The sequence below is a fragment of the Salvia splendens genome, chromosome 1 (genome assembly GCF_004379255.2).
Source record: "Salvia splendens isolate huo1 chromosome 1, SspV2, whole genome shotgun sequence".
Taxonomy (NCBI): Eukaryota; Viridiplantae; Streptophyta; class Magnoliopsida; order Lamiales; family Lamiaceae; genus Salvia; species Salvia splendens.
The window spans coordinates 29,286,981-29,431,159 of NC_056032.1; the positions used below are offsets into that span (position 1 = coordinate 29,286,981).

At 38.3% G+C, this 144,179-nt stretch overlaps 7 protein-coding genes, 1 long non-coding RNA gene, 1 other non-coding gene and 1 pseudogene across 13 annotated transcripts; 2 read left to right on the top strand and 8 right to left on the bottom strand.

The window, feature by feature from the left end:
* Positions 1-2,410: 2,410 nt before the first annotated feature.
* LOC121746742 lies at positions 2,411-27,294 on the bottom strand. Of its 5 annotated transcripts, none has more exons than XR_006039071.1 (5): positions 26,947-27,293; positions 26,686-26,862; positions 26,135-26,174; positions 25,955-26,036; positions 2,411-2,667 (listed from the first exon to the last, which is right to left on the bottom strand). XR_006039071.1 is itself a non-coding variant. In XM_042140685.1 (5 exons), the coding sequence occupies exons 1-5, from the start codon at positions 27,211-27,213 to the stop codon at positions 2,657-2,659; spliced, it is 591 nt and encodes a 196-aa protein (XP_041996619.1). In that variant the 5' UTR covers positions 27,214-27,292; the 3' UTR covers positions 2,420-2,656. The 5 variants fall into 5 exon arrangements, 3 of the variants coding, with proteins under 3 accessions (XP_041996619.1, XP_041996612.1, XP_041996605.1); XM_042140685.1 differs by having other exon boundaries at positions 2,420-2,667; positions 26,135-26,188; positions 26,947-27,292; XM_042140678.1 differs by lacking the exon at positions 2,411-2,667 and adding an exon at positions 14,428-14,468 and having other exon boundaries at positions 26,135-26,188.
* Positions 27,295-32,981: 5,687 nt separating this feature from the next.
* LOC121765772 lies at positions 32,982-35,360 on the top strand. The gene is made up of 2 exons (XM_042162039.1): positions 32,982-34,344; positions 34,429-35,360. Exons 1-2 carry the CDS (start codon positions 32,982-32,984, stop codon positions 35,358-35,360), a joined length of 2,295 nt encoding a protein of 764 aa, XP_042017973.1.
* Positions 33,396-33,502, bottom strand: LOC121757964. The gene has a single exon (XR_006041283.1). It is a non-coding gene; the product is annotated as a small nucleolar RNA R71 (small nucleolar RNA).
* A 21,670-nt stretch (positions 35,361-57,030) lies between the features above and the next one.
* On the bottom strand, positions 57,031-58,552 carry LOC121804496 (non-specific lipid-transfer protein 1-like). The gene is made up of 2 exons (XM_042204062.1): positions 57,272-58,552; positions 57,031-57,131 (listed from the first exon to the last, which is right to left on the bottom strand). The coding sequence occupies exons 1-2, from the start codon at positions 57,601-57,603 to the stop codon at positions 57,122-57,124; spliced, it is 342 nt and encodes a 113-aa protein (XP_042059996.1). The 5' UTR covers positions 57,604-58,552; the 3' UTR covers positions 57,031-57,121.
* Positions 58,553-68,638: 10,086 nt separating this feature from the next.
* Positions 68,639-71,109, top strand: LOC121803905. Its single transcript, XM_042203481.1, has 5 exons — positions 68,639-68,694; positions 69,204-69,328; positions 69,430-69,723; positions 69,824-70,513; positions 70,584-71,109. Exons 4-5 carry the CDS (start codon positions 70,250-70,252, stop codon positions 71,001-71,003), a joined length of 684 nt encoding a protein of 227 aa, XP_042059415.1. The 5' UTR covers positions 68,639-68,694; positions 69,204-69,328; positions 69,430-69,723; positions 69,824-70,249; the 3' UTR covers positions 71,004-71,109.
* A 4,544-nt stretch (positions 71,110-75,653) lies between these two features.
* Positions 75,654-76,390, bottom strand: LOC121746767 (non-specific lipid-transfer protein 1-like). Its single transcript, XM_042140700.1, has 2 exons — positions 75,977-76,390; positions 75,654-75,838 (listed from the first exon to the last, which is right to left on the bottom strand). Exons 1-2 carry the CDS (start codon positions 76,318-76,320, stop codon positions 75,829-75,831), a joined length of 354 nt encoding a protein of 117 aa, XP_041996634.1. The 5' UTR covers positions 76,321-76,390; the 3' UTR covers positions 75,654-75,828.
* An 11,312-nt stretch (positions 76,391-87,702) lies between these two features.
* Positions 87,703-88,517, bottom strand: LOC121799525. The gene is made up of 2 exons (XR_006050327.1): positions 88,099-88,517; positions 87,703-88,007 (listed from the first exon to the last, which is right to left on the bottom strand). It is a non-coding gene; the product is annotated as an uncharacterized LOC121799525 (long non-coding RNA).
* An 8,554-nt stretch (positions 88,518-97,071) lies between these two features.
* LOC121766021 lies at positions 97,072-102,971 on the bottom strand (annotated as a pseudogene).
* On the bottom strand, positions 98,479-101,386 carry LOC121797829 (serine/threonine-protein phosphatase 7 long form homolog). Its single transcript, XM_042196576.1, has 4 exons — positions 101,290-101,386; positions 98,779-99,609; positions 98,619-98,706; positions 98,479-98,558 (listed from the first exon to the last, which is right to left on the bottom strand). Exons 2-4 carry the CDS (start codon positions 99,174-99,176, stop codon positions 98,493-98,495), a joined length of 552 nt encoding a protein of 183 aa, XP_042052510.1. The 5' UTR covers positions 99,177-99,609; positions 101,290-101,386; the 3' UTR covers positions 98,479-98,492.
* A 16,525-nt stretch (positions 102,972-119,496) lies between the features above and the next one.
* LOC121803898 (non-specific lipid-transfer protein 1-like) lies at positions 119,497-120,100 on the bottom strand. The gene is made up of 2 exons (XM_042203475.1): positions 119,732-120,100; positions 119,497-119,653 (listed from the first exon to the last, which is right to left on the bottom strand). The coding sequence occupies exons 1-2, from the start codon at positions 120,058-120,060 to the stop codon at positions 119,644-119,646; spliced, it is 339 nt and encodes a 112-aa protein (XP_042059409.1). The 5' UTR covers positions 120,061-120,100; the 3' UTR covers positions 119,497-119,643.
* Between the last annotated feature and the right edge of the window lie 24,079 nt (positions 120,101-144,179).

Sequence of the window (144,179 nt, forward strand, 5' to 3'; positions counted from 1 at the left end):
GATGACATAACTGTTATAAAATGTTTTCGGCATGAGCCCATTGAGTACAACAAGTACTCAGCCCTGCATATCCTTTTTCTTTATGTGCAGGTTGAGGGGTGATGTTGCGGCGGATGTTGAGTGAGCTTTAGGAATTCCCGGATGCGTCGTGTCTTCAAACATGGGCGTCATCCTATGACTCTCCTCTGATACTTGTTTTTCCGCTGCCGTGTTTGAAATAAATTTCTAGAAGTCTTCCGCACTATTTAATACTGCTTTATGACATTAAGTATTTTGAGGCTAAAATCCGTTGCTTAACTTTTCAATAAACTAAAATATTTCTTTTTGAAGTTAATTGGGTTTTTCATATTTTCATCCCCCTTTTCTTCCCAGCTCCTTCGTCCATTCCCTAGTCACGATTTCCCCGTCTTTACTATCCTTAGTGAGGGCGGTCGTGACACATCCAAACACAATTTTTCATGCTTCCCACACACAAACATGCTTCAAAAGGTTCTCACAATCATGTTCTCATATAATCACACATCATTCACCAATGATTCATTCAAACTTCACACATATTCATTCAAAATCGCATATTCACAATTCTCTCATCCAAAACACAAATTCCCACCGATTAATTATGCAATCTATGATTCCTACACTCACTATATGAATGAGAGAATCAAGAAAATGGTTTCAATGGAGAAGATGAGGAAAAGATTTTAGTTATACCTTCTTGAATAAAAAATCAAACGGTAGAAGCAAAGATTCATGCGATTCGTCGGGAACTCTTGAAAATTCCAACTCCAATGGATGCAAGAACAAGTATGGAAGAAATTTTGGAGAGGATGAAGAGAGTGAGAGGAGAGTGGCATGTGAAGAGAGGGAGATGATGAAGGTGGACGAAAATTTGAGGGAGAATGGGGGCTAGGGTTTAGTTTAGGTGATTATATAGTCCTAGGTTTAATCCCAAAAATTAATTAATTATGGAGGAATAAAATAGAGGCCAATAAATAAAATCCCACAATTAAAAAGAAGGAAATTTTGAAAATTGGATTGAAAAATTTTTTATAAGGAATTTATTTGGTATTTACTTGGAGAGAAATAGATTCACAATTTAAGAAATAAAACAATTACTATTCCATAAACAAGGGAACAAAATAAATTAAATCTCCAAGTAGAAAAAAAAAGAGGGGGCCGAAAATTCCATAGGGAATGCACAAGGAAATTATTTAAATCCTCAATTAAATAAGAATAGGATTTAAATTTGGAAATTTCTTTATAGGAAAAGACTCCCATAAAATAGGTAACAAATAAATAAATTTCCACAAGGCAAAACAAAAGTATGTAGGCGTGTGGGATGGAGATACAATAGAAGAAAAATATTCACATCCCAAATTAATTAGACATAGGTATTAATTTGAATAAAAAGGGTTCCACAAAATAGGAAACAATTATAGTTTCCTCTACAATAAGGAAGGGGCAAAAAATTGGCTCTAATTGCCACAAGGAAATAATTCAAATCTTCATTTAATTATGGTGAGGAAACAAAATGTGGCATGATTTTAATTGGATTTAAAATAAAAGAAGGGAATCAACAAGGCACCAATTTATTCAAAGAAAATAATCCATCCTCCTAATTAAAATAGGGGATTTTCGACACTCACAAAAATATTAGGCTAGAGTTCGAATTTCATGTAGCATAATTTAGGGATAATTTGATTTGGATTTAATTTGGATAAAAATCCTAAAACAATTAATTAAATCCAAGAAGAAATATTAATTCCAATAATTGAAGGGGGCCAAAAGTTCTCAATTATTTTGGCTAGAACAAAAATGCATGATTCACTTAATTAATCCCCCACATTGGATAATATAAATATACAACACTTCATTCCACATTACTCATGAAAATTTGTTCCACATAGTTAACTCAATCACGTAGCAACAATTAAATTTCATAAATGAAATTTCCAATCGACATATAAAAAAAAGTCACAAAAATTTTGGGATGTTACAATTTGTGTGCAATCGCAATGGGAATAACATCATCGACAGCTTCGTCGATGTCTAATCTAGACTGCTTCGCTGTTGTCCAACATACAACATCAGAACATGATTATAATGGAATGTATCAATATTGTGTCGCATTTATATTAAATAATGTATAATACTTGATACATAATGTACACAAGCAATCAAATAATGCACAAAGGAATATTACATTCACCCGTTGGGCTCATGTGCACAAGCAGTCAAATAATGCATAATACTTGATAAATAATGTATAATACTTGATACATAATGTACACAATCAATCAAATAATGCACAAAGGAATATTACATGAAACTCATTCACCCATGTACACAAGCAGTCAAATAATGCATAATACTTGATAAATAATGTATAATACTTGATACATAATGTACACAATCAATCAAATAATGCACAAAGGAATATTACACGAAACCCATTCACCCATGTACACAAGCAGTCAAATATTGCACAAAGGAATAATACTTGATTAAACCGACTGATCTAGCTTAACCAAAAATCATAATGCACGCCACTGCTTACAATAATGTACAACTACTCCAGGAATTCTAAATGCAAATGCAATAGATTGCTCAGCTGCACCCGGGATTGGTTGAGTTCTTGAAGGTGTGCCTCTTTTCGTCATACTAGATCTGTGAGACGAACGAAAAATCAACAAAAATGTAAAATTTCCTCTACATAATCGCCCAATACACAATTGTATACCAGTAAATAATTACACATTCAATAATAGACAGAACCCTAACCAAAAAGAAAACGCTTTTATAATTAAAGAGAATCGCGACCAAAGCGAGTTTGAAAACAGTAACTTTTTTGGGAAAAAAATTAGTGAATCGACGAGTAGGTGGTGTTGTAGGCTGTCAATATCGGCGATTAACGGTGGGTATTCAGACGAAAATTAATCTTTTTCAACCCTACCTTTTCGTCGCCTTCAACTAGATGGTCGCGCACTACGGGAGTGAGGTTTGGACAGTGAAACGGATGAAAATCGACGCTCCCTGTATATTTTCAGTTGCTTCCAGTGGCGGCTAGGGTTTGGAAAGTGGGGGGAATTTGGGAAGACGATTTGCTGTGATGGATTGAGGGTGAGACGTTTGGAGTGAGAGAGAGAGTGAGTAGATGGAAGGTCGTAGCAAAATCCCACTTAATTTCCGCTCCTTCCATTTTTAGCAGTTTTTGATTCACTGCCGTTTTACTATTTTACCCATATAATGCACAGATTAGGCCTAATAATGCAACACGAGAGCATTTATCAAGTTTTCATCCGGTCTGTCCATCTATCTAATCTAATGGTTCACATGAAGTAGGAACTTAACTCTAAGAGAGCAAAAGGACCTTAACACTCCCATATATATATATATATATATATATATATATATATATGGGAGTGTTATTCTCCTATTCATCCCTTAGATCCTTTATTCTCTTAATATGGGCCGTTAGATCTCATTCATCAACAGTCCAGATGATCTGCATTATTACACTATAATGGTCCATTATTAGTCGGTGTGCATTATTCAACTGAAAATCTGCATTATTACACTATAATGGTGCATTATTAGTCGGTGTGCATTATTCAACTAAAAATCTGCATTATTAAATGACACGTGGCACCAATCTAACCGTCGGATGACAAAATTGTGGGGCTGAGATTAAAAAGAACAAAGAACAAAAGATACAAAAAGGAAATAAATACATCCATATATATATATATAAATATATACATATATATTCAAAATTACTATTTCTAAAATCTAGATGTCACACCTTAGATTTTGAATTCAAAAATTAATATCAACACATTTATATTCTATTTATACCATACTAATCCAACACAGATTTTCGTTCATCGAGACCTCTAATTTCATTTAAGTATAGACTTATAACGCATTTCTTTAACTATTTTTTAATTTATGAAATTTCAGGTCGTTACACATGATCTATCAGCCAATTGAATTAGGACCCTGGTGCTTGCCAACTTCACCCCCTTCAAATGGTTATAGGTCAATAATGGCATAACATTTATGGATGCTCCTAGATCACACATTGCATGCTCAATTTTGACATTATCAATAGTTGTGGGCAAAGTAAACATACCAGAGCCGACTCTCTTTGGTGGAGCTTCTCCAGGACAATAGCCGATGTTATCCTCTCCACCAAAATTTTTCCATCCTCCTTGGCTTTCCCTGCTATAAACTCCTTAATAAATCTCCCGAGTGGTCTACCATTACGGGTTGGAGGAATGGTATGGTGGCATCCAGCTTCCCAAATATGGACAGATAATCCATGGGGTCTTCCTTCTTTCTCTGTCTCACGAAGTGATAAGGGAATGGCTTCTCTCCCTTCAGTACTTCACTCGGAGTTTTGGTGATTTCCTCATAACTTCCTTTCTCTGCCCGGTGGGAGGTTCAATGACTGATTCGGCTCTGTCCTGACCGTTCATCCCACGCAGTTGGTCTCCATTCTTTCAAACCTCACTCGAATTCTTTCCAAGTGGAGCTTGCTCTGTCGCCTGAGGATTTAGTCCTCCCCGTCCCCTTCTCACGATGTCGCCCCCGAATCGGTCTGGCTCTCTTCCTTGAGTCGCAAACTCACTTGAACCGCTTTTAGTACTTGGTTCTCCTACCAACCTCTTCACTTCAGGCTCTCTATATGATGTACCGGACCGAAGCGTGATTTTGCTCACGTTGTCCTTCTCCGGTATATGGACTGTAGATGGAAGCCTCCCTTAGTTCCCCTTCATCTCACTCATAGAATTTACCAGCTGGGATAGTTGTTTGTTTATCATATCCGTATTAGCCTTGTGTTCCTTTTGAGCACTCTGCATCCCTTGCACCACTTCGCTATTGGACTGTAACTCGTTCCTCATGCTTTGTTGAGGTGAGTAGTTCCCCTATCATGTCCTCCATTGACCTTCTTGGCCTGTTAGGGTTCTGGAATTGGTTGGGACCTTGCTGGTGGTGAGGGTTATACTGGCTGTTAGGATTCTGCTAGAAATTTTGGGAGCTAGAGTGGTAGGAAGTGTTTGCTTGGTTTTGGTTAGGTGGGTAGTGGTTGTACTGGTTATATTGGTTCTGTTGGTCTTGGTGGGAATGGTGCTGGTTTTGGAAGTTTTGATTATGCAAGTTTTGGGTATTTTGATTCGGGTGATTGTTCTGGTAGTTTCTGTAGTGGGCGGTACATAGGTGGAGCTCGAGTTTGGATTTTGTGGGCTTTGATTTTTGGGATTGGTTGTGTTGTGGCTTATTTCTTACTGGCTAGTTGGGTTGTAATCTGGGTTCGCAGTGCCACGATATGGGTTTTGATTTTGAGAGAGATTGTACTGGGTTTGGTTTTGGCTCTGGTTCTGGTTTTGGTTTCCCTCTCCCCATCTAAAATTTGGGTGGTCCCTCCATAGCGTATCTCTCTGCCTCCTCGGGTTCCAACTCCCGTTAGGATTCCAATACCCAGCCGCATTAACTTGTGCTATGTTATCCAGATCCTACAGTTGGTCATAGGTAGAATTCTGTCTTCTTGGTTCAGCAACTTGCTTGCTCTGAGCTGGGGAAGATGGTGCATTTTTCTCTATCGCTGTCAAAAGCGCCTTCTCCAGCTTGTCCATTCTCATCTCCAATTTGTCATCCTTTTCTGCTCCTGAGGCACTTGCTACTCCCCTTCTCACATAGGAGTCTCGGGGGTTATCATAAGCCCTCTTCACACTCAAGAGTTTCCCCATGACCTTCTTTGCTTCACTGACCCTTCGTAGAAGGTGTTGTATATCTCTGCCTCTGACATCTGGTGATTGGGACATGAGTCCAGGAGACTCATGTATCTCGCCCAGTAGTCACTCAGAGATTCATCATAATCTTGTCTGGCCCATGATATTTCTTTCTTCAGCGTACTCGTCTTTGTCAAGAGAAAGAACTGATCCAGGAAGGATAGCTTGAAATTAGACCACGTCCTTACGGAGTTGGGCGGCAGTCGCATGAACCAGGTATTCGCCTCTCCCTTCAAAAGGAAGGGTAAGGCCTTCAATCTGTAGTCGCCTTCGCTCGACCCCGTCGCCTTCGCTCGACCCCGCCGGCCGTTTCTGTGCCTTGTAGATTTTACAGAATTCATGAAGGAACTCATAAGGTCCTTCATAGCTTTTTCCATGGAACGTGGGCAACACTGCTATGACATGCGGCTTAACATCACATACTGACTGCACTGGGGTGATAACTATATCTTGCGGAGGTTCTCCATCGGAGTGTGCATTCAACGATCCAATCTCCGGATCACTTTCTATAAGGTCAGCCATCCTTGATAGATCTTCTTCTTGCTTAACTGGTGATACTGGAGCTACTTCCTCTATGGTATCCTTATCCTCATCACTGCTCATGCCTAAGTCAGACAGTGTTGTCGATAGGCCAGAACGAGTGGTGAAAAGTATTGATCTGCGGGAGAGTATTTTCGGCCTCTACTGCTCAAAGTTCGAGTTTCTTCTCACAAACTGAAAAGCAGAAGAAAAGAAAATTTATGAACAATATATACGCCAAAATATCACACACAATCGCATGTAAAAACGCCATTCATCCCCGGCAACGGCGCCATTTGAAAGAGTAGATTTTATGTGCAAGGTCGTGTAATCAATTGATCAGGGAAGGATCCCAAAACCTAGTCGCTGGCACGAGGACCTAAAAACCTATTATCAACACTATACCTCAACCCACTTCTACTGGCTAGTATAGTGGAGCAAGGGTTGAATCCCACAGAGATGGATGAGTGCGAAATGTGATTGAGGTGATAATCTGGAAGGAGTTAGTTAGCTACCACGCTTTGGGTTGAGATCTACCTAGACGCAAAACTTAAGAGGGACCTATACTAGTAAGAAGGTTTCATATCGAGAATAAGTCGAATACATAAAAAGCAGGTTTATCAAGCAGGTTTGAAAAGTGAAAGTTTACTAAAAATGGACAAACAATGACTGCTATGAATATTTGACTGAACTAGCTGACGAACTGCCAGATCTGCAGAAAAGCTGGCGAAAAGCGAAGGACAAAAGGTAAAGTAGCTGAAAAGTGTAAAGTGGTCCACAAATCAGATCTGAGTGTTATCTTCTCCAACAAGTAGGAAACAATTGCAGATAAACAAAAACTCCATAAATAACATCTTGAATCAACACTTTCCATAAATTTAGATCTAAAATTAAAAGCTAAAACGAGAAGATTAAAACTGGAAATCCTAGATTACACAAACTGACTAACATGCAAGGTGTGCCTTCCTAAGTGTGTATCTCCTCTCTCCCTTCATGTGACCTTCTATTTATAGGGTGACTTGTCCTATTTCTTAGGGTTGCCCTCTGATGTGCAAATGTCGCTTTTGCCCTTTTAAATAGTTAGTCTTTTCTAGCAATCCTCTCTTCTCCATCTTGAGCCTTGTGGAATGCATCATGCCCAGTATTGCACCCTTCTGGCGTCCTTTTCACTTGAATCTTTCGGTTTCTCTCTTACTGATTGGTACCCGTTTTCCTACACACTTAAACAACTTTCTAGCAGATAATGCACACTAAACTCATCATACTGACCAGTAACCAAGACCTAGAACGCGACTTACAGCCCGTCGATTAAGTTTCACAAAGCCTTCCACGTGGAACCGATTTTGTACATAGTAGAGAAGGGGCTGCAAATATCCAAATTGACGCAATACTCTATGTGCACAATGCGTCTCGACCATATGCCAAAAATATCAGAAATGTTGCCGATGAACAACATGCTTGCCTCTCAACATACATAGGGATGGGGCAAAGGTCGTTTCACATTCGCTTCTCACATAAACTGTAGAGGAGTAAATATTTTGAATATATAGTTGGAGAGAAAGAAATTATTTATTTATGTAGCATTCTTGGTTTTCATGCATGCGGAAGAATTGATCCCTATAATACTTTGTGCAATGCTGTGGGGACCTTATCATTGAAATAGGTGCACTCCACCTAACAAAAACAATAGAAATAGATACGAAAATATAAATTAGAATGAATAAAATTTAAAATAATAAAATTTTAGAAATACATACAAAACTTACATGGATGCACATGGCTTGTAGTTTGGTTCAGCGATGCTATTTAACATCTAAGGTCGAATAATAAGGAATTTTCTCAAGCTCGCATCTGTTATAATGTCAGAGGGCATCCCACGTCTGTCATCTGACCACATGCAGTTTCACATAAATTATGATATAATATTGCAAAAGTTTCACTACCCCAACTCAACTTACCACACTTATCCGGATCTCAAACAAATTACATATAGAAGATTTGTATCTTATTGTCTGGCCTGTTTGAAGTAAGCAAACCACCTATAACAAGCAAGAAATATACACGAGCTCATCGTAGGTACACAAATGAATCCTCATCATCACCTAGTTCCAATCTGAGATTTTCCGATAGTGTCATAGCCTTCTAGTACGATGCGTTCAATTCATCTTCAGTAGGTTGTACACCAAAAATATCTAAGCAATATCTAGCCCATTGTCCCGAAGATTGTGATGGTTTCTAACCCGTCATAACATCCCCATTCAATTTTAGCCCCCAAAGCTTCTGAACATCTTCTAAAGTTACGGTGGCCTCACCAACAGGTAAGTGAAATGTATGGGTCTCTGGACGACACCGCTCAATCAAGACAGTAATTTGATGGTGATCAATAAATTTTGCTTTCCCGCTTCTTAGCATACCCCCAAAACCCATAAGATCAATGTATTCCAACACTTTCTTATTCATTGGAACATCCCAAATCAATCCTTCATAACATCTACATTTGATGGCCTTGGTTTTCTCTCCGGCCCACATATTACGAGAAATGTGATCATTTTGCAATTACAAGAATGAAGGATCTTGTGGACCACATATAAGATGTTTTTTTTGTAGAACTTGAACTTGATATATTCTACCAAAAATACATCAAATTTTCTTTATAGATATAAATAAAATGGTGCTTAGTGCCGACAATTGTGGGGTGGAATTGCATAATGTAGAGGATAGAAAGAGATGAAGGGCACTCGCGAAACTCAACTATCAAGTGTCAAAAATCACTTGCCCGGCGACCCTCACTCAATTAGGGTTGGCACAGTGCTTCAATGAGCTTTGTGAGGTGCCCCTACTGACGATACTCTTCAATGGATCTTCTCCTATTAAGTGTTCACAGTAGAATTCCTCTCCACTTTGGAGGTGATCATATTTCTTCATGGCTTCAGTACATGGTACCGTTTCTTTGGAACTATACCATAATACATCATATGTTCCCTTGGAACCTTAAATGTACCGTTTACCACCACCTTGAGACTCTATTATTCCCTTTCCAACACTCCCCCTCAAGTTAAGTAACAGGATTACCGATGCTTAACTTGCCAAGCACATCTTGGAAATTCTTCGTGCCCATAGCCTTGGTTAAGATATCTGCTAGCTAATCTCCAGACCGAACGAATGGAAATACCACAATTCAAGCCTCAACGTTTTCCTTGATGAAATGCCGATCAACCTCCATGTGTTTTGTTCTGTCATGTTGGACTGGATTTTCTGAAATACTAATTGCTGCTTTGATGTCACAAAAAAGTTGGTAAGTGTTTGAAGACAATAAGCCCAACTCTTTCATCAACCTTCTCAACCATAATATTTCTGTCAATCCACTTCTTATTCCTCTGAATTTGGCTCCTGCACTTGACAATGCCATGACCTTTTATTTCTTGCTTTTCCACGATACCAGATTCCCACCGATAAACGTAAAGTATCCAGTGGTAAATCTTCTGTCGATTGGATTTCCTGCCCAATCTGCATTTGTGTAACCATGAATTTCCAGATGGTCATTCTTCTTGAACAAAATTCCATGATCAAAGATACCCTTCAGATACCTCACAATCCTCACTGCAGGTTCCATGTGATCGATCTGAAGTTGATGCATAGACTAGCTTACCACACTTACTGCATAAGCTATATCGAGTCTGGTATGAGACATATAGATTAATTTCCCAACCAGCCGTTGATATCTTCCACGATCTGCCAATGTTGATCCCTCAATTATTTGTAAGCTGTGATTCAGAGCTATGGGGGTTTCAGCCAGCTTGTAGTCCACCATTCCCGCTTCTGCCAAAAGATCCATTATGTACTTCTTTTGATTTATGAAGATGCCATGCGGTGACCTCATCACTTCAACTCTCAAGATATACTTTAAATGCACCAAGTCCTTCATTTCAAACTTGGAGGCTAAATTCTTCTTCAGCTTTTCTATTTCCTCTAAGTCGTTTCCAGTAATAATCATGTCATCCACATAATTTATCAAGCAGTTGATCTTTTCTCCTTTTTTCTTTGTGAACAATGTATGATCAGCATTACTTTTGCAGTAATCATATTTCTTCATTGCTTCAGTGAATCTTCCAAACCAGGCCTTCGGAGATTGCTTTAACCCATGTAGAGTTTTCTTCAGTTTGCATACTTCTCCATTCCCAAATTCATCTGAGAATCCCAGGGAAACTTTCTTATACACTTCCTTCGTTAGTTCACCTTGGAGAAAGGCATTGGTCAGGTCAAGCTGATGCAGGGGCCAGTCCTTGTTTGTTGCGATCGATAATAATACTCAAACAGTATTAATCTTGGCTACTGGCGAGAATGTCTCAAAGTAGTGTCTACCCCATATGTCTGTGTGTACCTTTAGTAACCAGGCGAGCTTTGTATAGTTCAATTTTTCCACCAGGTCTCCTTTTATTGTAAACACCCATCTACACCCCATTAGTCTTTCCCCTTCGGGAAGTTGGCACTTCTCCCATGTATTATTTCGTGTCGGTGCCATCATCTCCAACTTCATCACCTCTCTCCAATATTTGTTTTTCCAGGCTTGTTCTACTATTCGAGGAACCTCCTCTTCTTCATATAACGCATCTTCAAATGCATAGACCATTTTTGTGAGGTCTGCCTTGGCAAAATTTTCAACTGAGTATCTTGCTCGAGTACTATTTTCTCAGGGGAGTATCGTTTGGGTGCAAAATCTTCATATAGCATTTATTTCCGTATCATCACTGTTAGTAGAACATGAACTCTCTTGAGGGTTAGTAATGTTTACCTCAGGTGTTGGAGGGGCGATTGGCACGTTGCTTAACTCCACAGGTAGAACTGTTGTGTGTGAAACCTGTTCGGCAACAGGAACAGCTGGCTCGGGTGGATCTTCAGTAAGGGTATTATTGTGTGGCATAGGAAACCAACTAAGTGGGTCACTAGTCTCTACATAATCCTCCCCTTGACTAGTAAGTTGGGTATGGTAAAAGAACTCCGATTCCAAAAAACCACAGGTCATGGTCATGAAGACTTGTTTATTTTTGGGGTCATAACACTTGTATCCCTTTTGATTTATCCCATAACCTATGAAGACACACTTGACTGTACATGGGAAAGTTTGGAACGCCCATGTTTGGGAATGTGTACAAAAACGGAACTTCGGAAGTGAAAGGGCAAAGAAACAAAGGTTAAAGTGGATAGTTCGAAAATTAGGGCCTTGAGTTTCAAAATATTTGTAGGTAGCCTATTCAAAAGGTAAACTGATGTGGCGATAGCTTTAGGCCAAAAATATTCGAGTACTTTAGAATCAAGCAGAATAGATCGAGTAATTTCTATTATAATCCTATTTTTCCTTTCGACGACACCATTTTGTTCTGTGGTATAAGCACAAAATGTTTGATGGATAAGGCCTTTTTCAACAAAAAACTGATTCATTTGAGTATTGACAAATTCCCCCCATTGCCAGATCTCAAAATTCTAATTTTTGTTTGAAACTGTATTTGGATCATGCTATAAAATTCTATAAATTTGCTGAAAACATCAGACTTATTTTTAAGAAAATATACCCACGTCATTCTCGTGCAATCATCAACAAACAGGACAAAATATCTAATCCCACTTCCCCCAATGACGGGAGGAAGACCCCACACATCAAAGTGAATTAAGGAAAACGCAGAATCAACTCTAGTATTGCTGATTTTAAATGAATGTATGTGGCTTTTCGCCAAAACACATGTTTCACAATTTAGCGAATGAAGTTTAGCAAAATGGGGAAATAAAATTTGCAAATAACCAAATGACGGATGCCCTAACCGCCTATACCACAGCCAAGCTTCCTGTTCCGTAGTTCCGTGAGCCAGCATCACCCTGCCAGTTTGAGCTATCTCATCCACATAGTATAGCCCGTGACGCTCAGTGCCATGCCCAATTATCGTCCTCGTCCGAATATCTTGGAGAAAATAGAACTTGGGATGCATTAGAAGAGTACAATTTATTTCTCGTGTAACTTGACTGATAGACATTAATTTCTGAGTCAAAGACGGGACATATAAACAATTTGATACTGTCAAGGTAGGGGATATTTGAACAGTGCTAGCCCCTTCTACACTTGAAATTTCCCCACTAGTTGTTTCCATGTGTGTCCATCTAGATTTATGAATCATTTGAAAATCAGACATATGATATGACATAGTGTCGGTAGCTCCACAATCAAAAATCAATTTCCTATCATTTTCTCTACTTATTTCTCACACTTGACATGAAATAGCAATATCAGGATCATTTTCTAACATAGAGAAACGATTTTGGCAAACAAAAGTATCATGCTTATTTGTTTGGGGCTTATTTTGCAAGGAAATAAGAGAGTATGGGGCATATTTCCTGAATCATTGCACTTTTGGGGATCGGATTGCAAATTAAGAAAAAAAGAAAGGTTTGGGTTTAAAAACCCAAAACCCAAAATTTGCTCTAGCTTTTTCTCCTTGCTCCGCTTTGATCTCCGTCAGCGGTGCTTGAGCAGCCCACCATCCGGGGGTGTTCTTCGACTACCCATTAAGTCCTCTCGCGTAGGCAACCTCTTGGTTGCCTGCCGGAGAGTTTTTGCAAGGTACCGTTTTCCACCACTTTGAGACGTTATGAGATGATTATGGAGGCAACCTCTATTAATCCCTTTCCAACACTCTCAACTTTGGAGGTGATTACGGACCTAAGGTTCCAGATGAGGGAAGACGTTATGAGATGATTATGGAGTATTTCAAGGCAATGCATGGGTTCACGGCAGATGACCAAAAATAGCCAACTTCGTTTGATAGAAATGTATTCTGGAAGGAAACCACTGGGCTGACTGAGAGCATTCAAGCCAACCGGGCTAAGGGCTCAATGATCAGGAACCATGTTTTGAGAATGATCCAAAAGGCATGTGTAGGTCAAACCATTTGTCTGATTACAACAAGGAAACTTGCAAAGGGACGAGCTCTTCCTCTTATGGAGCCTTATTCAGAAGAGGTCGATTAATCTTTCCCACTATATAATTAAACACCTTGAACGGGCATCCAAGAAAGATAAATGAACACTATGTTGTGGATGTGGTGTAGGGTCCGTTGCACTCTATCTGGGAGCGGCCACTGATGACCTTGTCAAGGATATTGGGTATTCCTTAATGGATCTCAATTTTAAAAAAAAGAACGAGATTTATTGCAGTGGACGGACGCTGGTAGGCCTGTAATCGTCAGAGGGATGAAGATTACTACCTTCTTCCGGATGCGCCAAACATGAATGCTAACAATCTAAAGTTTACTGTAAATTGGGCCATGGACTCAGACTCCCATAGAGATGCCAATGAAGCTGGGCCACCTGCTCTCCCATGGCAGTTATATGACCTGAGTTCGTGGTTTGGGGAGAACAACCTTCATGTGGAACTCCTTGAGCACATGATACGGGTCGAACATGCGGGTATTGAAGACGAAGATGAATATGATACTGATGATAAGGTCCCTGCCATGATGCCGACGAGGCCGACATGAACAACACGAGAAGAAGAGGCCGACAGGAGCGAGATGATGAGGACCTCATCATAACCATCATCATCTTTGTTTCCATTGCCCCATGCTCGACCGCTATTGATGCACTATTTTTTAGCACTACAACTGCTTGCAAGTATACAAGGCAGAAATAGTATAGCTAAAGGTCAGTACCCGGATATCGAAAACAGGGAATATAATTGCGACTGGCTATCATATACTAAGTGTCATATAATATCTACAGAAACAAGAGTTTTGGTTTAAGTAAGCAAAAATAAATAAAAAAAATAAAATTAAGCAAGTAAATTAGGCAAAGAGTAGAATTCCATGAATAGTGGTTTCACAAGTATGGTTACACAAAACACAATTATGATACCTTAGCACAGTTCATACTTCAGTAGGACGAGTCACCTAAGTTTTGCCCATGCGGCACAAGCATAGATTATATACACTAGGGGTGTCAATCCTAGATTTGTAACTCTCTAAAACTCCTAAGACCATTGAAAAGTCCTCACTCTCAATTAACAGTGTTGTTTTAAGGGAAGCTAATTGTAGTGTCAACTAAGCCGTTCTAACTCGCCAATCTCCTCTCACGATTATGTAGCAAGTCAATAGATCATCACAGAATGTGTCACTGAAACGTGAAGCAATTATCCAGAACTTAGAATAGAAACGAAGTAAGAACAAAACGGATATCAAAAACTGGAATTATATAAACCAATAAAAGTTACTAACACATCCAAAGAATTCTTATAGTTTAGCTACTCATAGACAAATAGCAAAAACTACAAATTAAATTACAAAACATAAAGAAAAAAGCAAACATAACCCAAGGATGAATTGTTGTGCAATCTGTAGTCTTCTCTTGCCTTGCTCCAATCTACAAGAACGGTGATCGAATGATGGATGGAGGAATTAGGGTTGGAGAATGGAGGGAGGAACCATGAAGGCTCCCCTTTTGGGGGGCTATGAATTGGTGAATATTATGAAATAGGTTATGGGGTATATATAGGCTTAAAAAGGATTTAAACTTGGTAAAAAGTTTCCTCCTAGTAAGAGCAAATATGGAATTTTCGTGCCCCACAGGTTAAGAAAAATATTTGAGCCTCCTAGGTTATAGGCTCAAATATGGACCTATAACACACCCACAACATAGTTTCCCTTTATTTTTCTTGGATGCCCGTTCAAGGTGTTTGATCATATAGTGGACAAGCTCGTCCCTTTGCAAGCTGTCTTGTTGTGATCAGGCAAATGGGTGACCTACACAGGCTTTTTGGATCATTCTCAAACTAGGGTTCTGGATGCTCGAGCCCTTAGCCCGGTTGGCTTGAAAGCTCTTAATCAGCCCAGTGATTGCCCTCCCGAATACATTTCTATCAAACGCATCAGGCTCTTTTTGATCATCTGCCATGAACCTGTGCATTGCCTTAAAATCCTCCATAGTCATCTCATAAGAGTTGTTCCTCATGCGGAATAAGATAGCTCTAATGCTCTGGTCTGTTATCACCTCCAAAGAGGAAAGTGGAGAGGAACTCTAGTGTGGGCACTTGATAGGAGGAGATAGTATTTCGATTGAAGAGTATAGTCAGTAGGCCCATCTCACAAAGCTCATTGAAGCACCGTGCCAACCTTAATGTGAGTAAGGGTAGCCGGGCACGGGAATTTAGACACTCGATAGTCGAGTTTCGCTAGTGCCCTCCATCTCTTTCTCTCCTCGGCGGTATGCAATTCCACCCCACAGTTGTTGGCACTAAGCACCATTTTAGTTAGATCTATAAACAAAATTTGATGTATTTTTTGTAGAATATGTCCAGTTCAAGTTCTAGAAAGAAACATCTCTTGTTTGGTCGACAAGATCCTTCATTCTTGTATTTGCAAAATGATCACATTTATCGTAATGTATGGGTCAGAGTGAAAACCAAGGTTGTCAGCTGTAGACGTTATGAAGGATTGATTTGGGATGTTCCAATGAATAAGAAAGTGTTGGAATAATTGATCTTATGGGTTTTGGGGGTATTCTAAGAAGCGGGAAAGCAAAATTTCTTAATCACCATCAAATTACTATATTGATTGAGCGGTGGCGTCCAGAGACCCATACATTTCACTTACCTGTTGGTGAGGCCACCGTAACTTTAGAAGATGTCCAGAAGCTTTGGGGGCAAAAATTAAGTGGAGATGTTATGACGGGTTAAAAACCATCACAATCTTCGGGACAATGGGCTAGATATTGGTTTGATATTTTTGGTGTACAACCTACTGAAGATGAATTGAACGCATCGTACTAGAAGGCTGTGACACTATTGGAAAATCTAAGATTGGAACTAGGTGATGATGAGGATTCATTTGTGTACCTACGATGAGCTCGTGTATATTTCTTGCTTGTTATAGATGGTTTGCTTGCTTCAAACAGGCCAGACAATAAGATATCATTCTTCTATATGCAATTTTTTGGAGATCCGGATAAATGTGGTAAGTTGAGTTGGGGTAGTGAAACTTTTGCAATATTATATCATAATTTATGTGAAACTGCATGTGGTTAGAGGACATACGTGAGAAACCCTTTGATATTGTTACAGATGTAGGCCAGGAAAAGAATCCCCATTAATCGACCTGAGATGTCGGATAGCATCGCTGAACCAACTACAAGCCATGTGCATCCATGTATGTGTTGTTTGTATTCATTCAAATTTGTATTTTCGTATCTCTTTCTATTGTTTTTTGTTAGGTGGAGTGGACCTACTTCAGTGATAAGGTCCCCTTGCACAGAGTATTATAGGGATCAATTCTCCCGCATGCATGAAAACCAAGTATATTATACAAATAAATTATTTCGTTCTTTCCAACTATGTGTTGAGAGTCAAGCATGTTGGTCATCAGCAACATTTATGATATTTTGGCATATGGTAGAGCCACATTGTGCACATAGAGTATTGCGTCAATTTGGATATTCGCAGCCCCTTCTCAACAACGTACAAAATCGGTTCCACGTGAAAGGCTTTATGAAATTTAATCGACGGGGTAAAGCTGGGAGAAATTGGGTAAAACACCAAAATGAATACATTAAGGGTTAGAACTTGTAACCAAAATATCAATAACCAATGCATACTACCAAATTTAAGGTACTCCCCCAAACTTGACTCAGATTATATATAGCACAAATGTATTCACAAAAGGGTACTATTCACTATCTTAATCGAAACACTGACAGGCAACGTAACATACACAAGAGTAGGAATCACCCCCAAAGTGTTCTTAATCATCACAAACAAACCATATTCCACCATTTAGGCACAAAACTATACTTTGAAACATATGTGATGCACATTTCCATCGTACAACTTGTTCTAAGCCATTAAAGATCACAATAAATCAACCATAATCACCCTCCAAAACATTCACAAACTACAAATCATCTCCCAAAAATCTAATTCACCACAATTCATGACAATGTAAGCCAAAACCACACATTATCACCCTCCTTTAGTGAAAATTTAAATCTTTAAATCCTGAATTATCATTAACATGGGAATTCAAAACCATTCAAATGTCATCAACATCAAAGACCATATTTACACTCGTTCAAAGCTTTGTTTCAGTGGTCCAACCTTACTCGAATAATGTCATTGGGGCCAGTCTTAGCTCGTGTAGACAAATAAAGCATGTTTATCCGCTTCTCCACCAAGTAGCTTAATTAACATTTTGCCCAACAACAATTTCTTTATATGCACCATGTGCCAACTTGGCCACCTCCCTCTTTTGCTCCCCCACACTTAGTTCATCCCCAAACTAAAACAACCATTTGGGATAACAAAGTCCACGGGGAAGATAAAATCATTGACCCTCACCAATACATTCTCGAGGATTCCAGTGGGGAACTTGACGGATTTATCCGCCATTTGAAGGGTGATAGTAGTCGGCTTCAAGACACCAAATTTCAACTTTCGGAATAAGCTTAAGGGTTGATGCTTGCCCCAAGTCACACAATCTTTTAGTTTTCCTATCATTTCCGATCACACAAGAAATGGTGAAGCTCCCTGGATCTTTCAATTTTGCTGGCATCTTTTGTTGGATGATTGCACTACAGCTATCGATCAAGCTAACCGTTTGATAATCAACCAACATCTTCTTAGACACAATCTCCTTTAAAAACTTGAGATACCCGGGCATTTTTGGAAGAGCCTCAATGAGAGGTATGTTGAGGTGCACCCTCATGAAAATGTCAAGAATCTTTGTGAATTTTTAATCCTCGGGTTGAACTTCAGTTGGCCTATAGGTGATTGCATCTCTATCTTCTCTTCTTTCGCCTATTCTTCGGGTAACTCCTTAGCTTCTTTCTCGGGCATAGCGAGATTTGCATAGCTTGTCTAACTTCCCAAATAGATTGCCTTGCACTCCTTCGGGTTTGGAATGGTGGTACTTGGAAATACCCTGGTTGATGTATTTGTCCCTGATTAACTCACCTCTACTAGAAGATTTTGGGATGTTGGGCACATTGGCCGTCCTACTTGGCATAGTCAATCCGGGAAGTGGAGGTGGTTGAATGGTATTGTTCGGGTTCTCATATGAGAAATAGGGATGTGCATTGAAAGGTGGGCGGTTGGCTTGATAATTACCACCCCATTGTTAGGGCGATAATTGTAGAATTTCTTTGATTTCCTCCTTGGTTTTCTGATTGATGCACATAATTAACGATAGGTACCTCTCTGTTGGGTACCTCTCCCAAGCTAAGGTTATCCACCTAGTGGTTTAGCATCATCATTTGTTGAGTAAGAAGATTAAATGCATTTGAATCCATGGTCGAGACTACCTTCATAAAACCATCTCGACCCGAGCTCCATCCCTTGCTCGTATATATGCAAGCCTCCCAAGCATCTTCTTGCATTGATCAACCCCCTTTTCCAAGAATGACCCTCGAGAGCCAAAGTTTTGTTGACTTGTCATGAAGTCCGAGCATCCACTGTAGAAGATGCTCACTTGATGGCCCAGAGATAAACCATGGTTGGGATAATTTTTTCAACAAACCATTGAATCTTTCCCGTGCTTTGAACATCGACTCTTGGCTCTTCATACTAAAGTGGGAGATCTCTGCCTAGAGCTTAGAAGGAACAACCTCTCTAGGAACTTTTGTTCCATTGTAGTTAAGTCATTTTCTTATTCAACAAAATATAGTGGGCATTGATTTCAGGGGCCCTTTTCCTCCATCTAATTGGCGTGGACTATGTATCGAGGTGGGTGGAAGTCATTTTTACCCAAACCAATGATTCAAAGGTGGTGATCAAATTTGTCCAAAAAGCATATTCATGTGATCCGGCGCACCACGAGCTATTTTAAATGATGGGGGCTCCCATTTTCGAAATAGGTGGCTAGAGGCAGCCTTAGCAAGACATGGAGTGAAGCATCGGGTGACAACTCCTTATCACCCATAAGCTAATGGTCAAACTGGGTTGACCAATAAGGAGAAGGGATGAGAAAGAGACTCAATTCCACTAGACACCCAAACTTATATTCGAAATAGGTGGCTAGAGGCAGCCTTAGCAAGGCATGGAGTGAAGCATCGGGTGACAACTCCTTATCACCCATAAGCTAATGGTCAAACTGAGTTGACCAATAAGGAGAAGGGAGGAGAAAGAGACTCAATTCCACTAGACACCCAAACTTATATTCCAAGCCAAGGCAAGGATAAGTTTGAAAGAGTGTGAAATTGGGGCGGACCTCTACTAATATGACGGGTGATGAGCCGGCCGTCAACTGACCAAGAAGTTGGCTAGTAAAGGATTATGATTTGGAATTATGTTCAAGATTAAGATAAAGCTAACGTCCTCTCCTATTAATACTATAACCACTAAGAAGATTCAAGGAGACTGCGAGCAAGTTTTGTAAACATATTACATAGTTGATGAAAAATCACACAAATTTTTTTTTCTTTTTTTTTAGAAAACATATGGTTTTAATCCTCACAAGGTACTTTTTGGCAAAAGACAAAACAACGAGAAATTCACTTTAGACAAATCACGATTAGGAAACACAAGTTACTTAGCTAAATCAATAAGTTTTCGCAAACATTTTTAACCACATTTCATCATATGCAACTCATCCAACAAACATGCTTAGTTCATCTTGCAATATCACTCAATTTCCATTCAATTTCATCCAAGGGAGTTCACAAACAACAAAAAGCATACAAAAAGAAAAACACCAAAAATAAGAGAGTTCACCCACACAGAATGCCATCATATCAGTTTAGAGTGTACATACCATGATCACTCAAATCACCACGAATTACATAACGGGGAGTCACAAAATAGGGAGAAAGGAAGAGAAAGAGACCCAATTTCACTAGACACCCCCAAAACTTATTCAAAGCCAATGCAAGGATAAGTTTGAAAGAGTGTGGAATTGGGGAGGACCTCTACTGATCTGGCGGGTGATGAGGCGGCCGCTAGCTGGCCATGAAGTCCTTTTGTTGCTGCAAAAAAGTGGCCCATCTTTCATCGTACTAGGTGTAGAAATTCCTAAATGGGGCATAGATGCTCGACCATTGATCACTGCTCTGTTAGCGCCACTGAGCCCACTGAGCTCCATTGTCTTCTCTCACCTTTTGTTCATTCAGCTCCACGATGTCTAGTCTGTTGTTGATCACGGTGTTATCCTCCTCAAGTCTATCCTCGGGGTTTCTCCGTCCTAAGGTGCTTGGCCCGGCCCCATCTTCTCTTTGTTCATTCAGCTCCACGATGTCTAGTCTGTTGTTGATCACGGTGTTATCCTCCTCAAGTCTATCCTCGGGGTTTCTCCGTCCTAAGGTGCTTGGCCCGGCCCCATCTTCTCTTTGTTGGGTCGGTGCGTATTCATTCTCATCTTCTTCTCCTTCGTCATCACTTGAGATCGAGCTCACATTCACATTCCCCGGGGTTTTATGTTGTCATTCGGCGGTGTACAGGATTGTTCATTAACTAGTTCTCCCTTTAATCCGACTCGTTGACATAGGTGTTGTCGGGGTCGGGGGAAAATGATCATCTGCCTTTCGCTTCAAGTAGACCTGGCCGCGCCTATCTGAGACGATCACATAAGTTCTCTTCAGGAAAGTTATGTCCAACAATAGGGTTGAAGACGTGCCATGATCACCGATGTCGAATTCCAAACCTCCCAGTGGTAGATTACCTCCCCCGTGAACCAAAATATTTTCTTAAACTGTGCCATCGGCATGTTAAACATTCTTCATATGTAAGGTGATGGACACGATCCCTTTTCTGGGTTTGTTCACCTTTAGTGTAGACAGGAACTCTAGGGTGAGCCGCTGATATAAGGGATTCCTCTGTGCCAAGAACAAGCCTGAGAGTTGTCTTTCTTCGCACAACTCATTGAAGCATTGCTCGATCCCAAGCTGACGGAGTGTAAAAAGGGTATGGGTCTAGACACTTGGTAGGGAAACTTTGCTAGAACAATCCACTTCTTCTTCTCTGTGGATTCCTCTGTACCAAGAACAAGCCTGAGAGTTGTCTTTCTTCGCACAACTCATTGAAGCGTTGCTCGATCCCAAGCTGACGGAGTGTGAAAAGGGTATGGGTCTAGACACTTGGTAGGGAAACTTTGCGAGAACAATCCACTTCTTCTTCTCTGTTGTAGTAAGGGTAACTCCGTTGAGATAGGGAACCATGATGCACAAGTAGTACCTAATAATTGGGTGTTTTTCGACCATAAAATGCCTGGCTCCAGAGAAAACGCCCGGGTTGGAGCCCGAGCCAGGTGTTTTTGCATTCAATTGCCAAGGTTAGAACGAAGCTAATACTTACTACTGCAGCAGAGAAGAAGAAGTGGATTGTTCTCGCAAAGTTTCCCTACCAAGTGGCTACACACCCATGCCCTTTCACACTCCGTCAGCTTGGGATCGAGCAATGCTTCAATGAGTTGTGTGAAGAAGGACAACTCTCTGGCTTGTTCTTGGCACAGAGGAATCCCCCATATTAGCGGCTCACCCTAGAGTTCCTTTGTACACTGAAGGTGAACAAACCCAGAAAAGAGATCGTGTCCATCACCTTCTAGATGACGAATGCAAGATATGACGCGCCGATGGCACAGTTTAAGGAAATATTTCGGTTCATGGGGGAGGTGACCAAAATGCCGTTTGACTTCAGTCATCGTACATACAAATTTCGGAAGGACATACCAACGAAAAAAGGTTTTGTGCCAACAAAGCAAAAGGTTCTTTTATTAGGAACTTTGTCTTGCGTATCCTTCAGAAGGCATGTTTATTACCCCTTTGCCCGTGTAGAGCACGTAAGTATAACCAGGGATGAGTTCTTTCTATTATGGCAGATTTGTACAAACAGCCACCCTAGAACTTAGGCCAATTAATGATCAAACATCTAGAGCGGTCCACGAAGAAGATGAAAGGCACATTGTGTGTTGGTGCAGTGGTATCTACCATAGCACTCCACCTGGGAGTGCCAGTCAGAGGTTTGGAAGCCGACATTGGCGACCATGGCATGTCTTCAACCCTGTTGTTGGACATTACCTTCCTGAAGAGAACTTATGTGATCGTCTCAGATAGGCGCGGCTAGGTCTACTTGAAGCGAAAGGTGGATAATCATTTTCCCCAGACCCCGACAACACTAATGTCAACGAGCTAGATCGAATGGAGAACTAGTTAATGAAGAGTCCAGTTCACCGCCGAATCACAACAAAAAACCCTGGGGAATATGAATGTGAGCTCGAGCTCAAGTGATGACGAAGGAAAAGAAGAGGATGATGAGGATGAAGAGGAGAATGAAGACGCACCGACCCATCAAAGAAAAGATGAGGCCGGGCTAAGCACCTTACGATGGAGAAACCGCGAGGATAGACTTGAGGAGAATATCACCGCGATCAACAGCGTGGAACATCATCGTAAGGTGCGAGAGGACAATGGGCTCAGGGCACCACAGAGCAGTGATCAATGGCCGAGCATCAATGCCCAGTTAGGGAATTTCTGTACCCAGTATGATGAAAAATGTGTCACTTTTGTGTAGCAACAACATGACTTCATGGCCAGCTAGCGGCCGCCTCATCACCCGCCAGATCAGTAGAGGTCCGCCCCAATTCCACACTCTTTCAAACTTATCATTGCCTTGACTTTGAATAAGTTTTGGGGGTGTCTAGTGAAATTGTGTCTCTTTCTCTTCCTTTCTCCCGATTATGTAATTCTTGGTGATTTGAGTGATCATGGCATGTACTCTAAACTAATATGACGACATTCTGTGTGGGTGTTAGTAGTATAGTTATCTTTTTATTTTTGGTGTTTTTCTTTTTGTATGTTTTTTGTTGTTTGTGAACTCCATTGGATGAAATTGAATGGGAATTGGGTGATATTGCAAGATGAACTAAGCATGTTTGTTGGATGAGTTGCCTATGATGAAATGTGGTTAAAAATGTTTGCGAAAACTTTGCTCGTTACTTTGTCTTTTGCCAAAAAGTACCTTGTGAGGATTAAGACCATATCTTTTCTAAAAAAAAGAAAAAAATCTGTGTGATTTTTCATCAACTACGTAATATGTTTCTAGAACTTGCTCGCAGTCTCCTTGAATCTTCTTAGTTGTTATAGTAGTAATAGAAGATGACATTAGCCTTATCTTAATCTTGAATATAATTGCAAATCATAATCCTTTACTAGCCAACTTTTTGGTCAGTTGGTGGCCGCCTCATCACCCGCCAGATTAGTAGAGGTCCACCTCAATTCCATACTCTTTCAAACTTATCCTTTATCTTGGCTTAGAATATAAGTTTGGGTGTTTAGTGGAATTAAGACTCGTTCTCCTCCCTTCTCTATTGGCCAACTCAGTTTGACCATTAGTCTGTGGGTGATAAGAAGTTGTCACCCAATGCTTCACTCCATGCCTTGCTAAGACTGCCTCTAGCCACCTATTTCGAAAATGGGAGCCCCCATCATTTATAATATAGTCTGTGGTGCGCTGAATCGCATGAATATGTTGTTTTTTAACAAATTTGATCACCACCTTTGAATCATAGTACGTCAACAATATGTATTGGAACGCAATTAGATGGAGGAAAAAGGGCCCAAGAAATCAATGTCCACTATATTTTGTTAAATAAGAAAATGACTCAACTACAATGGAACAATTCAAAAAGAATTACGACTCAACTACGGAGGGACGAATAAAGTAATTTTTAGATTTTCTTTAAATAAGAAAAGACAAGGGATAAGTTATCAGTGTAAATGGTTGTATTTATGTGCTTATATGCTGAATGAATTATTATAATTGCACTTGCATCTTTTTAGGGGTGTTCGGTTTGCAAGATTGTATCCCGGATTATATATGTAGTATGTTTAGTTTATGAGATTCAATCCCACAATTCAATCCTAAATGGATAATCATGGGATAATTAGTCATAACTAACCCCCATGACTAAAATAATCTCACAACTCAATCCTAGATTGTATCTTAGTATTATTTTATCTAAGAAAGCGAACACCACCTTAAGAGATTAGAAAATACTCCCTCCGTCCCACTTTCCTTTTTCATCTATCCTAACCAAGATGACCCATTTCTTATTTAGGAAATATTGAAAATACTCAATTATCTTTTTACTTTCTTACTTTATTCATCTCTCCTACTTTTAAAGACCCAATAACTTTTTCTCTCTCTTACTTTTTGCATCTCTCCTACTTTAAACATCAAATGTCTCTTATTTTATTTATCTTTCCTATTTTTAAACACTTTAAAATTTGCATGCATAAAATCTCGTGTCATTCCAAGAAGGGATCATCTTCCTTGGGACGGATGGAGTATAAAATTATATATCGTCTCTGTCTCTGTAAAAAGATTTTATGTGTGAAGTTATCTTGCAACTTGAGAAGATACTTGGATGTTAGAATCCATAAGACATATTTACTACTGTCTTTGTTCCATAGTACTGGAGTCATTTTGTCATTTTGGTACGTTCCATAGTAGTGGAGTCATTTCTCTTTTAGTAAAAGTCAACACATTTCTTCTCACTTACATTACTCTCTCTTACTTTATTCTCTCTTCATCTCTCACCCCTTTTCATTTCCTATTTTTTTTTATTTAACTCACTTAACACAATTTTTCTTAAATTATGTGCCGAAAAGAAGCGTTTCTATTACCACAGAATGGAGGGAGTAAGATGGTGACCTTATAGAAGTTAAAAGAAGTTAAAGTTATGCATAGATTCAATTGGACTTGAAAGTTAAAGAGAATGTTAGAGCATCTCCTATGGCGCCCCTCCGGTAGGACGTCCGGTCGGACACCGGGAAGGGCGACGGGACGTCCGCCGTTGGGAGGTCGGAGGTCGGATACGGACGTCCCGTGAGGACGTCGGGTGTCCTCGGACGTCCCGGGGACGGGCGGGTGGACGGGCGCCACTGTGGCGAAGGTCGGACGTCCCGGTCGGACGTCCGATATTTGATTTTTTTTTTATTTTTTTATTTTTAAATTCTATATATACGGCTCGTTGAACTTCATTTCATTTGCACCACTTGTGTTAACAAGTTTCTCTCTTCTTTTACTACAAATTTCATTTCTACTTAATGGAGAACGATAGGAACTCCCCGGCCACGAACGAGTCGCAGACTCCGGCGTTTCCCATAGATCTGGAGGGAAACGTTAGCGGAAGTGCGTCAACGGTTCCGGGAATGTCGGGGATGGGTGGGATGGGTGGAATGGGTGGAATGGGTGGGATGATGTCCCCTTATATGTACAATTGGATGGGTGGTATGGGGGGTATGACCCCAAATATGATGATGTCGGGTATGGGGATGGGGGGCGACGAGGACAGTGCGGAGTGAGCCGGGGATGTTGGACTATGTATTTTTTTTTTCATGATTATGTATTTTTCTTTTTTTCCTAAATTTGTTTTTTTTTTTTATGTTTTATGACTTTGTATGTTTGCCCTTTTCAAGTATTTCCCGTAATTTTTCCGTATTTTGCTTTTCTCAATATGTAGAGTTGTTTTCTCATTGTAAATCCAGGGTTCGGCATCTCACCTATACGTAGTTTCACATCGTATCGAATTTGGAAACGATTCCTCATGCTCATCTCTTTTATATTTGTAAATACGCGTGTCCAGTTCATAACAAAAAAGAACACCATGGGTGTGGGGGATTACCTGGTGTGAGGGATGGAAATTCAGGTGGCAGGATGAAACTCCAATTGCTATTTCTCTTACTGCTTGCTTTATTTGTACTTGACTGGGGATGGTGTGTAAATAAAAAGATGTGAGATACTTCTACTTCCACCATGTCTATTCTTTCTCATTCTACCAGAGGCAGGGAGTTGTGGGGAATACCTCACTGCACCGGGAGCTTACTCTCAGTCTCAGGTTATAACTGCGAGAGTGTTGCTATTCCATGGTTCAGTGGTGAAGTGTGGGAGTATTAAAATGGGGTGTATCATGTTACATGGTTATATCGTCAACAAAAGTATACGCCCGATAATACAAAGATTCAACTAGAATTCACTACAAAAACAGGCATCAAATTTATCCCAGAACAAGTACTACAAAACACAATCAATCATGAGAGTAAGATAAAGAAAAGTACGAAAAGGGGATAAATTTATTAGACTTAAAACAAAAATATTAGGCAGAATGTGAATAAACAAAGGTGGAAAATGAATTGAGCAAATCCATAGTAGTCCCGAAATATTCTACTATATCAATGATATTTTCTTTTTAAATAAATATTTTCTCTTTCAAGTACATGATACATATCATAAAATCTTCCCACTATCCTGAAAACTCTTGAAAAATAACCTGAAAAATATCATTGTATTTCATTTACAATACCAAAAAAAAAAAGAGAAAAGGCTAAACAGATTCAATAAATCAGATTAAATTACCTTGAAAAGTTGGTGCAAGAAATCAGCATAATTCCAAATCACCCAAACAAAATTCCACAAAAATCTTGTACGGATATAAGATCGCAGCAGCAAAATGAGGAAACAGCTCACCACCGCGAAAAGCAGAAACCAAAACCAAAACCAAACTCCAAATTTTCTTCTCCCAAACCAACAATTCTACAAACCAAAGAAGAAAAATCAATAACTGACACACATCGCAAGACGAAATTGAAACTAAAAATGAGGCGAAATCAGTGTTACCTCTCGATCTAGCCAGATCTTGGAACGGGATCGCTTGCGGCGAAAACAGTTGAACATCCGAAGGAATTTGAGATCTGGAAATTTTCGTTTAAGCGAAAATGCAGATTGGGGTTTAGATTCGAACTCGAATGTATAGCGGCGGAGCTTGAACCTGAGTTTGCAAATAGGCAAGATTTTGGAATAATTGAAATCGAAAATGAAATTGAATCGCTTTGCTCTGGCTCTGAAGCGGAGCGTCCATGGCCGCAGTTGATCTGCTTGTTTCATCGGCTATGCCAAAATGCGATGACGAAATTACATTTATTGCCTTGTCTCAACAAATTAGCCGTTTTAATTTCGAGTGGGAGAAATTTGTTATCAATAGCTAAATGGGCTGATAAATATTTTAAAATGTAAAACAAAATATATACGGCCCATTTAATCCTATGGCCATCAAAACAAGGCTTATCTAGATTTCTTACCATTTTTTGACGTCTATAAAAATAAAATAATACAACAATACGTTATTAGTATTATTTTAAAATTTTATGGTTTTGATTTCTTTTTCTTGGTGATTTATGTACATAAATATATATTTATTAAAAAATCTATAGAAATAAAGAAAACATGACCATAATTTAATTTTTTTATCTTCTTTTTCTTAGAGTAGATAAATATTTTTTATTCAGCATCTTAATATGCTAATTAAAAATAAATTATATGTGTATAAATTTGGACATATATTGTAGGAGATAAAAAAAATTGTAATTTTCATATTTTAAGATTATGCAATTTTTCATAAAAGAGGGGTACTAGGTATATACATTACTCCCTTCATCTCAACTAAGTTGAATCATATTTCTTTTTGGATTGTCCCAACAAAGTTGAGTCATTTCCTTTTTTGACAAAAAATAAAATATCTAATTACTTTTACTTTACACCATCACCTACGTCACTCTCCTTATCTCTCCTACTTTTTTACTCTCCCCTATTTTATTTTATTATCATTTAACTCATTTTAACATAATTTATTAATTTCTATGTCTAAAAGAAGTGATCCAACATAGTTGCAATGGAGAGAGCATGAGATTTTGGGTATACTTGATTCTGAATACCCGAATGGTAACGTATTAGTCAATAGTCAATTAATTAATCTCTTAAACTTTGACTTAGATTATATTTTTCTAATTGTGTTATCTGCTTATAAACATATGAACTTTCAATATTTTCTGATATTTTTCTTAAATTTTTATTTTTGAATGTAAATACATGAATTTTAATTTTTTTTAATTTTTCATCTGACAAAGAATTCCGATCAAATTAAAGCTGATGTATAGTACACTTTCCATATTACTACGTATGTGGCTAAAGGATTCAAATCAATATGACATGTTATTAGTTTGCAAATAAACGAACATTCAACATTTTCTTATTTTTGCCGAAACTTTACTTTTTCTAATTTAAATACATAAACTATGAAACTTTTTTTTTATTTTTTTCCTATCAAAAAATTTTAATCATAGTAAAATTATTTTGTGAATTTCCCTAGTTTTATCCTTTTTCTAAATTTTTATTTTTAATTGTTTTACACAATAAATAATTTAAATTATATTGAACTATGTATAATATCAATGATTTATTTTTGCGATTTAACATGACTATATACAAATTCACATAAATTTTATTTTGATTATATAATTTTCTTTATTTATTGATACATTTTTTAAAATTTTAATAAATTACTATTTTAAAAAGTTCGCTCTTCACATAGTATATTTTAATAAATATAAATTAATATACATGTCTAAATTTTAAAAGTATTGGACATTAAATGATTTAGAGAAAATATATTGTTAGTGGAAAAATAAAAAAATTCTAAAAGTTCACATATTTTGCTTTAGGTTGTTGTGCTCAACAAGCATAGGATTCACGAGGAATCAACATCATTTTCGTCAAAATATGTTGTAAAATTGCAAACAGCTCCTTGTTAGGTTGAATTCCATGTCCTTAGTTTTGGTGGATTATTTTTTGTGATTGTGTAAATTGTGTCATTTATTTGATTATTATTTTTTTTTTATAAATTTTGAACCTTATTTGGATTTTTGGGTACCCGACTGGTCGGTTTTGGATTCCTGCACCACACGAGGTAATCAGGAACCTGGAATAAGTTTTTGGTTGTCTATCGAGTATTGAGTACGGAGATGAGACAAATCATGGGATCATGTACTCGATTTTTCGAGTCATGCATCCGGGGGTACCCGATCAGGACCGCTACCCACTATCTTAAATCTTTCCTCCATCGAGTTCACCAGAGAAATTTAATATTCATTTTTTTAACAATTACACCAAATAATAGTTATTATTTAGCATGTGATCAATATTTTTATCATGGGGTTTGATAGAAGTTCATAATGGTTAAGGCTAGTTATATACTCCATCCGTCCGCAAAGAATATGCACTTTGGGTTCAGCACGGGTTTTAATGTAAAATTGGTAAAGTAAGAGAGAGGTAGAGAGAAAAAGTAATTAAAGTATTGTTAGTGGAGAATGGGTCCCACCTCAATAGAGAGAAAAAAAATTTCAAATTAGAAAGTACATATTCTTGGAGGACGAACTAAAAAAGAAAAAAACGCATATTCTTGTGAGATGGAGGGAGTACTAACTTTGAAAGAATAGTCCTTAATACAATCACGACCAAGGGTAAGATAGAAATAATTTAATCTCAATAGCTATTCTAAGAGCATCCACAATGGGGCGGAGGATAGCCCTCCCGATGCATCCTCCGCCCTATCGTCCGCCACTGTAGGTGGATGCAAAATGCATCGGGCGCGGACGAAGAGGCGGACGACGCATCGTCCGGCCTATATTCCCTTATCCTTTATCGCCAATGTCCACAACTTATGAAAGAGTCATGTATTTACAGTTTGACAAGAAAAGAAAGAAAGTAAAGGCTACTCCCTTCGTACCAGCGTAAGTAAAACATATTCCTTTTTGGTACGTCCTAATCTAAGTGATATGTTTCCTTTTTAGCAATAATTAACTCACACATCTAACCTAATTTATTCTCATATCTCTCCTACTTTATTCCCTCTCTTACTTTATTTGTTTTTCTCTTTTTTACTTTTTTCTCTCTCTTACTTTAATAATTTAGTTAACTTTCACTACAAGTATTTCTGTGCCCAAATAAAAACCTCTCACTTAGACCGGGACGAAGGGAGTACAACTTTACTGACTCTAAGGCTCACATGATTTAGAATTGATCGCCTAGCATACACACATTTCCTCTTTCATATTCATATATAGATTAAATCATGTAGGTGGTACGATCATTCAGTCCTACTTAGGGCTAACTATTTACATGTGCATGAAAACTAAATTCTTCTAACAAACAAGAAAAAGAAAAATAACCTACTGTTGTGAAACTGAGATACAGAAAGACACTAGCTGGACGTAATACAACCAATGATAAATAAAGAAATACACGGAAATAAATTAAAACAAAAATACAAATCTGAAACTATAAGCCGTAGATATACTTTGTAGGCCGAGTAGAGGAGTCCTCTTTCCACGAGATGAGATACGCCCGACGAACTGGATGAAGGCAATGGCAAAGCTTTGACAGAGAAACTATGTAGAGAGAGGGAGAGATCTATATGCAAGTGAGAATGCATTGGTGTGTTTGAAATGCATGGAGTGGCTGCCTGTTTATAGGCACAATCCAATGCATGTGGAGGTTGCTAGTCAACACATACTGTCATTATGGTTGGGCTATAACCGTCGAGGGTTACTAGAGGTTGAACATGGATGGGCATATCGGGACACGTTGCTCGTCTAGGTTCGTTCAAACGTGGATATCGTTACTCGGCAGCCATGTTTGCTTCATCACATCACGTTGGCAACATGGCTCGTTGACTTGGACCGGTGAGTTGGTCTAAAAGATTAGTTTGGATTCGGACCACGTCCAAAGATCACCCAAAAACCAATTGTCAAGATCCAAGTCCAAGACACAAGGCTTAAGGCACGTGGTGCATGGGCACCTTGAACAAATTGACACTTCCTTCACATATTGAGGTCTTCTTTTAATATCTTTCCCCTTCCTCAACTTCTCTTCCCATCATGCTTCTACTTATACTTCCCGGAATATCCTTCAATCCCTGCCACAATAGCATCTTTTCATTCATATTAGTCTTGTAATGCACATAAAAGGTAATAAAAAACATGACGCGAAGCATATGTTCTATGTTTTACCCCATAGACTACACACTTTTATGTGAATTATAACTCATCAAATCATGTTTGTATTGAAGTTTAGGAGGGTTGGAAGCTGGAAGTTCGCCGGGTGAAATTTGTTAAGCATGCGAAGGTCAGATTTATCGCCCGGTCGGGCGATTCGGAGCTTCAAAACGCCCGGTCGGGCGAAACACGTAAAGCACGAGGAGAGTCCAGAAAGTTCGCCCGATCGGGCGATTCTTTATGACGCGAAACGCCCGGTCGGGCGTTTCCCGTGAGCCATCCAGAAGCCTTTCGCCCAGTCGGGCGATTATCCCTTCTAATTTCGCCCGGTCGGGCGTTCGGGAAGTTCAACTGCATTTTGGCAGTTAGCTCGTCGGTTTTAAGGAGTTAAAAAGAAGAAATCAGGGGGAGTTTAGTGGCGGACGAAATTAGGAAGAAAATATTGAAGAGAAGCTTGACTTTGGAAGGAGAAAATTGAAGAGATCATTGCCGATTGTTGCTTGGAGGAGATTATTCCAACATTTCATCATCAACTCCTTCATGGTTTCTATGGTTTTAGATCTATCATTCATGCTTCCTAGTTTTGTAATGATTGGCTAAGAATTCAAGTGTTGCTCCAAACATGTAGATGGATGAATTAATTGTTTGATTTATACTATGTTCTCCTTTTCTTATGATCGCCTTCACCTTAATTTCCTTGTTTGAATCTAATACTTTTGGTGCATCACTAGTAGTAGTTCCATTAATCCTAATCAAATGTCTCTTTAACTTTGAATAGGATAGATCCGTGTGGTGATGAATTATCAATTAGAGTTGATTAGACGATAATTTGTTAATGGATTGCTTGAGCTTATAGTAGTTGATCTATGATTCTCGCGCATCCGTAGGTTTCTTAGATTAATGAAGATTGGTTTATTGAATATGTGTTCAACTTTTCTTAAGCTATTGTATGTCGAGCATGTTTAGTGCGAACATCGTGAATTGATATTGAAGTCCCGTAATTCATAAGATAGAGTTGGACATTAGAATAAATCATCGTTTTATCCGTGATTGTTTGGAGTAACACGTTCTTCTCTTAATTCGTCTTGCTTGTTTAATCTTTTGTAATTGTTTTAGCTGAATCTTGAAATCAAAATCCTCAAATCAAATCACCTTTTAGTATGTGTTTTCTATATTTTAGAATTAAATAATCTTTCCTTCCCTGTGGATCGACACTCAAAGTACTACATTCGACGCTGTATTCTAGCAGTATCGTCGTAATATTAGAGTTAATTAATTGAACTTGAGTGCAAAACCATATTGCTTTAATCGACCTAAAATTACACATCAAGTTTTGGCGTCGTTGCCGGGGAAGGCAATAGATTGTTTAACTTCTTTTCGTTTGTTTGTTTGTTTGTTTGTGTTTTGTTTTATTTGATCTTTCTTTGTTTTGTGTAGGTACTCTTTTCGTGTTTTCTTTGGAGGTGATAGCCATCTACCACGTCTGGACTTGAAGACGAAGGAGTATATATATTTTCTAGGTGACATCTTTTAACTCTTAGTTTAGGTAGTTTAGTTTTTCACTTAAGCACACACTTTTTATAGTACTTACCCCGAAGTTGTCGATAGGTCTCGCTTTCGGTATTAGGAAATATATTGTGCTTGTGCTTGGTGTGTTTTCTGTTGTGTAGGTAATAATAATAAAATAAAATGTGAATGCACACGCGATCACATGGTACACCACCGTTTGGACTACTTTGTTATCAAAGAAGAAGTAGAGTTAGAGGTTCAGAGTTTGAGATCTTTCCAGACTATTCGAGTCCATTCAGAAATAACCGAGAAGAAATGGATCAGGATTCAGACGGTGAATCAATGGCTGAGAATAATGAGATTCCACCACCAGTGGTGAGGTTTGGCGATACTCTTTGGTCGGGAATTGAGCACCCGGGAGAATTCGCGTACGCCAATGATAATGTCAACATTCCACCCCACTACATAAGCTTAGTGAATGGGGGGAATCTGTTTCATGGTAGGGATGATGAAGATCCGGTGAGTCATCTCAATGCCTTCTACGAACTGACAATCTCTCTTAGACCTCCTAATGTGGAGCACCATCGGATTAAGAGGGCATTGTTTCCATTCTCCTTGAGGGAGAAGGCAAGAGAGTGGTATGATTCACTATCGGGCTACAATATAGCAACATTCCAAGAGTTGAAGACATTGTTTCTCTTGGAATACAACTCTCCAATGAAGATTGAGAAGTTGAGAGAGGAGATCACTTCATTCCGACAGAAGTATGACGAGTCCTTCGTGGAAGCATGGAAGAGATTCACGGAGTTGATAAGGAAATGCCCAAGTCACGGACTAGCTTTGGGGCATGACCTTTTGAAATTCTACAAGGGACTCAACAGTGAAGGCACGGGACTGGTGACTGCAGGTTCGAATGGAAACCTAGATGATTTAACTCATGATGAGGTGAGAGCCTTGTTTCAAAGGTTGGCCAATAATCACAATCCAAGGCGAGGAGCTGATAGAACAGGAGATACGTTTGGTGCTACAAAGGATGCGGAAAGAGTGACCGCAATTGAGGCTCAACTGGCTGACATTAGCACTCAAATGTCGTCGATGACAAAGGCAGTTAAATCTCTTCAATTGACTCCTCAACCCCAAGCTGTGACTGTGATGAGATGTGGGTTGTGCCAAGGCGGGCATCATACTGATCAGTGCCCAAGTCTTCAAGGACCTCCCGTGGAGGATGTGAACTACATTGGTACCAATCGCCAAGGGTTCAATCAAGGCAACCAATACAACAATCAGCAAAATTGGAGGCCTCAGCAAACGAGTTGGAATCAAGCTGGTCGTAGCAATAACTCGGGTAATCAATGGAGGAACAACACTCAACCCCCGGGTTATGAGAAGAAGCCATCCGTCGAGGATCAATTGGGACAGATTCTCTCTTTTATGTCTAAGAGTCAAAAGGAGAACGAAAATTTCAAGGACAAGACAGTGGAAAAGTTTGGGCAGATCGATGCTACAATGAGGAATCTTGAGACTCAAATTGGACAGCTTGCTACAGCATCACACACAAGGATTCCTAATACCATCCCAAGTAATATAGTGCCCAATCCGAGAGGTAATGAACAGTGCAAAGTAGTGACTTTGAGAAGTGGTAGAGAGTTGGTTTCAACACCATTAATGGACGGTCAAGGTACTTCCGGCATCTCACACGCAGGGGCGGACGAGGCATGTAAGGGAAGTCCCGCGTTGGTGCAGGGGGCCCAACATGGTCAAGAACAGGCTGCATCCGGCAGCAAGGAACATGGTGAAGAATCCGATGCAAGTGGAAAGTGTTCAGCAGAAGAGAAGGGAAAGAAGATAGTGGAAACGGAATCAAAGAGACAGATGTTGACAAGTCCAGCATTAGATCCGAAAAGCAAGTTCAACTTCCCCGATCATATTCCTCCTCCACCATATCCACCCAGGAGGAAGAAGAGAGCTCCAAAAGAGAAAAGCTTTGAGTGGATGATGAACGTGATCTGGAAAGTGAATGTGGATGTCTCGTTAGCGGACCTCTTTACGAACTTTCCCAAGTTCTCCAAGTTCTTCAAAGACATGATGGCAAATAAGGAGAAACTTCAAGACGAGGGGATAGTGGCTTTGAGCATGAATTGCTCACAACTGATTTCGGGAATGATGCCAATGAAGACGAGGGATCCCGGTAGTTGTGTGATTCCTTGTGAGATCGGGAATACAATCTTCACAAAATGCCTACTAGATCAAGGATCGGGGATCTCACTTATGGCTTTGAAAACTGCTAGAGCCATTGGATTAGAGGAGAGGATGGAACCCATCGACATTGCTCTACAATTGGCTGATCATTCCATCGTGAAGCCCACTGGAATAGTAGAGGATGTCTTGGTCAAGGTTGATAAATTTGTCATCCCCGTTGATTTCATAGTCTTGGACATGCCTGAGGACAAAGAGGTACCAATTCTGTTTGGTAGACCATTTCTTGCCACGGGAGATGTGTTGCTTGGAGCAAAGGACAACTCGGTCACGTTCAGAATCAATGGTGAACAAGTGACCATTAATGTAGAGAAGACGATGAAGCACCCTAGTGATGCAAAAGCGTGCTTCAGAGTTGATGTCCTCGACAAGTGCATATTTGACAAGATGTGTTGCTCGACAAGAATGGAAGGAAGCGTATATGACAAAGGAGGTTGAACCCAATTATGCAAGAAGTGGTGGAAAAGGAAGTGAAGAAACTGTTGAAGTTTGGGATGATCTATCCTATTTCCGATAGTGAGTGGGTCAGCCCGGTGCAATGTGTACCGAAGAAATGAGGAATAACCGTGACTGTCAATGAGGAGAATGAAGTGTTAGCAACTCGATTGGTAAACGCATGGAGAGTTTGCATGGACTATAGAAGATTGAACAAGGCGACAAGAAAAGATCACTTCCCGTTGCCATTTTTAGATCAGTTGCTTGATAGGATTGCGGGTTATTCTCACTATTGCTTCTTAGATGGATATTCGGGGTATAATCAGATTGCAATTGCCCCAGAAGATCAAGAAAAGATGACATTCACATGTCCTATTGGTACGTATGCCTTCCGCCGGATGCCTTTTGGTTTGTGCAATGCTCCGGCTACATTTCAACGTTGCATGATGGCGATCTTTTCTGACATGAATGAAGACATCATGGATATCTTTATGGATGATTTTTCCGTCTTTGGATCCTCATTTGACATATTCTTAGAAAACTTGAGACGGGTCCTACAAAGATGTGAAGAGTCGAATCTCGTGTTAAATTGGGAAAAGTGTCAATTCATGGTCAAAGAAGACATAGTGTTGGGACACAAGGTGTCGGAGTTGGGGTTAGAGATGGATAAGGCTAAGATTGATGTGATCTCAAAGTTACCTCCCCCAACGAATGTGAAGGGCATCCGTAGTTTCCTTGGACATGCGGGATTCTACCGACGTTTTATAAAAGACTTTTCAAAGATTGCAAAGCCACTTTGCAACTTGCTTGAAAAGGATGTCAAGTTCGTCTTTGATGAGAAATGCCTTGAGGCATTTGAATTGCTGAAGAAAAAGCTAGTCGAAGCTCCTATTATTATCACACCCGATTGGTCAAAGCCGTTTGAGTTGATGTGTGATGCTTTGGACTATGCTGTGGGGGCCGTTTTAGGCCAAAGGAGAGATAAGGTCCTACATGCCGTCTACTATGCTAGTAAAGTACTCAATGAAGCTCAATTGAATTACACCACGACGGAGAAGGAAATGCTAGCAGTAGTGTATGTCTTTGAGAAGTTTCGTGCATACTTACTTGGCACGAAGGTGGTAGTGTTCACGAACCATTCAGCTATCAAGTATTTGATGAATAAGAAAGATGCAAAGCCTCGGTTGGTGAGATGGATCCTCTTATTACAAGAGTTTGATGTAGAAATTAAAGACAAAAAGGGGACCGAGAATTTGGTAGCTGATCATTTGTCTAGGCTAGAGGGCTTGGAAGAGACGGAAGATGAGAGAAAGAAAAAGGATCAACGAAAAATTTCCGGACGAGCAAGTGTTGCAAGTGGAAGCTCGGGAAACATATGTGCCGTGGTTTGCTAATCTGGCGAACTACCTTGTCACGGGCATTATACCAGAAGGGTTGTCATCTAACCAAAAGAAGAAGTTTTTGAGTGACACCCGCACATATGTTTGGGAAGATCCATTTCTCTTCCGTATTTGTAGTGATGGAGTGATTCGAAGGTGTGTTGGAGAGCATGAGCACCTTCAGATTTTGTCTGCATGCCATGATTCTGTGTATGGCGGCCACTTTGGAGCACGTCGAACTGCGTTTAAAGTGCTTCAATCCGGATTCTTTTGGCCATCGATCTTCAAGGATGCAAAAGTCTATGTAGAGAGATGTGACAGTTGCCAAAGAACCGGCAATATCTCGTGGAGAAATGAAATGCCAATGAACAACATTCACGAGGTAGAACTCTTTGATGTTTGGGGAATAGACTTTATGGGACCATTTCCCAAGTCTAATGGGCAACAGTACATTCTCGTAGCTGTCGTTTATGTCTCTAAGTGGGTAGAGGCAATGGCCTCGTCAACCAATGATGCCAAAGTGGTGTTGAAATTCATCAAGAATCACATCTTTAACCGCTTTGGGACACCACGAGCTATTATTAGTGATGGAGGAACTCATTTTGGCAACAAGTTGTTTGAAAACCTCCTAGGAAAATATGGTGTCCAACACAAGGTTGCTACCCCTTATCATCCCCAAACAAGTGGTCAAGTTGAAGTCTCTAATCGTGAGATAAAACGGGTGCTTGAGAAAGTGGTAAGGCCGTCTCGAAAGGATTGGGCTCAAAAGTTAGATGATGCTTTGTGGGCGTATCGAACGGCTTATAAGACCCCGATTGGAACTTCGCTACATAAGTTGGTGTTTGGAAAAGCTTGTCATTTGCCGGTAGAACTGGAGCATAAAGCGTATTGGGTCTTGCAAAAGCTCAACTTGGATTATGATACTGCAGCCGAGAAGAGGATGTTTGATATGAACGAAATGGATGAGTTTAGGCTTCATGCTTATGAGAGCGTTGATCTCTACAAGGAGCGTGCTAAGAAGATACATGATGCAGCCATTAAGCCTCGTCGTTTCGATGAAGGACAACTGGTCCTTTTATACAACTCTCGGCTCAAACTGTTTCCGGGCAAGCTTAAGTCAAGATGATGGGGTCCTTATGTGGTTCACAAGATGTACCCTTATGGTGCTGTGGATATTCGAGATCAGAAAAGTGGTACGTTGTGGAAGGTGAACGGCCAACGCTTGAAGGCTTATGTTGGAGTTGGAGTTGAAGAGGGCATGGAGGCAAGAGAAGTGGCTACACTAGTGGACCCAAGAGTGTAGATCAAGGATGAAGAAGGTCGAGCCAACGACTATAAACAAAGGCGCTGATTGGGAGGCAACCCAAGTTTTTTTTATTTTCTTTTTTTAGTTTTGATTTCTTATGTTGGAGGTTTTGTTGGCTCAATTCTTTCCTCTAACATTTATTTTGAATTGAGTGTTTCTTTTTGTAGGTTTTGTTCTTTTTGTAGGAGCAATGTAGAGATTGGATTGGAGCTTAGGAGGAAGCACACCTGCAAAGGATTTTTACACCCACCCTCCCACCCGAATGCACTATGGATGCCATGCCAAGTTTGGGGGAGTCTTCTTTCCCTTTACTTTTTATGTCTTCTTTGCTTTCATTGAGGACAATGATGAATTCAAGTTTGGGGGGGTTGTGAATGAATTGTGATGCATGATGCATGTTTTTGGGTGTATTATATGATAAAGATGTTTTGAATCTATGTTTTTGACGGGTGCATGTTAGATCTTCGGCTTTCTGGTTGAGAAATCTTGCTTGATTTTACTTGAACTTTGAAGCTTAGGATGAATGGAATGTGTGCATGACTTTATTTGAAAGAGCATGTTGTGATTACAACCAATTTCTTGAGTTGAGGAGAGTATGAAAATTACATGTCTTGTGGAAATTATCTTGGGTTGATTTGCTTTATCGAGTGAAGTGCTTGCGTTCATTTGTGTTAATGATTTGGGACGATAAGGCACTAGGATGAACTCCATGGCCAAATGATCACATGCCTAGTCCATCTAATGATCCCCCAGAAGCCACTTTGAGCTTTATTCCTTATTGTTTGTGTAAATACTTAGCCTATCACTTAGCTACTTAAATAATCCTCATTTTAGCCGCATTGATAGACCTTGCTACTATTTGGGTGCTAAATACAATTTTGAGCTTTGTGTTTTGAGTTGGAGTGTTGGGTGGTGAATTGTAAGAGAGTAGACATTTCTAGACTTGATGTTATGTGAAAAGAATGAAGTTCTTAGAAAAGAAAGAAAAAGAAAAAGACGACCTCAAATTTGCAAAAGTCGAGGTCTTTACAAATACTAAAAAAAAGAAAGAAAAAAAAAGAAAGAAGTTTGATGAAATAAAGATAGAGCTTCTATATTTGTTTGATGTAATCTTGTCTAGAATAGATCTCAAGTTTGGGGGAGTGCGAGAGTAGGGTTGTAATTTTTTGTTGTTTGATCTTTGGAAAGAAGTTGTAGGAGGGAAGAATTTGGCACTCAAATGTGTAGCCTTTGAGCTCACTATCCATATCTATCCTACCTCATCCCTAGCCCCATTACAACCTTAAAATAAGACCTTGGACCTTTTCGTTGATACTTGTGGATGCTTTGTAAACAGCTTGGTAGAGTTAAAGAAATTTGATTTGAAATCCGTGAGTCTATGTGATTAGTAATGCTTGAGGAGTCAATGATGACGGTTTGAGTTGTTTGATCTTATGCTTGGACTTACTTTGAAATGCACCTTGACTTGAAGCTCTAGGGGGATGAGTGATTGTTCTTGAGAGTGGGAAATCATGATTGGAAATGTTGGGGGTTTAGATTGTGTCACTCACGTCCCTACATGATTCTTTGTGATGAAAATCTTTGCGGGTTAGATTTTGTTGAGTTTTTGTGTTTAAAATGTACCTTGCTCGAGGGCGAGCAAGAGCTCAAGTTTGGGGGTATTTGATGCGAAGCATATGTTCTATGTTTTCCCCCTTAGACTACACACTTTTATGTGAATTATAACTCATCAAATCATGTTTGTATTGAAGTTTAGGAGGGTTGGAAGCTGGAAGTTCGCCGGGTGAAATTTGTTAAGCATGCGAAGGTCAGATTTATCGCCCGGTCGGGCGATTCGGAGCTTCAAAACGCCCGGTCGGGCGAAACGCATAAAGCATGAGGAGAGTCCAGAAAGTTTGCCCGGTCGGGCGATTCTTTACGACGCGAAACGCCCGATCAGGCGTTTCCCACGAGCCATCCAGAAGCCTTTCGCCCGGTCGGGCGATTATCCCTTCTAATTTCGCCCGGTCAGGCGTTCGGGAAGTTCAACTGCATTTTGGCAGTTAGCTCGTCGGTTTTAAGGAGTTAAAAAGAAGAAATCAGGGGGAGTTTAGTGGCGGACAAAATTAGGAAGAAAATATTGAAGAGAAGCTTGACTTTGGAAGGAGAAAATTGAAGAGATCATTGCCGATTATTGCTTGGAGGAGATTATTCAAACATTTCATCATCAACTCCTTCATGGTTTCTATGGTTTTAGATCTATCATTCATGCTTCCTAGTTTTGTAATGATTGGCTAAGAATTCAAGTGTTGCTCCAAACATGTAGATGGATGAATTAATTGTTTGATTTATACTATGTTCTCCTTTTCTTATGATCGTCTTCACCATAATTTCCTTGTTTGAATCTATTACTTTTGGTGCATCACTAGTAGTAGTTCCATTAATCCTAATCAAATGTCTCTTTAACTTTGAATAGGATAGATCCGTGTGGTGATGAATTATCAATTAGAGTTGTTTAGACGATAATTTGGTAATGGATTGCTTGAGCTTATAGTAGTTGTAGTTGATCTTTGATTCTCGCGCATCCGTAGGTTTCTTAGATTAATGAAGATTGGTTTATTGAATATGTGTTCAACTTTTCTTAAGCTATTGTATGTCGAGCATGTTTAGTGCGAACATCGTGAATTGATATTGAAGTCCCGTAATTCATAAGATAGAGTTGGACATTAGAATAAATCATCGTTTTATTCGTGATTGTTTGGAGTAACACGTTCTTCTCTTAATTCGTCTTGCTTGTTTAACCTTTTGTAATTGTTTTAGCTGAATCTTGAAATCAAAATCCTCAAATCAAATCACCTTTTAGTATGTGTTTTCTATGTTTTAGAATTAAATAATCTTTCCTTCCCTGTGGATCGACACTCAAAGTACTACATTCGACGTTGTATTCTTGCAGTATCGTCGTAGTTAATTAATTGAACTTGAGTGCAAAACCATATTGCTTTAATCGACCTAAAATTACACATCAAAACACGTGACATAAATCGACTTATCACATACGCACTTATATATTACTCCTTCCATCCCAAATAGTTTGTCTCACTTTGACTGAGCACGAGTTTTAAGAAATGTAATGAAAAGTGAGTTGAAAATGTTAGTGGAATGTGGGTCCTACTTTTATATATTAGTTTTATAATAAAATGTGAGTAGGAAAATTTCCGCACACTTAGGAAGAACCTTGGAAAATTTCCTTTGTAGATCGGATTTCATTTTCTATAAACTCTAGATTTTAGTTTCTTTCTTATTAAGTCATAAATTGAGTTAATTTTCTATGAAGTTATATTAGCTTATTTTCTATGAAGCTGTAATCTTATTTTATTTTCTATGAAGTAGTTTCGAATTATATATTATAAAAGAATCTACCAATATAGTTTGCTAGAGTACACAAAAACGAAACTATAAACTTGTAATTCATATCCTTAATTCTTATTTAGGAGCACGTTTGTTCAAGATATTTCTAGGTCCTTTGATCCAGTGGAATAATTTTATGTGCCTTTCTCAAGTGCACTTATACATATTCCTCTATCAGAATCCAATAGTTTGATCCTTCTGAATTTCTACTAATTGAAAGTAGAATACTTATAGCAATATAAAGTTTTAATCATGTCGAATATGATTTCTAAAACTTTAATTGTATAATCCCAATTTAACTTGGTATTATCCTTGCTATATAAATTGTGATAAGATTATATGTATGAACATAATTGCTTCACCACAAAGACTAATTGGAAATTAGTCCTTATGACAAAATAAAACTGAATGATTACATCCTTTTGTTTTATAGTCATAAATTCCAAGAGTTTATTATTTAATTATTGTTGTGACTTTTGACTTGAAATACTCTCTTTGGAAAACCAAAGTATTTCTAATTTTAATAGTTAAATGGAAAACTTTTAATGTTATTAGAGTTTTGAAAGTTGTGTAAATCACCACTCCTTTCATTATAGGGTGTGAGCACTTTAACTCTATCAAACATTATCTTAATTCCATTTATGAATATTCTATGAGACAAAATTTAGCTCCCACTTTTAAGTAGAAAATTGTAAGTCTCAATATTTTTTAAGCTATTAAAACAGATTAAACATTGCTTGGAGTTAAATTCATCCTAGTTTAATAAAATGAGCTATGAAGCTCTTATTAAACACTTAGAATTTAAGTATTCTTAAGAAAAAGCTCCCACTATTTTAATTATCACTTTCACAACATAATAAATAAAATACCAACTATTTAAATAGTTAACTCTTGGCTTGGAACATTAAAATAAATTTAATGTGCAAACTATATTTACTATACAAGAATTTCTAGTATTTAAGATAAATACCTTTCTTGTGACTAGTTGAATTAATTTACTTGTATTGTAATCAATTATTGTGATTATTTTTCTTGTATCCTTATTTGAACAAACTGTGGAGTATGATAGCTGCATCGAACGGCCTCCGCCATCAACTTGATTTCAACGCCGTCAGTGGCAGCCCCGGGAACAGCGCCCAGCTGTTCCCAGCCTGACCTCAGCGACGCCCGACAATGCAGCCGCTGTGAAGCCCCCACAATTGAGGAATTTGTTGTATAACCGTCTGCCTGTAATTCGTTTGTCAGCATCCGAGAAGGCAGAACTGACCCGCAAGGGTTTGTGTTGGTATTGTTCTGAGAAGTATACCCCCACACACGTGTGCAACAAGACCTTTTTGGCTTACATGGGCGTGGAGGAGGATTCAGAAGAGGAAGAGGACGTGCAGCCTGACTTAGCAGACGAGGCAGCCGCTATCACCGCAGATATTTCGCATATTTATGCTATGGACGGCAAGCACCGCTCGGATGCGGTGGAGTTACAAGGGTCGATAGGTGCCTCACCAGTTTTGATATTTGTAGACACGGGGAGCACACATGACTTTCTACACCCATGTGTCGCAGAGAAACTGGCACTACCCATCAAGGCCATTCGTCCGTTTCAGGTGTATGTAGAGAACGGTGAGGCCATTATTTGCTCTCATGCCAGCGTTAACACCAGGTTGGTAATTCAAAATCATCTCATTATGGTGGACTTACATACTTTGCCTATACGTGGTCCCGATATCATTCTAGGCATGGCTTGGCTGAAGTCCTTACGGCGTGTTACGAGTGATTATGAGGAGGGTACAATAGAGTTCATCCGTGAAGGCAAGCCAATCTGCCTCAGGATCTGCCCGCAGTTACCTTGAGAGGTCTCGGTCAAAAGGTTTGCGGCTTTGATGTCTCTGCAGGGAGGAGCCGGTTTGTTTGAGGTTGTTGCAGTTTCACCACGGTCAAGCGCTGGGAATGAGGCTGACCCCCTACGGTTTTCGGCGGATTTACCGGACCCTATCCGGGAGGTGTTGGAGTCGCATGTTTCGGTTTTGTTTTTACTCACAGGGATGCCACCACCGAGGTTTTGTGATCACAGGATTCATCTGCTTCCTAATACAAAACCAGTAAATGTACGCCCATATAGATATCCGTGCTTTCAGAAGAATGAGATTAAGAGTCAGGTCAGGGAAATGCTGGAGACTGTTATCATTCACCCGAGTCGGAGTTCATTCTCTTCCCCGGTGTTGTTGATACGAATGAAGAATGGGTCTTTCTGCTTCTGCATCGATTATCATGCTTTGAACACAGCCACAGTGCCGGACCACTACCCAATACCCACATCTGACGAGCATTTCGACGAACTGGGCGCGGCTCGTTTCTTTTCAAAATTGGATTTACGTTCGGGTTATCATCAGATCAGGATTCACGGGGGGGATGTGTATAAAATGGCTTTTCGCACCCATGATGGCCATTTTGAATTTTTGGTGATGCCATTCGGATTGACCAACGCGCCATCCACTTTTCAGGCAGCCATGAATGTTATTTTTCGACCGGTGCTACGGAAGTTTGTGATCATATTTTTCGATGACATTTTGATTCACAGACCGTGTTTAGAGTCACATGTTCAACATCTCACGGAGGTCCTTTCGATCTTGAGACAACCTCAATTTTTTGTGAAACTATCAAAGTGTTCTTTCTACAGCTCTACCGTGGATTACCTGAGTCATTTGATTTCGGACGGGCAGTTGTAGGCGGATCCTAGCAAAATTAAGGCAATGGTATCTTGGCCGGTGCCTACTACTGTGAAACAATTACGGGGATTTTTGGGACTCAAAGGATATTACCGACGCTTCATTGAACACTACGCTATGATTGTAGGGCCTTTGACTGATTTGTTGAAAAAGGATGCTTTCTCTTGGTTTGAGATAGCGGCAGAAAGCTTTGCTAAGTTGAAACTAGCGATGACATCAGCCCTAGTATTACGCCTCCCTAATTTTGATCGCCCCTTTTATCTAGAGACGGACGCATCCGATTTTGGGGTAGGCGCGATGTTAATGTAGGATAACCATCCTCTGGCATTTTTTAGTAAGAAATTGGGTCCTCTCCGTAGAGTGACATCGACATATCATAAGAAACTCTATGCGATAGCCGAGGCAGTTCAAAAGTGGTGCCAATATCTGTTGGGGAGGAAGTTCGTGATTCGAAGCGATCAAAAGAGCCTTAAGTAGTTGTTGCAGGAGGTTATACAAACGCCGGATCAAATACAAAACAGGCACCTCGAATAATGTGGCTGATACATTATCACATCGGGATATGGAAGGCGAGGGAGAGCCACTGTTGGGTGAAGGGTCGGTAGGAGATGGTTCCGCTGAAGTGGCTACTGCGGAGGGAGAGCTGTATACTGCAGATGGCCACCCTTTGTCAGACATCTTGGACTCGTTTAGGATCGAGGCGGAGTCTGCGCCGGAGATATTAGAGCTGCGCGATGCGATCGCGGCAGGCAATGCCGATCGTCGCCTGTCATTTCGGGATGGTCTGATTTATTTTCAGCACCGTATTTTTGTTGGTTTATCATCTACAATGCGGACATGATTATTGTTTAAGCATCACAGCACGCCATCGGCTGGGCACCCGGGTGTGGAGCGTATTTTTCGCCGCCTAGCAGCTGCTTTTTATTGGAAGGGTATGCGGAAGGATGTGAAAGCTTTTGTCGAAGCTTGTTTTGAATGTCAGACGACTAAGTATTCTACTCAGAAACCTGCAGGGTTGCTGCAACCTTTGTCTATTCCGTCTCAAGTCTGGGAGGATGTTTCTATGGATTTATTAGTCGGCCTTCCTCAGTCCAGAGGTTTCACAATGATAATGGTGGTGCTGGAGCGTTTATCTAAGTATGCTCATTTGGCGCCTTTGCCGACAAGTTTCAATGCTCTGCGAGTTGCAAATTTGTTTATTGATACGGTGGTTAAACATCACGGTTTTCAGAAGACGTTGGTTTCCGATCGCGATTCGGTGTTTCTTAATGATGTTTGGGAGGATATGTTGCGTTTGAGTGGGACCAAGTTGCACTTCACGACTGCCTATCACCTGTAGTCCGATAGTCAAACGAAGGTCAGGAATAGAGGTTTAGAGAAGTATTTGAGAGCCTTTACGGCTGATTGTCCCAACAAATGGGCAAATTTTCTACCTTGGGCGGAATTGGCGTTGAATTGTTTTCACCACGAGGGTTTGGGAATGTCACCTTTTACGGCTCTGTATGGTCACAAGCCACCAGTGCTAATCGCCGCCCCTCCTTCGGTTGGGACAGCACTGGATGTGGCATTGAGTATTCGTTAGTGTGGTGAGTTGTTGGAGAAGCTACGCAAAAACTAGGAGAAGGAACAGCGAATGCGCGTTTTGGCGAATCAACATCGTCGAGATGTGGAGTTTGAGGTCTGGGAGCGGGTTCTACTTAAGCTTCAGCTGTATATGCAGTTTTCAGTGGCTAAGCCGCTCTCTTCAAACCTATCGCGTCGTTACTATGGTCCTTTCGAATTCATCGAACGTATCTGCCGGTGGCGTATCGCTTAAAATTGCCGGATGGGAGTAGAGTACATAATGTCTTTCATGTGAGCTTGTTGCGTACTTTTGTGGATGATACTGCATTTCTAGGCAAGGAGCTACCTGCAGCGTTTGCCAGAGGGAGACCTGTCACTAGGCCGGAGAGTTTGTTGGAAGGACGGACCGTTTGGCGCGATGGGGAGACGGATGAAGGTCTTCTTAAGTGGATGGATGATGATGGTAAACATCCAAGGTAGGAGTCGATGAAAGTCATGGAGAGGCATTTTCCATACCTCCTTGAGGACAAGAAGCCTGTTATGGGGGGGAGTTGATACGGGATATACACCAGCGGTGGAGAGTGAGGATTCTCCCGAAGAAGAGTTGGAGCAGTAGGGACAATCCTTCGACACCGTGCAAAGGGAAGAACACGAGCCTCCGGCTAAGGAGAGACAATCCCGACCCCAACGAGCTCGGAAGAGGCCGAATTACCTTCAAGACTTTATTTAATATTTTTATTATGGTTCCTTTATAATTTAGTTAATGTTTGAGACTTTATTTACTTAAATACTCTTTTTGGGTCGAGCATAACTATAAGCTCCTTTTCGGGTTTTCTTTGTTGATTCTTTCTCGAATCGTAGGTCGAATCAACCCTAGGGTCTTAGTGTATAAAGGCCTTGTTATTTCTCTTTGCTTTTTATGAAATAACAACTTTACCTATTATTTATCTTCTTTACTTTCCGCACAAGTTTGCAGTTTTTCGTTACTACTTTGTTGAGGGATCGAACCCCTTAACAGATACTAATATAGTGCAATAACCTTCGCGCACACCACCTTCTCTATCGTAATAAGGCTTAAATCTAGGTACCTAAATTTAAGATGTAGACGGATGAGACTGAACTTTGGATTTTAGTGAAAATTAATACTCCATCCATCCGTCATTCGAAAACACAGTTTACCATTTTAATCCGTCTGCCATTAAGAGTCTCGATTCACTTTTACAATAAGTGGTAGGTACACTTCACTTTCCACTACACTACATAAAATATGTGCCAAAAAGTAAACGTTTCATATTTAATGGGACGGGGGGAGTATATAAAAAGGGATCTGACATTCCACTACGAAGAAGGAATCTAGAAAAGATCAAGGCTACAAGGATTCAACCTTTGGGTTTTATTTTCTTTAGTTCTTATGTTATTTATGACTTCCCTACAAACTATGTTTTTAGATTATTCTATCATGTGTAACTAAATTCATAGAATTCTAGGGATGTGGTAGTAACGACTTTGGTTATACAATTTCGTTTTCTATTTAATATCCGTTTTGTTCTTACTTCGTTTCTTCCTAAGTAATTGGATAATGCTTCACATTTGAGTGACACATTCTGTGATGATTTAATATAACTTGCTACATAATCGTGAGAGGAGGTTGCGAGTTAGATCCACTTAGTAGACACTATAATTAGTTTCCCTTAAAACGACACAGTTAATTGAGAGTGAGGACTTTTCAAGGGTCTTAGGAGCTTTTAGGAGTTACGGATCTAAGATTGACAACCCTTGCGTTAGTAATCTACGTTTGTATCACATGAGCATAAACTTGGCGACTCGTCCTACTAAAGTAAGAACTGTACTAGGGTATTGTAGTAGGAATTTGTATAACCATAACTGTGAACGCACATCTGTGGAATTCCCTTATCTCTCATATTTTATCTCTGTAATTTACTTGTAATTAGTTGTTTACTTGCTCTTGTTTTTATTTTCAAAAATTCCAAAATCTTTCAGTTTTCCAAATAGTGAAAGAAGCATAGTAGATGATAGGCAATTTGTGTCTGTTTTCGCTGTGTTCGATATCTGGTACTGACCTTTAGCTGTACTATATATACTCTATATACTTGCAGGTTTATTTAGTGCTAATAAAAAGTGCATTAAAGGCAAAGGTTGTTGTCTTATGTTATAAATTGGCACACTTCAACTTATTTGTGGTAACAACGTTGGTTCAATGAAACTCATCAACTTGAAATCCATTTAATGGTAAAATGAAAACCATTTTACAACACTGGCAATGTATTTAATCGAAATTTATTATTAATTATAAAATAATGTAAAACCATCCAATAGATCAATTATATCAGAAGAGTTAAATATATCTAGACACTTTGAAGTGATGACATATTCGCAACTTTTTTTTAATCTTCAATAATATATTTATGACTGTATCTAAATCTTAACCCATATTTTAGTGGGAATAATGTAGTTCCGAATTTAGTTTTGTTATTAGTAGTACTTCTCTCTTCGTCTCCTAATAATGGTCCACTTTAGTTCCAGCATGAGTTTTAAGAAATGTAAAGAAAAGTGGGTTGAAAAAGTTAGCGGTGTGATATAAATGGACCAATTGTGTTTTGGGCATGGGATTTATTCGGTTTGGGCTTATTATTAAAGTTGACCCAAAGAGAATGACCCATTACTTACCAAGGGTGTTCTGATGGATGCCGCGTGGCATTTCACATTGATCCTTATTGATGGCCATTGGATCTAAGGTGTGTTTGTTGAGTGAGGATAAATTAAACCCTATCTCTCTCTTCGGGCCCATTCGGCTGACTACTCTCTCTCTCTCTCTCTTCGGATAACACTCCGCCTTCTCTCTAAAACTTTCTCTCTCTTTCCTCTGAGATGCCTTCGATCTTCTTCTCGAGTTGTTCTGATCTCTGTGTTAGTGAGGTCTGAGTGTTAACCTCTCAACTCCTGTGTTGACTTGGAGGTTTCCTTTGGTGATTTGGACGGTTGTTCAAATCTGTTCCTTCGGTTGAAGATCATCGATTGAATTCTTAGATCCGTTAGATTCGTGTGTTCTTGAGACTATTAGTAGTGTTTGTGAGGGGTTGGTGGTACTCATGTTGAAGATTGCTAGTGGTTCTAGTAATCGGGGCATCCTTAGGGTTTTGTAGTCCGATTTGTTCACTGTGCTCCCTTGAGACTAATTGGTGAAGATTGAGGAGGTCTTTGGCCCAGTGAAGTCGTATGTGCGACCTGAGCCATATCCTATCTTCTAATTCGTCTTCTATATTTTTTCTTTGTTCAGATCCTAAAGGATCTGATGTCTGATATTACTGATACTTCTATTTGAGTGTGCAGGTAGAATGGAGACCGTAGCAGCTTGGAGCTAAGTCCGGTCAAGGACCATAGCTTGAGATAGGGTTTCTGTAACTTGTATTCAAACTAATTAGTGTAGTATAGACAGTCTTTTGGTTGTACTTTGGTCTGAGTTATTGGGAGATTGACCATCTACATCACGCGGTGTAATCAAATAGGTCCTGATAATTAGTGAATCTTGAATGGTCCGATCCCTACAGTGGTATCAGGGCCACAAGGGTATTATTCGGGCACACCGGTCACTAAAACTAAGTAGTTGGGCTCATCAGAGTAAGGCTCAACCTCCGGTACAGGCCCTGAGTTAAAATGGGTATCCCTTAATTAAGGGTATCCGCTCTGGTAAATTGGCTAAAACCCTAAAACTCTTACTGCTTTCTAGTTTTAGGTTGGACAGTTGTTGCTGGTAGTAGTTGTTGGCCGCGGCTTAGGCTATGTGCTCTTGCTTTCTTGTATAGGTCTTTCTAGGATTTACTGCTTTCAAGGTGCTCTTCCTGTTTTCTTTAAGTTCTTCTGTTGTGTTTTGCTCTTGTGTCCTAAGTGTTGGCAAGAATGTGTTCTAGTGTATACACTGCTTGCTGAGAGAAAATTACCTATCCACCAAGTGCTATTCCAAACTGCCTAGAGTGACCCCATGCGCCCTCATTCAGTGAGTGCTTGCGAACTGGAAAATCCTCTAGCAAGGGTACACGTGACAGATAGGGAGGATCTTAAGTTGTTGAGTTGTGTATTTTCTGTTTGAACACATTTTGGGCTAACCACCTATGTGTGCATGCTTGTGTGTGATCTTAAGTAATGATGATTCTGAAGGGGATGCTCTGGCCAATTTAGAATCATGATTCTGTTTGAACACACTGTTTGAACACATTTTGGGCTAACCACCAGAGCATCAACCATAATACTCACCTGAGTGACTCTATCATAAGAAAGGTTGGAAGCATTGATTATGCTTCTGAATTGTGGACCACTCTTGAAACCTTATACATTGAGACATCTATGTCAATGAGGATGTATCTTCTTGAAAAACTCTTCAAATTTAAACTTGATCTTACTAAGGACATAGATGACAATGTGGATAGGTTTCAGAAGCTTGTTCAAGACTTTAAACGTGCTGGTGATAAAACTATTGATGAATACACCAGCATTGCTTTAATAAATGTTATCCCTGACTCATACAGTGTTGTTAAGGTTGCCATCAAGTATGGGAGGGATACTGCAGCCCTTGAATTGATCATTAGTTCCCTGAAATACAAAGAACATGAAATTAAGGAGAATAATGAGGTTAAGTCTTCCCAGAATAAGGCCCTGAATATTAGAGGTAGATCTAAATTCAAGGAGGATAACAATAGGAAGCAAAATAATGATGGGAAAAAGTCAAGCAGAGGCAAGTCTAGGTCTAAGAGTATGAATCCCAAAGGCAATAGAAAATGTTTTAAGTGTGGGGAAATTGATCATTATAAGAAAGAATGTACTAGGCATAAGAAGGTTAAGTCTTATTATGAAAATGGGGATGCTCTGGCCAATTTAGCTAAGAATGATGATTCTGAAGGGGTTTGTTTCATGAATCATGACATCTTGTCTGTAAACTCTGCCTCTGATTGCACTTTTACCCAAAATGACTGGCTGATTGATTCAGGATGCACTTTTCACATTTCTCCTTTCAGGAATTTGTTCTCTGATTTCAAACTTGTCTCTGACTCTTATGTTTCTAAGGAAAATGATAAAAAGTGTCAAATTTTGGGTGTTGCGACTGTGTGTTTGAAATTTGAAAATGGTTTTATTCTGAAGTTGGATAATGTTAAGTATGTTCTTGATCTGTGTTACAACTTGCTCTCATGTACTTCTCTTGAAAAAGAAGGGTATGAGGGAAAATGGGGGCAGGGTGTTATGAAAATCTGTAAGGGGTCTCTGTGTGCTTTAAAAGCTTTCAAAAAATTCAACTTGTATGTATGTTCTGCACAGTCCTTATGTGATGATAGTAGTTGTGCAAATCTGGTAAATGATTCTAAAACTTTATTGTGGCATAATAGGCTTGGACACATGAGTGATAAGGGTTTGAAAATTTTGAAGAAGAATCAGCTTCTCTCCCCTATTGATTTTCAAAGTGATCTTCCTTTCTATGATACTTGTGTTTTAGGTAAGCAGCATAGGGTCTCTTTCCCCACTCCTATTACTGAAGTATTAGTAAAGGAGTGTTAGAATACCTACACATGGATGTGTGGGGTCCAGCCTCTGTGACTACCTACTCTGCGTCAAGTCTATTTTTTGTCGGTGATATATGACTTCTCTAGAAAGGTCTGGTGTTTTCTTTTAAAGCAAAAATCTGATGTTTTTGACACTTTTAAAAATTGGAAGTGCTAGATTGAAAACCAAACTAGTAAATCCATCAAAGCAATCAGAACTGACAATGGTTTGGAGTTCTGTAATGCTCAGATGGATAGTCTATGTGCTTCTTATTGTATTAAGAGAAAAAAAAATGTGCCTTATACCCCTCAGCAAAATGGAGTTGCTGAGAGGATGAATAGGACCCTACTTGAAAAAGTTAGGTGTTTTTTTTCTAAAAGTGGTCTTTCTAAAAAGTTTTGGGGGGAAGCTCATCTTACTGCTATTTGGTGAATAGGTCACCTTCAGTCCCTTTGAATAGAAAATGTCCAGAGTCTGTGTTTTCTGGTAAAAGAATTGATTTATCCCATCTTAGAGTGTTTGGATGCTCTGCCTTTACCCATCAGAAGATAGATAAACTTGATCCTAGGTCTAGGAAATGTGTTTTTCTTGATTACCCTGATGGTGTTAAAGGGTATAGGGTATGGCTGAGGGATTAACCAGGGTTTAGGGTTGTAATAAGCAGGGATGTTGTCTTTAATGAGACTGAATTCCCCTATCTTACGCCCATTGGGCAGTCTGCTCCTATCAGTGAGTCCCCTACCCACATTCAAAGTGAGGTGGAGCAGGTATGGATCAATGATCCTACCCCTGAACCTGATGGTGACCAAGCTGAGGACCCAGTAGATGTTGATGCACCCCCTGATCAAACTGATGTCCAATATAATCATATTATTGATGAGCCAGAGTTGCATAACTACTTGTTGTCTGGGGATAGGGTCAGAAGAACCATCACTGCCCCTGATAGATATACTGGAATTGTTAATTTGCTTGCTCTTGCCTTCAATGTGTTTGAATCTGATGGAGATGAACCAGACTATAAGGAGGCTGTGAAATCCAAGACCAGGAATTTGTGGCTCAAGGCCATGAAAGATGAAATGCATTCCTTGTTGATAAACCATACCTGGATTCTTGTTCCTTTACTCATCGATGCCTCTGTAGTTGATTGCAGATGGCTTTATAAGCTGAAAAATGAGATAGATGGTATTAGATACAAGGCCAGACTAGTAGCCAAATGGCTTACTCAGCAAGAGGGGGTAGATTATACTGAAATTTTTTCTCCTGTTATGAAATTTACTACTGCCAGACTTATGCTTGCTTTATGTTCTCACTTTAATTGGGAAATGAAACAGATGGATGTCAAAACTGCTTTTCTTCATGTTGATCTTCACAAACCTATTTACATAAAACAGCCTGAAGGTTTTGTTGATCCCAAGTTTCACAATCATGTTTGCTTGTTGAAAAAGGATTTATATGATTTGAAGCAGTCCCCTAGACAGTAGAACATCAAGTTTAATACATGTATGAAAAAGTTAGGCTTTGTTAGGACTACCTTTGATGCATGCTTGTATGTTAAAAATCTTGGTAGTGTTCCTGTGTTCTTATTGCTTATTATGTTAAAAATCTTGGTAGTGTTCCTGTGCAAACTGCTTTGTGTGAGAACTTTGGCATGAAGGACTTGGGTGATGCTCAGAAAATATTAGGGATCAATATTTTTAGGGATAGAAAGAAATCTATCTTGGTGCTTCACCAAGTGCCTTATGTGCATAAGATTCTTCAAAAGTTTAATATGGCTGCTGCTAAAACTGCTTCTGTTCCTTTAGTTGCGCATTTTTTACTGTGTAAAGATCTTTGTCCTAAGTCTGATGATGATATTGCTGCCATGAAAAAGATTCCTTATGCTAATGCTATTGGTTCTGTAATGTACTTGATGGTTAGTACTAGGCATGATATTGCTTATGTTGTTTCTGTGCTTAGTAGATACTCCCTCCGTTTCACTATAGTTGAGGCGGAATTTTTGGGCATGGAGTCTAAGAAAGGGATGTTGGGTGTGTTAAATAAATAGTTAAAAAAGTAAGAGAGAGGAAAAAATAGAGAGAATAAAGTATAAAGTGAATAAAGTAGAGAGAATAAAGTAAGAGAGAGAAAAAAGTTACCATATATGGAAATGACTCAACTATGAAGAAACTTCCCGAAATGGAAAAATGACTCAACTATAGTGAAACGGAGGGATTATATGTCTAATCCAGGCTCTGTGCATTGGGAATCTTTGAAATGGTTGATGAGATACTTGAAACATACTTCTAAGTATGGTCTGTGTTACTCTAAGTGGGATGATGGTGTTGAGTTATGTAGTTATATGATTCTAACTATGCTAATGATAGGGACAAGAGAAAGTCCATTACTTCCTATGCTTTTACTGTGTGCATATCTTGTATTAGTTGAAAGTCACAACTCCAACACATTGTGGCTCTATCAACAACTGAGTCTGAATACATTGCTATAACAGAAGCCATGAAGGAAGCCATTTGTCTAAAGGGAGTGCTTACTGAACTAAAATTCCTTAAGTCTTTGCCTGTTGTTTTCTCTGACAGTCAATCTGCTATTCAGTTGTGCAAAAACTCTGTTTTTCTTTATAGAACCAAGCATAAAGATGTTAGGTTTCATTTTATTAGAGATGTCGTTGAAAAGGGTGAAATTTCTTTGCATAAAATTCACACTGATCAAAACCCAGCAGATATGGGCACTAAGTGTCTATCTGTTGAGAAATTGCTTTCTTGCATCAAAACTTTACACTTTGATTGTGGTTAGCATTGCATGTCCCGTGGATAAATGACCTAGACTTGTGAGTCTGCCCTCAGGTGATTCTCTGTTGTCTATGTGTCAAAAGACCTCTTAGGCTAATGGACTTTGGTCCTTTGGTGCCTTTGAGGCACCCTGGTATTTCCCTGACTTTGGTGTCTAGGAACTACCTTATAGGTTGTGATGAAGATACACGTGGACCAAGGCTCTCCTCTGTTTACCCAAGTTGGTCCAAGGTGGAGTATGTGATATAAATGGACCAATTGTGTTTTGGGCCTGAGATTTATTCGGTTTGGGCTTATTATTAAAGTTGACCCAAAGAGAAAGACCCATTACTTACCAAGGGTGTCCCGATGGCTGCCGCATGGCATTTCACATGGATTCTGGATGATGGTCGTTGGATCTAGGGTGTGTTTTGATAAGGCTCATTTCATGAACTAACACGCGTTTATAAGTTTAGGTGCGTAGAGAATCTGCCAGGCCCAGGAAGCGGATTGAAAATTTACCAGGCAGAGGGAATCAAAGGAAATTGAAGTGAAGAACGCAAACTCGCAACCTGACCTGGGGGATTGCAGGAGCGATGGTGGGAGCAACTGTGAAGCAAAAGCATCTTTTAAAGGATTTTATAGGAAGGGCAAAAATGACAAATCAACAAGGAAGAGTGCCCAATAAATTCTAGCCTCAACTATAAATAGAGACCACAATCATGAAGAGAGGCAGTTCCATCTTAGCTTCTTCTTAGTCTTGCTCTTAGCTCACTCTTCTTCACTCATTTCACACACAATTCTCTGCGCACTTAGCATAATGGGTTGATAATCTGGGGGGTTTTGGGTGTTTCAATGCACTTCAGTAGTGCAACACCGTCCTTACGTAGGGTGAAGAAACAATCTCTTTACGTTTCCGTTGTTTTTTAGCCGTGACTTCATTATTTTGGAAGCTCGGCGCTGGATATTGTGTTTAATCCTCTGTTTCTGATATTATGCAAGTTTCTGTTTATATTTATCTGGTGCTGATGCTTAATGTTGGTTTTTACTAATTTGGATGCTTTTCGCAATTGGTTGTTGATTTGGAGTTGAGATCGGTAGAATCGGAGTTGAATTGTTGTTGATTTTGTTGGATCTGAATTAAGGAGTTATGGATCTGAACGTAGTAGAGTTGGTATTGGTTTGATCTGAGTTGAATTGTTGTTCGGAGTTGTGGATCTGAGACGTGGTGTTCTGATTCTGCATGGTTATGGATGTTGATTGTTGTTTTCTTATTCTGCTCGACCTAGTTGTTTAGATCTAGTAGTTTTATGCTTAATCGTAATATTTGAAGTCGGATCTGAGATTGCTCTGTTTTTATATGTTTGATGCTCTGTTTCGTTTGTGTTTACTTAGTTCACTAAAGAAGATGAAGTCGAAAGTTAGTTAGAGTCTCATCTGTTGTTGGCCGTTTTGTTACTTTTTACAGCTTTTCTGTCATCATAGCTAAATTGGGAAAATGGTCCCCACTGCTATTAACGTGTTGTTTAGCTGTTTTCGGGAAATCGTCAACCTGGCCCAGTAGTTTAGTTATTTGAATTTCTCTAGTTAAATTTCATTTCCTTGAGTCATGCATGCGTACGTACTTTTCATGTTTCCTAGGCCCAGTAGATTGATTAGTTGTCTTTCATTTCCTCTGAGTCTAGTAGTTAAAACAAACTTAACCTATGAGTTGCGTGGCAGCAACCAAACCCTTCCAAATCCTTTGAACACTTGCTAACACCTCCATCTATGTGGGATCAATCCTTACTACCCTACACTAGCCAATAGTATGATGGGTTAAGGTTTTGAAGTGATAGAGAGTGTTCCAATGACATAGTCAGATAGTTTTGAGATTTGCTAGACCTAGCGGTTGGGTGAATCCTCTGGACCTGTTTGATTGACACACACCTGCAGCACACACGTACACAATCAGTCACACTTCATGTTTGTTGAGTGAGGATAGACTAAACCCCATCTCTCTCTTCCGCCTCATTCGGTTGACTACTCTCTCTCTCTCTCTCTTCAGATAACGCTCATCCTTCTCTCTAGAACTTTCTCTCTCTTTCCTCTGAGATGTCTTCGATCTTCTTCTCCAGTTGTTCTGATCTCTGTGTTAGTGAGGTCTGAGTGTTAACCTCTCAAATCCTGTTTTGATTTTGAGGTTTCCTTTGGTGATTTGGATGATTGTTCAAATCTGTTCCTTCGGTTGAAGATATCGGTTAAATTCTTAGATCCGTGAGATTCTTGTGTTCTTGAGACTGTTAGTAGTGTTTGTGAGGGGTTGGTGATACTGATGTTGAAGATTGCTAGTGTGTTGTAGTAATCGGGGCATCCTTAGGGTTTTGGAGTCCGATTTGTCCATGGTGCTCCCTTGAGACTAATTGGTGAAGATTGAGGAGGTCTTTGGCATAGTGAAGTCGTGTGTGCGACCTGAGCCATATCCTATCTTCTAATTCGTCTTCTATATTTTTTCTTTGTTCAGATCCTAAAGGATCTGATGTCTGATATTACTGATACTTCTATTTGAGTGTGCAGGTAGAATGGAGACCGTAGCAGCTTGGAGCTAAGTCCGGTCAAGGACCATAGCTTGAGCTAGGGTTTCTGTAACTTGTATTCAAACTAGTTAGTGTAGTATAGACAGTCTTTTGGTCGTACTTTGGTCTGTGTTCTTGGGAGATTGACCATATCCGTCAAGCGGTGTAATCAAAGAGGTCCCGGTAATTAGTGAATCTCGAATGGTCTGATCCCTACAAGTGGAATATGAATCCCACTTTTATATAGTTTTATAATAAAATATGAATGGAATGAGTTAATGGAATGTGAGGCTCATTTACCATTTATGATAAAAAAAAAGTCAAAGTAAACAATTAATGGGGGACGGATGGAGTATCTTTCTACAATTGCGAAAAACCAAGTTCGCTTTATTACTAAATAAATATTACTTTCACAAATGATTACAATACTAATACAACTCCAGATGGAGGTCGTAAAGATGGTACAATCATAATTTATAAATTACAATCATCTTATTCATATCGCATATATATAAACTTTCTGTTGTAAACTTCCATCATTGGATCCTGTAGCCACATATAGACACAAATCACAAAATTGCATAAAAAAATAGAACTGAATCGATACATATATAAAAGGGAGTTTTGAGAATATTTACAAAATTGTCATTTTAAATTAAATATTATAACGAAGGCAGTTAAATTACTTGGAGCAGTCCATGGATGAGAAGTAGCGGTAGGGAAGGGCGACGCCACATTTTGAAATGAGGCTATTAATCAAGTCTGCCTTGGCCCCGACGGTTGGCGCAAGAGACTTCATGCAGCCGCACACGGCCTGCCTATCAGGTGTTGTGGCCGCGGCCTTGTTCAAGTTTTTCACGCCATCACAGCAAGAGGCCGCCACTGGTCCGCTTCCTCGGAGGTATGCCAGGCAAGGGGATACGCTCCTCATTACCTGCCCGCATGAGATGGTGCTTTCCGCAGTCACAGCCGCCACCACCACCAAACACACTACCTTAACTTCTCCAAAACCACCCATTTTTTTGCCTTAAATATATGGTGTACTTGTTTTTTATTTTTTTGGATTGGAATTTGTTGCAAGTGAATAATAGTGCTCTTGCATTGTGACTATATATAGACTGCTGCATGAACATACGTGTTTATAACAATAGTTTCAAAATTTTGAAATATTTTGAATTTGGGCAACCTTTTGTCGGTAGAGATTAATCCAAGTTAGGTTGTTTACTATAAAAGTATAATATGGATAAAAAATGACTATAGGGATATTGACTAAGGAAATGAAACGAGCCAATAATGTTGGCTTCAGGGACTGATCTATACTACGGTGAGAAGGGGCAAATGCCCCACCTCATTTTTCTATAACCATGTAAATATATATATTATAAAACCTAAATATATACATATTCACCTAATTTGCCCCTCTAATTTAGAAAAAAATCATTTTTACTTGCCCCTCTCCTGACATACTCGTAGGCTTACCATCCTCTAAAATAATATACTATGTTATTTTAATGTATATATATTATTTTTATATTTATTTATTTGTATGTTAATATTTTTGCCCCTCCTAGTATAATTTCCTGGCTCCGTCCCTGGTTGGCTTCCTAGCTCTGTATTACACTACAATGACTAGAAATTTGGCCGATTTCAGCAAAGAGTAGATCGAGCAACACCACTAGTTTGTTGTTACCCTAAAGGCTTCACTAGAACCATTACACAAATTCCATAATTAGCTTATCTTTTTAATTATATAATTTTATTTTATTTCTAATTACACAATTTTAATTTTTATTAAAAAAATGTGTGTTGGCTTATTTATAAATTGAAAATGTAAATGATGAAGAAAAAATAATAAATGTCGACAGTGCTAAGTGTTTAATGTTTAAATATTTTTGCATATACAAGCATGTAGAATATGAAGATAAAGTAAGTGAGAAGAATTGGTAAAGTAAGAGAGAGCTAAAGAAAAAGTAGTGAAAATATATAATATGAATATTAACATGAAATTAAAAAATATAAAAAAATTGAAAATAAGTAATTGAATTATTGATATTAGTAAATATTTAGACCCATCATTAGTATTAATGTTATACGTTTGTGCAATATGTTTTCAAAAACAAAAATAGACAATTTTGATGGATGAATAAAATAAGACCATTTTTTAAGAACGGACAAATTTAATAATTAGATAATATAAATTTATTATATTTATTTTTATAAAATATTTCTGATCTTAATGAGGACCTTCATTATAAAACCAAACACTCTATTATTATTTGTTTCAACAGAAACAATTGAAATCAAAATAGCATTTTTTTCTACATGTGTCAAGACTCAATTATAGTTTAAAGTATTAATCTTTCCAAGTATAAAATTCTGTGTTGACCACATTTTTCTCTCTCTATATATACTATATATTAAAAATTATCAAATTTGTCATAGGAACATATACGATGTTGTTAATTAGAATTCTTGTAAATTATATTTAATTAGACACTATATATTTTGAAAATATAGTAGTATAAATCAAGATCTACATAAAATTCCAAATTTTGAGATATTTATATGAAAGAGAGTAGTTAATACTATTAATTAACTATTCAACAATTTACTCTTGCATTGCTATTTTAGCTGACTCTATTAATTAACATATAGAACAGAAATCTTAAACGTTTATTTTCTCATTTGATAGATATCAAATAGTCTTCGTATTAGTTTAGTGACCGAACCACTCAAAAAATCAGTAGACATGTATACTCAAATAAGTTATTGTGTCAAATGCTAGTTAAGAAAATAAAAAAGAAAAAAAGAAAAACAGCCATGAAATAAATTGATGATGTAGTCTGCAACTACTATTTTAATATCCATGTTATAAATCTATAGTTTAAATATCGGTGATGTCAAATGCTAGTTAAAAAAAGAAAAACAGCCATGAAATAAATTGATGATGTAGTCTGCAACTACTATTTTAATATCCATGTTATAAATCTATAGTTTAAATATCGGTGATGTAGTAGTAGAGATGTGATAATATGATAACACATAAATCATATAATAACCCTATAACCAAATCTGGACTATACATATTTTCTAATCGCGTGGTACAGATTCAAACTTAACTTTCCTTCATAAAAAACGCGCAAAGGGTATCATCTGAAACTATCATTTTATCTACCCAAAGTATCATTGTATCAAGCAAAAATATCATTTTATCATCTGAAACTATCATTTTATCATCTGACTATCATTTTATCAGGCAAAAGTATAATTTTATCAACTGAAACTATCATTTTATGCACCCAAAGTATCATTTTATTAGGTAAAAGAACCATTTTTTCATTTAAACAGATCATCCAAACTATATCATTTTATCATCCGAAACTACCATTTTATCTTCTGAAACTATCATTTTGCACACTGAAACTAACATTTTATAATGTTAAAGTATAACTTCTTCAATTAAACAGATCATTCAAACTATTTCATTTTATGAACAATATATATATTTTTTAAATCGCCGATTTGAGTGTTGAGTGTGAGAGAAATATAAAATGATAGTTTCAGATGATAATATAATACTTTTGCTTGATAAAATGATAGTCAGATGATAAAACGATAGTTTCGCTTAATAAAATATGTTTTGAGCGTTGAGTGTTTAATTCACGTCCTTTCACCTTGCCCGCCAATTTTAATTATGAAATGACAATTTTGCCCTTATTATATCCAAAAATGATACTCTTATTTGATAAAATGATAGTTTAGCTTAGATCAAATCTAGACCATACATTTTTAAATTGTATGGTCACGCAGATTTAGTTATAGGACACAAATTGATGTTGTTATTACAATGTACCCTGTAGTAGTATATGAATTACGTACATATTGATTTAGAATAGTTTTCATAGTTCACAATATATGCCACTTTTTAGTTTAGTTCCAGCTGAACGTGACGCTTTTATATTTCCATTTATCAAAATATTATTAGTTAAACATATTAAATCAGATTGTCGCATTGGTGTGTTTAGTGAATTTTTTTCTCCGCTCTATACCCTATTAACAAATACTACTCCTATTTAATTATCAAATGTTGTATGAACATCATTTATTACTTTATGAGTAATCAACTACGTAGATAATTAACTATATACTCCTCTCTCTCTGTCTATGAAAAATAATTTTATTTTATCATTTTAGATGTCTAAAAAATAGTTTTATATATAAAAATAGAAAAATTTTGTCTCTTAATTTATCTAATTTTCTCCTTATCATTCTTATACTTTATCTATTTTTTCTTTCTATCTATTTTATTGTATCCATTTTTTCTCCTTTTCTCCTTTACTCTATCAATTTCTCATTAAAATTTATATTATCCACGAATGAGACTATTTTTTATGGACTAATAAGAGGGATTAAAGAAACGGAGAAAGAAAAGGGGTAGAACTCAAGGAACTTGCCGAAAAGGCCAAATCGATTGATACCATGAAATAGAAGCCAAGTATTCAATTACATGGTCTCACTAATAGAATGATCATCTCATCAACTAAATCAGAGTTCGATGATGAGACTTTGAAATTCTCACTTAACAAAAGTACAGCGGAATAAGTCCTTACTAACGACTTCGTGTATGAAGACACGAATCGTCAAAAGATCAACTTGGCTAATTAATAACATCGACTCCGATCAATACTCCTTCCTCTTGACGTTCAACCTGCACATTTAGAAATATGTGCAGGGATGAGTATAGGAGTACTCAGTGGACACGTGCCGAAAAGCAAAACATACATTATATAGTTGTCATCCATCTACAGTATCACTCGGGGGTTTTTCTTAAAAGGGTCCGGGCTTACTAAATTCTTTTGTGATCTTAAAAGTCCGTCTGTAGACTAAGTTCTTCAACTTCATACCATATCTGTAAGTTGTGTACCGAGAAGGTGGCCACCTTCACGGACACCATAGCCGGCCAACCATCTTGGATGGATCACGGCCCTTGTGCACAAAAGTCCAAATAGGATTTGCAATCCTATTGGGAACCGAATTCGTTAACATGTTTTGGCATCGCCAAAACCCTCAAGCATATAGTCCAACAGATAGGCCTCAACAATAAACATTTTATAGCATGACAACAACTTGAAAATAATCACTGCTCCATTTTGAGAAAAGATGATTTTTCATAATATTCACAAGTATTTGTTTTATATCCACACTATAGTGTTGGATATTAAAAGAAAGCTCACCCGATATGCTTATCTCCAAAACAACTATCGTCTGGCCTCACTTGCCCTTGAATAAATTTATCGTTTGAAAATAAATAGCGTAGCACGCTAATTAGTACTTGAACTATTTCTCTTGAGAAAAGAATTCATGCATCCTATTGGATAGCACATATATCTTAGTCTCGGCTTATATGATTTTTCTTAATCCTACCTCGGGCTTCACTGCTCTGCAGAGTTTAATTATTCTCTTTACTAATTCCAGAAAATTCTATTTTCTCTAACACAATTATTTGTGCTCTTATTTAATAGAATATGGATTCTTGGAAAATCCCTTCTAAATTCTTTTTCTTCGCATTTTCCTTAAGGCCGCCCATGGCGTCGCGGGGCGACGCCGGTCGGCCCATTCGCTTCTCAACTTCAATATTTTCCGTCCTCGGACTCTAAATAAATTATTCGGAAATTAATTCACCAACGTTCGAGCTCCAAGCTCCTCTCCAAAATTAATTCTAGTCCAAAATAATTTACTCGGCCTAACTAATATAATTTAGTAGACCCAAATTTAGTCCACTAATTAAATTCCAATCCAAGCACAAATAATTCTCAAGCTCAACCATAAAATCTCAACTCATTTCCTTTATCCATAAAATCGGCCCACTACCTAATTAAAATAATACTTGGGCCCAACTCTTAATTAAAAACAATCACTCCTTTAATTAATTACTAGAGCCCAACATAATAACCTCTAGGCCCAAACTAATTAATTTATGAGAAGGCCCAATTTAAACTCCCTCATATACGTGACCTCCCTTTTCCCCAAATCACTTTCCCAACTTGAAATCTCTAACTTAGAAGATGAGGAGCTGCGCCTCTTTTCAACGGCGAAATCGCGCCTACCTCGACGGAGATTTCGGAGTCCCGTCAGCGGGTACTTCCTCCTCCATCGTGTTCCCTCCCTCCGTCGAGTTCGGAGGATTCCTCGGCTGCTCGACGAGCAGGGCTGCCGCCTGCTGCGTCGCTCGGCGCCGGCTCCAGTGGACCAGACATCGCCGCCCCCGTGTTCCGGGTCGCCTCGTCGACTTCCTCTCACCTAAAGCTAAGTCCTTTCCCCTATCCCTCTTCTACTCAATTTATTTGAGTTATGCAGCAACTTGGTGATTTAAGAACATTGACTATAGTTGTGATCGAACTTGATCTTGTGATCACTTGATTATTGTATCTTGCTCTTTGGGGTTTATGGTACAAGCTTCCTATTGTGAAACTTTGGTAGTAGCCGTGGCACTTAACTCTATGTACTCGTGCTATCTATTTGTTCTAAAGATCAAGCCTTTTGTTCTAAGTTCTTGTTCATGTGGCTGTTCTATATGATGCGATGGAGGGGTGTTGAGGGGATTACCTCACTTGGTGAATCCTTGGTTTCTTGGCTGCCACACCCTTGCTTCTTGCCACCGCCTCTCCTCACTGAAATTCTTATGTTTGTGAGATTTTGGGGCGTCAAAGTGGTGGAGGAAAAAGGAGTGGGGAGGCAGCTTATATAGGCATCAACCTTGGCCTCTTGTGTCTGAAAACTTGGGCTCAAAGCCTCCTATTTTGGGGCTGCCAGCTTATCTCTACTATGTGTTAATCCAAATGTTGTTGCCTTTTTGGTGAAATTATGGGGAAATAGATCTCCTCTCTTGGCTGGTTCCTTGAGCCTCGATAAAATGGAACTCTACTCTTCTATTTTTGGCTTGTGGTTGAGCCTTCCTACTCGTGGCAGTTTGGTTTTGATTCTCAATGATGAAAGTTGAAATGAGACAGAATGTGGTTGATCTTGCAGCTCTAAACTGCAGCCCTTTGGCTGCTCTATTTCGCCTATTACCTTACTTCTCTTATTTGGGCTTGCTTCCCATTTCCCTTATATTTATGTGTCCTCTTTCTAACCTTATTTCCATGTCATGTGCAGGGGCTTCTTGGTGTCCAAGGTTGTTAAATTTTTGGAGTCTTGTAGCTGTGACAAATCAAGGGAAAAGAGGAAAAGAAGGGTGGAGGATTTATCTACTCACTTCTTTTGTAATTTACTACAAGTAGAGGTCTTTTCCGCCTTTTGTTGTGAGCCATTGTAAAGCTCCATTCTTTCTTGTTTGTAAAAGATAAAGGGTCTTGGAGTGTAGTGTGTGTTATCCCTTTTTGTATCTCCATTATTCTTGTATTTTTAATGAGTGTAACCACATTTCTCTAATATAAGTATCTCCTCTACTTTTATCCTTGAACTAATAATATTTTTCCTTGCACTCTATTTTCTTTCCAACGAAAATACTTATTACCCCAAAGTCGAAAATAAAAATGGATTCTACGATTACATGGCTTCTGGTGGGAATTTAATTAAGCTAATATATCCGGTTTATCTCGAATGAAAGGAACGAAATTCCGGGCGTCACAGTTTTAGACTAACACGTCATGTTGGGTTTGTTTTGGGTGTTAGTTAGAGTGTCCACAATGGCCCTTGAAGGCCACCAAATGTGGCCCGGCCACCATTCGTGGCTCTCTTGTGGCCTTCACAATGGTAAAGGCCACGAAATGTATAAAAACAATAGGGCCACGAAATGTGGCCCTCTCCAAAAAATAAAATTAATTTGTTTGCTTTTGTAATAATATTTTTTTAATTTATGTCTAATAAATTTTCTTAGTCTTTAAATTTATGATATTTATAAATTTAATTAAAATTAAATAATTTGGATTGTAAACAAAAAAAAATTCACAACCTAAAAAAAATGTAACAATAATTTCGTTGTATTATATTAAAATAGGAAAATTATACAACGAAAGAGATCTAGTTTAAAAACACTGGGGGAAACCCAAATCACTCTACGACGCTACTTCTACGGTTCCAGACCTCTTCAATCATATCAGCCTGCAGTGATGAATGCGATATTTGGCTCCGCATGTCGGTGTACCACTGGATCAAGTATTCATTACTACGTGGTACACCCATCTGCAGGGGCTCCATGGCAGTACCCGAGCTCGAACTAGCACCATCTTCCGGTGTCCACCGCTCTGCAGCAAATCCTTCGTCATCTATTATCATATTGTGCAATATGATACATGCAGTCATGATGTCTGCGACATCATTTTCGTGCCACTGTCGAGCCGGACACCGTATAATTGCCCATCGCGCTTGGAGTACACCAAAAGCTCGCTCCACATCCTTCCTAGCACCCTCTTGTTTTTTCGCGAAGTAGGTTTGCTTCGGTCCAACGGGTTGTCGGATCGTCTTCACAAACACGGGCCAGCGAGGGTATATCCCATCGGCCAAATAGTACCCCCTGTTGTACTGAGTGTCGTTGGCCATGAATCTAACTTGCGGACCCTCACCCCGGCTCTCGTCATTGAACAGGTGGGACGATCGTAAAATGTTGATGTCGTTGTTCGATCCAGCGACCCCAAAATACGCGTGCCAGATTCGCAAGCGGTAATCAGCAATTGCTTCAAGAATCATCGTCGGATGTCGGCCTTTGAAACCAGAAGTGAATTGCCCCTTCCAAGCCACCGGGCAGTTCCTCCACTCCCAGTGCATGCAATCGATGCTCCCCAACATCCCTGGAAAATGATGTACAGTCCCGTGCATATCCATCAGACGTTGGCAATCATCAGCCGATGGCTTCCGTAGATACTCCCCTTTGAAGATATCCTTAATGCCCCTGCAAAACTGCCTCAACGTCTGTAGGGCAGTCGTTTCGCCCATCTGTAGGTATTCGTCGAACATGTCAGCGGGCACGGCATATGCAAGCTGTCTAACTGCCATGGTACACTTCTGGTATGTCGACAAGCTGGGTCGGCCGGAGGCATCATATCGCAAGTTGAAGCACCTGAACCGCTGCGCCAAACACGTCGCTATATGGACGAAGAGACGTTGCGACATTCTGAATCGCCGACGGAAAATTTCTGCCGGATAACGGCCGTTCTCGTTGAAGTAGTCCTCCATCAACCGACGGTCAGCCCCGGTATGGTCACGGTCGAAAAATCGCCGATGATAGAATGGCCGAGGGACTGCCGCCGCCTCAGCCGCGGCCTCCGCCGCATCTTCCGCCTCGTCGGCTTCACGTTGCACCGCTGCAACAAGGTTTTGGAACTCCAGATCTACCGCTTGTTGGAATTGTTCATCGTCGGAATCCATAGTTCCAAGGTTGAAGAAATTGGAAGGAAAGATTGGAGCAAAATGGAAGTAAAATGGAGTTGGAAAAATGGAAATGGGAGTGTATATTTATAAAGTAATTTTCGAAACTTAAAAAAAAAATAAAAAATCCCGCGGCCTAGCCGCGGCTCCCACGGCTCAGCCGCGTGAAAGCCGCGGCCGCGGCTCACCCTCGGCTCCCGGCCCTGCGCCCCGGCTCTCGGCTCTCTGCAATGGGGGGCCGCGCACCGAGCCGCGGGCCGCGGCTCCCCCATTGTGGACACTCTTAGGAATTCGGCCGAACTAGCTGCCCATTTAATGTGGTAATTAATTGAACCAATATCTCGTTCTAAATTTCACATTTAGACGTATCCATATATGGCCATTATTTAAAAAGTCACATGCATATGATTTTTTAAAACCAATAAATTATACTCCTACTATTTATGCTTCAGTTTGAATTGATGTACATATTTTAAATTTATACAATAAATTGGACGCATGATACATATATATATTTAGCATAAGATAATTGAAAAAAACTCGTTGAGTGTGTAGTTCAACAATTGATTTGCAAAAGTTCACTGGTTGAGTGTGTAGTTCCACAAATTGTTTTGCAATTAACAGATTTCATGAAGCATATTATAAAATTATGAAGGATACTAATATAGTGCATTAACCTCCTAACACACCACCTTCTATCGTAATAACGCTTAAATCTAGGTACCTAAATTTAAGATGTAGATGGATGAGACTAGGGGTGGGTAGGTACGGTATACCTTACCGAAACAATCATATCGTATACCTTACCGAAAATTCGATATGAGAAAAAATCATACTTTTACCTTACCAAAATTTTCGGTATACCGTACTTCGGTATACCTTATTTTCGGTATGACAAATTTCAATATCGATGTCATACCTTATTTTCAGTATGTCATATCTAAATTCGGTATCCCGTACTTTTGCGGTATACCAGAGTTTTACGGTATATCGGACTACAATACGACATACCAAAATATCATTATTTTGTAAATAATTCTAAATACAAACACAAATGAAAATAAAATTTCTAAAATACTTAGAAACATGAAATTTAATCAAATTCAAACATATTCAATAAAAAAACTGCAACAATTAAACTCCACGCTATCACATAACGTTCAACGATATTTGTTTGGAACTAATTTAACTAAAATCTTATATTTGTTTGAAACTAATTGATTCAACGATAACAAGTTTTCCTAATTGAGTTTATTTGATTTTATATTTACATGATTACCCGACAACTATAATGAGGCAAGATTTGATTTCTACATGTAAATATTTATTTGTTTGGTAAAAGTATGAATTTACTTGATATAATTTGGCATATATTGATATCGGTATATACCGAAAATTATGGTATATACCATATTTTCGGTATACCCCGGTATACCTCGGTATATGAAAATTCATACCGTTACCGTACCGAAATAAATCGGTAAGGTATGATACCTTACCGAAAATTGCGGTATACCGAAAATCCGATATTTTCGGTATTTTTTCGATACGGTAAGGGCGGTATTTCGGTATTTCAGTATTTTTACCCAGCCCTAGATGAGACTGACTTTTGGATTTTAGTTAAAATCAATACTCCATCCATCAGTCATTCGAAGACTCGGTTTATCATTTTAGTATGTCCGTCATCAAGAGTATATGTACACTTTTATAATAAATGGTAGGTACATTTCACTTTCCACTACTTCATTTTATTATAAAACTAATGAAGTACGCTATTTGTCCCATTAAAATGTAACGTTTTTCTTTTTGGGATGTCCCATTAAAAATAAATGTTTCCTAAATTGGAAACAACATCCTCTCTACTTTTTCTTATTTCTTACTTTATTCTCTCTTCATTAACTCGTAACACAACACTATATAAAATCTCGTGTCGAAAAGCAAATGTTTCATATTTAATGGGACAGGGGGAGTATATAAAAAGAGATCTCACATTCCACTATCTTTTTTCATCTACTATTTCTTAAAACTCGTACCAAACTCAAATAGTACTCCTAATGACAGACATAGCTATATTAATCCATATTGAACTGTATAATCATATAATCATCCACGCTAGTATAATAATACGTGTTGAATCTGTATATAATGATCCATATTGAATCTATGCATTGATACATGTTGATGAGTTCAATCATATAATCATCCACGCTAGTATAATAATACGTGTTGAATCTGTATATAATGATCCATATTGAATCTATGCATTGATACATGTTGATGTATATACTAATTCATGCTCAGCTGTACAACTATTCACGCTAAAAATTGTATAATGATTTGTAATGAACCAGTATAATGATCCAATTGAATCTATGTAATAATATCATATTATCAAGTTAAGGGCGTGTTCTGTTTGTCATATAGAGGTCATTTAAATTATTTATATGTGCATATCATGTGTTCTGTTTTGCATATACCATTAATGCACAACCCTACAAATGGGCTTTGGCCCGTTGCTTTTTGGCAATATTATGCCGTTATTGTATCGGGGTGGAGCACTACGATACGTATTAGGGTTTTGACTCCCAACCAATAATATAATTTGAAGTGTCTAAAATACCCCTTAATTTTTCCCAAAATGCGTAGAAAATTGGGGGAATTGTAAAATTCATTCCCAAACCACCACACACACTTCGAAGAAATCTGTGCAACTCTGCCGACACTCCCACCGCAACGAACTGAGGTGAGTCTGTTCTTTGTTTTGTTTGCATTGAAATTTGTTTGTTGTTTTTGAAATTTTCACAGTGCGTGAATCCTCCTACCGATTCATTTCAATCGAATTGATTAATTTTTTCGGAGTCTAAAAAACCCACGGAATCTGCCTTTCTAATCTGGGTCGTTCTGTGTTTAGTTGAGTAGATCAGTCCTAGGGTTTTCCACTGCAATGGTGAATTGATTAATTTTTTCCCATCCACTTGATTAATTTGAATTTGTAATCTTGAATCCAATCGATTCCCAAATATAGTATGAGAAATATACTATAATCTGTTTATTATGTTGTGTGAATTAACTTAATGTTGCATCGTGCAATTTGTGATTTAGAGAATTCACAGATTTGTAATTTTTATTTGAATAATGAAAAATTAGTTGAATTGAAACTAAGCTTCATTTATTTGAATAATGAAAGATTAGTTGGAATTGAAACTTAGTTGTAATTTTTATTCACGGATTTGTGATTTAGAGAATTCGCAGATGACGAAACATAAGAAGCAAAAAGCTTATGTCAGACAAATGGTTGAGGACATAATGTGGACTCACACGGTGGCGCGAATTTGTATCCTGTACATGATTATTAGCAAAGTTTTGAAGAAAAGGAGGTGAGCTGAAATTGCGTTGGCTTACGACATTCTGAATCGAGTACCCAACCAGATTCAACGTTTAAACAGACAGGTTGGGGTAACTGACACAGATTGTCTAGTTAATTGTAGGATGGGCCGGAATACGTTTGGAAGGTTATGCTCATTATTTACAGAGTTGGGAATGTTACGCGTCCGGAGGTTCGTAGGGATAGAAGAGCAAGTCGCCATTTTTCTAGGTGTCATAGCACATCACAAGAAAAATCGTATGGTTCGATCATTGGCGATCAGGGAACACAGTTTCATTCTACGTTCATGAGGTCCTTGCATCAGTATTAAAGTTGCATTCCTTGTTCTTGGTCAAACCCGAGCCTATTTGCGAAGATTGTGTAGATTGGCAATGAAAATGTTTTCAGGTATGTTTTTTATTTTAGTAGCGAAGACTATTCTTTTTGGAATAAACTATATATTCAGCATTTCACTACGTGAGTGTGTGGCTACTTCTTGTGCATACAGGGGTGTCTTGGTGCTCTTGATGGCACCTACATTGACGTTTTAGTACCAAACGCGGAAAAACCACGGTTTAGGAATAGGAAGGGTCAGATAACAACCAACACTTTGGCCGCTTGCGACAGGCACATGCGTTTCACATACATATTACCCGTTTGCGACAGGAATCTCCTAAAATCATGCAGGAATCTCCTTTAAACAAGGCTGCAATGGCAGATATGCCCCTCACGAGTCTGATTTGTCTAGTCATTCACGGGCATACAATTGCTTGGGATGGTGATGAAAGAACTCATATTTAAGTTGTGCTTCAATTCAAGCTTGGACCCAGCAACTTTGGCTTCTTTCATTCCTTCACTTCAAATGGGAACAAAAATCCCTCAACAAGGCTTTTTCTTTTACAAATCAAGCTGAACAACTGAGGTGGATTCACTGATGTTGTCCTTGATAATCAAAACTAAAGAAATGAACAAGTGGATCGGTTCCGTGATCCCCATACCCATCCTCGAAGAAGTGGCGGAGGTGCTCACTAAAGAAGTGGGGGTACCATTCACTTGGCCACAGTTGTACGAGAGATTTCAGTTCCTTGAAGAGAGACACATACTTTTCGACAAGGTAGTCAAAACCAACGGTGTGTATTGGAATGCTAACACCAACGTGGTCATGGCACCGGAGCAAGTATGGAAACCCATTTTGAAGGTAGGTGGTTACAATGTTTGTTTTCTGTCAGCTTGTTAATTGTAACTTCGTGGCTCCGTTATTCTTGTAGGAAAATATATTGGCTGCAGCTTATTACTATTTTTGGGACCCCGAATTTCCAAGATTGAGGTTGCTGTTCGGACCACAAGATATTAAGCAGGAGAGTGCGCCACTGATATTCAATATTTCTGACACTACCATGCCCGTAGAGGATCTCAATAGGATGTATAAGCCATCAGATGGAGTTGGAATGGCGCCGACTGCGGAGCTTAGCGTGTCCGTCTCTTCTCCTCCCATGCCCAAAGTGCCAAAGATGAAACGCAATTTGTTTGGAGACGGGTTCACGAATGTGGGTAGTCAGTCCAACAACGAGGATATGGTAACGCGTATGGGGAAAAAATACCCCCCAAAGCCGAATAAATTGCCTCCAAGCAATTTAGGTTCGCCACATGGAAGTTCATGTGGCTCATCGAACACCCACAAGTATTGATGGCTATAATCGACCATGTTCGTTCCAACTTGTTTTGTTGTAGTTTTCTAATTCACGTTTTATGTTGTGTTTGTCTTCGTTCTACTCTATTAAGCTAGGTTGTGTATGTGATCTATCTTGTTTAGGTTTCGTTCCAACAATATGATAGATAATATATAAAAGTCTTGACATATGCACAGTAGGTAGGGCATTGTCTCCAAATGATGTTCAAGAACATGATCCTACAAAAGATGATAGATAATAATAGAATCTACAGACAATTGTAACGGGCCAACATTAAAGAGGGGCTTCAAAAAAAGTTTCAGACAGAAAATAGGCTTTATAAATTATATCAGGCAAGCCTTCGACCTACGCCACCCCTTCACCCGTTGTAGATTTCCCCATCTATCCCGAACCATATTTCGCAAGCACACGAAACACGAACGTGATACGGTCATCATCCGACAACCCAAGAAAGAAATCCAACCTTTCCACCTTCTCCAGAATAATCTCCCATGCATCAAACTTTTGCTCCCTTGTCAGTCCAGGCAAGCGGCCTAGTTCCACAAATACTTCCTTCCGTGCTTTGCTCAGATCGAACTCATAACCAGTGCGGAGGGATAAAATCTCCAACCTCGCATTGGTGGCGTCATTCATTTTCCCCAGCAGTTCAATGAGGTCGTCTATAGAAAGGTCAGCCTTTCTCTTTTTCCCACCCGCAGGCCGAGCATCTTACTCATGGTTAGTGTTGCCTGAGCTTTCAACCGGAGCATCAGGAGGAGTGTTGGTCTGACTCAGTGGATCAGCAGTGGGCACATGAGTAGAGCCAACAGAGTGGCCAATCCCACCTCCATCGCTTGAGCCTAAGCCGGTGTCCTGACTGTAAAGCCCATTCACCGCATCCATCAAACCAGTAGCTAATCCCCCAGCAGCCCTATCCTTACCGAAGATGACCTGCCAATGGTCCTAGAATGACCAGCTCTTATCCCTCATGTAGCGAGCATGAGGGTCTTGTTGTACATAGGAATTCGTAACATAACACACACCATCAAAATTGCAAATGTGAAGCAAACATATTGAGTATTATTTTTAAAACTAACTTGAACACATGGTGATATTCATAAGAGTGAGATATTGTACCTTGACAATTTGCGACCACTGATCGTCGTCGCAATCTATCTTGTAGTCGTCGTGGAGGTTGAACCCCACACCGCTACGACTCAAGTTTCCACGCAAAGAATTGTAACATCTTTTCCAAGATGTGAGCTTTCCGTTAATATGAGGAGTTGCTTTGATGTCAGTAATGCTTCTTTAGGGCTTCCTCGAGTCTGCCAAGGTAGCCTGTCTGAAATCCATTATCGACTTTCCATCCGGTGACGGCAAGGTCCTTCAGCGCAACCACAAGAATCTCCTCCTCACGGTATGACCAGGTTCAGCGGGTTCGGTCACCATTGCCTCTCCTTGACCGTCTGAGGCGGGAATTCACTGAACCACAACAAAATCAGCCATTCGAAACTGTAAAGCACCGCAAGATCTAAGAACGAAATGTGAAATCCTTGTGCAACATATTCTTTAGTTAACATAGCTGGCACCAAACTAACAATACTTGACAAAATAAGCTTTCAAATAAATTGCCATACGAAATGATGTAGAACCCTACAAAAATTAATTAATTTTTTATTAAAATCTGGGATAGCTATATGTACCTTGCGAACTCGGCACATCAGTGGAAGTGAAGCTTGAACGCATGTAGTCAGACATGTTTTCCTGGACACAATGAAAATAGCTCGGTAAAAAAAATTTCTTATACCCATTGCAGAACATCGCGTAAGCTACAATGCATAACATAAATTATGGAGAAAGAATGAACACATTACTGTATCGTGGTAGAACAGAAAGGATCGAACAACTTCTATGGAATGAGAGGTGAGAGTGGAGCGTCGCTGAAATGGAAGAGAGGCGAGGGCGGGAAATATATGTACTCCAATTTAGGGTTGGGTACAGGGTTATAATTTATGTACATCATTGAGGGTAATAAGGGCAAAACATATATTGTGGTATTTGATTTACAGCAAACCAAACAAATGATATATATCACTTGTGCTTATATAGTGCAAACCAAACAGCTCTATCGAATAGCCCAACATCCAATTTGTGACTTTTTTATCTGGCTCACCCCTTATCTACATCTGAAACTATTGGACAAACAGAACAAGCCAAGCCCTAACTGTATAATGTTACATACCGAGTTGTATACTGATCCATACATAATTGTATACTGATACAAATTTTTGTATTTTGTCTTTACAATTACTGATTTTCGTTACATATTTTTCATATTTTTTTCACATTTTTGTATAAAACATTTCTCTAAACATATACAATTAGCATTCCATTAGTATCCTTATTAAATTACCTATAATTTGATACATGGTTTATTAAAAAATACCCCACCTGTCCTACTATATGGAGTCACTTTCCTTTTTGGGGTCTTCCACAATAAGTGAGCTATTGCTCATTTTAGCAAAAAGTAGATATTTCATTCCTCTTACTTTATCTACTTTATTTTCTTTTTGCTCAATCTACTTTTAATCTCTTATATTTTACTCTCTTCTCACTTAACTCTTTAAATATTATTTTTTAAACCTCGTGCCTGAAAGAAATGTCTCACTTATAGTAGGATGGAGGAAAGCGAGAGTGAAAGCAAATCAAATCCTAACCACTACGGAAAGTTAATCAAATACGGAAAGATTATCGGTCCTTCTGGAATAAAGTAAAAGTCTAGGTCTCTATCAAGTAGTTATTTTAGTTTATTTTCTATGAAATCGTGATCTTTTTTAATTATCTATGAAGCCGTTCCAAATTATATATTGCGTAGTCATATTTCAAATTTACAAGAAAAACTATGAATAATGTTTTATGCATACAGACATAATAAGTATTGCCATGTCCGTATTTAATTACTTACACATAAATAATTGGTGAGTTGTGCTTACACACAAATAATTGATGAATTGCTCGAAATGTATATTTATCGTATTTATTGGGCTGTCGAAAATTAAATATATAGCTATTCTTTACAACATATCTTTTGGTCATCACGACGATAAGGCAAAGGTCGTTGTCATATGTTATAATTTGGCGCACTTCAACTTATTTTGTGGTAACAATGTTGGTTAAATGAAACTCATTAACTTAAAATCCATTTAATCGTAAAATGAAAACCATTTTACAACACCAGTATCAGCGGCGGATCCAGGTGGGGTCGAGTGGGGTCGGCCGACCCCACCACCCTGCCGCCGGAAAGCACCTTTCTTCGACCTCCGACCCTACGGCGTTCGCGTCTTCGCCCCAACTTCACGCAGTGTGAGATGAGACCGAGCAAAGAGAAAGAAAGGAAGTGAGGCGGGACGAAGTCCGGAATCTAGCGGCGGCATCATGGCGGAGGCGGCAGATGTCAAGAATAGGCTTTCAGTTTTTTTCACCGAAGAGAGAGAAAAGAAAATGGGTTTGGCGATGTGGGTGAGGAGTGAGAAGTGAGTTGTCATTATTGTTTTTTCTTCCCAATACTTACCTAAGACTTAAATTGCATCAACAAAGATGCAATTTAATTTACTAATTTTTAAAGATTAGAGATCTTGAATTATGTACTCTAATTGTAAAATGGCCTTTGAAATTTTCTTTCTTAATTTGTAATAATTTTAATTAATATTACATATAATTTTTTCTATATCACTAAATAAACTTATCTAAAATAAACACCTACTTATGTTAAGTAAATATTTCTTATTTTCTTCTAATTTTAGTTTTATAATTTAAAATTTCAACCTTTCAAATTATTTTTAAATTTTAAAAATTTAGAATGTTACAGAAAAAGTATACTCATTTCATCCCACTATAAGCGACTCGTATTTTTTTTGACGTCCCAACTAACGTAAGTCATTTTTTCTTTGGTAAAATATAACATAATTATTCGTTTACTTTATCTTTTTGCTTCTTTCTTTATCTCATCTTCTATTTTATTTTTTCATTCACTTAATTTTCTAAACATCATTTTCTTAAATTCGGTACTCAAAAGATGCGACAAATGGAGTATGTTGTTTTAAGAATATCCATACTCACATAAATTATTGATATTAAAATATATTGTTATAAAAATAATTATATAAATATTATTTAAATATTTATAATGTCGTTCGACCCCACAATATTTAATTTCTGGATCCGCCATTGCCAGTATTTAATCAAAATTTATTATTAATTATAAAACAATGTAAAACAATTATTTCAGAAGAGTTAAACATATCTAGACAATTTGAAGTGATGACATATTCGCAACTTTTGTAATCTTCAATAATATACGTATGACTGTATCTAAATCTTAACCCATATTTTAGTGGGAATAATGTAGTTCCGAATTCAGTTTTGTTATAAGTAGTACTTCTCCCTCCGTATCCTAATAATGGTCCACTTTAGTTTTGGCACGAGTTTTAAAAAATGTAATAAAAAGTGGATTGAAAAAATTAGTGGAATATGAATCTCACTTTTATATATTAGTTTTATAATAGAATATGAATGAAATGAGATAGTGGAATGTAAGGCTCATTTACCATTTATGATAAAAAAAAGTCGAAGTAGACAATTAACGGGGGATGGATGGAGTATCTTTCATTAATTGCAAAAAACCAAGTTCGCTTTATTACTAAATAAATATTATTTCACAAATTATTTCAATACTAATAGGACTCCAAATGGAGGTCGTAAAGATGGTACACTCACAATTTATAAATTACAATCATCTTATTCATATCGCATATATATGTAAACTTTCCGTCACAAACTTCCATCACTGGATCCTGCAGCCACATATAAACACAAATCACGAAATTGCATTAAAAATAGAACTGAATCAACGCATATATAAAATGGGAGTTTTGAAAATATTTACAAATGCCGTTTTAAATTAAATATTATAACAAAGACATTTAAATTACTTGGAGCAGTCCATGGACGGGGAGTAGCGGTAGGGAAGGGCGACGCCACATTTTGAAATGAGGCTATTAATCAAGTCTGGCTTGGCCCCGACGGTTGGCGCAAGAGACTTGATGCAGCCGCACACGGCCTGCCTATCAGGCGTTGTGGCCGCGGCCTTGTTTAAGTTTTTCACGCCATCACAGCAAGAGGCCGCCACTGGTCCGCTTCCTTGGAGGTATGCCAGGCAGGGGGACACGCTGCTCATTACCTGCCCGCATGAGATGGCGCCTTCGGCAGTCACAACCGCCGCCACCACCACAATCACCACCAAACAGACTACCTTAATTTCTCCAAAACCACCCATTTTTTGCCTTAAATATATGTTGTACTTGTTTTTTTTTTTTGGATAGGAATTTGTTGCAAGTGAATAATAGTGCTCTTGCATTGTGACTATATATAGACTGCTGCATGGGCTGCTTGCGTATTTGTTTATAACAATTTTGTTATTATTGTAAATTTGAGAAACTACTTGTCGGCAGAAATTAATCCAAGCAAGGGCGCTTACTGTAAATGATATATGGATAGAAAATAATTTAAACTAATTAATCAATCATTTATTTTAGTATATTGGTTATTTTTGAACTTGATTGAACATTTTAATTATCTTTCAAATATTCAAATTTATGATTCATCAATTTATTTCTCTCATGTCATATTCAAATTGTCATAAAATATACTTCTAGTGGATCTGAGAAAAATATATTCCCTCCGTCCCTTAAATTTTGTTACACATTGAGCAAGCACGAGTTTTAAGAAATGTAATGGTAAATGAGTTAGAAAAAATTAGTGGAGAGTGGGTCCTACATTTATATATTAGTTTTATAATAAAATGCAAGTTGAATGAGTTAGTTGAATATGAGGTCCACTATAAAAAAAATGATAAAAAGTGAAATGTGACAAATTTTGTGGGACGGAGAAAATGGAAAAATGTGACAAAATTTAAGGTACGGAAAAAGTATTTGTCAAAAGTATAAATGTACTACTGGATCGGAGAAATATAACTAGAAGTATACACATTATAATAGTGTCATGAATAACTTAATAATGCTTATTATCAAAAAACAAAAAAAACTTAATAATTCTTCGTCGGTAGAAAGTAAGTCTTTAATACCAAATTGATACATCCATTAAACGATGAAGCAAGTATCAAATTAATTGTTGCAGTTTTGAATCTAACACGCCACGTAGAAATGGTTTTGTATGGCAAATTAGGAAATCGACATAGACTATCACATGGGACTAATTGGCCCAATTATTGATCTTATTTATATCTACCAATTACATTGCGTGTCGTCATGGCAAACTATTCATATTAATTTCACTTATATCTGATTTTTCGAACAAAATATTACTCAAAATTAAAGCTCAATTTATTTTTCCAATAATAATAAATATATGGGTTATACAAATTAAATTATTGGGCCTTCGATACATATAGTTCTTACTCTATACTTATAGCTTTTTCTAAATTTTGTTGCAGGTAAATCTTGTTAATTTTGATCCGTAATGTGTATAATTTGTTTGATTAATTTGAGCTAGTACATGGTAATAATCTCTCCTTCTCCTAAAGAAATAATACGAGTTTTAATGTAAAATTGATAAAAATATAAAAGACTTAATTAGGAAAAGTAATTGAAGTAATATATATTATTAGTAGATAAGACCAACATTATTAGTACTACTAATACCATGTGGTGGTGTACAAGATATTTCAAACATAAGAGTAGACTAGTTTTGATGGATGAATCAAAATGATAAAATAGACTATTTTTTGTAAATGAAAAATATAATAATGAGATAATAGTAGTATAAATTTATTATATTTATTTTTGTAAAATATTTCTGATGACCTCTTCATTATAAAATCAAATACTTACCATTATCATTATTTTCTGTTTCTACATGAAGACATTCATTAAATATTACTGTTTCTACGTGAAGACCTTCATTAACTATAGAGCTGAAATCATAAACGTTGATTTTCTGATTTGATAAATATTAAATAGCCTTTGTATTAGTTTAGTCAAACCACTAAAAAAATCACTAGACAAGTATACTCAAATAAATTATTGTGTCAAATGCTAGTTAAAAAAAAGAAAGAAAAAGAAAAACAGTCATGAAATAAATTGATGATGCAATATGCTACTACTAATTTAATATCTAGTCATATATATAGTTTAAATATCGGTGATATAGTATATGTATTACTTGTATAGGGGTGTTATATTGCTAACTCTCTCTTAAATTGCTAACTACGACTAAATGATAGGCATTGAATCATTAAATCAATGGAAAAGATTATTTATCTACGAATATCAATACGATGCAAAAAATGTCAATAGGGGTATTATTGTCAATTAACAAAAAAGTAGTTATAACCAACTTTTAAAAATTATCTCAAAACTTTAAATGATTATAATTATCTCAATTTATATTATTTTTTACACAAAATATATCAAATTAAAGATAATTTTATAAGGATTCGAACGAGATCTCACTTGCATATATTCCGATGTCAAAATTTGAAAAAAAAATTGAATTTTCATATTTTTCTAGTACCAGGTAAATGTAAACGTACCTATGATAATATGTCAACATAATGCATATACAATGTCAATGTTAAATTATGTTGACATATGCAATTAATCGTGTTGATATGTTTAACAGACTATATTGACATTTTGATCTACAACCCTAATTTTAGTAGTTTTCTTATCTTTTTAAATTTAAATAATAATAAAATAAAAGTACACATGATAATTTGTAGACCACTAGATCTCTATAAATCTTATGGTCTTAAATTAGTTGTAGTTAGCAATTAGGGAGTGAGTTAGCAATTGATCACTCCCCTACGTGTATATTGGTTTAGAATATATTCCATATTTCACAATATTGCCAGTTTTAAAATTAGTTCCAGCTAAACGTGTGGCTTTTATATTTTCATTTGTCAACATATGACTTCTTCCGTTCACAAGAGTATACACTTTTGATTAGTTATAGATTTTAATGCATAATTAATAAAATAAAATAGAGACGGAAAGAAAAATTAATTAAAGTATTGTTAGTAGAGAATGAATCTCCTCTTATTAGAAAAAAAATAGTTTCTAAAATTAGAAAATAGATACTTTGAGGAAAAAAAAGAGTACATGCTTTTATACAACAATATAAAAGAGTGAATGTTTGTTAAACATATCAAATCAGATCGTCTGGTGTGTCTATATTACTGATTTTTTTCTCCACTCTATGACCCTATTAACAAATACTCCTATTTAATTATCTAATCGTGTATGAACATCATTTATTACTTCATGAGTAATCAACTATGTAGATAATTAAATATATATTTTGATCAAATTGTGAAAAGTTTTAGAATAACACGTCACGTTGGGTTGGGTTGGGTTTGGTTTGGGTGAAAAGTTAGGAATTCGGCCGAACTAGCATCCCATTTAATGCGCTAATTAATCAGGACCAATATCTCGTTCTAAATTTCACATTTAGACGTATCCATATATGGCCATTATTTGAAAAGTCTCATGCATTTATTTTTTTTAAACCAATAAATTCTACTCCTACGATTTATGCTTCAGCTTGAATTGACGTACATATTTCGATTTTATACAATAAATTGGACGCATGATACATATATATTTAGCCTAAGATAATTAAAAAGCTCGTTGAGTGTGTAGTTCCGCAAATTCATTTGCAATTAACAATTTTCATGAAGCATATGTCATGACTCATGAGTTATAAAAATATGAAGGATGCTAATATAGTGCATTAACCTTCGCACACACCATATTATATCATAATAACGCTTAAATCTAGGTACCTAAATTTAAGATATAGATGGATGAGACCGACTTTTGGATTTTAGCGAAAATCAATACTCCTTCTGTCTGTTATTAGAGTCCCGATTTACTATTTCAGTCTATTAGTCATTAAAATTTCTGATTCACTTTACAATAAATGGTAGGTATACCTCAGTTTTCACTAATTCATTTCACTCATATTCTATTATAAAACAAATACTATATAAAAAAGGGTCACATCACACATTTCACTATATTTTCTCATTGTACTTTCCTTTATACTCCCTCCATTATATTGTAGATGACTCACTTTTCTTTTAGTTTATCCTAGTGTCCCACCCAAGATAACTCATACTAAAAATAGAAACTCATTTATCTTTATCTTACTTTATTCTCTCCATCTAACATACAAAATAAAACTGCATAAAATTTCGTGTCTCCCAAAGAAGTGGTCATCTTCCTTGGGACGAAGGAAATATTTATTAAAATCCGTGTCCAACTCAAATAAGACTCATAATGGCAGACAGAGCAATACAGATCCACATAGAATTGTATAATGATCCACGCTGGTATAATAATACGTTACATATGAGTTGTATACTGATCCATACTTAATTGTATACTGATACAATTTTTTGTATTTTGTTTTCACAATTACAGATTTTCGTTACATAATTTATATTTTTTTAATAATTAAGAATTCCTCTAAACATGTACAATTAGAATTCCATTAGAATCCTTATAAAATTACCTATAATTTGATACTCCTGACATATTAAAAAATGGGGTTATTTGCCTCTAAATACATGAACCTTTAATATTTTTTTGTTTTTTCCCCAAAACTTTATTTTTTAAATGTAAATACACCGACATTATATTTTTCTAATTTTTCTCCAAAATTAAAAATCAAAACTTATGTGGCAAATTGAAGCCTATGCGGCAATCGAACGACTATCATTTTGATTTTATCAAATAAAAAATTAAAATAAATGAAATTCCACCTCACCTTTCTCTCCGCTTTTCTATTTCTCTCTACCTTCAGTCTTCTTTCCAAACCCAAACATCCATCTTCTTTCCTCTGCCTTAGAATTGATTCGATGATTATTATGTTTTGTCCTAAAGAGATGTTGATTGGAGTTAACTACAAATTGTACTCCCTCCATCCCAACTTAATTGTCACTCTTTTCCATTTCGGTTTATCCCAACTTAATTGTCACACTTCATTTTTAACCATAAATGGTAAGTAGGCCTCACATTCCAATAACTCACTTCACTCACATTTTATTATAAAACCAATATAAAAAAGTGGGTTCCACATTCTACTAACTTTTTCAACCAACTTTTCTTTACATTTCTTAAAACTCGTACCCACTCCAAGAGTGAAAATTAAGTTGGGACGGAGGGAGTAATATGAATTCTTGAAATGTGAACAAATTATTAGGTGAATCTTGTTGGATATGAGAATCAATAATAGTGTTGAGGCACTTTTATATTTGGAGAGAATATGGATATTGATATATTTCACTAAATAGTGAATATGATAATTTTTTATTGGATGATTCTTTTGAATGAATGAAATGGTAGAGATTACAATGGTATTTATAGATGCATACATGACTCTTCAATAACGGACATGACTCTTTACTAAGGGACATAACTATTCACTAAGGTACATGTCTCTTCGTTGAGGTTCATGACTGCAAATTACATTTTCAACACCCCCTCGTAATTTGCAATCTTGAGCATATCACGAGATTTCTCAAATTTCTCTACTGGAATAGCTTTAGTAAGGAAATCCGCAAGTTGCTCTTTTGTTCCAACATATTCCAAACTGATTTCTTCTTTGTTCACCATATCTCGGATGAAATAATGACGTAACTCAATATGCTTTGATCTTGAATGGAACACATGATTCTTTCTCATCGCTATTGCTGACATATTGTCACAATAGATTGTTGTAGCTTCTTTCTGAACTTGTTGTAAATCTTCCAATATCCTTCTCAACCAAATTCCTTCACAAGTAGTATTTGAAGCGGCTATGTACTCGGCTTCAGCAGAAGATAATGCCACTGACTTTTGCTTCTTTGAGCTCCATGAAACTACAATAGTTCCAAGTGAAAATAAGTAGCCCGAAGTGCTCCTTCGGTCATCCAAAGAACCTCCCCAGATAACTTCGGTCATCCAAAGAACCTCCCCAGTCACTATTTGTATAGCCAATCAACTTCCAATCAACTTCTTTCACATATTTGATGCTCATCTTATTTGTTCCTTGAAAATATCTCATTATCCTTTTGGCTGCTGCAAAATGAAGTTTAGTTGGTTCATTTAAGAATCTTAAGAGCATACTCACAGCATGGACAATATCGGGCCTCGTGTTGGTGAGGTAGATAAGTGAACCAACAAGGTTTCTAAAGAGTTGTGCATCAATTTTTTCAGACCCAACATCATTCTGTAATTTATCACTTGTTGCCATAGGAGAGAAAACTGGATTGCAGTTATCCAAGTGAAATTTCTTCAAGAGAACTTCAATGTACTTTTCTTGTGATGTGAGTATTTCTCCTCCGGATTGCTTCACTTGGATTCCAAGAAAATACTTCATGATTCCAAAATCTGCCATTTCGAATTCCTCCATCATTCTTTGCTTGAAATCTTCTATCATGTGTATGTTAGTACCCATATAGATAAGATCATCTACATAGATGCAAACAATCATCATATCATGATTCTCTTTCTTCACATATAAAGAAGGCTCATTGAGACTTCGATGAGAACCATCTTTGAGAAAATATCCATCAATTCTGCTATTCCAGGCTCTTGGAGCTTGTATATGGCCATACAGAGCTTTCTTCAATCTATACACCTTGGCTTCTTCTCCTTCAAGTCTTCAACACAAAAACCTTGAGGTTGTACAACAAACACCTCTTCCTCTAGCTCCCCGTTTAGAAATGTTGACTTGACATCTAGTTGAAATACTTGAAGCTCAAGTTGTGCTGCAAGTGCAAGTACAACACGAATAGTCTTCATTCTCACAATTGGTGCAAAAGTTTATGTGAAGTCAATTCCCGGCTGCTGCGAGTACCCCTTCACCATAAGTCTGGCTTTATACTTTTGGATGCTTCCATCTTCTTGATATTTTGTTTTATAGAACCATTTCAATCCAATAACATCTTTATGTATTGGTCTATCGACCAACTCCCAAGTGTTCTTCTCTGTCATGGAAATTTCTTCCTCTATAGCTTTTCTCCAAATTTCTTTGTTGTTTGCAACTTCAAAATTTCTAGGCTCACTAGTATAAAGAGCAAATTCGGATACCTCATATATTTCTTGTAATGAACGAGTCTTTCTTATTGGAGATTTTGGACTTGAATCTGCAACATGATCAGGAGGACTTTGAGGTGGAGTAGGATTTGAACATTGAGGTGGAGGAACGCCACGGTCTTCTTCATCGTCTACGTTTGATGATTCATAATCATCTAGAGACAGATGCTCTGATTCGTCTTCCCAGTTCCATGATGTTGTTTCATCAAAGATCATATTTTTTCTCATGTGATTGCCGCAATCGTTGTCCATGTACAATATTTCTTGTGATTTATGTTCAGGAATCATACAAGAGAAGAGTTGTTCAACTTCATCTTTGGAAAAATGTGCTTCATTTTGCTTCCCTTCTTTCTTTTGATGGTAGCGATCCCTTTGCGAATGATTTGAATTCTCGCAATTTTTGCACTTGAAATAACACTCGTTTGTGTTATGATTAGTCTTTTTGCAAATTTTGCAACAAAGACTTTAATTTCTTGATTGATTTCCTCCTCTTCCTTGAAAAGATCTGCCATTATTTTGAAATGTTTGTCCTCTGACTTTTCCTTTGCTTTGTTGTTCTGGGTTCGAAAAGTTCATCGACCTAAATGCTTCCTCTAGGGGCTGATTATTTGAAGACCTTCCAATTTTTTCTTCATGCACTTGAAGAGAGCATGTAAGATCATGTAGGGTATAAATTGATAAATCCTTAGACTCTTCGATAGCAGCAACAATGTAGTCATATTTTGGTGGAAGACTCCGAAGGATTTTTTGAACTCTTTTCTTTTCTTCAATTACTTCTCCAAGACTTCTAATTTGAATCACGATCTCGGCAACTCGGGTAATATAGATTTGCATGGTTTCACCATCTTTCTTTGATTAATTATCAAACTCTCTCCAAAGAGATTGTAGTTTGATAGAAGTTACCTTATCATTGCCGTGAAATCCTCCCTTCAATATATTTCAAGCTTCTTTGGATCGTTTGATACCATGAATTCATGGATATATGGATTTAATCAGCCCTTGTTGAATAAATCTCAAGGCGCTTGCATTTCTTTTCACATTTTTCTTGAAGTCATTTTATTGAATTTGGCTCCATTCCTCTCCATTAGTTTGTTGTTGTGGTAGTTCTTGAAACCCATCTCCATTTGATTACTCCAATAATCGAAGCCCTTCGAAGATGGGAACTTGATTCGGAGTATAAGAAAACATGGAAATGCTTGATGTCATGTTAATACAAGGCTCTAGATACCACTTTGTTGGATATGAGAATCAATAATAGTGCTGCGGCACTTTTATATTTGGAGAGAATATGGATATTGATAAATTTCACTAAATAGTGAATACGATATTTTTTATTGGATGATTCTTTTGAATGAATGAAATGGTGGAGATTACAATGATATTTATAGATACATACACGACTCTTCACTAAGGGACATGACTCTTCACTAAGGGACATGACTATTCACTAAGGTACATATCTCTTCGTTGAGGTTCATGACTGCAAATTACATTTTCAACAAATATGACTACATTGGATTTATGTTTTTATTTGACTGTTTTCATGTATGTAATTTGGGGGTTGCTTAAGAAAAAACAACACCAACCATTATTTTGTTATGTGAGTAGAACAAAGTTGCAGCTAGTGTTTGAGTGGTGGCGGAAGGGACAAATTGCTGCTGCGGGTAGAGTGGTAGACTGGTAGCTGAAGAAGATAAAATTGGTAGAGAGAAAGAGAAAGGGATTGATAGGCGAGGTGGAATTTTTTTAATTTATTTTTAATGATTAAAATTAAAACGACGTAGTTTTGACTGTCACATAAGTTTTGATTTTTTATTTTGGGGAAAAAATAGAAAAGTACAAAGTTCGTGTATTTACATTCAAAAATAAAGTTCGGGGAAAGAACAAAAAAATATTGAAATTTCGTGTATTTATATGCAAATAACCCTAAAAATACTCCATCTGTCCTACCATATGGACGTCTCTTTTATTTTTGGGGTATTCCACAGCTATTGCTATTTTTAGCAAAAAGCAATGAGTGGGGTCGGGTGTGGCCGTGAATACCCTCAAGAACCTCCTAAAATCAGTCGTCGACCCAGCACTGCACCGGCTCCGACCCCACACTATGATGGCTTCGTCTCAATGGAAGAGAAATGAGGAAGAGAATTAGACAAAAACATGTTAGGGGAAAGGTGAAATAGTTTCACCGAAGAGAAAAAGCTTCACGAAAAAATTGAAAAAGAAGAAAAATTGGAAAAGAGAATAATGCAGAAGAAGCGGCGCAATTAAAGCTATAATTCGTTTTAGTAAACCTAGGGAATTTAATTTAACATGGGGTTATTTTATATCTTTTTTAAGTGTAAACGTAAATACTAGAAGTATTATTAACATGTGTTTGTTTGATTTAATTATGTTTTATTAATAGTCCAAGTAAATTCAAAATGTGTAAATTATTAAAATTAATTGTCATTTAGTATGATTCATTAATTTCATTTGATTTGACTCTTATTTTTATTTGCAGTTAAATAACAATAATATTTGTAAAATTACAAATAAAATCAATAGTATTCTAAGAAGTAAACAAAAGTATAGTTAGAATAATAAAGAGGATGAAATATTAAAAATTTTATAACAGCCATATCAGTTAAATTATTGTATGATGTGTTTTTATATATTTTCAAAAATATGGATACTGGCATTAATTAATTACCGTGCTTAACAAAAAAAATACAATATTTAAATTGTATTAATATACTAGTATATAATAATTATTTAAATATTATATTATGTACTATTATTAATTATTTTTCAACCCCACGAATTCGGTTTTCTAGAGTATATTTCATCTCTCTTACTTTATTATTTCACCTACTTTATTTTCTTTTCACTCTATCTACTTTTTTCTCTCTATCTTCCCACTTATGATAGGATGGAGGACGTAATTTAAATAAAAAAGTTATTACAAATTTGGTATTTTGTGGTATTTTATGGCATTCTTTCATTTGCAAGATATTGATTTTGTACTGCTCAGATTTAGTCAATATTAGTCTATACTTTATTCGTCTCATATCAAAGTGACACATTTTTTACTTTAGTTTCCTTTTACTTTTACTATTTATTAGTATGATTTTTACAAAACAAGTGCAAAAAAATTATGTCACATAAAATGGGACAAAGGGAGCAGGATATTGTTCTTATTTCATGTCATATATTTTTACACAATTAGTATTTATTTACGTTCAATTTTAGCATCATCCGAAATTTTCATAATAAAATGTTTACATTTTATATATATGATTTTTATCAATATGTATTGCATTAACCACATATTAATTTTGTTGTTAGCAACTATTAGACCATTAAGTTAGCTCGAAATTTGAACATTTAGAGTTAAGTTTAAAATTTTATAATCCGATAAAGTTTCATTTATATTAGCCAGTACCCAACTAGTTTGCGATATGATGATCCTCGCTGACTTGGTCCGACATCCCTACCCAAACTAGATTATTAAAACGTAAGCCTCAATGTTTTAAAAATCGGACCGGACCGGCCGGTTCGACCGGTCGGACCGCGAACCGGTAGGTAGTCCGGTCCGGTTCACCCCTTTAAACCACCATTGCATCGAACCGCCGTGAACCGGTGGAACAGGCCGGTCGGACCGGTTGGACCGTGAACCGGAAACCGGTTTTCTATTTTTTTTCAAAATTTTTTAAAATTTGTTGTTAGTAGAGATTGAACTCATGACCTCTCTTCTAGTTAAGAAGACATCTACCACTCCACCACATGGGCTCATTGAACAATTTGAACATTAAATATTTTTATACATTAACCATTAATTTTATCTACAAAAACTAATAATTCATATTAATTTTATTATTCTTTAATATAATTGTTAATTATAATATATATAATTATCATCCTTTGTATTTTAATGATGCTCTACTTACCACCTATATTATTATTAGTACCATATAAGATTCATTATTTACTATAAATAAATTTTTTATATTACATACTTAATTTATATACCCTAGCTATTGACATTAATGAATAATCTTATCTAAACTAATTAATAAGTATTTAATTATATATTATTTTACAAAATAAATTTTATTAAATTAATATAAACATTATCTATTTTAATACATGAAATATTAAATTTTTTTATCTAGACTAACTAATATTAAATATATATATCTGAATATATTTACTAAATTTTAATATTATTTATATTTATAAATCACTAATTATCTATAAGGTTTAATGTTTTGTGATATATTATTAATTGTAAATCATTTACTAAATTTAATATATTTTTATATATATTTGCAACGATTAGACCGGTGGTTCGACCGGTTGGGCCGGTTGAACCGTGAACCAGTAACGTCGCCGGTTCGCTTGCCGGTCCGGTTTTTAAAACATTGGTAAGCCTAAATGAGGTGATAATGTATTAGCTAATCTTTACTTACCAATCAAAATTGGTTTACTTGGCCCACATTTATTTTTTATTTATTTAATTTGTACTCCATATAGTTATAATTAAAAATGGGTTACTTCTAGATTCAAATCAATAGCACCAATAAAAAAAAGTGTTTTTTTAAATTAAAGCAACCATCTAGTATTACAGAAACTTTGATACTTTGATACTTATAATCACACCAAACAACGTAACGACAGAAAACTAATTAAAACCATTAAAGTTTATTACATATCGCCTTATGCTAGCAATAACTAATATTGCCTTATCACAACGCTACAAATAGTAAATAAATCATAACTATATAGATCCATAAAATGTTTATTTAAAACGTGATCCTGCAATTTAAGCTACAAGTGGAAAAGCAAATGCAAGCTTCTACCATGTCCGTTCAATTATTAGTAGACCCTGAAAAAATAATCATTTATTAGTTTTATAAATAGGCATTAAAATAAGATAAATAAAAGAATATATGTACAATAAAGAGATGGTATATTACTTGTTACAGTTAATGTTGGAGCTGAGACTGGGAACTTTGACCTTACACTTTGTAGAAATGGAGGAAATTGTATGAGAATTTATTTTGTAAGATTTAACGAAACCTTTCACACACTGGCAAATAGTCTTTCGTGCCGCTGGGGTATTGGCTGACTTGCTTAAAGACTTAATTCCACTGCAGCAGCCCGATGACACTGTTCCGCCCTTCTGCAAGGCGGAACTACATGCTTGCAAGCTGCTCGCCACCGAGTCACAAGTTACAGCATGCGCCTTGGGGGCGAGCAACATCACACTTAAAAACAATACAATGAAAGTAGCCCAATATTTGGCCATTGAGAATATGTTAGATTGTTCTAGTGTGGATGAATGGATGGTGTTGGATTGAAGGATTTGGGGGTAAAATGACTTATATATATAGTGTAGTTTTTTATTATTGATGAAAAATTATGGATTACGTGGCGAAATATATTAATGTAGAGATTAATAATTTCCGAGAAATAAATAAGTAGAGTGATTATTTCGTTCTCCTGTATCTATATGATTTAGTGGGTACCTCTTCTATTATAAAGTTTTATAGGGAAATTACATAATTACATTCTAGAACCTATTTTTATATTGCTAAAATATACTACTCCGTATAAATCAGTTTAGGAATACAACAGGGCTAAATATAACCTTTTTTTGCTATAACTCATCATTTTACATAATCAATATGAAGAAGATTATGGATAACTATTTTATTAACCAATTTTAATAAATAATCATATAGAAGTCGAAGAATCAGTATTTAAAAAAATTCATGTTTGCAACTTGCAAGATAAATAATTTAATTAGGTTATAAATATATTTGAAGGGGAGGGAGGGTGTAGGGTTGGCGGAACGGCGCAAGCTTTTGTGTGAATTATAAAAGCTTAATTTTTGCAATTTGTTGCCACTAGATAAGTTGATATCTAACTCTACCTACCTAGATTTAGATAGGTCCATGCATCAATAATAAACACCCTGTAATTGTTGGCGCAAATTGGGAAACATTTAATTTTACTCATAAATAAATATCAAGATAAGGTGAATTAGCGCAATTCCAGGTTGAATATACTCATGAATATGAACGTACAATTGTGATAAACTACTTCCATTTTTGGACAGAAGATCAAAGTAATATTATACCAAAATAAATTAAATAGAGAAATAATAAATTATGAATAATAATAGATTGAAGAGATAATAAAATAAATATTTTCTGTTAATAAAATGAATCAACTAGATGCAATACAATTTACTTAAAATATTATATAAATATCAAGAAAGTGCAAATACTAGCAACTCGAACTCAATGTTGAGTATACCGGTGAACATGAATGTACAATTGTGATAATATATACATCCTCCGACTATTTTTTAATACGTCATTTTAATTTTCCATAAATTTGTGGAGAAAAAAATTAATATAATGTACTATATCTTATTTTCACTACAACGAAAAACGGCTAAGGAAATTTTTAATGCTATTAAGGACGCTAGTTTGTGTGTCTAATTATACCACATGCAACTCTTCATAAAACGTTCTTATTGTTGGCGTCCCAACTAAAATTAGTGGATACAAAGAAACGTGTGCTAAAAAAAGTAAAAGATTAAGATAATTTGTCATCAACTTAGGGACATTTTCTTTTGCATCATAAATTATTATTGTTTTTAAAATTTTCAAATGCTAGTAATCGCGTCCTCAGTTTTGATGTCCTTAAAAGATTACTTTTTTGTAGTGTTTCATATATTAATTTCATAATAAAATATAAATAAAATTTTGCAATAAAATATAATAAAATAAAATTGTGATATAGTATTTAATTAAATGCACATAAAAGGAAACATAAGATAGTAGTACTAAATAGTGGCACAAGGAGTAATAATTAATTGTCTACTAACCCTTCATATACAATCATTTGCCTCGACAATATTTCGTCCGCCCATCATTATGAGTTGGATTTTATGAAATGTTAAAAAATTAGATGAAAAAAGTGTTAGGAATTGTTGCGGTCAAAGGACTTTGACCAAGAATACTTCCAACGAAACATTTACTTTTGTGAAATTAAATAATATAACGTCGATCTACGTTTGGAGTAGATGACCGTGGTATATTCATTTTCTCAAATCCGATTCCCGGTGAGTGAGAAATAATGGATTAAAGTTGTGAAATAATTACTAGTTAATTAAATGAGCTATGAGAGAAGCCATGTGATTAATTAAGTGTTAATTATCTCACATAGGAGATTAGACACATCTTTTAATGTGTATTTATTAAGTAAACTAATACACTTAATAAATTTTAGTGGACTAAGATGGGTTGAAGAGCCCACACGCGCGCGTCGAGCCGAGCCGAGCCGTGCCCGTGCCCGCGCCCGTGCCCGAGCCCGTGCCCTTGAATTTTGGCAATTGGTCTTTGGACTCGACCCAAGGCTGGTTAGCGTAGTTCTTTTTTGACCACCAACGTTTCCACGCTAGCGAGCCAAGTAGGATGACACATCGTCAGTATGACGCGGTAAGAACCTACATGGCTGACACGTGATGAAGTCCACGTCATGACGAACCTAGACGCGCGCGTGTCCCGATGCGTCAAGGAGCAGCTCTCGTAACGGTTTGTAACGCCCGTAACGTTCGGCGGTTACAACCTCGCAACGATGACAGCCATCATGGCTGTTGACCCCCAGCAGTGGACTGAGCCTATAAATAGGCTAGCCATTCCATGCATCTTAATACAACATTCACAAGCATTTGCATCATAAGCTCTCTCCCTCCCTGCATTGTCTTTCTGTCGAAGCTCTGCCCTCTCCTCCATCCAGTTCGCCCGAGCTCTGTTGATTGCGGTGCTGCTTCACCAGAGACGTAGCCGTTTTATCTTTGGGGACGACACGCCAAACCGAGAGCACTACCGAGACGTATCTCGTCTTGCAGAAAGAGGCCTCCTCGACTCGGCTAAGTTTATTTTCTAGTATCGTTTCGTTGTATTTTCAGTTTCTGTTGTTCTTTCTTGGGTTGTATTACGCCCGATTTTTTGGTTTATCTCCTGTAATTCCAATCACTGTACTAACAAAAAGTTAGTGGAATATAAGTCTCACTCGTATATTTTCCTCCGTCCATTATAAACATATGGAATTTAGGTAATTCAATCGTATATTTTTTATGAATTAATTAATTGGACAAAAGTTCATGTTTGTATCATCATATAATCCTTCACTTTCTCAATTTTATCAATCGAATTCATAAGGTATTAGAAACGCATGTTTTAAGTTTTTAATTAACTAATAAAAACTTTGATATGCATCAACTCGAGAGAGAACTAAAACAACAGATTCTGTTTTAATATTTGATTTAGTGAGCTAGTTTTGGTTATTTTTTGTTTGAGCTGGGCGAGAAAATATATTGTCACTACCACAACTCTCTAATACTAGTGAGTGTAGCTATTTCGCAACTAAATTAATCTCATCAATCATAACTCATCGCAAAAGGAATAATTAACTCGAGAAAATGGTCTCGAAGGCGAATGAGTACAAAATCAAGTCATAATCAGAGTATTTAAACCAATTACATAGTTTTTCCTAGCACATTATTTAAATGCAGCGGAAGGTTCCAAGACAAAATAGTATGTATGAAGACATACTACTTTTGGCTACCTAACTATTTATTAACGGTCTCTTCCCAACACCTTCGTCGCCTCAATCACGTTCAACATGCACGTTAGAAAAGAAACATGTAGTGTTGAGTATTTGATATACTCAGTGAGCACAGTGCCAAAATAATTCCATTTAATTGTCAGCCATAGTTGAGTGAACACGAGATTTTTATTTAAAGGGTCCGAGTCACTAAATCCTTTTCATTTCATAATATTGATTGCGCAATCACATAAACATAGATACCATGTCCGAACGTATGTGAACCGGGAATGTGGCCATATTCCACGACGGTCACTGGATCGACCAACTCTAAAGCTAGCACACGGTCCCCATATGTGTACACTAGTCCGAGTAGGGTTTGCAGCCCTACTGAGACCCGAATTCGATTTAACATGATTGGCATAGTGTCACGACCACATCTCCCTAGTCAAAGAAAGTGTTGCTATATCGCGACTAAAACTTACTGAAGCTGTCTCAACTCATCATAAGATGCTTAAATCAAAGGAAACATTGTCTGAAATGTGTTGAGGGTACAAATCATACTGAATCAGAGTAGTTATGGAACAATTGTCTTTGCTAAAAGAAAGTTCTAAATTTTTGCAACGAAAGAGTACCAAGACAGATGTAATATGTATGAAGACATGCTATACCAGCTATCTTCCTACTTATTTAGCCTTCTGTCCAAACACCTCCTCGGCTTTGACATCGATCAACCTGCACATTAAGGAAAACAATATGCAGGGCTGAGTACTTGATGCACTCAGTGGGCTCATGCCGAAAACATTTCTCTTTAGTTGTCAGCCAAGTTGAGTGAACGCGGAGTTTTTCTGAAAACAAGTCCCGGTCACTAAAACTGTTATTTCTTTCTGACAATAGACTGCAATCATTTAAACTTCTGATGATATACCATATCGGATCTGTGTGAACCGGGAATGTGGCCACATTCCAACGGTCACTGGACCGCCCAACCTGGCGCTAACACATGGTCCCTATGTGTACACTAGTCCGAGTAGGGTTTGCGGCCCTACTGGGACCCGAATTCGATTAAACTGGTTTGGCATAGCCAACATATAGGTAATCATAAACAAAACATGGCATAACAACTCACTCAAAATAAATCATGTTTTAACATAAAACACGCTTTAAAAGAAAGAAGAGCCCACCTCTTTCGTTTAAACTTTCAAATGAGCGTTCCTTGACTGGATTTTACTTGTAGTACGACAATGTCCCTTCATAAACAAATAATATACTTAATCTAGGCTTAAGTAATCATTTATCTTGCGTGCATGCATGCCTAAGAGTGCTCTTTTTCTTTTCTCTTTCTTCTTTCTAAATCCATAAGATTCTTGAGCATTAATTAAATCAGGTGATTTAATTTACTTGGGACCTTGCCGAATTTCTCGAGTATTAGTTAATTTCCTCGATTCTTATCTCTAATGATTTCCCACTATTTTATCTGGGAAGACTTTAGAGGAGTCTATAAGAAATTTTGATACTTTAATTAGCGGCTCACGCTATGATCTAGATTATCATATGTCCAATTTGCATTTAAATACTCTTGGATTTAATTTCTTAAGTAATTCCTATTGGATTTAATTTTTTAAGTAAATCCTCTCAGATTTAATTACTTAAGTCTCAAATTTATCTAGGGCCGTGGCTCAAATGTTCCGTGGCCCTTAATGACATGAACCGACCTTGATTTATTTTAAACCCTTCTGGCCCAAAATTAAATGGAGGGTCCAAATTCTTTTGTTGCTTAAATTCCCTGGTCCAAACTAAAAAGGACCAAACTGAAAAAGGAGGCGGCCCCAATTAAGAAAACATACTCCCTCCCACCGTCGGCTCTTCCTCACTCCCAAAATCCCCAATTCAATTTCAGGACGAAATTCCAAGAAACAGCCTCATGGCGATTTTTATCCGCCATTTGTACCCCGAAAAAAAAGTTTCCAGAGAGGGGAAAGACGCGACAAGCTGTCGCGTGTTTTAACTAAACACGCTTGAAGCTCTCGCGTGTTTAATTAAACACGCATCAGTCTCTCGCGTGTATATGTAACACGCGACACGCTCTCGCGTCTTTAAGCAAACACGCAACACGCTCTCGCATGTCTCCCTTGAATTACAAAGTCGGTCCAGAAGGCAGAAACCTCACTTTGGACCTCACTTCCACCTCGCTCATTCTCTCCCTCTCAGCGACGGCCAACGTCTCTAGCCGGCGAAAATCGAAGTGAATCCGATATTTTGATGCTCTAATTCCTAATTTAAGTGGTGTTAGGTAATTTTTTACTATTAATTTCAATTATCATTGCTATATGTTAGTTAGGTATAGATCTAGGGTTTATGGCATTGAACTTGGTATTGAATTTTCGGTTTTAATTTTGTTCAATATTTATTTAAGTATGTTGAATTTATAGTATATGATGTTATGTTATACTTATTTTGCAGGTTTAATGGTGTTTGTGAGTTTATATTGGGATGGGAAAATTATTCAGCTCCCAGGTTTGGGTGTTGCTTATGATCCCCCTCGTGCAAAATCATTTATTATATTGAATGAAAAGATATCTTATTATCAGCTTGTTTCAATGATATGTGAAAAAATTGGAATTGAGTTGGATGCACATACGATTGATTTAACATGGAGGCATCCTGTGGTTTTTAGTGGAGTAGTGAATTATATAGCTACACCAGTGGATGATAATTTGTTGGAGTATATGTTTGCTGAAAATCCACGTCAAATTGAACTTTTTATTGAATATACTCATGTTACCACTGCGTTGCAATTTGAACCTCCTATCACCAATCATGATGTTGGAACGTCTAGGAGAGATGCTTATCCTAGTTTTGATGTCGGGACATCTAGGAGGGATGATGAATATCATAGCTTTGAATTCAACACATCTGGGAGGGATGTTGCTGAACCAGTAGATGTACCAAATGTGACATTTGATGGTTATGATGGTTCAGATGGTTCTGATAATTGTGATGGTTCAGATGGTTCTGATAATTGTGATGGTGCAGATAATGTTGATGGTGCAGATGGTTCTGACTGTGATGGTTCCGATGGTTCTCAACCAAGTGATCCTGATTATAGTGCAGAATCATGTGAAGATTCTACAGACGACGAGACACTTGATATGATGGTTGAGAATTATGTACAACCATCTGTTCGTGGGGAGCAATCTGTTCCCGACTATGTGCCTGAAGGGTTACCATTTTTCAGAATCATTACCATGTGAAGGCAGCCGAGGTTACTTTTCAGAAGACCATGGTTTGGTTGAAGAAGATATGTGGTATTGGGATGAGGATAATCCGAGACATATAGATGTGGGAACAAAATTTGATAGCAAATTGCAATTGAAAACTGCTGTCACATTATGGCATGTGGGAACAGGTCGGATGTATGAGGTTATGGATAGTAAATCAAGAAGATGGCATGCAGTTTGTAGGGACCCATTTGGTCCGAAAAGAAAAGGCAGGGACCTTGGGCAACGCTACCCATGTAATTGGGAGGTTAAAGCAACGTTTAAGAAACGTGATGGTAGCTGGTCTATCAACTCATGGGTTGATCGTCATTGCTGTATGGGAGATCACGATCCAAGTGAACATGTTAATCTTACATCATCCATCATTGCTCTCTGTATTCGAAGTCAAATTGAAAACGATGCTGAATTCAAGCCTTCTGCAGTACTTACATATATCAAAGATAAATTTCACATGAAAATCAGCTACAAGAAAGCATGGTACGCTCGCAGAAAAGCTATTGAGCTTGTATATGGTGGGTGGGAGGGATCATTCAGACAACTCCCCAGCTACCTGACTGAGTTGTAAACTCAAAATCAGGGGACAATCGTTGAGTGGTTGCATGACCCTGTATTGAGTCAAGGTAATACAAAGGTGTTCCGCTACGTATTTTGGGCATTTGGGCCAGCAATAGAGGCGTTCCAAGTAGCAAAGCCGGTCTTATCAGTTGATGGGACCCACCTGTGTGGAAGACTGAAAGGAAAATTAGTTGCTGCAGTAGGTTACGATGCAAATAAGAACTGTTTGCCTGTTGCTTTTGCTATTGTTGATGAAGAAACAAATGAGAGTTGAAGTTGGTTTTTGAATCTTGTGAGAGTGCATATTATAAAGCATGACCAGGAAGTGTGCATAATAAGTGACAGACATCAAGGCATTATAAATGCCATGAAGTCTGATGTGTAGAAAGAGGTACCAGTTGGTTATCATCGATACTGTTTAATTCACGTTAGATCGAATGTGTTACAAAGACACAAAGGCCCCGGAGTAAAGAAATGGGTATGGATAATGGGTGAAGTAATTGAGGAGCGGAGATATTGGACTGCAAGGCGTGAATTAGAAAAGGTGAGTCCAGAAGCTCTGAGGTACCTAGAAACCACCATAGATAGATCGCAGTGGACTATGGCACACGACCAATTTCGTCGATGGGGTGAGACATCTACTAACATGGCATAGTGTTATAACAATGTGTTGTTATCTGCGAGGGAACTCCCAATTACAGCTATCATTGATATTACATTCTGGCGGACCATCAACTGGTTTGTTAACCGAACGACTCTAGCCAAACAATGTCAGACGCCTTTGACACCGTGGGCTTGGGAGTTATTTCAGAAGAATGACCGTCGAGGGAGACGTCATCATGTTAGGACTACAAGCATAGCACGTGGAACTTATGATGTGCTAACCTATCACAGAGGTCCGGGTAGAGGCCATAATATACATGTTGTAGATTACCGTGAAAAGAGATGCTCGTGTGGAAAGTGGCAGACCTGGAGAATGCCTTGCCCTCACGCTGTTGCGGTGCTGAGAGAACGCAGTGATGACATCTTTAGTCATGTTGATTCACGATACCATACAGATGTTTGGATTCACCAGTACGCAGGTATGTTGTTTAGATACTTTTTATTCTTACGTTATTATCATGTCTTACAGTTGCAATTTTATGCAGCTGCGTTCCGTCCACTGAGACACCAAGATTATTGGTATGAACCTGAATGGACAATGGAATGTTCACCAGCACGGCTACTTCCTCGTTCACGTGGGCGGTACAACAGAAGCAGAATACACAACCAAATGGATGAGCGCGAAGAAGATGCACCAAGAGCTCCTCCTCGATGCCGCCTTTGTGGAGAGACCGGCCTCAATAGAAGAAAGTGCACTATAGGACGTGTTGTGTAGATCTCAGATGCCGCCTTTGAAATTTATTATGTGTTTGAACCATGTTTAAGACTGAAATGACATTCTTAAGTAATATTGTTTAACAAAAATTTCGACAGAGCTTACTTTATTTATTGATCAATCCACCTGTAATAAACAAACAGTACATCTCAGATCAATCAACATATAATAAGTAAACAGTACATCTCAAATCAATCCACCTGTAATAAATAGACAATACACCTAATGATAATATTCTACTTAAAGGACGAAGGTGTATATTTACTCGGGCCTTTTCCTCTGTTGTCATGACTAGACCTTCTACGTGGGAACATACCCAATATTGTCTGAGACAAACTTGGTCTGGAGCGTTCCTTATCGGGACGGGATGTATGTGAACTGCTACTAGGCCGATCAAGTTGGACACTACTCCTAGGAGGATCAATATGCTCTCTCCTCGTGAGGCGCTCTATGTAGGCACTACTCCTAGGAGCAACCTCAGCATCGGCATCATCATCATCATCATCATCAGCATCATCATCATCATCAGCATCATCATCATCATCATCATCATTTGTCGGAGAGTGCACGATATGGACATCCGAAAAGAATGAATCCTGTGTAGTAGGATTCCATGGTAGCCCAACTCTATCTAATGGAGTCACCCAACTAGACTGTGGCGCGTCTGACCAAGTAGGAAACCAACTAGAGGGATCTGGTGCTGGTGGATTTTGCATTTCGGGCTCAGCAGCAAAATTGTCGATGATTGTATCCAAATCTATGTTGTCATCTGAATTAATATTTTCTTCATTTGCTGCTTGTGATGACCCTGGCATGTCTTGGGACATTCTGAAATGCCGTGAATAACCATGCCCGCCTGTTCGGATACCTCTCTGACCAACACCGCGAGCTCTTCGGATAAACCCCCGGGACATATCCACATCACTGCGCTGTGTGGAAGGTATGACCGTGCGTTCACTCTCACCACACTCGGTGAGGCAGTTAAGAGCAAGACTGTTAATCTCATGCAACAATCCTACGACGTCTGCTGGGTCAAAACCGCGCGACATATGAAATACACGTGCCAATGTCTCCGCCTGTAACAAATAAAACGTGCATATTTAATAACTGTCATACTTTTAAAATGAAACAACAACTATAAAAATACAATACTTACTTGGAGTGTAGATGATGATGCAACAGTGTTCATCCCTACTTCTGGAAGCCTACCCGGCTGCGTGATATATGTAATGGTAATTTTAAAATACCACTCCATGTATTGTCGAGTTCTCATCACCTGCACGTGGTCTGCAAGAGGCTCCATGTAATGATTAGTAACGAACTCCGACCTTCTCTCCCAATATTGGATGTAGGCCTTGTTCTGCACAGCCCAGTTCGTCTTAGCCTTTCCACGACGATTGGTTTTGAAGTGATTTTCATTGAAACCCCAATCACGCAATTCCGGGATGAACGGCGTGCCTCCAAATTGTCTAACCACGCACTCAGGCTCATGTGTTTCGACAATAGCCCAACAAACCATGTACGTCACAGATCTTCAACTGTTGTTCATCTCGAGGCAGGAGTCTGGCAATTGACGGTCCACGTAGGGCATCCAAATAAACTACAATAACAAGTTTACATTAAAGTTACCCAAATATATATCAAACATTATTCATTTTACCTGGCTATTTTGGAGTAATGATAACTGTTCACGATAATGTCGAACAGAATGTTTGGGGGCTCTGTTTATCATATAGGAGCCAGTCCACCTACAATAAGAAAAGTTGTCAATTTAATATGTTGTCATTAAATACACAAAAGAGAGGAAACAACAAACTTACATTAATGCACATGGAGTGTTGTTTGTATGTATACGTGCCGATACAAAATTCGGTCTCAAAGTGGGCATTCTCTCCCACACCCAAAGCTGTAGGAGCACTGTTGGACCTCCAATGTCTGTCCTTTTGCCCATGGACGCCTCACAAAGATTATGGTATAATGTAGCAAGTGCAGCACTCGCCCAACTAATCATAGAGGCAGCCTCCACATCTCGAATTTGGGTCAACCACATGAGAGGTATCTTACACCCTGAGCCGTCGGGTAAGATCAACCCTCCCAATAGCACAAGCACAATCATACGTGCCCGTTGAATGTAGGCTTCGTCTTCGAGACCATCTTCTAACGGTTCAATCATTATCCTATGTATTAGCGCGGATGCCAAGATACCGTTTTCCTTCATCTCGTTTTGAAGGGGATAGAAGCCCAAGAGCTCTTCACATAAACCCCTCCACCCAGTTTCACAAAACCCATTTCCTGTGAAGGGTACTCCATCTACACGTAAAGCCCATAATAGTTGAACGTCTTGTAATGTAATGGTAGTTTCCCCTACGGGAAGATGGAATGTATGTGTCTCTGGCCTCCAACGCTCAACCAATGCTGTGATCAAAGCATGATCTACATCCAGAGCCTTACCACAGAAAAGAACTCAACCTAAACCAAATCTACAGACATAATCAATCTCGCATCTGTGATGATTATCGATTTCCCAGAAATGTCCCTCAAAGCGCTGAATATTGAAAGAGGTTGTTTCCTCGCCTGCCCACGCCTTGCGTGATATATGACTGTGCTGATAATGCAATACATAAGGATCTTCTGGTCCATATCGCGACATCCTAATATAATCAAAATTTAACATGTTTAATTATAAACCAAATTTTATAAAAAAAAATCTAACTTAATAAATTCAACCAAATTCAATAATTCAAAACCAAAATATCAACCATGTTCAACAAATCAACACCAAATTTAACAAATTAACACCATATTCAACCATGTTCAATAATTCAACAATAATTCAACCAAATTCAATAATTCAAAACCAAATTCAATAATTCAACAAAATATCAATCACATTCACCAAATTAACACCAAATTCACCTAATTCAACAAAGTAACACCTTATTCGACCGTATTCAAAACTTCAACAAAACATCAACCAAATTGAATAATTCAACATCAAATACAACCAATTTCAAGATAAAATCAACCAAATTGAATAATTCATCTCCAAATTCAACCAAATTCAACAAAATACTTTCTACCCCATGAACCCTAACTATTATACCTACCTAAAATATACCAATAAAAATCGAAAGTAAGGGTTGAAAGTTACCTAACAACACTTCAAATTGGAATAGGAGAGCTAAATATCGGATTAGGCTTCGAATTTCGCCGATTTTCGGAAGAATTTCGCTGATTTTCACCGATTTTCGCTGCTGCTTCGCGTTTTGTGGTATGTTCTGCCTTCTGGACGGATTTTGTGAAGCAAGGGAGACACGCGAGAGCCTGTCGCGTCTTTGCTTTAAACACGCGAGAGGAAGACGCGTCTCTCATTTAATACACGCGAGAAGAATATGCGTGTTTTATTTAAACACGCGAGAGGAAGATGCGTCTCTCCTTTAATACACGCGAGAGGAATATGCGTGTTTTATTTAAACACGAATTAGGCTAATGCGTCTATACTTTTAAAACACGCGAGAGCTTCTCACGTCTTTCCTATGTCTGGAAACTTCTTTTTTCATGGTACAAATGGCGGATAAATTTTGCCATGACGTCCTTTCTTGGAATTTAACCTCAATTTCAGCCCTAATCTCTCTATCTCTCTCCCTTCTCTCATCGATATCATCGCGCCTCTTGCTCCAATTCCGGCTAGTGACGAGCCGCCGCCACCGCCGCCGACTCCAGCGGCTCAAGCGTCGTCGACGGTCAGCACCGCAGCGTCTGCTGCTGTCTCAGAAATCTCGCCGCAGATCTCCCTCCGCCGGCGCCGTCTTTTCGCCGGTGGAGTCTCTTACTCCTCCGTCTCTTTCCGGCATCTCCGAGGCAGCCGCTATACTGCGAGACATACGAGTTTCCTCCGTCCAGCTTCGGCGCCTTCCCGTAGCCACCGCCGCCTCGCTGGTTGTCCGGCTGAAACACCGCTACCCTGGAGTCCTCCACCCCTCGGCGACATCGGTTCATCACAGGGGGCAGCCCCTCCTCAAGCTAAGTTCAAAATTTCTGTTTCATTTCTTTTACCGATAGCTAAGTTTTACTTATGAGGTTAAAGGAGTTTAGGTGCTCCATAGTTCTCGTTGTGCCATGTTTGGTCCCTTATTGAAAATCTATGATCAGCCTATCTGTAACACCAGAAGCTTGCTGATGTGTTATTGTTACTTAAGATTTTAATGATTCACAGGATGAGCAAGAGTGAGAGGTTAGCTTAAAGGAGTTGTTACTGATCTGCTTTGGTTCTTATGATGTGCTGTTCTATGTGAATGAAATGGAGTTATAAGGAAGGGTGAAGTGATTACCTTGCCCTTTGCAGGCTGACTGAGGTTCTAGCTCCTCGCTGAAACATGATAGTTTTTCCTACGCATCTTCTTACTTTCACTCTCTCCCTACCCTCTATTCTTTGTCTACTGATTGTGAAGTGGATTTGTGGTGAGGGGGGTATATAAAAGGAAGCTGTACCTTGTAGTTTGTTGAGATTTTGCAGAATCAAATCTGCAAGTTCCTTGTCTTTTGTTAAGCTGGTTGGCTGTTTCAAGAAGAGTAGTGCAAAGGGTGTACTCGTGGGATTAAATGGAGCCGTTATATGATACGACCCTACGTCGTATCCCGTTTCTCCGGCGTCCTAGCGAAGGATCGGCGGTAGCAAAGAACCGGCTGTGCGCGGGAATTCCTCTCCGTCGGGCAGCGCGAGATCTTAGTGAAAGAGAATTTCTCAACACGTTGTTGGACACATAACGATTTTATTGATTTTCTGAATGAATGCAAATAATAATAATCTATCCCTATTTATAATACTCAAATACTATACCCTAACTTATTGACCAAGATAACAAATATATGGAAGGATTTGGTGAATCAAAAGATATAACTAAATAATAGCTTCGTATCAACTCCCCCACGGTTAAAATCCACCTTGTCCTCAAGGTGGGAACCACAAACCAACGACGAGAGTTGAAAGCAAAAGCTTTAGCGAGGTGTCTCCTCCGGGATCAAACACATATCGAACAGTTGAATGTCCTCCTTTATCACCTCCAAGAACACTCAGCGCAGTCTTCTCAGTATCTTTCTTTGCACTTTTCTTAGAGGAACTTTTCCCGTCAACCATATACGTCTCAGGTTCATCTTCATCATCATCCGTACCTTCATCCGAGTGATGCTCTTCCTGTTCACTTTCTGCTTCACCAACTACGCTGTCATCATCATGATCATCTTCAAGTTGTGAAGATTTACTTTTATCATCATCACCCGTCTTGCTCTTCTTCCATAGAAGGCTTTGACTTCTTCCCAGATGTAGAATCCAACTTTTGTTTCTTTTTTGATTGTCCAGCAGTCGCATTAGAAGAACTGGGACTTTTGCTTGTTGATCCCCTACTCTTCCGCTTCTTACCCTTCTTCTCCTTGTCAGCAAGCAAGCTATCTGTTGTAGCATGTGGAGATTCCAAGAAGTCCACCAACACTGTTGTAAGTTCTTCCTTCTTTGTAGAGGTTTTGTTCACAGTGATGTTAAGAACATCACATAAATCCAGCAACTTTCCTCTAACACATTTTTCCAATTTCTCCTTGACTTTTGTCCTCTGCTTTTCCTCATTCTCAACCCATACAAAACCAGAAAAGAGGCCTATATTTTTCTTAAGGGTGTGAACCTTAGATTTCTTCCCAACAAGAATAGTGTGGAGAAGCTGTAGGGTCTCATCAGTTTTCCTCTTAGGCAACTTGAATGCCACAGTTGGGATGTCCTTAAGCTGTGTGCCTTTACCCTTTTCAATTGACAGAGTCTTGGTAGCCGAGGCCCTGGGACTCTCCCCCACGACGAATCTCTCCACCGTTTTCCTCTCCCTTGTTGGCCTCTCACTCCTCGGCGATTCCAACTCCATAGCCTCACCTTTTTTATCATTTCTCGATCCCTTCTTCAAATTTTCCCTCTTATTCTCACTCTCTTCCTCCTCCATTTTCTATCCTGCATCACTTCCATCTTCGCCAATCTTCTCATCATATACCCCGACGAGCCTTTGCAGCGGCATATCGTCGGTCTTCTCGATCTCTTCTATGGCCTCGTTGTTTGGAACATCAAGATTAGAGCCCCCATTGTGAGCGGCATCGTTGGGAACTTTCTCATCGTAAGTGGAGATGATACGACACTACGTCGTATCCCGTTTCTCCGGCGTCCTAGCGAAGGATCGGCGGTAGCAAAGAACCGGCTGTGCGCGGGAATTCCTCTCCGTCGGGCAGCGCGAGATCTTAGTGAAAGAGAATTTCTCAACACGTTGTTGGACACGTAACGATTTTATTGATTTTCTGAATGAATGCAAATAATAATAATCTATCCCTATTTATAATACTCAAATACTATACCCTAACTTATTGACCAAGATAACAAATATATGGAAGGATTTGGTGAATCAAAAGATATAACTAAATAATAGCTTCGTATCATTATACTACTTTGTTTTCTTCTTGCAGCAACCTTTTTTTTCGGGAAAATTACACCTTGAGCCCTCAGGTAATGTCAACCCTCCCAATAGCACAAGCACAATCATACGTGCTCGTTGAATGTAGGCCTCGTCTTCCAGACCATCTTCTAACGGTTCAATCGACATCCTATGTATTAGAGCCGATGCCAAGATACCATTTTCCTTCATCTCGCTTTGAAGGGGATAGAAGCCCAACAGTTCATCACATAAACTCCTCCACCCAGATTCACAATACCCATTTCCTGTAAAGGGTACTCCATCTACACGTAGAGCTCATAATACTTGAACGTCTTGTAATGTAACAGTAGCTTCTCCTACAGGAAGATGGAATGTATGTGTCTCTGGCCTCCAACGTTCAACCAAAGTTGTGATCAAAGCATGATCTACATCTAGAGCCTTCCCACAGTAAAAAACCCCACCGAAACCAAATCTGCAGACATACTCAATCACGCGTCTGTGATGATTATCTATTTCCCAAAAATGGCCCTCAAAGCGCCGAATATTGAAAGGAGTTGTTTCCTCGCCTGCCCACGCCTTGCGAGATATATGACTGTGCTGATAATGCAATACAGAAGGATCTTCTGGTCCATATCGCGACAACCTAATGTAATCAACAATTAACAACATTCGACACCAAATTCATCACAAATTCAACACCAAATTCATCCCAATTTCAACACCAAATTCATCCCAACATGTCTTTCATCACAATTCAATACCAACTTCATCACAAATTCCAACACCAAATTCAACCCAATTTAAACATCAAATTCATCCGAACATGTCTTTCATCACAATTCAACACCAAATTCATCACAAATTCATCACAACACCAAACATTCGAAACCTATTTCAACAAAAATTCGACACCAATTTTAATATTTTAACAAAAATTCGCCACCAATTTCAATAATTCGACACCAATTTCAATAATTGACAAATTCAATAATTCAACCAAAAATTTCAAATCATGAACCCTAAATCTATAATAACCAACTAAAATCGAAATTTAGGGTAAAATCTTACCTAACAACGCTTAAAAGAGGAATTGGGAGCAGCTATATGTCGGATTCACTTCGATTTTCGTCGGCTAGATGAGGATTTCGCAGCTTATCGCCGTGCAGAGAGGGGGAGCGCTGGGAATGAGGAAGAGGGCAGAAGCCTCGCAATTTCATTCATTTAAACACGCATGAGCAAATCGCGTGTATAAATTCAAACACGCATGAGCAACTCGCGTCTTTCCCCTCTCTGGAAACTTTTTTTTTGCGGGAACAAATGACGGATACTACCTCCCAGGAGGTACTTTCGTGGAATTTTCCCATATTCCTAGACTTAAACATAGGATTATGAATTAATTTGTTGTTTGTTGGGGAGGGTTCGATATCATTTGAAGGAAGCTCGTATAAGCATGGGATCTCTTCCTTATGTTATGTGTAATTGCTAACTACTGATTCCGAATGAAACAAAAAGTGGCAGGTTGCCTTTAATTTCTAGTGTCTCTTCATGGATGAACTTGTTGGCTAATGCATAACTTGTAGTTTCAAGTTGCTAACTCATGTACTTAAGCATACTGCCCTTTTTTAAGTATTCTTTTGTGGAGTGATGATTGGGCGAATTTTTGATGGTAACAAATGCGGATAAAAGAAAATATAGATCACGACACAAGGAATTACGTGGTTCGATTTACTGAGGTAAATCTACGTCCACGGGAAGAAAGGAGGGCAAGATTGTATTGCTTGATCTGGTTTACAGCTTACAAATACAGACTTGCTATATGATATTTGATGTTTAGAGAGCTTCTTCTTCCTCCTAGTCTATCTGATCTAAGTTCTATTTATACATTGAACTAAGATCGTGGCTTGCATCACCACTAACTAAGTCGTGGCTTACATCACCACTAACTAGGTTGTGGATGTCGTGGAGGTCATGAGATCCTGCATGGGTCCATTATCTCTTTGTTTGGTCCGCTATCCTGCATGAGATCCTGCGTGAGTTGACACCACTAAATAGATCGTGTAGTGGAGGTCGTGGAGGTTCTGCATGAGTCCACTATCTCCCAGTTCGGTCGAATACTGAGACCGAACTGCTGAACTATTGCCGAGCAGCTTTTGCCGATCTGAGAGTAGAGCTTGATTGGTCGGCTTTTACCGAGCTGTAGGCTGGGGCCGAACTCTTTGGTAATGCCGAACTGATACTCTTCCTTGGGCTTTGGGCTGATGGGCCGTCACTGCTATTGGGCTTGTTTAGTACGTACCCCATCACTACCCCCCCGAAAAGCGAAGTGAATCACTTCGGCGAAGCGAGTCACTTCGGCATTCTGGATAAAGGTACGGGGGAGGCTGACGTCAGGGGACGTGCCTTGCGCGTGACTGCATTAAATGCGACAGTAAAATCCGGCCGTTGAATCCTGAAAAGGTGGGAGTCGAAACGGTGCGATGATTTTGAAATCTTCTCCGAATCTGATAAATACGTCCTTTCTTCATCATTTGAACACTTTTGCTATTGCTTCTTCTGCATTCTCTCTCTTTTGCGTAAAAATTTCCTTCCGCTTTCAAGAATTTCTTCAGAATTTCTTCAGACTTTCAAAGAGTAAGAACCATGTCTTCTTCTTCTTCTGAGTCAGGTAGCGGTAGGAAAGGGGGTAAGGGGTCTTCTAGCCGGAAAGAATCCGGGGAGAAGACCGTAGAGTATTTTCACAGCATCTTGAGTAAGGATACTGTGATATCCTTACACGAAAAATATTTTTTTCCTGGGGGGAAGGTTGCGATTCCCGACGACCTTCATAGGGCTGACTCGCCGCCGGAGGGTTACGCCACCGTTTATGAAGCCGGCTTGGAATGCGGGCTTCGTTTCCCTCTTCCCCCTGCCTTTGTAGAGCTGCTTGATTTTTTTCAACTCCCTTTAGGTCAGGTGACTCCGAACTCTTGGAGGCACTTATCGGCCTTTGCTGCCGAACTGCGTAGGCTAGATAAGGATCTGTCTCTGAGGGCAATCCTTAATTTCTTCCAGTTTAAGAGGAAGGGATCTTGGTTTTACTTGATCCCTTTACAGCCCTTTAGAGCCTTTTGTAAAACCAAATGGCCGAAATGGCAAAATCGTTTCTTTTTTTATAATAGGACTTCGGCTTCGGACTTTTCCTGGAGAGGGCCGAAGTCCGTTATTCTTCATCCTCGGGTAGAACCGTTGGACGAGCTCGAGGCCGAGCTCAATAAGATTCCCATGATTAGGAAGCAGTACTCGGAGTCTGAGCTCGTCAAGGGCGACTTCGTGTTCGACTCCTCGTCTTCGGACGAAGAGACTGAGGGTGAGGATTTCTTTTTTATGCATTACTGCCTTGACGACGAAAACTAACCTTGTTTTCTTGCTTTTTGGCAGTGAACTTGCTAAACAAGCTCGGTCGCAAATCCTCCGAATCTAAGGAACCGGAGAGGCCGAAAACCACCAGCTCGGCGTCTGATGCCGAGAAGAATCCGAAGAGGCAAAAGACCTCTTCGGATCCAAAGAAGCCGGAGTCGACTTCGGCAAGGGGGAAGGGGAGGATTCAGAAACCCCCAAGAGCGCCAGAGAAAGACGTGGTCTTGGCGCCTCCTTCGGAACATATCTGTGAGCCCTTTTTATGGCCCACGGACTTCGCCGAGGTGAATTCTCTTCTTGATTTTCTGGCCTTGCTTTTTTCCTGTATTTTTTGTGGCCCCTCGGTTGACTTTTTCCTTTTTCCATTTTCAGAGGAACGATATGCTCTCCAAGCTCGTCGCCGTTGAACTCTCCAAAGCGTCCAACGATTATGCTGAGATGCAGAGGAAGTTGGCGGCTGCTCGTCACCAGGCCGAACAGGCTAAGGCAGACTTTGAGAAGGCCAGAGCTGCTAGGATCTCGGCCCAGGATGAAGCCCAGTTTGCCAAAAACCAGCTCGTCATACAGCGAGAGCAGACGAAATGGAGGGATGCTGCCGCCGTGGTTGCCCAAGGGGAGGTTATCCGTGCTTTCGCGGAGAAACTCTTTCTGAGCAATCAATTTTCGGCCTTTGTCGGTGATCTGCTGAAACTGATGACCGATAATGCCGAGCAAGGGCCCGAAGTCGTCCTGCCGCTGTACGGCCGAGAGATAGCAGCTCGTCTCCAGAGTCTGCCGCTCCTTGAGGAGCTTGCTTCGTCCTCGGTTCTGCTTTCTGCTGACCGAGTACGTAGTTGCCGAGCTGACCGGGACGAGAATATGGAGGCTATCTTTGCCTCCTTAGGGCCAGTTTCACCCGCTCCAATTTTCCACGGAGAGGGTGAGACCGAGCAGCTTGATCAGCAGACCGGAGACAGGCAGGCCGAGCAAGAGGTGCTGCTGATCGGTGATGGGGGCACCGAGCAGGCTGGGGGGAGCAAGGAGGCCGAGGCTGATGCTGAGGCAGACAAGGAGAAGGAAGCTGAACCTCACCGAGGAGCCGGAGACGAAGCTGGCGGAGTATGATTTCGTCTCCCTTCTCTTAGTTTAGTTTCTTCCTTCTTGTAAAATGGCCTTGAAGCCCTCCTTGTGTAAAAATTTTTTTCTTATGAATGAAAAAATTCTTCTTTCTACACTTGTGTCTTCGTATAGCTTTTCGTACTCTCTTTTACTCCTGTTGTGGTTTACTACCTGCTCAGTAAACTGAAATGCCGAACTGACATAGCTGCTTTGTATTCTTAACTCTTAAGGTGCTGGAGGTACTTCACTGGAAGCGGCTGTACTCTTCCGCTTTAGACGAAGCTGAGAAAAAAGCCATAGCTGACCAGATGAAGAATGACGAACTCTTGGCTTGTTTAGTGAAGCTGGAGGCCGACAATAAGGACTTAGAGTCCGAAAAGAAAGATCTGGAGGCCGAACTGAATACTGCCGTCGCTGAGAGGACTGCGTATGAGGATTTCATCAGCAGGCGCGGGGGAATGACCATCTCTGAAGTTCAGGAACGAGTTGACGAACTGTGGGAGGAATATCATGTACTCCGGAGGAACAATGCGCTGGAGAGCTCGGCTTGCCAACAAGTCGTGAAATCATTGCGGCGCTGGGCTTCTCGGTACGACATCATTCTTTCCCGGCGTCCCTCAATCGAGAGATTCCTTAGGCATTTCCCGCCAACAGATGGTCGCACTCCAGCTCGAACCTCTGATTCACTTGCTCAAAACCCTACTCCAAGTCAGCAACGAACTCAGGAACAACCGGAGACGTCAAGACGAGGACGGACTGAAGTTCGCAGAGGAGCGGTGACTATGAGTGAGCAAGATCGGCAAATGATTCGTGAAGAGACTCTTCGCCGCCGAGGTGCTAGAGCTTCCCGGGCTCAGGGAAGAGGCGGTAGGTCGATTAGAGCATCTCGTCGACCTGCTTATTCTTCAGCTGCCCGGAATGACCGAACTCGGCTTCACGAGGATTTTGTGAATAGATGGCTCAACTTTAGCAACCATGGACAGTAGAATAGTCCTTTGTAATAGCGTAACGCCTTCTCGTAGGGCAGCGGAGTTGTATGCCGAACAAGTTTTAATAAATGAAATCTTCATTTCGCTTCTATCACTGCGTATTTACAGCTCAGCGAAAAAATTTCATCGTGCTCGTCCTCGGTCTTATGAAGTAAACTTCTTTGACCGGACTCGTCCTCGGTCTTATAAAGTAAGCTTCTTTGACCGGACTCGTCTTTGGTCTTATGAAGTAAACTTCTTTGACCGGACTTGGTCCTCGGTCTTATGAAATAAACTTCTTTGACCGGACTCGTCTTTGGTCTTATGAAGTAAACTTCTTTGACCGGACTCGTCTTTGGTCTTATGAAGTAAATTTCTTTGACCGGACTAAGCTTGTGTCCTAATTTGGCGAGTTTTATCGCTCGGATCGGACTTTCCCTTGTCCAAATTTGGGGATCGGACTTTCCCTTGTCCTAATTCGGCGAGTTTTATCGCGTGGATCGGACTTTCCCTTGTCCTAATTCGGCGAGTTTTATCGCGTGGATCGGACTTTCCCTTGTCCTAATTCGGCGAGTTTTATCGCGTGGATCGGACTTTCCCTTTGTTGCAGTTCGTTTCAGACGAACTGCTTGTTTCTTAAGCTGAATTGTGGTCTTGTATCCTCCTTAGAAGCTTGGACTCACAATCGTTGGCTTATACATGTTCTAAAAAGGGGATCAGCCTTCGAAGAACAAGATACCTCAGTAACATTTGTAAGAGACGACACGCACATAGACAGACAAAACGCACATAGACAAACATGAAAAACAAGTAAAAAACGAAGAAAGCACATACCCCTAGGACCGAACCAGACACAAGACTGACTGACCGGACTGTCTCTTACAAATGGAACTTCTTGAGGTTGGAAATGTGCCATGTTCGGGGTACTTGTTCTCCTGACACGTGAGTCAATTTGTAAGACCCTTTGCCGAGGACTTCTGACACCCGATATGGACCTTCCCATGTGGGTTCGAGTTTGCCCAGCTTTTCTGCTCGGCTTACTTCGTTGTTTCTCAAGACGAGATCTCCCACTTGAAATTGCAGCTTTTTCACCCTTTGGTTATAATACCGGGCTACTTGCTCCTTGTACTTGGCTGCTTTTATGCAGGCCAATTCTCTTCTTTCTTCGGCCAGATCTAGTTCGGCTCTCAGTCCGTCATCATTCATTTCTGAGGAGAAATTTAGAGTTCGGGGACTGGGTACGCCGATCTCAACCGGAATCACGGCTTCAGTGCCGTACACCAGACTGTACGGAGTTTCACCGTTGGAGGTTTTGGGTGTAGTTCGGTAGGACCATAGGACTTGAGGGAGATTTTCTACCCATTGTCTTTTGGCTTGTTCTAACCGAGCTTTTATCCCTTTCACCAAGATACGGTTTGTTACCTCCGTTTGTCCGTTTGCCTGTGGGTGGGAGACCGAAGTGAACCGCTGTTGAATATTCAGCTCTTGGCACCAATTCTTGAATGTCTTGTCGGTGAACTGAGTCCCATTATCCGAAATGAGGATGTGGGGTATGCCAAATCGGCACACTATGTTCTTCCAGACGAAATCCAATGCCTTCGAGCTCGTTATCGTAGCTAATGGTTCAGCCTCCACCCACTTCGTGAAGTAATCCACGGCAACGATAAGGAATTTCATTTGCCGAGGAGCTTGTGGTAGTGGTCCTACTATGTCTATGCCCCATTGCATAAAAGGCCAAGGGCTTTGCATAGTACATAGATCGGTCTGCGGCATCCTTGGGATATTTGCATGGATTTGGCACTTCGTACATGTCTTGACGAGCTGCACTGCTTCTTGTACCAAAGTTGGCCAATAATATCCCCATCTCAGAACTTTTTTAGCTAAAGCTCTAGCTCCGATGTGGCTACCGCAAGATCCTTCATGAACTTCTCTAAGGATGTAGTCCGTCTCTTCTGGTCCTACACATCGCAATAACGGTTGAAGGTAGGACTTTCTGTATAGGACTCCTTCATGAAGTTCATACCGAAGTGCTCGGCATGTGATTTTCCGAGCTTCTCTCTTATCCTCGGGCAGTTGTCCTTGATCTAGATACTGTAAGATCGGCGTCATCCAGTTCGGCGAGCTGGTTACTGAATGTACCTCAGCTTCATCAATGCTTCGGTGTAGTAATTCCTCCACCTTTGAGCTCGGATATGAGGCCAACTTACTTAAAGTATCTGCTCGGCTGTTTTCCGCTCTGGGAATGCGGATTATCCGAAAATAAGAGAAACTTCGGCTAATGCTTTGCGCTTTGTCCAAGTATTTTTTCATCCTCTCATCTCGGGCTTCACTTGTACCCAGCATGTGATTCACTATGACTTGTGAATCACAATGGATTTTGAGAGATTTGACAAATAGACTTTGCGCTAAGTGAAGTCCGGCAAGGAGGGCTTCGTATTCGGCTTCGTTATTAGTAGTTGGGAATAAGAACCGAAGTGAATAAGTTACCTCGTGTCCGTTGGGAGCGATAAGTAGAATACCAGCTCCACTTCCCGTTTTATTCGAAGCTCCATCTACGAATCCGCTCCAGCAATCCGGCGGCTCTACTTCGGATTCCAGGGGCTGTGCTAGTTCGGTATTGGCAGAATTTTTCTGTTCGGCAATGACAGGGATTACTTGATCGAACTTTGCCTCTGTAAGAAAATCTGCCAAGGCTTGTCCCTTGATGGCTTTCCGAGGTAGGTATTCGATTGAGTGTTCTCCCAACTCTATGGCCCATTTGGCGATTCTGCCTGATGCTTCTGGCTTGGTCAAAACTTGCCGAAGTGGCAGATCGGTTAAGACGCATACCTTGTGAGCATAGAAGTATGGCCGCAGTCTCCTTGCTGCATTTACTAACGCCAGAGCAATTTTTTCCAGAGGTTGATACCTTGTTTCTGGACCTCTTAATGCTCGGCTTGTAAAGTAGATGGGAAGCTGCTTTAGGCCTTCTTCTCGTACAAGCACCGCGCTAATGGTTTGATCTGATGCCGCTAAGTATAAGAATATCACTTCGGCATCTGTTGGAGCAGAGAGAATTGGAAGCTTGGCTAAATAACTTTTGAGCTCGTCAAAAGCCTTTTTCTGCTCGGCTCCCCACTCAAACTTTGGTGCCTTTTTCAACACTTTGAAGAACGGCAGTTGCTTTTCGGCTGCTTGGGAAAGGAATCTATTCAGTGCGGCTAGACATCCAGTTAGCCTTTGCACATCATGTATGGACTTCGGCATCGCCATGTTCTGAACAACTTGAACTTTTGAGGGATTTGCCTTGAGTCCGTCCTTTGAAACCCAACAACCCAGAAACTTTCCCGAATCTACCAAAAAGGTACATTTTTGGGGATTGAGTTTGAGGTTGGCTTTTTTGAGCACGTCGAGGGTGGATTTGAGGTTGTCTTCGTACTCCGAAGTGCTTCTGCTTTTGACGACTATGTCGTCAACATACACTTCAACCTCTTTTCCGATCAAATGCCGAAAAAGCTTATCTACCATCCTTTGATATGTGGCTCCGGCATTCTTTAAACCGAATGGCATCTTTTTATAAGCAAAGATGCCGAAGTCAGTAATGAAAGCCGTTTTTGAAGCATCATTCTCATCCATTAAAACTTGGTGGTAGCCTTTGTATAAATCAAGAAAACAGAAAATTTCGAAGCCGATCAAAGCTTCTACTTTTTTATCTATGTTCGGAAGGGGATAGCAATCTTTAGGACAGTGCTTGTTTAGATCGGTAAAATCTATGCACATCCGCCATCCTCCTTCTTTTTTCTTGATCATCACAGGATTGGCCACCCAAGAAGGATATTTCACCTCGAATAATACATCCGCTTTCAATAATTGGCGGACTTCGTCATGGATGACTTGATTTCTTTCTGCCGCAAAGAGTCTTTGCTTCTGTTTTATAGGCCGGACTGAAGGATCAATATTTAACCGATGAGTGATTACCTCAGGGGGCACTCCGGTCATGTCCAACGGAGACCATGCAAAGACATCTTTGTACTCCTTGAGGAGCTGGATGGTCTTTTCCCTGAGTAGAGGCGTTCCCGCGAAACCGATCTTGACCGTTCTGGATGGATCATCTTCGTATAACTGAACGGTCATTGAGTTCGACTTTGGTGTGACTTCGGTCATTTCGCTTGCCTCTGACTCCGGCTGCTGTGATTGCTATGCTTGATGATGCCGATCTGATTGCTCGGCACTTTTAAGCGCAATCTGCAGACACTCTTTTGCTCTCTTTTGATCACCTCGGATGACCGCTATCCCACCTTTAGTGGGAATCTTGATGGTGAGGTGATAAGTAGAGCAAACGGCCCGAACTGCGTTGAGCCAGTCTCTTCCCAAGATGACGTTGTACGGGGACCGAGCTTTTACCACAAAGAACTCGATCATCGTACTGGAGCTTGTAGGCGCTTTTCCCACCGTGATCGGAAGGCTGATAATACCTTCAGGGCGGGTGTCCTCCTGGGCGAAACTTTTCAGAGGAAGTGGAGCCGGACTGAGCCGAGCTGGATCCACTTCTAGTTTATCGAAACATTCTTTAAAAAGAATGCTGACTGACGCTCCGGTATCCACAAACACTCTGTGGATCAGTTTGTTTGCCACTCCGGCTTGGATGACAATAGCGTCTTGATGAGGAGAGATGGCCGGGACGGGATCTGCATCTGAAAATGTAATCACTTCGTCCTGCTTCAGCCTTTTATGCGTTGGCTCCTCTCGATTGAAGCCTCTGCGCTCTGACTTCAGGGACGATTTAGTCTTCCCGGCAGGGAGAGCATCAATAGTCAGGATTACTCCATCATATTGCAGCTCGTCATCGTCTTCGGGGTCCTGTTGCTTTTTCAGATCCTGAGGAGCGCAGTTCGCACCTCTCTGCTTTTTGTTCTTTTTCGGCTGCTTGCTTTGGTATTTTTTTAACGTCCCTGCTTTCACAAGAGCATCAATACCTGCAGCCAAATGTCGGCACTCCTCGGTATCGTGACCATGGTCTTGATGGAAGGAGCAATATTGATCCTGAGGTCGACGCGCGGCCGATTTCGTCATCCGCTTTGGTTTTTCGAACATATCGGAATGCAGTTCGAAAATTTCCGCTCTCGACTTGTTCAATGGTACGAACTGAGCGGGCGGCTTCTCAGGATTGAGACGTGGCCCCAATCGGTCTTGCACCGGAGTCCTTTGAATCCTTTCAAAAGGAGTTCGGCGAGGATGTCCCTGATCGCCAAAAGGAGTTCGGCGAGGATGTCCCTGATCGCTATGATCGGGCTTCCTCCTGTCTCCTCGGGATGAGCTGTCTAAAGACCGTTTGCGACGGTCTGCCTCATCGGCACGGGAGAACTGGTCCGCAATGTCCCACATCTCTTGAGCTGTTTGCGGACTGCATTCCACGAGCTTTCTGTAGAGAGCTCCGGGCAGGATTCCATTTTGGAATGCCGAAATGACAAGTAGATCATTGAGATCATCTACTTGTAGGCATTCCTTGTGGAATCTCGTCATAAAGTCGCTGATCTTTTCGTCGCGACCTTGACGTATAGAAAGCAGCTGAGCCGAAGTGATTCGGGCTTCCGCTTTCTGAAAGAACCTCCTGTGGAAAGCATCCATTAGATCTCGGTAAGATCTAATGCTGCCTTGGGGGAGGCTATCGAACCACCTTCTTGCGTTCCCGATAAGCAGCTCGGGAAACAGCTTGCACATATGGACCTCATTGAGACCCTGGTTCGCCATGTTATACTGATAGCGTCCCAGGAAGTCATGAGGATTCACTAACCCGTCATAAGTCATCGACGGAGTTCGGTAGTTCTGTGGCAAGGGAGTTCGGGTGATATCGTCCGAGAACGGAGTCTTCAATGCTCCGTACATGGCGAACCCGACATCTCTTCGGTATGGAGGAGATGGAGTTCTCCTGTGATTCCGGTACCGAGGAGGAACAGGAACATGTCGGGGTTGAGGATTCTTCTTCCTGGAAGACACGGCACTACTGCGGTAGTGACTTTCATGTCTGGATGAGGAGGGAGAATCCACCGTTTTCGTCTCCGGCTTTTGGCCCTTTTGCAGGAAAATTAAGAACTCTTCCTGCTTCTCGGCCAAAAACAACTTGACAGCCTCGTTCAAATCGGGCTGCTGGGAAGACTCGGTGCGATGAGTCTTTGAGCGGCTTGTTCCTTCTCCGTGAGAACTGGAAGTAGATTTCTCCCGAGGCTGTTTTCCAGACCTGTGGGCTGGACTAGCTTCCTCATGGTTATCACGAACGGTATTATGGGTGTTACGTGATCTGGTATGCATTTTTTTTTTTTGGGTGAAAAAGGGTCAAAAATTCGCTTTATCACAAATTTGGTTCTCTGTTTCCCACAGACGGCGCCAGTGATGATTGGGCGAATTTTTGATGGTAACAAATGCGGGTAAAAGAAAATATAGATCACGACACAAGGAATTACGTGGTTCGATTTACTGAGGTAAATCTACGTCCACGGGAAGAAAGGAGGGCAAGATTGTATTGCTTGATCTGGTTTACAGCTTACAAATACAGACTTGCTATATGATATTTGATGTTTAGAGAGCTTCTTCTTCCTCCTAGTCTATCTGATCTAAGTTCTATTTATACATTGAACTAAGATCGTGGCTTGCATCACCACTAACTAAGTCGTGGCTTACATCACCACTAACTAGGTTGTGGATGTCGTGGAGGTCATGAGATCCTGCATGGGTCCATTATCTCTTTGTTTGGTCCGCTATCCTGCATGAGATCCTGCGTGAGTTGACACCACTAAATAGATCGTGTAGTGGAGGTCGTGGAGGTTCTGCATGAGTCCACTATCTCCAAGTTCGGTCGAATACTGAGACCGAACTGCTGAACTATTGCCGAGCAGCTTTTGCCGATCTGAGAGTAGAGCTTGATTGGTCGGCTTTTACCGAGCTGTAGGCTGGGGCCGAACTCTTTGGTAATGCCGAACTGATACTCTTCCTTGGGCTTTGGGCTGATGGGCCGTCACTGCTATTGGGCTTGTTTAGTACGTACCCCATCACGGAGTTTAGCTGTGCTCTCGAAATCTACATGCTGTGATTTCCTAGTATAAGGTGTCACTACATGCTGATATGGTTCATGGTTGAGTTTGGAAAAAAGAAGAAGAAGGGGGTGGGGATTACCTTCTTGCACTACTCTGATTCCTGTCTCTAGCCTCAGCCTCTCTCACTCTTTAACTCACTAACTTGTAAATGATATGTGGTGGTGAAGGCAGTAAAGGCCGAGGGGCTCATCACATATATAGGGAGTGTGTAACTGAAAATCTGTAAAGGCTGGTTGTTTGGCAGAAAAGGGGTCCTTAGGCTGCTCCTATGTTGGTTGATCCTCCTGCAGCAAGGCAGGGCATGTACTTGTGTATTCATTTCAATTGCATCCCCAATTGCTGCCCTACTGCAGGGCCTCAGTTTTCCTTGCCCTTTTGCTGCATTTCACTGAATTCACAAGCTGGGCAGAGGTTGTTGGGCTGTGGTGTAGAGTACTGCAGTGATACGGCAGCTTTCCCTCTCTGAAATGGTGCACTCGGCAGTCTGTGGTGGTGGCTTTTCCTCGGTTTGTAGCGGCTGTTGAGTGCAGGGAATGCAGCCCTCCCTCCCCCCATCCTCCTAATTTATGTAACTCTTGGTCTCCATCAAATAAGGTAGTGTTGCCCCTTTTCCTTGTTTGACTAGTTTGCTGAAAGCCTTAGTATCTTATGCATGCATTTTTCTTGTTTAATTTGTTTGCATTTGGCAGGGAAGGAGACTGATTGCATACGGCTGCCACCTTGACATCCCGGCCCATCGGGCCGTCTATAATCGGGCCGAAACTGGGCCTGAGGGATGGCATAAGCTTAGCATTTTTAGTTGTAATAAGGTAGTGTTTTTCCAAGCTTTCTTTTCTTTCAACATGTACGAAATATTTATAATGTTAGAATGTATTGTTTTCCCTTCATTCTCATTATCATACATTTGCAAGTTAAGACATAGTTCGGAAAGTAACACGTTGTATTTTATTCACTTAAGGAATAAACGAACACACTTCCATTTTATTCGATCCTTGCTCGTTTCTTTAAATTTCCAGATTTGTTATTTATAAATCGTGAAATTCGAACATAGGAATTGTATAATTATCGTATTTAAAGTATTTAGGAAGAGGCATCTCGCTTCACGTCTCTTTAATTATTTCATAAGATTCGGTAGTTAGGCCGTGATGGCCATTACATATATTGCAAAGAGATTATAGCAGAAGAGAGTGCCCCATGTTAATTTTTCATCTCATCTCATCTCATCTCACTTACACATATCTGTCATAATTTATTCCCATGCTCAAAAGAATAATGATAAAGCTTCACTTTCAGGTGTCGTGTAAAGCAATGATATATCCTACTGATCAGGATAGAAACCCCAGCTAAGCCTGAACCTGGCTATCAAAGAAATTCCCCAACCCACTTCTACTGATTAGTATAGTGGTGGTAAGGGTCGAATCCCACAAAGATGAATGCGCTTTGGAAATTGTGGTGATATTCTGGAAGGGTTGGTTAGCTACCACGCTTTGGGTTGAGATCCTATCTAGGCGGGAATTTAAGGTGGTACTCTACTGACTAGTAGGTGTGAAAATGATCGACGTGTGGCTGTGTACGTGAGAGTGGAGAACAAAGTGTTTCAGAGACATGTGGAAAGTAGGTGGTTACTATAAAAGACTAAACGGAATATCAGAGAATAAGTGGTAGTTAGGTAACTAAACTGACAGATCTGTAGGGTACCAGCAGAAAAAGTAAGGATAAAACAAAAAGCAACTAAAAAGCAAAAGTGGTCTCAAACTTGGATGTGGATGTTGTCTTCTTCAACAGGCACGAACAAAATCAAACAAACTCAGATTCCATAGATGAAATTACAGATTAACAACTCCACAATTCAGATCCACAAATTAACTCACTAAAATTCAAAGATTAAACAAGTGAAAATCGAGAACTACACATACTGGACAACATGCAAGGTGGCAAAATCACGTAAACTCAGATTTCACACTTAATCACTTCAGAAATTAAATCTAAACAACAACTTAACTAACACTCACAGATCGAGCAACTCCAAATGAAATCCTGCTTTCGACCCTTAGAAATTACCGCAACAACTAGATCTAAGCTATCTAGGCAGAATGAAACAGATTCAAACAGAAAGAGATGCATAAAAACAACTTCATTGCATAAAACGTTTGGATCTAAACGAAGTACTTCAAAAGCTAACAAGTATTGAAATTGCAACAGATCCAACGTAAGGAAAACAAGTAAAGATTAACTAGGAAAGCAAATAAAGATTATTTTGCCACTCCGGGCGAGGAAACTGCTATGACTACGAAATGAACTGGCTGGAACGGTGGAAGGCGAATCTCCGGCGGACTTCTGGAAACTTCAGGTGATCATGGTTGTGGCGAGGAATGAGAAGTTGTAGGACAATGCTGAAGGAAACTGATCTACCGAGAAAAAAATATTCTAACTAAGAGTGGAGTGTCAATCCCCTTTTTCTCTCCAAGTGGCTTCCATTTATAGGGAGGTCTGCCCTTGATTTTTAGGGTAGACTCTCTTCATGAAATGACTCTTTTGCCCTTGTTTGTGGTTGATCCTTCCCAGCAATCCTTCTTCTACATCTCGAGCCTTTTCTGGCATGCATCCTGGTCAGTATTGCACCCTTCTGGCGCTCTTTTCACCTGGGTTATCCGAAACCCTTCCATACTGACTAAAACCCTTTTCCTGCACACTTTAGCAACTGTTTTGCAGATATAATCCAATTACGCACGTTATACTGACCAGTAACCAAGGTCTAGAATGCGACTTATCAAATAACTTAGACCATCTCCAATGGTACACTAAAATGTAAAATAGGATAAATTAGCTCTAATGGTACCTATTATTAGGTTTACGCTAAAACAAAATAAAAAACCTTTTCAAATTTTTTGAGTCAAATATGCATAATATAAAGAATATTATTTTAAGTTGGGGTTTCATGTAAATAATTGGAGTAAAATCATATTTGATGTGACATTTGTACTAAAATGAATTTAAATTTAGTATAAATGGTTGGAGATGTTCTTAGCTAGCTGAACTAATATTGTTTGGTATGTCATATGTGAATCGTCAATCTCGGGTTTAACTTAGCCAGATTAATATATAGGACATAGTCAGCCCAAAAACTAATATTTCCTCCTTCCCATTCTAAGTGCAACATTTCTAATTCGATACAAGATTTTATGTAGTGTTGTTTTGTAAGTAAAGTGAAGAGAATAAAGTAAGAGAGAGTGAAAAAGTAGAGATAGTGATGTTTGTATATTTAGAAATGTGTCATTTAGTGTGAGACATTCCTAAAAGGAAAATATGTCACTTAGAGTGTGTTCCAGATGGAGTAATTTAATTAATGTATATTGCTAGGTCGATTTTTTTACTTTTTTAATGTTTGGAAATTGTGATTTTACGTCGATTCACTTTCATAATTATTATTTTTATTTATTACTGATTTGGATATACTAGTGAAATATTCACTCCTTGTATTTTTTTTCTTTCGTTTGCTGCTAATTATAACTTGCCACATTTCCATTAATATATAGTACAAGAAATCAAAGGTAACAAGAAATATATTATTACCACCACACGTGTTATTACAAAAGGCGAAATTAAAAATCGAAAACATAAATATTACTTACGTACTACATAACAAACCCTAATCAATTATTCCATACTCCGAAATCACACATTTCCACAACTCAATGGATTCTGCAAAAACACACAACATTTATTAATATATAAAAAAATTATTAATAGATAAATTAATTAATAAATAAAATAATTTACCGGGTACAATTAACGGAGTAGCTAATTGGATAGCCAACGTTAACCTTACACTTCTGAGGCAAGCTTGAAGCATAATTTGAGTTAACGCCTAAAGATTTAGCCTCAGATTGCAGACATTTACAAAATTGCTGCTTCTTTGTCGCCGTGGTGGCGGCCTTGTTCAGCGTAGCAACGCCCTTGCAGCAGTTGGCAGGGACGCTACCGCCCGATTTCAGGTAGTTCCTGCACGGCTGCAGCTGCGTAAGCACCTGCTGGCAGTCGTCCGCGCTGAACGCCGCCACAAAAACGCAGATAGCCATCACCAAGACAACCTTACTCACATTCAACATTCTTGAATATTTTTTTTTATGTTATGTTGTTATATTGTGTGATGCTTGGATGTGTTTGGGAAGAGATGGTTATATAGGGGAAGTCATGCCAGGTATTGGTCGTATTACTATTACAACTTCATTATTTTTGTGTGTAATCTATGTATGTAGGCTGATTAAATGTGTTAAAGGGCTAGGGTTATTAGTTGCCCCTATGTATGAAATAATGACTATTAGATTCTTTAATAAGTATGAAGAAAAATAACAAGGGTGTATGGTATAATATTGTCTCCGTACATCTTGTACTTACAAGTAGGGATGTTAATTGAGCTAACCCGTTCGAGTTCGGGCCAATCCACTTGGGTTGTCGAGATATGAATTTTTCGGGTTATAAATTTTCGGCCCTAACTCTAAATCTCCGGGTTTCGAGCTAACCCACGGGCTATTCGGGTCAAAAGTTATCTTATGTGTTACCTTATATCCAATCCAATATTCTACTTATTAAAAAACATATTGTCGCAAATAGTAAAGTATCATCAAAGTAAAGTGATCAAGAGAAAGAAAATAATGGCAATTGAAAATTGAAACAAACTACATTTACATATCGATTAATTAGTAGCACACGTGAATCTGACTACAATTAAATGGAAATCATGCATTCCATTTAAGAGAGAAGACATATATACTTCATATCAATACTGCGTTTAATATTGATATTACCAGTATATATTTCATATAAGTATATAACCCAAAATTTTAATTATATTTTTATTTTAAATGCTCAACACATGGGCTAACCCCACAACCCCCTGGCCAGCCCGTGTAGCCCGATTCTGCATTTGGGTTGCGATTTTCCGACCCTAATCCTATGATTTTACCAGGTTATTCGGGTCAACCCATTCGGACTAGATTGACATCCCTACCTACAAGTATTAGCTTCGTACATAATACATATATAGTTAGTTACTCACTAGCTAGCTAGTCGCTCGACCACATAGGTTTTCTAATTAAAAAAATGTTTTATATCTTCTATAATCTATTTCATCAAATTGTTATATATTTATGTTAAAACTTGGTATTCTTTTTTATTTGAAGAAATAAATCGTTGAATCCTAGTACAAGATTTGGTTATCTAGATTGGGTAGCATAGTTGTCAAATGAGTTGAGCCGGCCCAGACTGACCCATGTCCATTTCTGGCCTGGCACCTTAATATTCGGCTTGACCTAGGCCGATGACAAAAACGGCTCAAGTTGGGTTAAGCTTTTTCTATAAATTTGGACTAAGGCCATCATGTGCCCACTTGATAACTAAGTAGATATGGACTGAGCATAATACTACTAACTTTTTCTTGTTTTTTAAAATTATTTTATTAAATATTATAAATTAAATAAATCGTTTTTAGGACTGTACTATTTATAGAATTTTATGTATTCAAATGGTTATTGGGCATTGATACTAGATATACATGAATTACTAAATAATCATTTAATAAAAAAAGTATATATTAAAATTTATCTTATTGCATTTAGCTTAAAAAAACTAGTGGAATGTGAGTTGTTAGCACTCATCTACAAAAAGTAAAACTAGCAATGAAATATATTCAATTGATCTGTGGAGTATGTCTATAATCCTGTTATTTAGATCGGTGAACTATCTGACAAATTAAAGACTAGATATGTTCGTGAATTAAACATGTAATTTCGGATGTAATCTTATGAGATCCTAAAAAAATAAGGGATCTTCAATATATACAGAGAATAACTTCTATCCGACTTACCACCCTCCTTTAATACTCTGCAATTTGAATGAGGATTCCATTATAAAATTGTTTGGGAATATGATGAAGAAACATATAGTCTTCGACCGATCCAATATACTATAACAATGTTTGAGAATAAAATGAAGAAAGCTGTAACACCCGCCCTTTTCATTTGGAAAACCGACTTATTAGTTTTTAGCTTCGCGCCTAGTCTCCTTTCCCACGTGTTGTGATCGAGCTCTATGTATGAAGTACGTTCAAACGGTGAATGAAAATAGTTCTACTACAATATTTAATTTTCTTACAGTCCGTTTGTGAAGTCCGAGTTTCAAATGAAAGTTCATAGACGTTTTTACATCGAGTTCAACACTAGAATAAAAATAATGAATATTTTCCATATCCTACGGACCTTGCTCAATAGTCACGCCTTGAACCCTGAAACCTACACGAAAGGATAAGAAGCATGTCAATTCAAGGCGAGACATTTGACAAAATCACATCACATCAAGCACGGTTCCCAAACGACGACACACGGTTTCTAAACGACGGCCGTACTTGATAGCCGTCATTTTAAGTAACAAGATATAATACTCTTGGCATTGATGGTATAGTGAATGATAGAGGTGACAGCTTGCCTCATTTGGCAAAAAGTCCATGACCTATGGAAAATGCATTTCCTCATGAACCAAGCTTCTAACCATGTAAATCCATATATCTTTTTTCCTCTATAAATACTACACCACTTCATCCCTTCAATTCTTTTGTTCCACCACAAAGACACTATCATCAAACTTTCTTTAACTGAGGATTTATGAAATTTTTTTCAAGCAAAGGAAAAAGCAAGTCTCTCATTACCTCCTTCACTTCTTCTTTTACTCATGGTATCTATCTTTGAACCATTTTGATTTCCTAGTTTTAAATCACATTTTTGCTTGCATTATGGTATTAGTTCTTTTAAACTTTTGTTCTTTTCATACCGACATCAATATGCAAAACATACACTTTTTTTCTTTTTCATGCGCATCGTAGAATTTTGAATGTATTGTAGTATTACAGTCTACAAATCCTAATCTTATAATATTCTCCCCATGAACACAACTTAGCCACATATGATTGAACCAACGACATAGCTTGAGTAAGCTTTGCAAAATTCTAGTAGACGTACAACCATAAAAATTCTAGCAGCCATACACGCCGAACTCGTGCCGCCGCCGTTGCTGCCACACACGCTCGGCAGCCGCTGCCCCGTGCAAACCCCGCTGCACTCGGCGGGCCGGTGCCTGAAAATTTTAACCGAGAGAGGGGATGTGAGTGTGCTAAGCTTGAAGAAAGAAGAGTGAGTGTTGGTGTGATAGAACTCATGGCTTTTATTTGTTGAGTAAGGAATAGAGAGGGGAAGGGTGAGAACAACTTACCTTTAGAGGAGACGGCCGGCGACGGTAGAAAGAAAGAGAGGGAAAGAGGCGTTCTTTTTTTCAACAATCTGATTTTTGTTTTAGTTGGTACAACTAGGGCTCAACTCAAGAAGGGCCTCCCTTAATTAATTTCTTAGAGATAGAAGCCTATGAGCCTAATGAGTTCTCTCCCAATAGACGTCTTTTACTTCTAAAGTCTCATTTTAAAAATAGAGAGCCATAAGTTTTGATGGAATGAAGTTATCTTGATTGAACCTCGAACATAGGATGTATTTTCCATATAGGATCATTGCATATCATACTTTATGAATATTCATAAGACTAATTGAATAAATACCCTCTTTCAAGAAGGGCGTGTTCAAGCTTGTGTAGAGTTCCTTTGAGGTGGGCTTTGTATCCAACACTAAGTGTGGATAAAATTAATAAATATATATGAAATGATTTTTGTTTAATAAAATCACACTTACTTTCTTTTCAAATATTTTTGTGCCATAAATTATTTATTTTGTAATACCTATCTATTTGGCGATGCCAAATGAATGAATGAATCGAATTTGGACTCCAATAGGACCAAGATCCTATTCGAGTTAATGTACACAAAGGAATGGACCGTGAGTCATCGTAAGGGTTGGCCGGTCAATATGATCGTGGAAGGTGGCCACCTTCCCGACACAGAATGAACTATCAGATATGGCAAATAACTGGGATGAACTTAGTCTGATCAGACGAGTTTTATGAAAATGAACTTAGTAAGCTCGGGCATTTATGAAAAACCCCCGTGTGTTACTGTGATGGCATGATAATGATAAATTTTCTTATATATGTATCTTTCGGCAGTGTGCCCACTGAGTACCCCGTACTCAGCCATGCATGTATTTTCTAAATGTGCAGGTTGAGCAGTGATGAAATGGTGGCTGAGTGGAGTTGGTGGTCGTCTCATCTCTTTTGTAGGATTTTCGTAGCATGTGTCTTCATACATATAACCATGTGGTTACAGCTCCTTCCGATGTACATTATTGTACTCCCTCCGTCCCACTTTAGGAATCCCGGTTTATCATTTTTGGGTGTCCCACTTTAGGAATCCCCGTTGGAATATTCCATAAATGGTATTAGGCCCCACATTCCACTAACTTTTTTCCGCTCACATTTTATTATAAAACTAATATAAAAAAGTAAGACTCACATTCCACTATTTTTTTCACCAACTTTCCTTTACATTTCTTAAAACATGTGCCGAACTCAAATGGGACTCCTAAAGTGAGACGGAAGGAGTAGTATTTTGTACTAGATGAGTCATAAGAACAATGGTTAGTAACGAGTGACCTGTGATAATCATTCTTTTGATCTTCATGATCTTTCGTTGCCTTGTGAACCTCTTTTATCTTATCAAGAAGTATTTGTGTGTCTTATTGTTAATTCTTTCATCCCCTCCCCTAGTCACGATTTACCAAGCAATGCTATCCTTAGCAAGGCGCAGTCATGACAAAAGCGATCCTACCAATTCCATTCACTAATTTGTTATTATTATTGTATTACTATAATTTAAAGTGTTAGATTATAATTGCATGATAGACTAATGGTACATTATTATAATAGTACTCCCTCCGTCCCATAAAATATGTGCATATGTTATAGCACGAGAATTAAGACAAAATTTGTAAAGTTGGAGAGAGGAGGGGGTGGTAGTTAGAGTAGTGTTGCTAGTGAATAGTGTGACCCCATTATTATTAGTGTTTTGTGGTGGTATATCTTATCGATGGTAATCGAGAGAGGCGATATTGTGGCAATGCATATTGAAGAGAGGAAAAGATTTGAGAGAATGAATCGGTAATTCTTATTGCTTGATTGTATGTGTTACATATCTCCCAATATATAGGACAATATAATTCCTAACTAAGGAAAAACACTTAATGGCATATCAATCTATTTTAGGGTATTGTATCAATCCCCTAATCTTCTCTCCTTGATTCCTGTAATTTGACACTCCCCCTCAAGTTGAGTAACGGTATCTCCGATATTCAACTTGCTCAATATTTCCTTGAAGATCTTTGGATGGACTGCTTTGGTTAGTATGTCAGCTAATTGTTCTTCTGATCTAACAAACGGGAACTCTATAGTACCCATTTCAAGTTTTTCTTTGATGAAGTGGCGATCGACCTCCACGTGTTTGGTTCTGTCGTGTTGTACTGGATTCTCTGAAATGCTGATTGCTGCTTTGTTGTCACAAAATAGTTGACTTTTCCGTGTAGGTGGGAAGCCAATTTCTGTCAACAGTCTCCTCAACCATATTATTTCAGTGAGTCCGCTCTTGATTCCTCGAAATTCGGCTTCAGCACTAGATAGAGCTACTACCTTCTGCTTCTTGCTTCTCCAAGTGACGAGGTTACCTCCAACGAATGTGAAGTATCCCCCTGTCGACCTTCTATCTATTGGATTGCTTGCCCAGTCAGCGTCAGTGTATCCATGGACCTCCAGGTCTTTTCCTTTTGCTAGGAACACTCCATACCCCACAGTTCCTTTTAAATATCGAACGATTCTTAAGGCGGCCTCCATATGATCAACCTGTGGTTTGTGCATGAACTGACTAATTACGCCAACTGCATATGTGATGTCCGGCCGGGTATGTGAAAGGTAAATGAGCCTCCCCACTAATCGTTGATACCTTTCTCTGTCAGCTAGATCAGCTCCTTCTTCTATTTTCAATCCATGGTTTGAGATCATGGGAGTTTCTGTGGGCTTACACTCCAATAAGCCTGTTTCTACCAACAGATCCAAGACATATTTTTTCTGCCTCAAGAAAATCCCGCATCGGGACCTTAACACTTCAATTCCAAGGAAGTACTTCAGTGCTCCAAGATCTTTCATCTCGAATTCTCTGAACAAGTTCTCTGTTAGACTCTGGATTTCTTCAACATCATCTCTAGTGATGATCATGTCATCGACGTAGATGATCAGACATGTCACCTTATCATCTCTCTTCTTTGTGAAGAGTGTGTGATCGGACAGGCTTTGCTTAAATCCTAGTTTGAACATTGCTTGGCAGAATCTTCCAAACCAAATCCTCGGGGACTGTTTTAGCCCATACAACGTTTTCCTCAAACGACATACTTGTCCGGAGGCACTTCCATATATACTTCTTTGTCTGCCTCGAGTTCTCCATGAAGGAAGGCATTTGTAACATCGAACTGGTGTAGGGGCCAATCCTTGCATGCTGCTATAGACAGTAGAGTCCGAACGGTATCCAATTTTGCCACTGGGGAAAAGGTTTCGTCATAGTCTACCCCATACACTTGTGAGTATCCTTTGGCCACGAGTCTCGCCTTGTACCTCTCAATTGAACCATCAGCTCTTCTTTTAATTGTAAATACCCATCGACATCCTACTGTCTTTTTTCCTTGAGGCAATGTACACTTCTCCCATGTTCCATTTTTTTTAGAACATCTATCTCATTTTTCATGGCTTCCCTCCAATGTTTATGTTTTACAGCTTCCTCGAACTTCTGTGGGATTTCTTCTTCCTCATACAGTGCTGCTTCGAATGCCCTGGCCATTTCTGAGAGTTGTCCCTGTACAACATTAGTTATTGCATATTTGGCCTTTCTTCCCTTCCAGTCCGGTGAATACCTTCGGGGAGGAATTCCCCTAGTGCTCCGCATGGGCAAGTCATATGATTACCTATTTCTCCCGCTAGTTTCACCAGCGTCTCCATTGTTCCTGGTTTCATTAGTATTCTCAGGAAGTACAATATCCATATCAGAACTGTTTACCTCAGGAATCGAAGACGGGGTTGACTGTTGATCGATGTCACCTAACTCCACGTTCTGACTAGTGGGGTTTGACGGCCCGGCGGTGCTACTAACTTCCTCTGTTGGACCGGCGTCTATGACAGGGTTTGGCTCTGGCTGCTCTTCTCCTATTCGGTTTCTCCCTTGAGTGGGTAAAGGTAGCCAATTTAGTAGGTCACTATCGGGACTATTGTCTGGTTGGTTCTCCCCCTGAGCACTAGATTGGCTATAGAAGTACTCTCCCTCAACAAAGTCGCAGTTCATGGTGGTATGCATACGTCGAGTGGCTGGGTCATAACATCTATAACCTTTTTGGTTTTTTCCATAGCCAAGAAACACACATTTGAGGGCACAGGGTGAAAATTTGGTACGTTCCTGTTTGGGGATGTGGACAAAGACTAAACAGCCAAACACCTTAGGTTCAAGAGACAAGGATGATGGAAGTTCAAAATGTTTGGAGAAAACATCAAAAAGAGTTTTAAACTCAAGAATTCCAATGGGTAAACGGTTTATCAAGTACACTGCAGTAGCTATAGCCTCAGGCCAAAAAGTTTTTGGTATTTTGGATTCAATTAGAAGGGCTCGGGTTATTTCTAGGATATATCTGTTTTTCCTCTCTGCTACCCCATTTTGCTCCGGAGTATAGGCACAAGAGGTTTGGTGAACTAAGCCTTTATCCCGAAAGAAATCTCGCATTTTTGTATTGACAAATTCCCCCCCATTATCTGACCTTAGAATTTGGATGAAGTGATTATACTGAGTTTGGATTAGGCTATAAAATTCAATGAATTTTTCAAAAACATCAGACTTATTTTTCAAAAAATAAACCCAAGTCATACGAGAATAATCATCAATGAACAAGAGAAAAAAGCGAAAACCCTGACCCCCAGTAACCGGGGCAGGACCCCAAACATCAGAATGGATTAATGCAAAAGGAGATTTCATACGAGTATTGTTCAACTTGAATGAATGTCTGTGGCTCTTGGCCAGTAAACAAGTTTCACAATGAAAAGATTGCATAGATATACCTAATTTAGGATAAAGAAGGCGAAAATATCCTATGGATGGATGTCCTAACCGACGATGCCAAAGCCAAGCCTGTCTGTCTGCCAGTCCATGAGAAAGCATCGCAACACTCTGTTGGGTTATCTCGTCCACATAATACAGTCCGCTTCGCTCAGTGCCACGCCCAACTATCGTCCCCGTCTTGATATCCTGTAACATGCAAAAATGAGGTTGCATTAGTAATTTACAGTTAAGCTCTTTGGTCACATGACTAATGGATAGAAGCTTATGTGATAATGTAGGAACAAAAAGACAGTTAGATAGGCGCAGAGTTGGCGAAACATTGATTGTGCCTGCCCCCTGAACTGGAGTGAGGTCCCCACCGGCGGTTTGGACAAAGGTTTTATTTGATTTGGATATGGTTACGAAATCAGAGGCTTCGAATGACATTGTGTCTGTAGCCCCAGAGTCAAAAATCCAATGTGGATCCTTTGGACCGGATGTGGAAGTGGATGAACAGGCTAAGGTGTCAAATGAATTTTGAGTCGGGATTTGAATCTGGAAAGATATAGGATTGTGGGGTGCAATTTGCAAGGTCTTAGCAGCTTGGGGGTTATTTTGGGTATTTTTAGAATTTTTGGGCCCTATTTCGGATATGTAGGTAGGGTAGGGGTCGGTTTGAAATTTGTCAAAATTTGGGGGTGTATTTTCGAAGGCTTTTTGGGAATGGGGTATTTTTGGTGATTTGGGGTGTGTTCTGCGGTCAGATTGGAATTTCCAGGGAGTATGGGTGTTAATAGATTGGAAATCCTCATTTGAGGATTCCGTCGCCGCTCCACCCTCACAAACCCTCGCCGCCCCCATCTCACAAACCCTCGCCGCCATGGGAACCGTCGCCATCGGTAAATCGTCGCCGGTGGTGTTCGATTCCGTTGTCTCACCTTCGGACCATGTTCTAGCCACCGAAACCGAGGCTATAGCCTTCTCCTCCGATCTGTTCTCGCCGCTTGCGGTCGATAAGCCTTTGCTGCCCGCCGGACTTTCGGTGTAGGTAGCTTGGTTGCCGACCGTGATCGCCGCTGCTGCGCGTCCGCCGCCGCTGCTGTTCCGATTGGCATTCCGGGCCTGTCGGGCCTTCTTCATATCCTCGTACCACTCCGGAAATCCGTAAATATGAAAGCATGTATCTTTCGTATGCTTTTTGCCTCCACAATGGGTACACACTAGCTTGCTTTTATCTTCATCCCTTCGATAATTTGAGTTCCGGGACGGTGGTGGTGGCGGTGGAGGTATCTGTGTTCGATTTCGGTCGAAAGCCCCTAATCCAACTCCGATATCGGTGAGGGCTGTTGGCTCTGGATTCATCAATTTGTCATTCACAGCCTCTCGTCTGACCAGGCTGTACGCTTTTCTTGTTGTTGGAATTGGCTCCATGTTCAAGATTTCCCTCTTGATCTTGTCGTATTTATCATCGAGAGCCCATATAAATTGATACAATCGGTGCCTCTGGGTATTTTGATTGTATCTATCGATGCTCCTTGGTGAATCCATCGGATTTGGATCTCGGCTATCTATGGAGATCCACAGATCTTGAAACTTATTCCATAAAGATCTAATGTCATATTACCTTGTTTCATTCCATATGCTCGTCTGTGCAGATCAGAGATTTGGAATGAGTCCGCTCCACTTCCATACGTGGTTGCTAGACCTTCCCATAGGTCTCTGGCAGTCTCGTACTGTGAAACCTCGTTCACAAGGCTCGTCTGGATGTTGTTGATGATCCAGTTGAACCAGCAGTTGTCTCGTTGCTCCCACTTCGGGTAGCTTGGATCGGTGGATGCTGGAGGGTCTGAAACTCCAGTAATGTGAGACTTCAGACCCTTTCCAGTGATTGCCCGTGTCATTAGCTTCGCCCACAGGGAGTAATTATCTCCGTCGAGCTTGGTTGACACATGAACGTCACCCAGTGATTCTGGCTGGGTTGACGGTGGTTGATTTGGTGGTTTTTGAGACATACTCAGTCTCATGAATTCGGCGAATTGCGCCGCAAATTCGGGTGTGAAGTTCACACGGCTATTGGTTTCTGAATCGGATTCTGACATCCTCTTCTCCTTGTTGTTTTGCAGGATCTAAAAGGTCGGGAAAGGTCGAGACTATGATGATAATTTTCTTAGTCTCAAACCAAAACCTGCTCTGATACCATCTTATCGATGGTAATCGAGAGAGGCGATATTGTGGCAATGCATATTGAAGGGAGGAAAAGATTTGAGAGAATGAATCGGTAATTCTTATTGCTTGATTGTATGTGTTACATATCTCCCAATATATAGGACAATATAATTCCTAACTAAGGAAAAACAATTAATGGCATATCAATCTATTTTAGGGTATTGTATCAATCCCCTAATCTTCTCTCCTTGATTCCTGTAATTTGACAGTATAAGTTGTAAATAATTTGATGTATAGGTGTAATAATTAAATTGGAATAATTTTTCATAAATAGAAATATAGGTGACGAAGGAAATATTATTTATTATTTTTCTAATAAGAGATTATAATAATGAGAAAATTTAAAAAACTGAGATATATGCTTAGAATAATTTTATTAGGAATTGGATACTATCATGTAGATCCAAAAACATTCATGCAGCCTATATAGCATGCATTAATATTCTATGGGATGCAATTAATGTATTTATCCAATTCATGTTGTTTTTGCAGTTTGCAATAGTATTTTTTTTTTTACTTTTATATTGCTGCCAGATTTTGCTTATTGCTGAAGTCAAGGATCAGGATTGGTGGGTGGATACACAACACCAATTTTTCGTGAATCAAACTCAAGTGAGAAAATTTCTATAATCAAGGTATATCATAGTGAAAGCATACGAAGTTCCATTTTCAATTAGTTATATAAACTACGAAAGCATATCTAATTTTTTTAATAAAAGGTGTTACCATAAACTGTGGAAACTATTCACATTTTTTGGCAATCATAATATACGTGTAATAATTTATAATAGTGTGCAATAATATATCGAAAAAATTATAAAAATAAAATAAAATATTCCTGTAGCTTTAGCATATCTATAATGAAAGAAGAAAATGCCATATTGGTATTTTTCTTTTTGTAAAGACTTACACAACTATAATCTAAAATTTTGTTAAACATAATTCATTTTTCGTAAGATACGTATACAATTATAAATCTTGCAAAACTTATATTTGTAATTAGATAATTTTAGATGGATAGTAATTTATATTGGTTTAAGTATTTTAGAGTTGATCATTTACACGAGTTAGAATTATTGTACAAAAATGAATTACGTATATGTAGTTTTATTATCTATCAAAAAATCATTAAATATCATTTTACCGAACAAAGGATTTGAAATTATGATTCAATTCCTTCAAAAATTAGAATTAAAATTCTACGGAATTTAGTTTAAAGAAATTGAATTATAATTCAATTCCAAATCCTTTAGTTGGTAAAAATAATAAGAAATTGAATTTATATAAATTATTCATAAACACTCACATGAGTGTGTAGTATGTGGTATGTGTGTAACCGTGTGTGTGTGCGCGCGTGTGTGTGAGAAAATGGATGTGACACCGCGTGTTTGTTTGTGTGTCTGTGTGCGCGCATATGATCTGTTTATTGTTTATGTAGTGTGTGAAAGTATCTGATTTTAAAACTATTTGAAATTTTAATTTTCTATTTTTGATATAGAATTCAAATTATGGAATTGTGAGAATTTAGAATTGTAATTTAATTCTAAATCCAGATATTTTGCGGTACCAAACATCGGAAATGAAATTGAAGTCTCCAAATCTAATTCTACAACCTCAATTCCGTGATATCGAATAGAGCCTAAATGTAATTAGAAAAATTGTCATTTTTAAAATTTATGAATGTCCCGTTAATCTTTCCTTATAACATACTTTAATTAAGTACTTAGCAGATAACTTCACCTCATACTTTTGTTTAAACTGCAGTAGCAACAAATGAATCAAACAGACAAATGAAAATATCTACATAATCAGTAAAGACTTTCTCTCACTTCATTAATCAATACGACAGTACACATTTATTAAATTGGTCTTGATTGAAGGACCATATCCTGCTTTTGCAAATTCAAAATTTTAAATCAAACAGACAAATGAAAATATCTACATAATCAGTAAAGACTTTCTCTACGACAGTACACATTTTAAAGAGAGATTTCGGAAAAGGGGTTTAAATTCGTAGACCTTTCCAAATTTGGGATTCAATTCGTCAACCTTTCGAAATATGGGATTCGGGCATACGAATTTTTCAGAACGAGGGATTTTTGCATTTTTCTCAATATTCACCTATCTTTTCTTATTATTTCTCTCATAGTACTTATTAATTGACTAAACCACCCTTCAAATTTGATCCCCAATCTTGAAAAAACAATCGTGTGATAATTTGTAAGGAAGGGTTTAAATTTCTCCCCCCTCCCCCTCCTCCTCCTCCCCTTTTCATTCGCGGCTTTTCCGCCTCCACCCTCCTCCGTATTTTTGAATAAACATCTCCTACATCAATCCTCTACTCTACTATACGAAATGTACACTCCTCTTCAATTCACACACAAGTATTACACCAAATTTGTGTAGGTTTTTGCTATATTTTTCTCTGTATAACAGAATCCCAAGAAGCCTTATGAAGCTTGTACATAAGATCATTTGCTTTATCAACAGTGGCCATTTTCATCTCTAAATTCACGTAATATTTGAATTCTAATGGAGTATGTCTTTCATGAGAAATTAACGCAAAAAATTGCTCAAGCAAGTGTGTTGTAGCTACATCAGTACCTCAACATAGTTCTTGAACCCAAGAAGTTTTGCTTTCTCCAATTGTGAATTGTCAAATCCATTTTGCAAGACTCAAACTTTTTGATATTAAAACAGAACAACTGGGAATTGAGTAAGGGGGAGAGATGCGGTGAAGGGGAGGACCGAGGAGGAGGGTGGAGGAGGCAGAAGTTTAATCACATCCAATTTTTTTTGAGGTGGGTATTTTGGTCAGTTGATAAATATTGTGACCAAAACAATAAGAAAGAATTAGTGAATAAATAGAAAAATGCAAAAATCCCTCATTCTGAAAAATTCGCATGCCCCGATCTCATATTTCGAAAGGTCAACGAATTGAATCCCAAATTTCGAAAGATCACCGAATTTAAACCCCTTTTCCGAAATTTCTCTTTTAAGTGGTCTTGATTGAAGGACCATATCCTGCTTTTGCATATTCAAAATTTGAAATAAAATATTACTTTGTATATTATACTTCCCCTTTTTTATTATTGTTAAATTTACATAAATTTAAAGGCCACACCACATATGACTCGAACATGAGATCTTTGGCCTCATGCATAATTAATCTCTCTACCGCTTAGCCAACTCACATACACAATAAATTATACTCTTTTCATCTCATAATAAGAGTCATGTTTTGTCATTTCAGTCCATCCCACAATAAGAGTCATATTTCACTTTTATCATGAATAGTAAATAGGCCCTATATTCCACCACTTATTCCACTCATATTTTGATATATAATTAATATAAATATGTGAGACTTATATTCCACTAACTTCTTCAACTCACTTTTCTTTACATTTCTTAAAACGCGTGCTATAACTAAATAGGTCTCCTATTCTGGGACGGATGAAGTAATATTGTATTTGCTCCTAAAAAATATAAATGTTAAATTCTTCAATTCATTACAGTTTTAATGTACTTTTTTAGTATGTGTACTAGAGTACCAAAATGCTCAAACTCCCAACAAGTGGTGAGCATAGAGTTATAAAACAAAAACCAAGAAAACAAACCAACGTACCAAAGTCACTTAGGGCACTACACACACCAAGCTAAGACAGTAAAGAAACAACTCTTAGCCTAATCTAACACTAGCACAAACACCACAACAACAAGAAGCTTAGAAAGCCAACATACCCACATAAGTAGCGTACCTCCTGGCTCCTGCAAACATGGAAAAGAAAGAAAGCTAACCCCATGTGGACATCATAGTCTAGCTCTCTCTGTGCATTCCACTCCGTTCCATACCACTTTCTTTGAGAAAATGAGATTCCTTTTCCATGCACTCTTTGGTTCCAACTATCCTCTAATATTGTGTATGTTATCCATCACTTGTTCTGGAGAGAATGGAAAGTCCCAACACAATCCACGAGTTTTAATATATAATTGATAACTAAGAGGAGGGGCGGACGCAGAAATAAATACCACTAGGGGCTGAAACTTCTAAATTTTGTTTCAAAGTATATTTTAGAACGTTTTAGATTATTATAATGGCTTTTACTCAATAAGTTACATTAGACTCGGATAAATTTTAAAATTTTATATAAGAAAAAAAGTTGAAAATCAATTTTATTGAGGGCTTTAGCCCCTCCCTTAATACACATAGGTCCGCCATGACTAAGAGAGAGGTTAATGGTAGTGTAAGTATTGCTAGTGGAGAGTGAGTTTCGTATCAATAGTAATTTAGTGTAATGATATAAGTTGAAAATGAAATAATGTGTTTCAAAAATTAAAATTAAAATTTTTTTTTGATAAACCAAAATCTTGAAGCACAAAAATGGCGAGGGGGAGTACAAGAGAAACAACCCAACAACTACAACAAGAGAAGCACAAACACAAACATAAACGACATGACAATACCCAAAGAGCTGATAAGAAGAGAAGACAACAAAAGACAAAGCCAAAGGAGAAAAAGCCAAACACTAACCGGAAACACCAAAGCAGCAAGCGTCCAGGGACCGCTCGAAATCACAGCAGGCACCAAACCGGAGAAGAAACAAGCACTTCCCCAACAAGTCATCTTCTACCTGGGCTCCTTCCCCTTGCCCACCTTTTGATATCCTCAAAGTTTTCCATAACATGTTCCGATGAAAACGGAAACTTCGAGCACCATCCTCTCATCCAAGATTCAAGGCGCCAAAAAATAATTTTTTTCTTAAAATTCCAGTTAGGCTTGAACTTTTGGAAAATGATCTTATTCTGGATGTCTCATATATTTTTCAAGAACGGAAGGAACGGAAGGAGGAGTATATTGAAAATCAGTTACTATTAAAATCATAAACTAGAAGGAGATATTTTTATAAACACCGCCTAATGTACACTCTATTATTGTCTTGTGTCATTTTTTTATGTTTTTTTAAACATTTATCCGTTTTAAATGACATATTCATGCAACCGCTGAAGGCACTTGACAAATGAAAGTATATTGGGATGAATAAATTCAATTTCTAAAGATTTTTATTGGTGATTTTTTAAAATTCATTGTTTAATTCCTGAAATTATTTTTTTTTTAAATTACAATTTAATAGATAACAGATCGGATAAGATAAGGAAAGAATACTCTTACTTATCAAAGAAAGATCTTTTATGCAAATCTTTTTTTTTATGGACTGAGTATTTGCAACTCTCTTTAGTTTATCAATTAGATTTAATAGCTTGAATCTTCTAGCTAGTTACTATTACTCAAACGTTTATTTATTGTGTAGCCAATAATTTATCCAACTTCTAATCCCAGGGAAGAGAAAAATATCATAAGATGGAGAAAACAGTTTTCGAAATATCCTATATGGGAATTTTGATTTTGTGACAGAACATGGATTATTTTGATCTTATTCTCTTCTTCTACTTATTGAGTATTGTTGAATATAGCTGCGGATATAATGATATTTTGGCACACCTTATCTACGTTATCTGATTATCTTCCTTTATTCCTCAAGTAATTTTAGCTCCATTATTGCGGTGGAGACTTTTGGTAGGATTAAGATAATTTTGATCAAAAGTATTTTGCACGTATCGATTGGAGTTATATAAAAAATATTGATATTTTACGAAAATAGTGCAATCCAAAGAGTGACTCAGGCGAGTCAGACACCAAGAGATAATTTTGACTAGAATTTTGATATTTTGGAAAAATAGATTCCCTTCATCCTTCGGTAGCTGAGTCGTATTTCTTTTAGGTTGTCACATTGTAGTTGAGTCATTTTCTATTTTGGCAAAAAATAAAACGAGTGCATTTCTTTTCTCTTACTTTACTCTCTTTGACTTTATTCTATCTTCATATCTCTACATTTTTCATTTTTACTTTATTCTCCATTTACTTTACTAACTTAAATAACTTAAAATGAGAAGGATAGAGAAAAGTATGGAGGAAGTATTATCTTTTCAATCTCTCTTGCTAAATATATACTTCATCAGGGAATCATATCATATCCAAAAATAATTGTTCAATAGACTAAATGCCAAAGAGTCCAAGGATTTATTGTCGAATGTATGTATTATTATAATGATCTTTTATTATTTACTCGCTTCGTTCTATACGAATATTTACTTTTGATTGGGTATGAGTTTTAATATTCAATTGGTAAAGTAAAAGAGAAGTAGAAAGGAAAAGTAATTCAAATATTATTAGTGAAGAATGAGTTTCACCTTATTACAGATAAAAGTGTTTCTAAATTTAGAAAGTATATATTCTTGTGGGACTGACTAAAAAAAAGAGTGATATTATTATAGGATGAATGGAGTATATTCTACTACATTACTAATAATTATTGGGAAGATCAAGAAAAACAAGGAATATCAAAGAAAAAAAACCAAAATTTATCCATTTCATGTATTATTATTTGTTCTTTTGTTTATATATTTCTTTGGAATATATTTTTAGTATAATTATCTATACCGAACCAATTTAAGATGCACTATACTCCCTTCGTATGTGAATATGAGTCTTATTTGTCTATTTTAGTCCCTCCGCGAATAGGAGTATCGATTTATTATCACTTTAAATTATAAAAGACCTCTCATACCATTAACTCAAATCACCACATATCATTTTAAAACTAATACTCCACTAACTTTCTTCCATCCACTTATCTTAATATTTATTAAAACCCTCACCGGAATGAAATGAGACTCTTATTGGTATGAAAAAAAATATGTTTTAAAAGTAATTTAATTTTGTGTTATTCTAATTACTTATTTATGTCTATTTAAGTGTTCTTTAATTGATGTATATACGAGTAGACCCGCATGTGTGCAATGTTACATGATTTGAGTATAGCTAACATATGGATGACCCCTTAAAAGATTTGGGAGTCTAAATATGAGGGCATTGGTAGTAGACAATTTTTGGTGTTGTAACTCAACAACTAGCTACTCGGTATTTAGGTTTTCGTAAAACTATGATTTTCAACAAACCCTAACCTTTAATATAATCTCGGAAATAAATTAAATATTAAAATCCTTACTTGTGGATATAATTAGATTAATTAAGTTTTCTTCGATAATCATTTTGTATAAAAGTATATAATTTACCTAGGTACTAGTGAGATATAATTAGATTAATTAAGTTTTCTTCGATAATCATTTTGTATAAAAGTATATAATTTACCTAGGTACTAGTGAGATAATGTCACGACCGCATTTTACTAAGTATAGCGAAAGCGGGTAAACCACGACTAATAAGAAGGACTGAAGAAACGGGGAAAGAAAAGGGGAAGAACTTGAGAAACTTGCCAAAACGGCCGAATCGAATAGATATCACAGAAAAGAAGCCAAGTATTCAATTACATGGTCTTAGAAATAGAATAAACATCCCATCAATAAATCAGAGTTCGATAGTGAGATTATGAAATTCTCACTTAACAAAAGGACAGCGGAATAAGTCCTTACTACACGACTTCGTGTATGAAGACACGAATCGTTGGAAGATCCACATAATTTTTTAATAAACATCGACTCCGATCATCACTCCATCCTCTAGACGTTCAACCTGCACATTTATAAATACAGCAGGGCTGAGTACAGGAGTACTCAGTGGACACGTGCCGAAAAGCAAAACATACATTATATAGTTGTCAAGCCATCACAGTAACACACGGGGGTTTTTCTTAAAGGCCCGAGCATACTAAATTCTTTTGTGAGCTAAAAGTTCGACTGCAGACTAAGTTCTTTCATCATTCATAATTCATCATTCAGCATTCATACTTTATTATTCCATTCATCATTCACAATTCGCCATATCTAAACATTCAAGTGTCGGGGAGGTGGTCACCTCCCACGGTCACCCATCATTCCATTCCATTCATCAAAACAAACATTTATGGCATGACAACAACTTGAAAAGAATCATAGCTCCATTTTGAGAAAAAAAATGATATCTCATAATTTCACAAGTATTTGATTTATATCCACACTAATGTGTAGGATATTAAAAGAAAGCCCACCTGATATGCTTATTCCTCAATTCAATTACTCGCGTTGGCCTCACTTGCCCTTAAACAATTTACCTTTTTGAAAATAAATAGCGTAGCATGCTATTTAGTACTTGAATTATTTCTGTTGAGAAAAGAGTGCATGCATCCTATTGGATAGCACATATATTTTAGTCTCGTCTTATAGGATTTCTCTTAATCCTACCTCGGGCTTCACTATTCCGCAGAATCTAATTATTCACTTTACTAAGTCCGGAGAATTTCTATTTTCTCAAAAAAAAAATAATCACTTGGGAACTTATTTAATAAGTATGGATTCATGGAAAATCCCTTTCTAAATCTTTTCTTTGAATTTTCTTAAGGGCGCCAATGGCTTCGCGGGGCGACGCCGGTCGGCCCATTCGCTTCTCCAACTTCAACATTTTCCCACTTTCGAGAATTAAATAGATTATTCGGGAATTTCGATTAATTAAATCAAGCTCCAGACCTATCTTCAATTTTTCTAGCTCGAGCTAAATTAATCGGCCAATCTAGTGAAACTAAATGGCACACTTCTTAAATCCTTACTCAAGCTCGTCTCCCACATCCAGAAATTCCCTAAATCAAATCCTTAGTCCAATATAATTAAGATGAACTCCTTGATCCAAGACATTAATTAATTAGAATGGCCCAATTATAAAACTATCAATGCAGCCCATTAGGATGTTTGATTGAGCCCATTTAAATTTCTTTCACCATCCTTGGCCCAATTTATACTTCATAATTAACAAAGCCCAAAATTCCCTTCTTTTCCTTAACTTATCGGCATCTCTCTCTCTTCACAAAACTCAACTCAACAAAGAAGAAAAAAGAAGCCCTAACTGAACAAGAAGCCCTAACTCTTCACAAAATCTCACACATATCAATAAGATTGTGTATTCCTTTTCCATTTATCTCTCTAAGATAGGTAAATCATCTTCATAAAGTATTGTACTAATCTATTCTCTTTTTTCCTTTGCATGAATAATTTCTTATTCCTTATTCTCTAAGATCGAGCACTTATAAATTCAAAAGTCGGGATTTCAATGGAAATTCTACGATCATACATCTTCTAAACGAGAATTAATTAAGTTAATAAATCCGATTTATCTCGAAAGAAATGAACGAAATTTCGGGGCGTCACAAATAATTATGTTAAAAACTTGAAATAAAATAATTAAACGATAATTAGGACTGGATTTTTGATTTAATAAAATAATTAATGGGTTGTATATGGTTCTCATAAATTTGTCTACTACTCCCTCTGATCCTATTAAATGTCTCATATTTCCTTATTTAGATGATACTTAATAAATGTCTCATTTTTCTTTTATTACTTTTAGTAAATAGACCTCACAATGTATTAACTTATTTTACTCACAATTATTATAAACTACTCCCTTCGTCCGCCATTAGGAGTCTCGTTTCTTGGTAACACGGGTTTTAAGAAATGTTAAAAAAAGTGAGTGGAAAAAAGTTAGTGGAATAGGATCTCACTTTTATATATTAGTTTTAAATAAAATGTGAGTGGAATGAGTTAGTGGAAGGTGAGACTCTATGGTAAAAGTGAACTGAGACTCCTATTCGCGGATAGACTAAAATGCAAAAACGGGACTCCTATTCGTGAACGGAAGGGAGTATTATATAAAAGTGGAGTCCACATTCCACTAACTTTTTTCAACCACTTTCCTTCACAAAGTCAAATAATTTCTTAAAACATGCATCGGTCGAATATGAGACATTTAATGGGACCGGGGGAGTATCACTATAATGTACTCTCTCCGTCCAAAAAAAATAAAAACTTTTTTGATTTTTTATTTTTTGTCCGTCCGGTAAAAATAACACACTTCTATTTTTGGTAACTATTGTCTCTCTAATAAGGTGAGTCTCATACCGGATTAACTATATTTCATTACTTTTTCTTTCTACCTCTATATTATTATACCAATTGTGTATTAAAATATGTGCCGTATTAAAAGATTATATTTTTATGAAACGGAAGGAGCGTAATTATTATTATGAAGCTGACCTACGATATGTACTGTAGACCTGTAGTATTTAAATTAATCATCATTTGACCAAATATGTACTGTAGTATTTTCGGGTACGGCAAAAGGGACGACTAATTAATTAAACAAATTATGTTGTGATAGGATGGACAAATCCTTACCATCGCAAATATTTATTCGAAAACTCTTCTCGTTGGGGCGAAATTGTTTGAAACCTATTTCATATTTGTTGATAAACAAAAGCACTGATGCAGATATTCAAACGGAATGTTGGAGTTCACATGCACATATTTAATATTTTTACCTATGAAATTGATAAATAAAAATAAAATTGAAGATATTATCTTGAAATCATTCTTATTACTAATATGGTCATGAAACTGAGGTGGATTACATTCCTTTGTTCATAATGCAACTTGTATTTGTATTGTACCAGTTCATACCAAATTTTAGAATTATGCTCTCTCCGGCAAATAGAAATCCCAATTTTCCATTTTAGTCCATCCGCAAATAAGAGTCTCGGTTCATTTTACTATAATTGGTAATAGAATCTCACATTCCCATCACTCATTCCACTCACATTTTGTTTAAAATTAATATATACAAGTGTGACTCATATTCTATTAACTTCTCATACTCTCAAGAAATGAGACTTCTAATGGCGGACGGATAGAATATTAATTAGAAGTTGTTAGGGTGATATTAAGTTCAATCTGAAGCAAATGATGCTCTGCTCTATTTTTCTGATCGAGAAATAGAGCATAAAGTAAAATAGTCTGCAAAACTGTGAACTGTAATTTTGTAAATTGAAATAGCAATAACTCCATTAAATTTGATGAAAATACATAAGCGCAGACGGATTTTACTGACTCGATAAATGAAGAAGGAACTGACTCGATACAAAACTAAAAAGGTGATGGGAAAGTTTTACTTTCACCCCAAGGTGAAATAAAACTTACCAACTGGGTCCCAAAAACTCTTTATTCACTAATCATAACTATTTATTTCAAACAAACATTAATAGTAGACAACTCCTTCAAAACGATCTCTTCCAAATTCAAATTCACCTCACCCTGCAGCAGCAACAACAATCAGTCAACATTTCTTTTTCGACACAAGATTTTATATATTGTTAATAAAATAGTATTACATATTTCCTTTTTTAAAAATGTGTGACGTATTGTTAAAAGGACCACGTGTCAGTGCAAAGTCCAATTTTGATGCCCTGACATTGGGTACTATTGATTCTTTTGAGATGACTCAAATCCTCAATTTATTGACTTGTGCTGGTAGATTTTCAATCGGTGCGTGGAAACTTGCTACGTGTTAAGCATTTCTGCACTATTTGTGGTGGAATTTACTATGTTCCCCTTTCCATAAATAAAAGTATGTATGTATAGTTGGACACAAATTTTATTACGTTATCATTTCAAAAAACTTATCATTCAAGGACATAAAAGAAAACAATTTAAGTTGAGGACAAATTATTTTAATTTTTTACTTTTTTTTGGACGTTTCAAATTGTGTCACCTAATTTTAATTTGGACACCAACAATAAAGAAGCGTTGGTGGTATAATTTGATACAAATTAGCCTCATTAATAGCATTAAAAGTGTCATTATCTATTTTCTTTGTTGTACGGAATTGGTAAAATAAGGAGGTAGAAAGAAAAAGTAATTAGAGTGTTGTTAGTGGAGAATGAGTGTCACTTTATTAGAGTTAAAAGAGTTTTAAAAATTAAAAAAATGCATACTCTTATGAAACGGACTAAAAAATAAAGAGTGTATACTTTTACAAGACGGATGGAGTAATGATTTAATGTTGGGTGAATGTCATAATTCTTATGTTAGGCAAACAAACATGTGTCGGTGCAGAATAATACATGTTAAATGGGTTGGTTTTCATAGGGGTGGGAAATTATACCGAAATATCGAAATATCGGACTTACCGTATCGGAAAAATACCAAAAATACCGATTTTTCGGTATACCGCAGTTTCTGGTATGGTATGATACCGTACCGCAGTGTTTCGGTACGGTAACGTTATCAATTTTTCTATACCGCGGTATACCGAATCTTCGATATATATCGAAAATTCGGTATACCGCGATATACCGGTATACCGATAGATTATTATATACATATATATATTAATATTAAATATGTTATAATATATATATTACATTTATATATATTATGTTAAAAAAATTTAAAAAATAGAATTCTCTAAAATTTAAAAAAAATTAAATGTAATATTTTGGATATATATTATATTAAATTTAAAAAAATGTATATTACATTTATATATATATCATATTAAATAAAATTAAAAAAATAAAATGTAATATATATATATATATATATTACATTTATAAATATTTTGGAGACAATAGGTTTTTTTCGGTATACCGTTACCATACTGCGGTATGGTAACGGTATCAAAAATTATCATACCGAATTTCCGGTATACCGGAAATTAGGTACGGTATCGGTATGGAATTTTGACATACCGTAATTTTTCGATACGGTATGCGGTATGGCACGGTTGGTCGGTACGGTATACCGTACCGATCCACCCCTAGTTTTTCATACCAAGAAATATAAATAAAATAAATGAGTATATAGAAAACGAAAGATGGTGGTTGCATGTGAGACCACATTTAATATGTTGATTCAGCATTTTGTGTTTAAGATTGGCGGACTGGCGAAAATGCGGTTTTTGGATTCAAGTTATATGGAAGAGATAACTGAACCGGATGGATCAGCTAACAAATGTCGTTGCCACTTGATCAAGTTGATCTCGCTTTCGCACGCCACCAATGTAATTTATAAACTCCCAATTTTTCACTACTTTAACAATAAAGCGGCAAGTTCGGGTGTCGATCCAACAGAGAAGCTAGTGTATCGGGTGTGTGAGTAGTGAACAGGGGGTTGGCTACTGCCACGCTTTACTTTTGGGAGTTTTTAACTACTGATTTTAACTTAGGCAGAAAAGTAACTAACTACTTGCTCAAGGGAACTTTAACTACTAGGTCAAGTAAATCTCAGACTGGAATGAAAATTAACTACTCAGAACAGTAAACACGATGATGAAAACGAAAGCAGCTTTGATTAAAACTAAAACTCAGAACAGTACAACGTGAAATTTAAACTAAGCTAACACTTCAGAACTACGAAAGCAAGTAAACCGAGGAGATCCTCGGCGGGAAACTTAAGAATACGCCGACAGAGGATCACCAGCTAAGGCCCCTAAATGATCGGATGAGATAGGAGCAGAGTCGTGAAAAGAGCTAAATTCTCTACATATTTGAAGGATATTTACCCTGGCTTGCTTTCTAATTCGAAAAGCATGCCATCCCTTTCGGGAGCTTGAGTTCAGTTAAAAAATGAAATCTTTGCAGGACTTCACCATCAAATTCCTGAACATCCGGGAATCTCTTTCTTTCTATGGCCGCTTATAAAACGATAGTTGAAACCACCCTTCAAGACACTCATAGAGTGAGAGCCGCCGCCTTGTTGCCTCTAGTGTTGATCGAATGTAACGTAGAGGTGATCTCAGACTCACCTGCCCTTGGGACTGTCTGAGTCTAATTCCAAATCCCTATCGTCAACTCGGGCAAAGGGGCTCACTCCTAGCCTATGATTTTCGTATATTCATAGTTTGCTTATGACTTCCTGAATGGCTTTGAGGAGTATGAAAAAGCTACTCTTCTTTTTTTACTGACTCGGTTCGTCACCCGTAGCTTTTTAGTAGTGATCTTTCTAACTAAACATTATTTTATCTACGCTATCTAGGGAACTGAACTAGAGAGCTAAACTAAACTAAACTAAACTAAAGACGGAAAGTAAAAGGATCCCCCTCATAATGTGGTGGCACATCCTCTA

Bases quoted from the DNA above. Each gene is read 5' to 3' on its own strand.
- LOC121746742 (XM_042140671.1), bottom strand. From the start codon at position 27,213: ATGAAACAAGCAGATCAACTGCGGCCATGGACGCTCCGCTTCAGAGCC. The intron at 26,863-26,946 runs GTAACACTGATT...TTTGGTTTGTAG, and splicing joins AGATCTGGCTAGATCGAGAG to AATTGTTGGTTTGGGAGAAG. The intron at 16,859-25,954 runs GTAATCCCCCAC...AATTTCTCCCAG, and splicing joins ATTTCCATCCCTCACACCAG to CTTTACCCCGTCGATTAAAT.
- LOC121765772 (XM_042162039.1), top strand. From the start codon at position 32,982: ATGGATCAGGATTCAGACGGTGAATCAATGGCTGAGAATAATGAGATT. The intron at 34,345-34,428 runs GTACTTCCGGCA...AACATGGTCAAG, and splicing joins ACCATTAATGGACGGTCAAG to AACAGGCTGCATCCGGCAGC.
- LOC121804496 (XM_042204062.1), bottom strand. From the start codon at position 57,603: ATGGGTGGTTTTGGAGAAGTTAAGGTAGTGTGTTTGGTGGTGGTGGCG.
- LOC121803905 (XM_042203481.1), top strand. From the start codon at position 70,250: ATGTTGTCCTTGATAATCAAAACTAAAGAAATGAACAAGTGGATCGGT. The intron at 70,514-70,583 runs GTAGGTGGTTAC...TTATTCTTGTAG, and splicing joins TATGGAAACCCATTTTGAAG to GAAAATATATTGGCTGCAGC.
- LOC121746767 (XM_042140700.1), bottom strand. From the start codon at position 76,320: ATGGGTGGTTTTGGAGAAATTAAGGTAGTCTGTTTGGTGGTGATTGTG.
- LOC121797829 (XM_042196576.1), bottom strand. From the start codon at position 99,176: ATGAAGGAAAACGGTATCTTGGCATCCGCGCTAATACATAGGATAATG. The intron at 98,707-98,778 runs GTAAGTTTGTTG...TTCTTATTGTAG, and splicing joins AACACTCCATGTGCATTAAT to GTGGACTGGCTCCTATATGA. The intron at 98,559-98,618 runs GTAAAATGAATA...TTGTTATTGTAG, and splicing joins CATTACTCCAAAATAGCCAG to TTTATTTGGATGCCCTACGT.
- LOC121803898 (XM_042203475.1), bottom strand. From the start codon at position 120,060: ATGTTGAATGTGAGTAAGGTTGTCTTGGTGATGGCTATCTGCGTTTTT.